The 125,950-nt window shown below is 33.0% G+C and overlaps 1 protein-coding gene across 1 annotated transcript; it reads right to left on the bottom strand.

The window, feature by feature from the left end:
• Positions 1-16,082: 16,082 nt before the first annotated feature.
• On the bottom strand, positions 16,083-107,040 carry LOC124531744. The gene is made up of 6 exons (XM_047106257.1): positions 106,811-107,040; positions 82,383-82,500; positions 41,915-42,129; positions 18,911-19,046; positions 18,512-18,771; positions 16,083-18,077 (listed from the first exon to the last, which is right to left on the bottom strand). The coding sequence occupies exons 2-6, from the start codon at positions 82,435-82,437 to the stop codon at positions 17,847-17,849; spliced, it is 897 nt and encodes a 298-aa protein (XP_046962213.1). The 5' UTR covers positions 82,438-82,500; positions 106,811-107,040; the 3' UTR covers positions 16,083-17,846.
• Between the last annotated feature and the right edge of the window lie 18,910 nt (positions 107,041-125,950).

The following is a 125,950-nucleotide window of genomic DNA, read 5'->3' as shown; positions in this document are numbered from 1 at the left end:
TTATTGTTACCGGCACTAAAACGTTTGGTCAAATATTTGCCCAATGCGTTGGATCTGATTGGCTTAAAACATCAGTTACAAAATTAGATTCATACGCACTTACTATGGCATAACAGTAATATATGCAGGTTTGTTAAAAAAAAAACAAGTAACAATGTAGAAATTAAGATCCGATGTATAAAAATTTTCCAGTCGGAATATTTATGTTGATCACGTAATAAGCTCTGTGTTGGTCCGGCATTATTAAAAACATCCGTTAAATTGTCCCGGTCAATCTAGGTTTTGTCAAGACAACCCGAAGTGTAATAAAACGCACCAATTCGTATAGCAAACGTCACTTTGGAATTGATAGTGTACAGAGAACAGTTTGACGGAGCAAGCTATTACTATGGCGACATTATCGTTCGATTTTTATATAATCGATTTTTTTTAATGATATTTCATTTCGTGGTGTAGTTTTATTACCTCGGGTGTATTTCCACTGTAGATCTCTGGTACACGCACTACCAATGGCACATAATCTTTCCCTATATAACTAAACCCAGCACAGATACATTATTAAGTAAAAATAATTCGAATACCGATTTTATTAAGACGGAAATAATCGAAAAGGGTTAACTCATAATAAGTAACGCGTTCTTGATACTAGTGTATAATAATAGCATCCTTTGCTAGTCTGGATATAAACCTCTGTCCCCTTGTTACCAATATAATTATAAATCTCTGACGTATTAATACTCTGTACTTTATGGGTTAAAGGCTGATTTAATTTTGTATAATTCAATGTTTTATTTTTAATATCAAAGGTAATTTAATTTTTAAATAGTAATAGTAATTAATTTACAGTTACGCTTAATACTCTGTGCACATGTTAAGTATCGCAATTAACATCTTTATCGTGCCTTGTTCTATTTTTAAACACGTCAATGCATAATAAAATGTAATTAAAGCATATTTAATCTGTCGTTAGTTTGGCTTTAATCTGTGCATCATAGATCGATATTTGTCGATAACTCACAACAATAAAATTTATCTCATTTCTGAATCTCTGATCAAAGTCGGATTAAATAGTTTTTATTATTTATTAATGAGCGTTTGAGTTAAATTAATCTGGCTTTGATTAGCGTTTCACAATCTGGGGTTAAAACACGCTTTTATGAGCACATTTATATTTTTATGTTTATTTTAAATTATGGTTATGAGTTCAAAGAAAAAGGGCGTGTATGAGTAAAGGGCAGTGTGTTACTATTTCCAAATGTTCGGTTTTATTAACTTATTATTTAATTTTGGGTATGGGTACATGGAAGTGATTAACTGTTGGTTGACAAGCACTGCCTCATTCAGCAGCAGATCTTTGTAATCACAATATTACGAAACGACCCATAGACACGACGAATGAGCACAAATCCAATGGTCACCCGTTGGCTGATACCGCCATCATCACACCATACGATGGTACCATATTATTGTATTGTAAGAGTTGCATATGTGCAGTTTCAAAAAAATTGATTGGATTTTTAATGTTACAGGCAAAGCGTATGTAATCCTGTGTGTATATACCTTAAAATATGTCATGCTTCAATAACAAATATTTTACACTATGAAATGGAAACTGATTAAAAATTTTCGATGAGATAATTTTGCGTTAATTGTACGTTTCTTAAACAATGTACCGTTAATGTTTAAAGACACATAGTTCATTTTTTTTTCAAAATGTCTTAATTGTAATAAATGAACACAGTCTACAAGATTTATATAAATAAAATATGTATTTGAATAACAACACGTGTATCGAAAATTTTGTAAAAACAAAATCTTTTTTTATGAATTGCTTTTATTTGTACATAATATGTACGAAAATATGTACTACATATTTTGTTAGTCGCGACGTATCAATAGCTAAGAACTCACGGTTCGGCGTTTTGATATAGACTTTTAAAATCGCTGGCAGCTAAATCTATGATCGGTTGTTTGGTTTTTTATCTGTGTACAATTTCATTATCATAATAACAGTTTATATATAGGTTTTATTTGGATATGGAATTTTTTTATCAATATTTAGAATCAAATTAATACAACAATTTAATATATCTTTTTATTTTTTATAAACCTTTAACTGCCTCACAGTTGTATTGGTGAATCCAATTAAAAAGAACGCTTTTCTTGTCAAATATTAGTTAGTAAAAAATTATTTACAATAAAATGCTATTGTACAAATGATAATGACCGTGTGCAAGAATGTTAAAAGTATATCCCCGTTAAATCAAAATATCGATTCTTTGAGCGAAAAATGAACTTACACACAGCCAGCCTCATTAAAGCCTCCACAGGTGGCAATAAAACGAATTGCTGTACTTTAATAAAATTTTTCATCTGTTAATAGAATAAAGAAGAAATAAAGAAAGTAAAAAAATAAAGAAAAAATAAAAGAATAAAAATTTGTTTAATCATAGTATTTCTGGAATAACTAGGGATAAACCAGACTGGTTAATATTGTAAACTTGGCTGAATATCGTGAGTTTGTGTCGTGACTACTCAGTATATAAAACTGACAAAAAATCTATATTTTTAATTATTTCTATCCCTCTGTGCTCATCACTAAGATAATCGCGCTGTGAGATCTTAGTTTGCAGTTTACCACCTTCTACAAATTAACAATACCAAATCTTAATTACTTCTATTTGTAATGTAACAATAATGTAACAATTAATATTTTAACATTTACTTCTGATTTATATATTCAATAACAATGTATAACACATATCGTTTTAAGATAATCTTTTAGATACTTTAGTAGTTGTTACATTTTTATGAAACATATATTTAATATATTTTGACATTTTGTATCAAATATAACAATTTTTATTTTGAAGTTTTGTAAGACAATCAGATTGTGATGATCAATAACAGTAATATTGTGTGATCCGTTGGTACGTGTGATGTAATCGATAATTAGATCTGTTAGCATTCATTAAAACAACGAACATAACGAACTGTTTCATTTCCCTATCCTATTCGATTTACAATTATGTGGAGATTTTATCGATATCGACAATATGCCAAGGTTTAAGCATTATTACTCAGTAGAATATTTTTTTTAGTATTCGGTGGTAAAGAAAAACGGGAGGAAATATGCGTGGAAAAATCAAAATGGAACGTAAGGTTCTCCTTGTCTATGAATTATACAAAAGTTTCATAAGATTGATTAAAGAAACGGTCAAGAAAAATTGTATTACATAATCTGTATCATAGTAGTGGAAAAGCCATCCGTTCTTAATGGAGAACAAGTATTTGTTGAGCAAATTCATTCATTCATTCAAGATTCATTAAAGGACTATTTCTGCACTGTATATAACATGGGTAATGTTGATAGTTTTTATTTTTTTTTAATTATTATGTGTTTTTTAATTATTTTTGTCGATACGGTTTTTTTTGTTCAATTATTTAAATTTTTATATATCTTGCAACCGTCTGAATAAGCTGGTCAAATTTCGAGTCTGCGACCACTTAGGCATCTTGCATTTTCTGCCTTACATAACCACTCTATGGAACCAGCTTTCGCTAGCGATTTTTCGAACCGATACGAGTTGGACATCTTCAAGAAAAGAGCCTACACATTTCTTGAAGGCCGGCAACGTACCTACAAGCCCCTCAGTGTTGCAGATGTCCATGGGTGGTAGTTAATTTGAATTAGGTGAGTCTTCTGCTCGATTGCCACTTAATCATAATAAAATAAGAAAGGATAGATATCTTTTTATCCTTCAAAATATAGATATATTTTTAGAATCAGAATTAGGAAGTAGATTAACCTCTAAAACGATTATCTTTAATTTATAATAACAATCAATCTATCACAAAAGAAAAACATTTAGTCTACAACACAAATAACCATCAATAATCACATTACACCGTAATAATTATAATTGCAATTCTCAATGTGTCAACTACAAATCTCTCGCCTTTTTTTTTAAATAGGGAAGTTGTATGACTTGACGCTGATGTTGCTTGTTTATTCCAACAATATATATATAAAGATGATTAGAATATATTGAAAAAATAAATAAAATTATTATCCGACTTTAAGAGAAGATTATCAATTTGGATATGTTTTCATTTCCTTATTATCATTACAGTTGCGAACCGAGGGAGGCTTAAGGGATATCCCGTTTAAATTTTAAAAAAATCTCCCTTAAGGCGGTATTAATGATAGAAAATATCGTCAGTAGTTTTCGCATTCCAGCGCATTTAGAAATGCCTACATAGATAAATTATATAAAATGATAAATTTTTTTGAATTATTTGATTTTTGAATTAGTACTTAAGTAAATAGGGCGTAACTAAAAATGTGTTAATAAAAATAATATCTTTAACGTTATTGAAAATGTGAGTGAAAAATTCGATATTTTTTTCAATAAAATTATTTAATATAATTATAATTAAAATTTCTTCGTAAATTTTATGACGTAATTAAAATTTCTTTACAATCACATCTTATATCGTTGATATTTGTTTGAAAAAAGAACACTTCGCCGCAAATGAAGTAATGGCTTAACTCTATTTGAAAGTAAATCTCAAAAATGTGCAATACAATTCGTGTTAAATCGTCATGGCAGATATTATAAAGTAACAATTTCATGGTCGTAGCCCTAAGAAGATAGGATTCAGGTAGGACTTGGACAAACTATACAATCATTTTAAAATACAGGTGAAATTTTGTCATTTTAGAACAAAAATCGTAGAAAAGTATCAGATCAAAAATTTTATTAAATACTTTTCACTTTATTATACCTACACTAAAGTAAAGTAACAGCCTGTAAATTTCCCACTGCTGGGCTAAGGCCTCGTCTCCTTTTGAGGAGAAGGTTTGGAACATATTCCACCACGCTGTTCCAATGCGGGTTGGTTGGCGGCACATGTGGCAGAATTTTGATGAAATTAGACACATGCAGGTTTCCTCACGATGTTTTCCTTCACCGCCGAGCACGAGATTAATTATAAACACAATTAAGTACATATATGTATAGTGGTGCTTGCCTGGGTTTGAACCCGAAGTCATCGGTTAAGATGCACGTGTTTTTACCACTGGGCCATCCCAAGCTTACCTACCTACACTATTTGTTTTTAACAACCTATACTATAAAAAATGATTCGCATACAAAGCACGTGACTCCTGGCCAAGTGCCAGACTGCACAAAACCTTCAGTGGCGGCCATGGCGAGACGTAACAGGATAATGCTGATGTATGACGATGAGGTCTCAATCACAGGGTTTGAAGCGTCGTGTCTGCGGACGTCAGGCCCGGATTATCCATTAGGCGGTGTAGGCATCTGTCTGGGGGCTTGACGTCGCGTCAAAAACTGCGGAAAAAGATTTTAAAACTTATTGAATGCGAAGTCATTATAGCCAATTTTTTTAAATTATTTGAATGTGGCGATTGATGGTAATGGTAAAGAGTCGAGATGGCCCAGTGGTTAGAGCGCGTGCTTCTTAACCGATGATTGCAGGTTCAAAACCAGGCAAGCACCTCTGAATCATGTGCTTAATTTGTCTTTATAATTCATCGTGCTCAGCGGTGAAGGAAAACATTGTGAGGAAACCTGCTTGTGACAAATTTTAATAGAAATTCTGCCACATGTGTAGGTATTCCAGCAACTCGCATTGGAACAGCGTGGTGGAATAAGTTCCAAACCTTCTCCTGAAAGGGAGAGGAGGCCTTTAGCCCAGCAGTGGGAATTTACAGATTGTTGTTGTTGTTGTGATTGATGGTATACTTTCTTATTACAGTAAAGTATAATAAAAGTAGGAAATAATTAGGACACACCTTTTTGATATTCTGACGGTTTGTTATAAATCGTGCAAAACTAGTAGTGGTATCTTCTCATATCGGATCCCCAGGGATTGCTCGGTGTTCTGCGTCAGCGGAACACGTAATAATTTGAGACTTAGACTAAAATCAAAACGGTGTTATATAATTTTGAATTATAGTAATTCGTGATATACATTACAAATAAAATTGATATGGATAGGCTAACTAGACTTACCCATTCGGTTAGGTCCGTCATGTTTTTTTAATTTAAATATTAATATTGTTTTTATGTAGTCGTCTGAAACAATTTCCTGAACTATTTAAGTGTAATGCACAACGAAGTATATAAATACTAATATCATTAATTTTAAAAACAGCAGCTGGGGGATGTAATAATATTATATTGTGAATTTCGTAAGATTGAGAGGCGAAAAGCTCGTGTTTTTGGTTTGTTAGCACACACCCGTCAGGAATGAAGAAAAATATCTCGGCTTAAGCCTTTCTGCTCGGCGCGCAAATAGAGATTTATTAAATCGCTTCGTAGGAATTCGCGCAGTGACGTTCTGTTGTTACGTTTATTTTTCTTTATTTACTGTAGGATTACTTTGAGTTGGTTTTAACAGGCAAAGGTTAATAAATATATTAGGAACAGGGGCATGTGATATCTGAACTTATACGAAATCAAAAACATACGGAGAATTATAAGTATGTAAGTTCCTTAAAATGTATAAAGGTGTAAAAATAAAATAGGAAAATAAACGAAAATTTTAGTTTTATTTTTTTTGTTAACCTTTATTGAAATTAATATAATATTTTAGAATAGGCGTTTTCTATAAAGAGCGGGAAATGCAATATTTCTCTTCTGCTTTGATTAATTCCTAACATACTTGCTTGAATATGAGTTACATAACAAAATATTTGACGTAAAATTAGAGAAGAGAATTTGAAGAATCGCTTGAGTATTTTTGCAATTTGGACCAATAATTTGAGATATAGTACAATATATCGGATAGATCATTGGACTCTATATTTTTAATAACATTCCTTATACTACTTTTGAATGATGATGAATTAATGCTGAATTGCTACTATCTATACAGTGTCACCACAGTTCATCGTGATTGACAAAATATAGGTACCTAATTACGTACGTATTTATACTTTCTGTGTTGTTCATTATACCTATTCAGTGGTAATTCGTTCCACACTCTGCATTTTCTTGTATTATATGTTTAAGTAGTACTTACTTCAAGAGACGACGGCATTCATAAGTTGCCTGCAGCGTCTCACACAAATACCAATATATTCTTGACTCATATCTTGAACTCAAACAGTTGAATTAATGCAGGCAACATTTGTGTGGCTATTAAATGCTTTACGTTCTGTTTACAATCATACTTATTGGACAGTTCATGTTAACTTGATTGTAATATTAAGCTAGAATATAAATGTCAAAAACAATAATTAGTAAGGCTAGTCCATAAAAAAAATATCTCGAATCTCACTACAGAAGAATATTTTAAGTTGTCAGAATTTAATTGGTGACATTGACTATAATAATTGTAAAATATATAGGGCATCAAAATGACATTCTGACAGTTGTTAAGGCTACTTTGCATATTAAAAACCTAACGGCTAAGATTAGGTGATTTATGAATAAAGTTTGTATGGACGAACGCAAAATTGTTTAGATCTGTCATTCAAAAGATCTAAAGAATTTTGCGTGAAGGCTTCTGTTTATGACTGAAAGACAATCGTTACGGGTTTTTGAAAATTAATCCCACGACACTCATTCCGCAATTTACACAGGGAATGAAGTTTACATAAAGTTCGTTATTTTTTTAGTTGGATGCGTGGGAATTGATGTTAGGGCTTCTATTTTTGAATAAGAGTAATTCGCCATCTCAAGAGGCTACTACTAACTAGGCGGAGTGGGGGGTTCGACTATGTCTTATGTTTCCTTACAAGAGTGTGCAAAGGAAAAAAAAGAACAAAGAAAAGAAAAGAGTGAAAATCCTGTGATGTTACAAATAAACACATAAAAAAATTGTTATATTGTAATTCTTCACATTCTTACATAATAAATATTAAACTAGAGGTGGGGATCGCCTTATTCTTATTTTCTTTCATAATAGGGGGAGTGGATGGGGTCAAAAACTAGTGAAAATAGTCTTACGAAATAAATGAATGGCCCCTTATGAAACATTTATTCAATTGAATCGCATAGTGCTTCAGAACCCAATAATTATAGATCCGTCTTTCAAAAACTGATACTAATAGACATGGCACATGATGATAAATAAAATTAGTTATTCAATTAACAATTACGCTCGAAAAACGATACCGCTTTTGTGCTAATTAAACATGCTTTACAGCCTAGGAGAAGCCAAGATATGCTATACAGATATTTTGTGATTTGTCTCAGGTCATTTTGTCGTAAATAATCCTTTGTTATCGTCTCTATAAAATCTGTCTCCTAACTGTGGATAGTTTGAGCTGTTTGTTAATATTCAAGGATTGAGTACTTTATATTTTTATAAATAATTATACACCTATTCCGAATTCATTTCCTAATATTTCAAAGTATAAAGACTAGTTTTACGAGACTAACCTAAGCCTTCAATACGGTGTTAAGACATTTGATTCTATATCGTAATTTATATCACATTATTATTGCATATTTTGAATATAGAAGGGGCAATTGAATTTACTTTATTATAAACAATTATTGTTGTATTCGTAATTGATCAATAATTTGTAAAACTGTAATTAATATTATTTTATATGGCATAGCCTTTAATATTGGCATGTAACACAATTTTTAATTTTAAATAATATGATTGAGCTGTCATTAGAAAACAATTGGACGATAGCGTGGCATTCTAACATAAGGTAGAGAGATTGGAGCATCATTATAAAACGATAATATTATTTTGGCCATCCCGAACTACTAAAATTATACTAGATAGTATTTACTCATATATATGTTGTCGCTACAGATTTTGAAGTGGGCAACATTATAAAAAAAAGAAAACATTGGCGGGAATTTAAAACTGGCGCTCGGCAGAATATGCTGGAACCGGGAACATTGTGATAACTTTAATTTTCATTACTGTATCTCTTATATATTCTTTGCTTAAATTGAATAAAGAAGAACCTTATTAATTAATATCAAGAGTTATCTTTCAACAATTTATAAATAAAATAACTGTAACTTATATCAGAAGTGGGATCGAATAACCTGACCCACAGGATGCCGCGAAACAGAAAGCGAACTCGTAGCGCAGTTAGGAGGAAAACATCATCGTCAAGTTCCACCTCATCAAGTTCATCATCATCGTCTAGTGAGAGGGATCGCCGGCGGCGTCGCCGCCATGTAAAGAAATCATCAACCTTGAGTCAAAATACCATCTTGTCGACTGTGGTACCAGAGTTTGATCCTTTGAATGATAATATAGATATGTGGATTAATGTGGTCGAAGCTAATGCCCGTGCGTTCGGTTGGTCAGATGCCATGACTAAATTCCAAGCATTACAAAAATTAAGAAAAACTGCCCAGGTTTGGTACGATTCATTACAAAAGACTGAAACGCGTTGGACTACGTGGAAATGGCGGCAGTGGCGTGATAGACTATCCGACACTTTTCAGGTAAAAAGAAATACCTATATTTTGTTAAAAGAATTAATTGACACTAGGCCTTTCAAAGGGCAATCTCTATATGAATTTTTTTTTCAACAAAAATCTCGAATCGATAATTTATCACTATCTTTTTCGGAACAAGATATCATTTCGATTATTGTAGGAACAATAGGTGACAAAAGTATTTCAATTGCATCGGAATCGGGTAGCTTTAGATATTGCGACGAATTATCGTCGTTTTTACATTCTAAAATTTATGAGTGCGAAAAAGAAAAGAAAGACGACCATTTGAAAAACAATTATATATCAAAACAAGGTTCATCACGAAATGTATCTGTGCATAATAATAATACAAGTAATAGTTTAAGTATGAGTTATGCTGATTCAGGGACTAAAAATAACAATTTCCGTTGTTTTCGTTGTGGCGAAGCCGGACATAAAAGAAGTGACTGTGATGTAAAGGGTAATATACATTGTACATTTTGTAAAAAATCAGGTCATTTAGAATTGGCTTGCATGAGTAGGTTAAAAACGAAACCGGAAAAAGATGTTGAAGTTAAGTTAATTAGCGCGTCTGAGTCGAAACAAAAATTTTTTAAATACATTTTGATTAATAATACTTTTGAATGTCGTGCGTTTATTGATATGGGTAGTGATTGTTCCTTAATTGTTTCTGACTTTGTTGAAAAATATTCATTACAACCATATAAATTACAATCTCCAGTTTCGTTGTTCGGGTTTACAAATGATCATAAGATGGTTGTTGATTATGGGGTATCTTGTACAGTACGAATAGACGATGTCGAACTTTACGTTACAATGTATATTGTTAAAATGTTGTCTGGTTGCGGGGTACTCATAGGTAGAAACTTTACTGAAAATAAAAGTATAATGTATTGCCGTATCGGTGATTCATTGAAATTTAGAAACATTCACGACCTTAATAATGAAAGTGAATTAAAAATATATACCATAGATAACGAAACATCTAAAGATTGTCTTATTAAAGATATTTTGTCAGACTATCCTAATTGTTTTACAAACGATTTGAGTAATCTGGGCAAAGTACCTGGTATTGAACTGGAAATTGAACTAACGACAAATAAACCGGTCGTACAGCGCCCTTATCGTATGTCAGATCGCGAGCGTATAATTACACGGGAAATTATCGAAGATTTGCTGAAAAACCGAATCATTCGTTGCAGTAACTCGCCATATGCTAGTCCGGCATTATTGGTTGATAAAGCTTCCGGAGAGAAAAGACTTTGTATAGATTACCGAAAATTAAATAAAATTACAATAAAAGACAAGTATCCCATGCCACTGATTGAAGATTTAATTGATAGGTTACGCGGATGCGAGTATTTTACGGTACTTGATTTAAAATGCGGCTATCATCATCTTATGGTTAAAGAAAGTGACGTGTATAAGACAGCATTTATCACTCTGGACGGGCACTATGAATTTTTGAGAATGCCTTTTGGCTTGTGCAATGCTCCTGCCGTTTTTCAGAGATTGATGAATACTGTATTAGGTAACTTAAGATTTAATAGGGTCATCAATTATATGGACGATATTTTAATAGCAACAAAGACATTAGAGGAAAATGTCACCTGCTTAAGAAGTATTTTAGAACTTTTGCTTGCAAACGGCTTAACCGTTAATTACGATAAATGTAATTTTTTTAAAGATGTTATAACATTTTTAGGTTATGATATTTCGAAAAATGGAATAAGTCCGTGTCAAAAAAAAATTAAAGCTATTAATAACTATCCTAAACCTACGTCAGTTCATGAAGTAAGGCAATTCCTTGGGTTAATAAATTATTTTAGAAAGTTCATTAAAGATTGTGCCTTGACATGCCGTCCACTTAGTAACCTTTTAAAGAAAGATGTAACATGGAAATGGGAAAAAGAACAAGAAATTGCCTTTGTTAAATTAAAATCCATCTTAACAAGTGATACTATACTGTTAATATTTGATCCTAAATTACCTATTCTTCTTTATACTGATGCTAGTCGTGAGGGCTTAGGGTGTATTCTAATGCAAATGACCGAATCAGGGGAGAGGCCAGTTTACTTTTATAGCCGACAAACAAGTAATGAAGAAAAAAAATACCACTCGTTTGAGCTCGAGTTGTTAGCGATAGTGGTAGGGTTAAATAAATTTAGACACTATTTATTAGGATCAAACTTTAAAATCATAACAGACTGTAACGCGGTTCGTCATGCTTTAAATAAACAGGATATTGTTCCACGTATTAGCAGGTGGGTATTGCAAACCCAAGAATTTACGTTTGAGACAGTCCATCGACCAGGAATTCAAATGCAACACGTGGATGCCTTAAGCAGGAACCCTGCCACCATTGCTGACCACAATACATGTGTAGAGAGTAGTGTTTTGTACATATCAGAGGGCGACTGGTTGCTATCGGTGCAGTTACAAAACCCAAAAATTTGTAGCATTAGAGATATTTTACAATCAGGACAGGCCGAGTCTAATAGGCAAATATTTAATAATTACGAATTACTGGGCAATAAAGTGTATAGGCGCACGGAATTTGGTAGACGCTGGCTAGTTCCAAAACAATGTATCTGGCAAGTAATCAGAGCAAACCATGATGAAGTTGGTCATTTCGCGGTTGATAAAACGGTAGAAAGAATCAGTTCAATGTATTGGTTTCCTCGCTTAAAGAAAACTGTTGCTAAATATATCAAAAATTGTCTTCAGTGTATTTACTTTAAAAACTTGCACGGAAAAAAGCCTGGCAAGCTATTTCCCATTCCTAAATATGCGAGACCGTTTCATACACTTCACTTAGATCATATAGGACCATTTGTAAAAACCACTCAACTAAATTCTTACTTATTGGTAATAGTAGATTCTTTTACTAAATTCGTTTTTATTTCACCTGTAAAGAGTACTAAAAGTAAATGTGTCATCAATGAGCTTAACAAAATATTTAAAGTATTTGGAAATCCAAAGAGACTCATATGTGATGCAGGTACTGCATTCACATCTAATTTATTTAGTTCATTCTGTAAAGATAGAGGGATACGACATCACATTATAGCCACAGCCGTTCCTCGTTCCAACGGGCAAGTTGAACGATACAACCAAACCATATTAGAATCGTTACGCACAATGGGGGCCAATAGCGAAAATAATAAGTGGGACCAACATATACCTACAATTCAACAAGGCATAAATAGCACTATTAACAAAACCACATCGGCGATTCCCAGTGAAGTATTCTTTGGCTATCGTTTAAAGATGAGCCACGAAAACATGATGGACGAAGAAGAACCTATTGTGGATGTGACTAAATTAAGAGAAAAAGTCGATGCTAAAATTAAAGAAAATGCTTATAAACAAAAACAAGCTTTTGATGCAAAGAGGAAAGAAGCTCCTGTTTATAAAGTAGGTGATTTGGTGGTGATCAAGATTCCTAGTTATAATAATGAGGGGCAGAGTAAAAAGTTAATGCCTCAGTTCAAAGGGCCTTTTCAAGTAAAGCAATGTCTAGGGAAAGATAGATATCGCGTGGAAGATATGAGAGGAGCTGAAAGGTCTTCGAAGCGATACAACGGCGTCGCTTGTGTCGAGAACATGAAAGCTTGGATAAACATATCCAATGATGAGTAAAAGCGGATGTTGTCAAATATATATAAGGAACGCAAATGACTGTAAGTTACTTAAATTTAGTACCTTCGACGAATATCAATGTTTAAAAATATAGAAATTGTCTAATGTCTGGTGTACAAAGCTTTCAACAGAGTGAATCACTGTGATCGTTAAAGCACGTGACAGGCATCTATGTGAACGCTGTCTCTTGCGAATGATAACATGGTGATATGCAACCGCAGTGACCTAAGGTGCTGTTGGTTAAGCCATGAGGCTGCGAATGATAACATGGTGATATGCAACCGCAGTGACCCAAGGTGCTGTTGGTTAAGCCATGAGGCTGCGAATGATAACATGGTGATATGCAACCGCAGTGACCCAAGGTGCTGTTGGTTAAGCCATGAGGCTGCGAATGATAACATGGTGATATGCAACCGCAGTGACCCAAGGTGCTGTTGGTTAAGCCATGAGGCTGCGAATGATAACATGGTGATATGCAACCACAGTGACCTAAGGTGCTGTTGGTTAAACCATAAGAATACCTATGCTACTACAGTCACGATTACCACGATGATATACGAGATATCTGGTAGAACCTTGGTTCGGCAGTATTCATTATGGGATATCACGTGTACATCCTTATATGAATACTATTTATCTATATAATTTTAATTTGAAATAATATTTAACCTCTGTTTACAGCTATATACACCAGACTAAAACGTCATTCGAGGGCGAATGCGTCTGCAGGAGGGCCGGATGTTGTCGCTACAGATTTTGAAGTGGGCAACATTATAAAAAAAAGAAAACATTGGCGGGAATTTAAAACTGGCGCTCGGCAGAATATGCTGGAACCGGGAACATTGTGATAACTTTAATTTTCATTACTGTATCTCTTATATATTCTTTGCTTAAATTGAATAAAGAAGAACCTTATTAATTAATATCAAGAGTTATCTTTCAACAATTTATAAATAAAATAACTGTAACTTATATATATGCTTTTAAAAGTTAAAACTACATCATGCCAAATACTGTATGTCGTATTTTAGAGTAATACCTACAACATATTGATGTTAGAGTCGCTAAGCCACTATAAAATATATGATTAGGAATACGAATTCAGCGACGCGGTGCAGCGACGGGCCTCAGTAACAAGCACAGTGCAGCTTGCAGACGTAGAATATCTAAGCTTTATAACGAAAATACTGAAAATTTGAAACTCGAAACAAATATATTTTTTTTATGGTGTAGGTTGGCGGACAAGCATATGGGCCACCTGATGGTAATTGGTCACCATCGCCCATAGACAATGACGCTGTAAGAAATAATAACCATTCCTTACATCGTCAATGTACCACCAACCTTGGGAACTAAGATTTTATGTCCCTTGTCCTAGTTACACTGGCTCACTCACCCTTCAAACCGGAACACAACAATACTGAACAATACTGAGAACTGTTATTTGGCGGTAGAATAACTGGTAAGTGGGTGGTACCTACCCAGATGGGTTTGCACAAAGCCCTACCACCAAGTAAATTAATAGAATTAAATAAAAATTAATAGAATAACTAGAAATGTGTTACTACTAACTTTAATTATAAACTCTCTTTAAGTCCAATTTGCCTGATACATTAATTATATTGAACATGTTTTATTGTTCTATCTGGTTACTATATTTCTTTGATATTAGCTTCGTACGCGTTTGAAATTAACAAAAATTTAGGTTGCAGATTTTAATATAATTTATGAACTCTGTATTATGAATGAATGATTGAATTATTCTTTTTTGCACACCACAAACAAAAAAAAACCAAACAAAAAAATAAAGTAACACAAAATTAATAAAATACAAAAAAAAAAGACTTAAAAAAAACAAAAGAAGTACATTAAAAGTGTTGTACAACGGGCGTACTTATGGCTTGTTAGCCATCTCTTCCAGACAACCGAAGCAATGGGAGATTCCAAAACCATCGGCTTGTATGTGTTATGTAGCTTTGTGATGTTAAGTCGTTGGTAGGAGGCACCGAGTGGAGGCACGCGCGAGGGTTGCACCCGGTACTGCACAGTATTTGTACATTGCAGCGTGACTTTATTATTATTTGTACAAAATTCTAAAATTAATAATTAATTAGTCTTAGTTACTTCTTACTACATTAGCTTTGTCTCAGTGAAAGTCCCATCAAAATCGGAGGCTCTCAGTGTAGAGGTCAAACAATGGCAATAATGAAGCGACTATAATTAATTACTTTCTCATCGACATGTAACTGCCAACCATGGGAACTATGATATTATGTCCCTTGTGCAATTATACTGGCCCACTCACTCACACAGTGGTAAACTTACCTTAAATATAACTCTCCGAGTTCTGTTTGTCGTTTTGTTTTCATAAATTGTATATTTTATTTCGAAATAAAACATAATATGATAAATAGTCAATTATTGAAACAATAATGCCAATTATGATTATTACCGTAGTGTGCGTAGTATTGACACTCGTCAATCGTCATAATAGTTACACGTGTTACACAAGACGCGAAAATTAGTGTGCCAAGCGTTGGCTAGTCTATCTAGACATATAAATCATCAATCGAAAGTTAATAATTATAGTCACTATCGAGAATTTACGCTATTTACAGTCAATTTTTTTGTATATCGATAGTTAAGGTGCAAGTAACATAATCGATATTTTATCGATAGTATCGTCTTGTTATCAAGTGTTCATAGAGAGCTATCAATAGTATCGATAGTACGTACTATCGATAACCGGAACAGATTGACTATCGATGGTTCTGCAACACAGATGTTCCCAGCGCCGCATCCTTTTTTTTCATAATCTGTGGTCAAAGCTTGAAGTAATAGAGCTTAGATTTGTGATGTTAAATTGGACTATATGAACCTGCTCATATAAATTTAACTATGTTATATGAAACAGTTTTTGTAAAGAAATAATTAATTACTAAAGAGATAGTATAAAGCTGAAAGGATCAGGTTGATAATACAAAAAAAGCGTTATTTGTCTTATATTTATTACGTTGAGCGTTTATACTCATTATGTACACATATTACATACTATATAATTATATTCTTATAACAATAAGCAACAATATTCATTTATTTACCATTTTCATATATACGAATTTTAATTAAAAACAATTAATTAACAAATTTCGTAGTAAAATGCATCTGGAAGTAAATTACAGTTAAGTAATAATATTTAAAATGTAAATAATTTTATAAAAGAATTATTAATTTTAAGGGCATCTTTCAAAGCAATCATTATTACATAAAGAGCTAATTACAATCATTGTACTGGATTCGCAAGTCATAATATCAGGTACTGAGAAAATATTAAACCTTTTACTACTTTTGTAGTAGTACTTGTATGGTGAAACCATGTAAATGTTTTCATTCTCAATTAATTCAATTTTGTTCATTCAATAGAATAAATCTGCTATACCACCTTTAATATAAATTCTGTGTATGTATAGATATTCTAAATAAAATGGTTTTTTGGCTGTTTAGTTGTCGTCGTATACAATTTTTACCGCATCTTTAAAAGTTAGTTATTAGTTAAATAAAATAGAAAAGTCTTACTAACTTAACGCTTATAAAATTGTAAATATTAATGACTTTATTTTCTTATAATGCATGGAAAGTACACAAATATACAATTAATAAATAAATTAATATAAATAATACCAATTTATTAAGGGGAACTTACGAGAAATATTCGCGTTGAAGCAAGAATGTACCAATTTTATTTAATATTTTTTTAAAACATTTATAATAGTTATTAAATAAAGTAACTTTTTATATTTCCTAATTTAAAATTTCTTTAATACATAACCATAATCGATTAACCTATTATTACAACGGTTATACCGGAAATTGACTGCGTGTCTATACACTATACGATAAATAGTTACGATTTAATATTTAACTACAGAACAAGTTCCATTTTTAAATAAAAATATCTGTTATACAAGTCATTCCTGTACAGTTCTCTGATTGGATTAAATTTACTAAAATTAGCATTGTCTTCTTAATTTAAATTTTGTTTCGCAACCCGCTACATAATGGCGGTAGCGTTCATATTTTGTAAATTAGAAACAAAATATTGTCTATTTAAATATTATGGCATTATTAAATGTTAAGATAAAAATAGCTTTGTCATGATAATTTCTTATGTTATTTTGATTGTTCTTTATGATTTGTTTCTTTATCATAAAACAATTTTGAGTAGTATTATAAATGATAGATTTTTATTTTTTTGACAATTAACAGTATGGTTTGTGGTTGTAGTCGCCTTTACATTTTTAAATATATCTTTGATATATATTCAAACAGGATATTATACTTTGGTAATATTTATATCTTTGGAGCATTCTTAAGTAAAAGATTACAAAAAAGATTATAAATAAATTAAGCCGACAATATTAATTTTAATTGGAATACATATATTATGCTTTTATTTTACTATTTTATAATAAATACACGTTTACAATGTTTAGTGTCGTATTTACAATTAAAGCGACATAATATTCCTTATCTTTCTATTACCTGAAGTTATGGGTATTCTTTGTTTAATATTGTAATATAAATACCATTGTAGTAATTTATTTAGTTATCTAACGTCTAAATTAGTGTCTGTCACAAATTTAAGTCAGTAAGGTCTGGAATTTACTTTTCTTTTATTCTTCTTTATCCATGGCGCTCTTGAGAGTTTAAGTTTCTTCAAACGTGCTGAATATTAATGGAATGCAAAATGTTTCCTTACATTTTGTGAAATCTCGTCGAGAAATAGAGAAGGAGAGATACTAGGAGCGTCAGTGGTAGGGCGGGCACGCGGTCGGCGCGGCCGCCGGACTTGCCCGAGGCCTGCACGCGGTCGGCGCGCGAGGCGCCCTCCAGCGACTCCTTGGAGCGGGAATAGCCCTTCAGCCGCTCCCCTTGCACACTCTCTTCGTTGCTGCGCCAGTACACTGTAGCGATTGTTGCGAGGCACTGCGGGATAAAAATAAATAAATATTACTTTATTACGGAACAAGTAAAAATAATAACTTCGGATATCCTTTATGTTGGATTGGACAATTTCATCCTATTTTTATTTGCTGATGAGCATTTACGGTAATGGTGTATTAATCCTCAAAACCTATAATCTTGCGGTTATTTATATATTATGTTATTAAATTTAACACGTAAAATAATTTCAGTTGTCTTCTAATTTATAAATTGTATCATATCCGTAAAAGTTTTGAAAGTATTGTCCATAGAGCAAGAAATCTTATTATAATAGCAAATCGGAACTGCTATTAGGCAATCTTGTCCACTTGACATTAGTTTGATATTTGTATAATCTTATTCAACTCCAAAGTGTAAAATATAATCATCGTATAACTTTATTGGAAAATTACACGGAAACGCGGTAATTTTCCTACCTTCAATTTCAAGTCTCCCTTCCGAAAGTGCTTCGGCTTAGCTTTAAAGTCGAGAACAAGACTCGTAGTTTCTAAGCCATCTTCGTGTTTGTAAATCTCCGGCTCGAGAACACTGGAGAGCGGGGCTGGTTCGCCGTTGATGTACCACGAGAGCCTCGTGGCGGGGCGCGAGCGTCCAGACGTGCAGTTCACTTGAACTCGATCCCCGATCTGATATCGCAGCCGAGAACCGGTTATAACTGGTCCTGTAGAAGGCAGAGCTGAAAGATGGAATTGAAAGTCAAGAAAAAGGATTCATAGCACTGACTTGTTAATACCGCTGGTGTTTATTTCTGCTATTCTATGGGCTCTAGTTTCGTATAGGTTAATAATAAATATGTAAATAATAAGTGTTCATACCCACAACGATCATATCAGCATGATCGGAGACGGTCGGGAAGAGTGGTCTCTCGCCAGACACCTCGCAACGGTAGCGCCCCCCTGTCTCGAGCACCGCTGGGTAAAGCGTCACGTTAGATGCGTTGGGCGTTGATTGCTAAAATTAATCATACTTAATATGAGCTGTGTGACTTTCCCAAAGAGTAGAATAGAAACAATCTATCCCAGAACGAGGGTGTCGTAAGAGCTGATTAAGGGACTTATTTGGTTATTATTTGGTAGGCTGTTGACCATTAAAGTCGGTCAATACCTTTACAATGCAGGGCCTGAGCCAATCCTACGTAATTAGCATACAATGAATGGTGTCTACATGTTAGCTTCTCTTCAAAACAATGAGATTAATATATAATTATCGAAGCCGAGATTGCCCAGTGATTAGAATACGTGCATCTTAACCGATGATTTCGGCTTCAAACCCAGGCAAGCACCACTATATATATGTGCTTAATTTATATTTATAATTCAGCTCGTGCTCAGCGGTGAAAGAAAACATCGTGAGGAAACCTGCATGTGTCTAATTTCATTAAAATTCTGCCACATGTGCATTCCACCAACTCGCATTGGAACACCGTGATGGAATATGTTCCAAGCCCTCTCCTTAATGGGATAGGAGGCCGTTAGCCCAGCAGTGGGAAATTTACAGGCTGTTACTTTACTTTACTTTTATAGAAATTACTTTGACCCTTATAGACATAAGACATATATAAACATCATTTACTTTGTGTTAGGGCAGTCGTTTTCCATGCCATATTTTGTTGTGAAGAAGGTAGCTGCGATAGCATTGGAATTATGTATGAATTTGGATAGAAACATTCATTTCATAATAAATTTTATGAGATAAAAATTTTGACTATATATTCTCAAAATAAATTTTTATACAGTACGTTTTAAGGGTTTGTAGTTCCGTGTTACGGAAAGTTGTTAATTCTGCTCGTAATTATTATCGATTCGTGTCGGAATTGCCACGTCATCACATCTCATAATCGCGAGAGTGTGGGAATAGAGAGTGTTGTCTTAAATTTTCGCGATTATTACACATTTAAATAAAACTAGTTATAACGGATTTGAATCGCGTATATTAATTACTTTTTGACATCCCGACGTTTCGAGCACTTTACAGCGTTCGTGGTAACGGGTAGACGGGTTGACGGGTAGCCTACTCGTCGATTCAAATCCGTTATAACTAGTTTTATTTAAATAGAGAGTGTTTTTGTGCGCTTGTACTGACTGTCATGTCCTGTGTATTTACATTAGCCATAATGGCTATAAAAGCCGTTAATTCTGCTCCTTATTATGATTGACTCGTGTCGGATTTGCCGGTCTATCACATCTTATAATCACAAGAGTGAGGGAATACAGAGTGTATCTGAGCGCACACACTTGTGCTCTGACCGTTATATCCTGCGTGGCCGTAATCAATAAGGACGATATATACATACAGTACATCACAATTTTGAAAAATACTAGCGATTGTATCAGCAACTGTAATACACATAACATTAATACAAGGAGTAAACTTATTACTGAATACTCTGCGAAGTCAGTAAATCTTTTGTTGGACAATGCATACGGTTACACAAAAGAATCCCTGAAAACACCACATTGCTTCGGTTGCTAAATTTATAAACATGTGGAGAATTTAAAAACGCGTTTAGATTTTTCAGGCTATTCCTATTAAAACTGTATACGATTATAGAACTTTAGTGAGGAATACTTGTTCAGTTTCTTTGCTAGTTCTCAGGTTTTGGTGTTTACTCTGACTATCAATGAGTGTGAGGTTTGCCGATGTCGTATCGGATTACCGTCCCATCGGCCTACGAGATTGAGGGAATAGAGTACTCTTGGGTTTGTACACACTTGTAACCGACCTTCGGTCAGGAGGTTTCTATTATTGACAGAACTGATGAGTTTGGTAAGATAAATATTGTAAAACTACTGATGTATAGTAACTATGAATGTATGTATTATACGGATGTATTTTATTTTATATCTAAAGTCGGTGTAAGCAAAATCAAGGCAAGGCGTATGTTTAAATTTAAACTGTTAACTGATTTAGTTATTGTAAATATTAGGTATTATTTTCTGTTATAGTGTATGAAATGCCGGCACATTAACTAACTTTAATTAATGTCGGATTATTTTTCTAAAATTAGATTAAAGTTTTATATAAAGAGAATAGAAAGTTAAGACAGATACATTCATTTGCCTTATGTATTTATAATTTTATAAATGGTCTATATTCATATATAAGTAAGCTAATAATCACTTCTCAGTATTTTTTCCTTTGTCTTGAATGTTGGATGTTTATTTATAACAAATAACAATGCAGATACTATATATTAAATGAAGGTTCACTTAAAATACAAAATAAGCAAATTCTTTTCAAACTTTACAGTATATTTTATAACAATTCAACCGTCCGAAACTAAGGTTTACACATCCAATACAGGTAGTTTTACTCATAACTTTCGAAGCGCGAGACCCCTTTAACTTTCGCGTATGCGTAACCGTGGACGGTCGACAACGTCACACATGCCTTAGGTCGCCTCTGAATCGGGATAGAGAAAATCGTTTATGGGGAAATTTGTAGACGTTTTAAAGTTTCGCATAAAATTTATCAGCAATTTAAGCAAAAATATTCATCATGTTTATTTGTAATTTAGATACTTTTCGAGATATTAAAGAATATTTGTAAACAAGATGAGAGAAAGTAGTCCGTTTTGCATACTTAGATCTCTACCGTTTTAAAGTACATTTAAGGTTAAGATATGAGCTATGCTGTTTGGTCTATCGGGGTGACTACTGTATTTTCTTTTTAATTTTTTTTTTATGGAATAGTTTGGCGAACGAGCATATGGGGCACCTGATGGTAAGTGGTCACCATCACCCATAGACAATGACTATTTCTTGCATCGTCAATGCGCCACCAACCTTGGGAACTTGTCCCTTGTGCCTGTAGTTACACTGGCTCACTCACCCTTCAAACCGGAACACAACAATACTGCGTACTGTGTTTAGCGGCAGAATATCTGATGAGTGGGTGGTACCACCAAGTGATTAGAACTTTTTGGATTAAATTCTACTCTACTCAAGAGATATTATTGGGCACAATAGCACAGACAAATGTAAATGTATACTCTATTTTATTACGCGTATAATCTGATAAAACTAAAGAATAACCACTCATAAAATACTCCGCTGACAAACAACAATACTAAGTATTGATGAGTTCCGATTTGATGGGAAAGTAAGTCAATATAACCACAGGTACAATGGATAACACATTAGGTAATAAGTTAGTTCCCAAGGTTGAATGATTTTTATATCTTAAAGTACCAAGGTCAACCGGCCGGCGTGACTGTTTACCATCATTTGACCCATTTGCCAGCCCACCTACAAACATAAAAAAAGCTTAACTGACTTCGAGCCGCTAGTGAGAATTCCTTAACAGAAAAACGGTGTAACTTTTTATTGGTTTGACCTGGAATTCGAGACCCCGAGATTTGCAGTCTTACGTGGCCTTACTAGATGATAGTAGGAGTTTGAAACTTCTTTTGTTTGAACATTGAGAGTAATTTTAATTTAAGAAAATTTAAGTGAAACTTAAATTTTCTTAAATTAAAATTAGTATAATAAATATACTATACTAGCTGACCCGGCAAACTTCGTACTGCCATAATCGAAAGACTTAAATTAGTCCAAATGTGATGTGCATAGAATCCTTTGCACGCAGCGAAACTGTAACTAAAATTTTTAAAGATTTGAATTTTCCTGAACAATATGTGTTACGCCAAATGATTTGAATGTTGGCCAAAAATGTTTAGAATCATTTCACATTCCAGAAACTAAAGAGCGCAAGGAATCTGGTGGTGGGACTAATTGTGGTAATTTTAATTTGCCTCCAGCACAACATAATCCAGTAGATTCAACACTGTATTTTAACGCCATACAACATTTACAAATTATTGTAATTTCCCCAATTGTTACCGATTTGTCGGCACAAAAATCTATTGCTGGATCATAGGGGAATGCAGCTCGTTCCAGGATCACAGGAGCACTGCTTCTGCGGGATCTCTCAATTTCATTAAATCGTGCTCGCTTTTGTTGCGTTCGATGTGCACGCCTAAGCCTGTCTTGTCACTCACTAAAGAACGCAATTGTGACATAGCAACACAACTATTTTCTTGATCTGTCTCTCTGGTCATCAGTGCGGTTAGCATGTCCGTAGCGGTAACCGTCAACTCACAAAGATAGAAGCAAAGAGTACAATAATATATAGGGTGATAATAGGATGCACTCTTTGTCATTAGAGGAATCGATAGACGATCTGTTTATTGATTGCCAAATGTCAAATATTATGGTTGCGTTCATAAATACAATATGTGACAAAACTTCAATCAATCAATCAATCAGCCCAACACTTTTTCCCCAACGGTTATCGGTTTTGCGACAAATATGGCCAGCGCACTGCCACTTCAACTTACTTATCCGGTGGACTATGTCGATGACTTTGTTTCTCTGACAAAACTTAAGATTTATCAAACAATCTATGTACATAAAAATGATCTGATAGTCAATAAACAACTGAATTTAGTTAAAATTAAGGTTCTTTTTGTACCTCATGTGAATTAATATGTAGTTATAAAGATATAACTATTCTTTCAATTTGATTTCTGAATAACAGGGTCAACATCAAATGTTTGACAAAGTAGCGATTACCCATGTTACAAAAATATGATTATGGCGTTGATAATGACATCAATACCGAACATTGATACTTGATGTTTTTGGAGCTCTAAACATCGATGTCAATTGATAACATCGCTGTTTTTTCTGACTGGAAGAAATTATTGAATTCGAGAAATAGATGTAACGAACTCATATGTAGCTCACCGCATGGACCATGTATCATATTTTAATGACACACGTGAAATAACTCTTGTTCATCATCATCATCATCAAATTCCCTATCAAAAGAGTTTGATAGGGAATTTCGGCTGATATAACGTTATCGATTTGATCCAGAGTTATTTTATGTACCAGCCAAATTAATACATGTCCATGCGGTAATCTCCTTTTTTGCCATACAATGGGGTACATGTGGCAACGTACCTCTCCAAATATACATAATTCTACAATTAAATCCATAAGTGTTTTCATTTTTTTTCCGAAAAAAACGTGCTGTAATGTCATGACGATTAGTTGTCGACTATTCTTAAAATAAATTGTTTTTATCATTCTTTATCATCTCACTGAGGATTACATGTAAATGTAATGAACAGATCCGGTTGACTATTTTTCGTACATAAGAAATTGTGTCTTGCGCATATTCGTTCATTTGCCGTGTGCAACCAATAAACGAAAATGGCAATATAGTCAATCGCCCGATGTCATTTACATTATCATAATTCGCTATCGCATCTTGCAAATGAATATATTCTTAGGATCTTAGTATTGCTTGGTTGAAACGAATAAAATTAAGATGTTCAGTTTCTATTTTGGCATACATATCAACGATGTACGGATATCGTTTACCACATCTCGAGATTTTCTTGAGAATTTTGTGCTTGTGGACAAACCATCAATCGATACGAATAAAAATTAATGGCACTTACTTTTTTCTGTATATTTAAACATGAAAGTAAATGCAAACGCTGTACTTTTAAATGTTTTTTTTTTGGAATTAATAAATTAAAATAAGACGTATTACCTATTGAAACTGGTGGATGAGTCTACTCTATTTAATTCATACTTACTTTTAATTTGACAGTACAATTACCCATCTAAAAAATCTCATTTGTTACAAAAAATGTAATAAATGAAGAACCACTCGACCAATTTTGTGCAAACTTCACATAAACTATCTACTAAATAGTCCGAACAAACCCTGAAAAATTGGTTTGGATAGCTGAGCCCGTTCTTAAGTTATAAAGTGACATCGAAAAAATGCCACTTATTTTTTTATATATAGATTCGAAAAATAGATGTAACGATGTTTTAAATAATGCAAAATCAATTTTAAAACTACAATGTTTTATTGTTTAACATCGATAATCTTAGAAAATCAATGATAATCTCTAAAATATCTCTAATACATCTATTTCTAAGGAAAAACAAAGTTGTTGTTTTTATTATATTCTTAGCATTTCTATCATACTTACTCACCTTCTAAACCTTCCCTGGACTTCCACAAATAATTCAAGACCAAAATTAGCCAAATCGGTCCAGCCGTTCTGGAGTTTTAGCGGGACTAACGAACAGCAATTCATTTTTATATATATAGATGTATATATAATAAAGTTATAACTGTCACAAACTTAAAAAATAGTGTTAAAGAAACAAATTGGGCTAATAATTATTAATAATTATAACCACTAGAAGAGTTCAGTGAAAAAGTGATGTGATTACTATCAAATATTTACGCTAATCAAAGAGGGTAGGTAACCATTCTCCACTCAATCAAGAGTACCAACCTAACAAAGTTAACTACACCATAGACTATTAGAGTTGCCATCATAATACCGGTAATACCAACTTTAAATCAGGGTTGCCAACGTAAACGGAAGCGGTAACTAAAAACTACGGAAAGTATCAATGGGAATTTAATTACACTTTTAGAAGAAAATAAAAGCCTGAAAATGGATTTAAAAAACTTACAAGATAAAATAAAAACTATGGAAGAAGAAAAAAGAAGAAATAACCTAATTTTCTTTGGGGTAAAAGAAGAATATCGCAGTGAGTCCCAGATCGATTCTATTATAGAATTGCTTGGAAAGGAGATGAACATCCATATCAACCCACACGAAATAAACAACGCCTACAGATTGGGCGAAAAGAGTGATAACAAAATCCGTCCCATTCTCGTAACTTTTACAACAAATTGGAGAAAAAAGGAAATCCTTAAAAACAAAAAGAAATTAAAGTCAGATATGTATATTAAGGAGGATTTTAGTAAAGAAGTTCTGGAAAAGAGAAAGCAGCTTCTACCTCAAATGAAGGAAGAAAGAGCGAAGGGCAAAATCTGTTACCTCATAAGAGATAAATTGGTTACCAAAGATCCGAAAGAAGACCAAAGGGACAAAAGGAAAAGAGACCGCACAGATTCTCCAATCAAATCACCACACCGCTTAACTACGCCCGCTCCAAAGAAGGTTAGTAAAACAAACATGCTGGATTATGTGGCGAGAAGCAGATCTACGTCACTATCACTGCCAACAACTTCAAAAAACCACCAATAGACATCGACAACCGGAAACGAAAACGAAAACAATCTAACAAAACGTACCTACCGAACGAAACAACCAGAGCAACCACCCCAAGACGGCCGGTCACCGCGGGGAAAAGCGACCACTACCGTCCAAACAATTTAACACCTACAACAGATAAATTTGAAAACGAGAAATTTAATCGGAAACGAGTATACCACATAGCAACGTATAATACACTTTCTTTGAGATCAGAAGAGAGCCTACAAGAATTAACACATGCTATTCAACATATTAAATGGGATATTATTGGCTTAAGTGAAGTAAGAAGAAACAGCGAGGCAATTGAAGATTACAATCAATTCATATTATACTACATAGGAGAAACACCAGGAAGACACGGTGTAGGATTCGTAATAAAGAAAGAGCTGGCGAGCTTTATAGAAGAAATAGTCGGCATTTCGGAAAGAATTGCTGTATTGAATATAACAATACCCCCTAAGAAAGAAAGATGGTCTATTGTCCAAATATACTCCCCGACAGAGCAATCTACCGTTTCTGAGATAGATTCCTTCTACTCGTGCCTTAATAGTGCTATCAAAAAATATACGCACAAAAACTGCATAGTAATGGGGGACTTTAACGCTCAAGTTGGTTATCCACGGAATGGAGAAGATATCGTACTGGGCCCTCATAGTAAAGGCAAAAGGACAAGGAATGGGCAAAAGCTGATGGAATTCGCTTTCGAAAATAATCTGAAAATACTAAACAGTAAATTCAAAAAAAGGGCATCAAGGAAATGGACATGGATATCACCGGACGGACGGTATAGGAATGAAATAGATTATATTCTTACGAACCAAAGTAATTCTTTTGATGATTGCAGTACCATCGCTAACCTTAACTTTAATAGCAACCACAGAATGCTCCGAGCATATCTCAACATAGCATACAAATCAAAATTAAGACGGCCCTTCAAAATAAAATCTCAAACTCCAAACAATGCAGCATCGATAGCCACCATCACAAAAAAACTTAACTCTCTGCAGGAAACATCTATTCAATACCTAAACACTCAACAAAAATATAATGTACTACACGAAATACTAACAACAAAATCAGAGAATAACAAGGGCGAACCGAACGAGAAGAAAAACTTGTCTCATAAAACTAATGAACTTCTAGAAAAAAGGTTGAATTTGATTAATATTACAAACAAAACAAAAAGTATTAGGGAAGAAATAAGCAAAGTAAGTAAAGAAATAAAAACACAAATTAATAAAGACAGAGAACGCCTTAGACGTGTGGTTTTTGAGAAACATATCATCAAGACTGGAGGCATCAAGAGAGCTGTTAAGCTGTTAAAGGATAAGACAAACTGGATACCCAAAATGAAAGACCAATATTCTATGGATAAGACTAAAAGACCAGATGTATTGTCAATAGCTACTAAATTCTACGAAGACTTATATTCCAGGAAAAATAACCTAGACGAAACCGATCTAACTAGTAGCGACGGTGTACCACCTATCCTAGAAGAAGAAATAATCAAAGCCATTGAAACACAGCAAACAGACAAAGCCCCTGGACCCGACCACATCAGCAATGAACTACTAATCAACTGTAAGAAAGTTGTTGCACCTATACTAAAAGTCATTTATAACGACATACTACAAACCGAAACAATACCATCTCAGTGGAAGAATTCCACAATAATACTTCTCTATAAAAAGGGTGATATTAGTCAAATAAATAACTATAGACCTATCAGCCTAATATCCAATATATACAAAGTATTTGCAAAGGTTGTTCTCCGCCGAATAACTAGAACTCTAGACGAGAACCAACCTAGAGAACAAGCCGGATTTAGGGCGGGGTTCTCAACACTAGACCACATACACGTTGTAAGGCAAGTCTTTGAAAAGAATAGAGAATATAATGTACCATTCTATTGTTGCTTCATAGATTACAACAAGGCTTTCGATTCAATTGAACATGAAAGCATCTGGTTAAGCCTAAAAAACCAAGGAGTTGAATATAAATACATAAGAATTCTGAAAAATATATACACAAACAGTACAGCTAAAATAAAGTTAGAAAAACAGGGAAAAGAAATAAAAATTAACAGAGGCGTACGCCAAGGAGACCCCCTATCTCCCAAATTATTTACTGCGGTTTTAGAAAACGTCTTTCGTAAAGTTAAATGGGACCACTATGGGTTAAACATAAATGGAGAACAGCTTACCCACCTACGATTTGCTGACGATATAATTATATTCGCTGTATCAAGTGCCCATCTCCAAAATATGCTAACGGACCTGGATATAGAAAGCCGCAGAGTTGGTTTAACTATGAATACCTTTAAAACCATAGTATTGACAAACGCGACCGAAGACCCTATTGTATTAAATGGTGAACCCATCGAATATGTAAAAGAGTACACTTACTTAGGCCAACTCATCTCATCAACTAATTCAATGTCAAAAGAAATAGACACAAGAATAGGTAACGCATGGAAAAGTTATTGGAGACTAAAAGAAGTTATGAAAAATAAAGAAACTAAGATGTTTGTAAAGAAGAAGCTATATAATACCTGTGTGCTGCCAGTACTCACTTATGGCTGTCAAACTTGGGCACTCACCAAAGCGCAAAATGAAAAAATTAAGACATGCCAAACAGCTATGGAGAGGAGCATGTTGAATGTCAGGAAAAGTGACAGAATACAAAACAGAACCATTAGAAAGCGCACGAATAAATAACGTATCGTCATTTTCGCCGCCACCCTGATAACCCACCTTCTATACTTCAGAAGTGGGATGATGTCTGGCCCATATATCGACGGACTTGGTACAAAGCAAAGGAGACGCTGCGAGAACGCTGTACTCGACAGCGACGAATCATCAAGTTTTTTTTCTTCATCCGATGACGAAGAGATCTTGGAGAAACACAGGCGATATAAGAAGCGGCGTGTCACCCAAACCGATGCGGAGGTTATTCCAACGTTCCGACCGGATGAAAAATCTAGCAACGTCAAGGGATGGTTGCATAAGATCGACCAATTGGGCGACGTGTATGGATGGGACAACAAAGATCGACAGTTCATCATGCAGATACGTCTTCGAGGGTCGGCTAGAGACTGGTATGACGATCTGGATAACTATGATCTCACATGGATGGAGTGGAAGGACGCTTTAGAGACCGCGTTCCCACGTTCTACTGACTTTGTGGATCTGCTGAATCTATGCTTGCTAGAAAGAAAACGAATACGGAAACTATGACAAAATATTTCCACGACAAGGTTTCCTTATTAAAAAAATGCAATATCATTGGCGAGTCTGCAATTTCGTGCATAATTCGAGGTCTACCCATGGAAATAAGAGCCAACGCGAAAGCTTTCCAATGCAGTACTCCACAGCAACTATACTACGGGTATTTGTCGTCATTGGAAAACTACCGACAAATTGAAGCCAGCCATCCGCGACCAACTACCACGTGGCGAAGAGCGGGCGCCGTTGCTACAATTGCAAGAGGGAGTGACTTTCAACCGAAGAAATGTTACGCCTGCCGAAGAGAAGGTCATGAAGCAAAGGACTGCAAGGTGCCACGCTGCGAGGTGTGCCATCGCCCGGGTCACACGTCTGCCAGCTGCTGGCATGCGGCCAGCTCTTCACATCAAAAAGTAAGTGATGTTTTATTTACAACATACAACATATACATAGATTTGTATAAAAAGGTAGTGGCAATTAATAGTTGTAGTCTCATCGCATACATAGATACGGGCAGCAAATTAAATATTCTCAGTATGGCATATGCTGATAAGCTAAAACTAAAAATTCAGCCGTCCGTTGTTACAATGAGAGGTTTTGGAGGTGCACATTCGACCTCTTTGGGAACATCCCACGTGGATGTTCACATAGACAATGTTGTTCTAAGTGGATTCGTAGAATTAACCAATTACGATATAGGTGATATAGATTTAATAATCGGACAATCAATGATAAATCAACCTAATATCAGTTTAATTATATCACAAAATTCTGTTAAATTTATTGGTAGTAGTGATAATTTTAAAAGTACCCTCAGTGATATAAAACTATGTGATACAGACTTTATAACAAAATTTCCAGTGTATTTGAGACACAGTTGTATAATACCACAACAAAGTGCTGCTTTGGTGCAAGTTTATATCGATACTAATAGTAATGAAACATATCTTGTGAGTTCTGTATATGTTGAGTTAGGCTGTATGTCCTATGTAATTTTAGGGGGACTTGTAAGGTCGAAAGATTGCTTTTTAAAAATAATTAATATCGGAAACGAAATTATTGAATGGGAACCGAATAGATTAATAGCACGCGCGGAAATTGTTACTGATAAACATGATAGTTTACAAAGTAGTACGAATATTATGATACTTGACCAATCCACTGTCGAGGAATTGCAATTATCTGATATAGATGTAGGCGATTTAAAAAGGGATAATTGTAGTCAACTGTTACGGTTACTGAATAAATACAGATATTTATTTGCCAAAAATACAAAAGATTTAGGATGTACAGATGTACTGGAAATGCATATTCAAACCAAAACTGAGGAGCCTGTCTATTGCAAGCCTTATCGACTGTCTCATAAAGAAAATGAAATTGTAAATGAAAAGGTTCAAGATCTCATTGATGCAGGTGTAATAAGGAACTCTATGTCTGATTATGCAAGTCCAGTGGTTCTTGTAAAGAAAAAAGGTGGTGATTATAGGTTATGTATAGATTACAGAGCTCTTAATGCACGCACTATTAAAGATCGATACCCTCTGCCACATATAGACGATCAGGTATCCCGCCTCTCTGGTAAATCTTTCTTTACAACGTTAGATCTGGCACAAGGCTATTATCAAATTAGATTATCTAAAGACTCTATTCACAAAACGGCATTTGTTACACCATCTGGGCAATATGAATTTTTAAAAATGCCATTTGGCTTAGCGAATGCACCGGCTGTATTTTCACGTCTAATCAAAATCGTTTTAGGTAGTTTAGATAATGACATAGCTACATATCTCGATGACGTCATGCTACCTACATCATCTATTGGTGACGGTCTTAAATTACTAGATAATGTATTAAAGCTCTTATCAGAAGCGAATTTGAAACTGAATCTCGGCAAATGTTCGTTTCTAAAGAAAAGCATTAATTACTTAGGTCATGAGATAACTGCAGGCACAGTGCGACCAGGACAGGCTAAGATTAGTTGCGTAGCTGAATATAGGAGACCTCGAAACGTACATGAAGTAAGACAGTTTATAGGCCTATCATCATATTTTAGGAAATTTATTCGCGGTTTCGCTGAAATAGCTAGACCTCTCACGCAGTTAACAAAAAAAGATGTTCCATGGACGTGGGGCTCTACCCAAGAAACTGCATTTCAAACGTTAAAAGACCGTCTTGTCGAGAGACCAGTGTTAGGTATATATGATAGGAATGCTCGCACGGAGCTTCATACCGATGCTAGTAAGCTAGGGCTAGGAGGTATCCTCTTGCAATACCAAAGCGATGGCATCTTAAAACCAATTGCATATTTCAGTAGGGTGACGAGTAAGGAAGAACAGTTCTACCATAGTTATGAGCTGGAGACATTAGCAGTTGTAGATTCCCTGAAGCGCTTTAGAGTCTATCTCGTAGGGATTCCCGTTACTGTAGTGACAGATTGTGCCGCATTACGGACAACTCTAGTAAAAAAAGACCTAATCCCCCGTATAGCCCGCTGGTGGCTCTCAATCCAAGACTATGATCTACAAATCGAGTATCGATCTGGTGATCGAATGAGACACGTTGATGCCCTGAGTAGGAATCCAGTACAGGATCATGTCCTATTAATAGATAACTCTGATTGGCTTGTGACGTTACAATTGCAAGACGAAAATATTCAGTCTCTTTTAACTCAGCTACGAAATGGTACAGACAATAAAAACATTATTGCTAACTATGCTTTAAAAGAAAACATTCTCTATAGAAAAACTTTTAACGGGGACCGTTTCGTTATACCTAAGTTGGCAAAATGGGGATTGTTACAAAAATTTCATGACCAGATAGGACATGTTGGTTTTGACAAATGCGAAAAAACTATTAAGGCACAATTTTGGTTCGAGGGTATGACAAGATTTATTCGAAAATATATTAAGTCATGTCTTCAATGTGCTTACGGCAAAGGGGACCACGGCAAATTGCAGGGTGAACTGCATCCAATTGAAAAGGTGGCTATCCCAATGCACACGCTACACGTTGACCATTTAGGCCCATTTGTAAAGACACGTAAAGGAAACGCATATATACTAGTTGTCATAGATTCGTTCACAAAGTTCGTATTTGCAAAACCTGTTAAAAGCTGTAATTCCATAGAAACTATAAAACAATTAAAAGATATTATTTCGCAGTTTGGAAATCCTCACAGGATTATTACAGATAGAGGCAAGGCGTTTACTAGTCGATATTTCAAACAATTTTCAGAAGAAATGCAATTTAAACATATTTTGAACGCCATTGCCAGTCCTAGGTCGAACGGCCAGGTGGAACGGGTAAATCGAACCTTGATTAATGGATTAAATACAATGTCTAATAGCGAATGCACCTGGGATGACCACCTAATTGATATAGTTTGGGGCATTAATAACACTCCTCATGCAATTACTGGTTTTGCTCCTTTTAAGTTATTATTTGGGCATTCCAACTCGCGCTTACCGGCATACCCTAGTGGGGAACCCAATGACTTCGAAAGCCAGGCAAAAGCGTTAGAAGAAAGGCGAAACGCGGCTAAATTGCGTATTGACAAACATATGACACTAATGAAGGATAGGTTTGATCGATCTCATAAAAAGTGCATTAAGTACTCAGTGGGACAATTGGTACTTTGGAAGGGGGGAATAACCAGAGAAAGCACTAATATAACTAGGAAACTTAATGGGTTATATACAGGACCCTATAGAGTAAGCAAAGCAGAACACTCGTTAGATCGCTACACAATATGTAGTATTAAAGGCATGAAAGGTTATCGAAAATTTACGGCTGTTGTTCGCGGTGAAGTCCTCCGACCTTACAATTCTTCCATTCCCGATGATAGCAGCGGCAGTGACCATGAGGTTGATAGGGACGACTTGATAGATTTATTAGAAAGTTAATTAATAATCATATATGTTAGTGAATAAATAAATATGTTAAAATTTATTTTATTATTACAAAGTTATGAGATTTATAAAACAAAACTTGTGTAGAACAAATATTGTATTGAGAAAAATAAACTGTTATACAAAATATTTATCTATTCTTTCTATCAATTATCCGATAAAAAAAAGCGAACTACTTTAGGATAGAGGTTGTATAAATTACATTAAATTAAAGCTGTGTGATGTAGAACAAATAAAAGCTGTGTGATATAGGACAAATAAAAGCTGTGTGATGTAGGATAAATTAAAGCTGTGTGATGTAGAACAAATAAAAGCTGTGTGATATAGGACAAATAAAAGCTGTGTGATGTAGGATAAATTGAAGCTGTATGATGTAGATCAAATAAAAGCTGTGTGATGTAGGACAAATAAAAGCTGTGTGATGGAGGATAAATAAAAGCTGTGTGATATAGGATAAATAAAAACTGTGTGAGCTAAGACAAACGAGGACTGTGTGAAGGAGGATGAATAAAAGTTGTGTTATCCAAGATAAATAAAAGTTGTATACTTAAAATTAGATAATACAAGATTTAATTACGGCTTAGACATGTCAATTTCAGGTGCCGTACAGCAGTGACAAACCAGGTGGCAATAGCAGCGCTGATCGCCGTGGGACACGGCATACGCAGGATGGCCGAATGTTATCAATTAGTACTTCCGGTCCTACATATACGGCTACATCTTGATGATTATTTATAAGTATAGACTAAAACTTTTGTTCAACAATTTAATTAGTAATTTCATAATCAAATAAATAGTTGATTCATATTTGTTTATACTTGGAACATTTTATTATATATTATTCTATTTATTAATGGCGCCTTCTGCTTGTCAGCTTCCGGCGCAATTAATAAATAGTGCTTGTTATTTATATTTTCTCAAATTATGTCGATTAATCAATGCTATAATAATTTAGTTTTATTATGTATAATGTAAGGATTAAACTACTAGAATCTTATTTTACTGATCTGGCTAGGTTATCTGCTGCTTATCAACTTCCGGTGTAATATATTAAATCTTTAATATTTAATGTTACATAATCCTGTTTTATTAAATAATATTTGTCCGTAAATAATCATTAGAATAATTAAGATAAACAATGTTTAATATTATCTTTTAAGTTTGTGAATTTAGTATTAAATTAGGTCAAGATGTTTTTGTATAAATACCGCCAGTTTTAAATATATCGGGAATTGCTATTGTAACCGTTGTAACAAGCATTACAAGTGTTTTCCTATATAACGTATCGTCATTTTCGCCGCCACCCTGATAACCCACCTTCTATACAGACTAAGTTGTCGATGTCAAGTCACTAGAGTGATAATTTAAGCAATGTAAAATGTAGCAAAATGTGTCTGAATAAAGGCTTATTTATTTATTTATTAAAGTGAAACTAAGATATACAAATATATATTGTTTTGATTGACCTATAAGTGATTTTAAATTAATGTGATTGATGGAGATTATTGAAAATTTCATTTCTGATAATTCAAAGATTTAAGAAATAGAATAATATTCGCGAAACTACTGATCCCATTAGGCTACAAGGATGGAGTGTATGAACATTGTACACAATTCATAAAGTAAACAAAAATCACAAATTTTTCATGAACTTGTATTTGTAACTTATTAGTGTTTACAACTTATGTGTTGTCGTGAAGGAAAACATCGTAATGAAACCTATATTTGTCATTTGTTTTGAAAACTTTAATTAAATTGGCAGAGAACTCTCATAAATCACTAAGTTACAAATATATTTAGTTTCAACATGAAATTTAACAATGTTCTGGTATGTAGGTGGTTTTATGGGAACAGTAATATTTAGCTGGAGAAGTCAGCAGGAGACAGAATCTTATATGTCACTTTCTCTCTCTCTCTCTAATAAGCTACATATTAAGGCGAGCTTTGCAAAGATTTGTTGGCCAATGGAAAAAAGTGTTCGTGCGAATTCATTGCAATGTTCTAGAGTTTAACTACATGGAAAAAGTCCTAAAAGTATCTGTTTCTAAAAACTGCTAATATATTACTAAAAGATATTTATAACATAATTTTCATAATGCCCGTTATTACTCGTGTTCGTATTCAGCTTAAAATTCAGATAATTCGTATATGATAGTCTATTTGAGCTTTACAACTAATTTTAGAATGATTTATTAACATAAACAAAATTATATTTCAACTTCTCACGGTAAATAGCGGAGTCAGTTATACTCGTAGAGTAATGTTTTTGTGTATTTTAGTCGGTAAGGGTTAAACGTTGCAACTAATTGGAGGAAAGTCGGAATAGCTTTTTATACAAGTTTGTTTACGCGTCTGCCTCTTCACTCCGTAATATCCGCTGGTTGTGTGAAAAGTGCTGCCGAGATCTAAGTAAACGGATGAACTCTCAATTGTATTAATTAATAATGTGACCTCTAAAGGCTCTTTATTGTTCATCTATTCCAGAATACACCGACAATTTGTAAAAGGATACTATTATCTCACAGCTCTACTGAAGCAGCTACACATTCGATTTTAACAGGGTTATATAATTATGTTGTGTAAAATTACTTAATATATAAATATTCGTGTAACGCAATCCATTGTGCATTCTAAAAGGTACACGAAGGGAAAGTGAAGCCTTTTAAATAAGTAAATAAGGTGTGCACGGTGGAGTGACGACTTATGCAAGACGGCTGGCAGGAGCTGGATGCGATTAGCCCAAGAACGATCTTAGTGGCGTGCAATTGGAAAGGCCTATTTCCAGCAGTGGACGGAAATGGGCTGATGGATTGGTTTGGATTGGAAATAAGGTGTCAAATTATACATTACATTCAAATATAATCAAATGTATAAACAATGTTAAAATCTAATAAAGCAAGGGATCGTTTATAAATATTAACTTTAAATATTATGTAGTAGGGTTGCTGAGGATTCCTCTTCCGCTTCCTCATAGTGCGAAAGTTCCGCAATAGTTTGGGTTCCTCAACCGATACCACGTCCTCATAAATAAAAATTCAAAATCCTCTTCCGCTATCGCTTCCTCAAAATTTAAGAGCAATTTATGAGGAATCTGAAGCTGTAGTAGACACATCCTGCCTGGTAATATTGTAGATTCTATCTTAGCCGAAACACTAGCCTCTGAACCAAATAGTAACGATGGAAATGAAAGTTTAGTTTAGCTTTTTATAGTTTTTTTTTGTGTGCTTTTGTTGTGTATGTTATTGAACTCCTTCATAGCTGCTGGACCGATTTTGATAATCCTTTATTGTGTGTTTTGAAAATAGTTTAACAATTTTTAGTGTATGTATGTTATGTACAGACAGGACAAGGGCTTTTCGGTTGGGTCAGCTAGTAGCCACTTCCTTATCCGCATACATCTTTCTCGAAAAATATCCTCAACCTCTAAATTTGCGCGTGACAATTCCTCTTCCTTTTCCTCATAATCACTTCCTCAACAACCCTATTATGTAGAGCAAACAAAGTTATTTACGCAAATATTCGTATAATGTTTTTTTTAAAGCAGTGAATTACCGTCGAATTTCGACCACACGGCGACTAGTATTTACCTACAAAAACATTTTTATTTCGTTTCAGTATTATGACTGAGTTTCAAGAACTGTATCCTAAATCTATGTGTGTGTTTCTTTTATCTAAATTAGTCTGATCTTTCACCTACCTTTCCTTACTTACAATAAACAGGCTGTTCGGGCAATCTTAACGGGTTGGGTTTCTCAATAAACTTACTGATAACAGCGCATTCAAACTCTTCAGATTTATAATAAGATACTTATATCGAACAATAATTAATTTAATAAATGTTAAGGTTGTGGTTAAGGATTTATATATATGTAACATATTTTCATAGGAATATCATAATAGGATACATAGTTTGACTGACGTAAAAAACATAAAGTTTTTTTTTATGGAATACGTTGGCGGACGAGCATATGGGCCACCTGATGGTAAGAGGTCACCATCACCCATAGACAATGACGCTGTAAGCAATACTAACTATTCCTTACATCGTCAATGCGCCACCTACCTTGGGAACTAAGATGCTATGTCCCTTGTGCCTGTAGTTACACTGTGAGCCAGTGTAACTACAGGCTCACCCTTCAAACCGGAACACAACAATACTGCGTACTGTTGTTTAGCGGTAAAATATCTGATGAGTGGGTGGTTCCTACCCAGGAGGGCTTGCACAAAGCCCTACCACTAAGTTACGTAACTAACTGATGGTAATATTCGTGTATTATATCACTTCATAAACCATATCTAAATTTAGATATAGCTTGTTTAAGAGGTAAACTATAATCAACTCAACTACTTACATATATCTACTCTCATTTGACTTTCAACGTTCCGGCGACAACTTCGATGCTTAAAACACATTATTTTCTTAAGTCCATAAGTTCAAGTTTTTAATCCAATTTTCGAAATGTCAGTTAGTAAGCGGAGTTTTTTAGGTATTCGGTCATTTGTATATTCGATTGAATAGCGAATACTTAAAAACGAAATAAGAAAAAATACATAAATACTGGAATTATATTTTGTAACTTATTTATTAATGCAGAATAACTAGTTTTTTGGTGAATTTTCTCTCTTGTTATATTGAAAATATCAATGGAATGTATTACATATTATTTTTGCTAAGTAATAAAATCTATAACAAATAATTAATCTACTACGTACTTAACACGTAGTTTAGTTATGACAAAATAATTGTAAATTATGTACACTGAATTAATATTTTTGTTTTATGATTTACAATAACAAAAGTTAATGAGTCAGAAGTGCAGAATAATGACGTTTTTCGAATTATTGCGGTTTCCGAGGCAATTGTCAAACGGGCGTTCAATATTTCGGCCGCGCAACGTGCGAATGACCTAATATACTTCTGCAATGAACAGTATACTAGTTGTAACGTAACTGTCTTTCGTGGAAATCACTGTAAATATAGCTGACATTTTTAAAAATTCGACGTCAAACGATATTGTCGGATTTAAGATATTAGAATTTATCGATTTGATACAGCTTTTGCCGTAATACTATAGGAAAAAAAATGTCAGTGACCTCTCTTATTAATAAGAATCAGTTGCATGTTGAAATGTCTATATAATCAGAAAAAAATTAAACCATCAATTATTGGACAAAGTTTTTGATGAATTATTTCAAGCCGCATTCAGAATATTATTTGTTTAATAGGGATTAAAAATGAATGTTAATACGTTGTTTATTTAGGATTAGTATTTGTGTAATCGTGGTAATACCGGCAGTTTAAATTGTTACCGGTACATTGTATTTCATAATCAGTAATTTATATTATTTAGTTTCAATTATTTAATGTAAATGTTTAATGATTTTTAGTTAAACACCGAGTTTTCTCTTTCATTTTTAATTTGACATTCGAAAGGAGACAACTAATATTATAAAATAATTAAGATGTAATTTTGTGAGTCCTGAGGAATGACAAAAGATAGTTTTTTTAATTTACCCTTTAAGGGGATAAAATGGAGATGATGGCCAGTGTGCTATAGGTAAAGATTTACAAATATCACAGAAGCAACGCCAGTAGTTCAGCTAGTTAATAATAAATAAATTGACGATACTATATAAATATTATCAAAGTACATACATTATAATAATGTTCTCGGAAAATAGGGGGCAATTCACAAGCCAGGGTATATCCATAGTAACAATAATGTGTGCGTCGCAGATGTCGTCTATAGCTTTATTTGATGCTTAAAAGATTTACAATATGGTCTTCAGTACGCTTGTGTGAAGTAGATGGAGTGGCGGCGACTGGATTAGCGTTGGTCACGGGTTAACAGCCGTCATTGAAAAATAATGGGATTATCAAACAATATACAAAGAGAATGATCGATTTTTAAAGAGTAAAATGTGGTACCGTCGTTTCTTCTGATTTACCACAACACAAATGCTTTAGCTACTTTACATTGGTATCAGAGTAATGTATGTGGTGTTGTCCAATATTTACTTTAAAAAAAAACTTTGTCTCAGAACTTTGTGTAAACCCGAATGGGTAAATATCACCCACTTATTGCAAATTTTACCGACAAACGACAATACTTAGCTTACTTATTTCGTGATCCGGTTCGATTAAAAACAAGCTATTTTATATGAACTTAAGATAATTACAATTAGTTATAAAATATTATCTGAGTTTGAAACGATGTCTTATCCATCTAATATGTATTTCAATTGGTATTGTACTAAATAAATTAAAAAACATCAAACAAAACAAACAACAGCCTTCAAATTCCCACTGCTGGGCTAAAGGCCTCCTCTCTCATTTAGGAGAAGGTTTGGAACATATTCCACCACGCTGTTCCAATGCGTGTTGGTGGAATACACATGTGGCAGAATTTCTATGAAATTTGTCACATGCAGATTTCCTCACGATGTTTTCCTACACCGCTGAGCACGAGATGAATTATAAAGACAAATTAAGCACATGAATCAGCGGTGGGCTTGAACCTGCAATCATCGGTTAAGATGCACGCGTTCTAGCCACTGGGCCATCTCGACTGAAAATAAAGTCATGTTTTATGATATTATCAATATATTTAATGACATTTTAATGCACAATAATGTGTGGCGCTATATGTGGTAAGCTGGTCCCGAGCGGTTTGCGCAAAGCGCAAAACAAATAAAGTTATTCGATATTCTGATTTAGGTAAGCGAAGGATAAGTAATAATTGCCTTCTGAGCGGAACACAAAAATACTAAGTATTCTCCTTTGGTGTTAGAACATTAATGACCAACTAAGCAGACGGGTTTGCACAAATGCAGCGACCAAGTAAAATTAATTTAGAAAATTCGATCATATTTATCATTACATTAGCGCTTTGTTTTTGTAATCGTGATCCTGATACTCGAGGCTAATTTCATCCAGAACAGGTTTCCTCGTGATGTTTTCCCTTAATGTCGGATATGAACTGAATTATAAACACAAGTTCTCCATATGTAATCTAGTGCGTTTAGATTTAAAACTACGATCGTCGTTCACAGGATCATCACGACTCTCATATAGGCCTTAAGTATCTTAGAATAGAATTCAGTAAAATCTTATTTCAGCTGTAATTAAGCTCTTTTATTGTTGAGAAACCTTAATAACTTGGAATGTTCTTGATGCAACGTACCAAGAACGCACCATGCTGCCTAATTACTGATCTGATCATAATTATGTGACCTAAATAATTGTATATTCAGTGTGATTATTAAAGTACTAGAGTCTTACGTAAAAAAATATTTCCAATTGAACACTGCAAAAAGTCATGTGTTACTACGTTTTTTAGGGATTCCGTAGGTCCGAATGAAAAACGGAAATCTTATAGAAACGGTCGTGTGTCGGTATTTTAATATCAACTGCATCGATTAAGTATATATATATAATATATAGTTAAGGAAATTATTTAGATATTCGATTAAGTTGAAATTTTGTACACATAAGAATTTCTTTGACCCCAAATTGTACGTGCGACGTAAATGAATTTAAAGTACGGGTCGCTTTGGGATGGGAAAATAAAAAAAAAAAAGTTTTGCAAAACTGTACCGTGTTTGTGTGTAAGGTGTGTGTATGGTATGTGTGTGTGTGTGGTGTTTTATGGTACTCAAAAATATTTGTATAATTTTAATATTTTTATTATGGAATGTATGGAAGAAAATGTCTACATCATTAGGTTTGTTTTAAGTAACTAGGCTAGTAGATGTCATGTTCATCGCACATCGAGTGTTCCCCTCATCAAAAAGACCTCTCGAACTTGCTCGATTTTTGTTTATTGAAGAATATGTTCATATATTTCGTTTATTTGAACGTTATATTATTCGTAACCATAAAAATGGCAGAGTCAACAAAGTGATGACATACAATAATAACACATAAGGAAATGTCATGGCGTTGTGTACAATATTTACATATGACCTTTTGCAATTACAGTCGCTATTTTTATTCGAAACCATATTTATTCCTGTTTAAGAAATATAAAATTGCTTTTGTAAATGTACTTATGTAAATGAATATTTTATTAAGCTTTAAATAAAACATTAAAATTAAAGCCAATTTATTTAAAAAAAAAAAAACATTACGTAATTTTAGAGTGTCATACACTAAGGGCCTTGTCCGCAATGCAATGACACTGGGTTCGTTCATATATTATGTGTTACTTGATTGACATAATAAAGTAGTGGGAATTAGCCATAAGTCTTATTTTATGGCTTACAAGAAAACCCGGCTTCGCTTGGGTAAAATTAATACAAATTAAAATTCAATTTACTAATTACTGTACCCAAACTTTATTCAGAACACACTTTCTGAATGCACCCATAAACGTTAAACATGGCCGCCCGTGAACTGTCACGCCATTGAATTTCATGAAATACCGAAACATCTCGATTATACGAATATGCGGATAAATATAATTATGCATAGGTTTCGATCTATCATCATAGTCCTGCTCTAAATTTTTAATATGTATATAAAGTAACTCCTTTTTAGTCTTAACAAATCTTTTAACTTTTTATAATTTATAAAACCATCATTACCTCTACATCAACTCCAGGCAGCAAAAATTTTCTTCTCGGTTCGACATCGCGCGGAACATGTCTAAAGAATTCTTTGCCGTCCTTGTACCATTTGACGGAGTACAAAATGTCGGTGGGGCTGAGTCGCCAGCGACATGACAGCGACGGCCTCGTGCCCAGGGGCACGTGCGTCGGCACCCGGAGCTCCAACAGCTCTAAGCTTGTCACGGTGTACTCTGAAACAATACATATACACATATATTATTGCTAAGGCCTTATGCCCGTCTGTATAATAGGGGTCTTCTATAGATACTAATACTAAGAAGTAGTATAGTTTAGTTGTGTAATGACGAGGTAAGGGATGATTATTATGTCTGACGGAACTGCTCAGCTTCGAGTGGCCACCTGTCCTACCTACCTACTAAAAAGAAATTAAAAATATATTAATAATATTAATATAAAATATCTGCGTCGTAATTAAAATTTAAATTCTTGTACAAAAATGTTATCTGTATGCAAACACGCTTGCAGCTATTTAAGTATTTTGTATAGTCGTGTTTTTATTTGGCGGGAGGTAGCATGTTATGTAGGCAAAAATCCATTAAACGCCACGTCAAATAATTTCCCATGTGACGTTCGCTCGCGGCCCGTAAAAGAGGCACTATTGCCCTCGCCCAGCAGTGGATAATATTACTTTACGACACGCGGGCGGAGCGCAAATGTAAGTAAATTGGCGAATAAAGACACTTGCGGGCGAATTTCACGGCACACAATATTGTCCATACTATGCGAACAATTTCATATCAGGTATATTCAAGTCATAAATTTAAGATCGGCAGCGAAAATTGTTTAATCTTACTATTTAAAAAGATAATAGTGTTCATTTGATACCTTCCTATATTATATTAAACACCCGTCACCTCTATATCAAATGGGGTGAATAAGATTTCCTAACAGACGTATTCATTAGCTAATATAACTTGATGGTAGGCATTCGTCTGGTTAGGTACCTACCTTCTAATCGCATATCTATCTATATCTATATCAATACTTAGCATTGTTATGATTCGGTTTGAAAACTTAGAGAACTATAGGTATAGTGTGATTTTCAGGACACACTCGGGACATTGGATCTGTTTCCATGGTAACGTATTGTTTAAATGAGAAATTATATTTCTTAAAGTGGCAACGTATTTCACTTTACATCAAGTGGCCGTATAGTTTGCCTAAATATTTTAAAAATAAAATAATATTAAATCAGGTCATACAATTGGTCTTACTATATATAATAACTTCATAGTTTGTGTGCATGCATGTGACCAGCAGTCGTCATACTTGACTTTTCGACAAGCTCTTATTTAACTTCAACTTAAGTCACTACAAGTTAATATGGGTAGGTGTGGGAACTCTTGTGACTAAGTTTTAAGTTACACCACGTCGAAAGAGCTGAGATACTGTAAACACTTTTGGCGACAGTACAATAGTATTTTAATTAATTTAATTTATTATTATTATTTCATAATATGAGGTTATAGATTCTATTGTATTTTGTTTAATTTTAAATAAACATCACCTCAGATGTTACGCATTTGTTGTTGATAAATTGTGTTAGACAATTTTGAAGGTGGGTAAAACTATATTTTGACAGTAAGCTGTCAAAATATAGTTACGACATTATTACTTGTATAATCTGTGCCTGTTTGGCCTTTAAAATAATAATTGTATTACGCTTCGTTATATGCATATAAGTTATAAGTAATTTATTATCAATGATATTAATTTTACGTAAACTAATTCAATACTTATTTAAAATAATCACTGAGAAGAGCTAAACTAAGTATCAGTAAACTCGACGGTGAATCATAAACACAGGAACCAAAGAAACTAAACTAAACTTATAGCACTAAGCTTCAAACTCCTAGTCTATAAATCCTACCTGGGGTTAAGTATTATTTTTATTAATAATCTTGTTTATAAAATTCCTCAGAGACATTACATTTGTATCTTAACTTAAATATGAATCGAAACATAATAAATTTCAGTTTAAAAAAATCCAACACAATTATAAATAGATTATAAATAAAATCAATAATTTATTCAAAAAAATAAACCGTCTTAAATTAAATTACAAATAGCTAGTAAACTAATGAAAAAAAAATATATCCATGAAACTACTAGACTGATTTTAATGAAACTTGCGCTGTTCTCGAAGTTGAAGTGTGTGGGTGAAATTAGGTTAAAACAATCATCTCAATAGGATTTTTACTTTCGAAGAAATTATTGGACATACGCAAATTAAGCGCTTACATATATACATATACCAAACTGATAACCTTGATACTTTAGAAATCGGTAAAAAAAGTTTAGGTTTTTAAAACGTAGTTTTATTTGAGTTAAATGCTTGTATAACATAATTGGAGGAAATAAGTCGTTTATTATCTATTCCAAACGAAGAAGGAATGAAGATAAATAAACCTTAGTTTTACATATTCCATGAGATTTTTCTAATGGCTTCTTTGATTAATAGATCTTTATTTATAATACAAGGTTTTTCCACTTAACTATTTATATTCAATTTAATTTTACGTCCGAAGTTCCGATAAGAGTTTTGTGGACGTTAAAAATGCAAATCCGTAATGAATATTATGGATGATTAAAGCTTTTAGCCAATGATATTGCGTCAATTCAATGTCAATTATTGTATATTTGGATTATGTCTTCTTGGGATAGATTATTCGTTGAAATTTGCCGGCTTTTCACAATTAATTTTCATTGTGAATCGGTGGTATCTTTAAAGTAATTACTAAGTAGTTTATAACAACAATAACAACAGCCTGTAAATTTCCCACCGCTGGGCTAAGACCTCCTCTCCCCTTGAGAAGGTTTGGAACATATTCCACTACGCTGTTCCAATGCGGTTTGGTGGAATACAAAATTTGGCAGAGTTTCTATGAAATTAGACACATGCAGGTTTCCTCGCTATGTGTTCCTGATTAATTAAAAACACAAATTAAGCACATGAATATCCATCATCGTTTTAGATGGACGCGTTCTAACCAATGAGCCATCTCGGCTCTAAGTACATTGTTAAACGATAATTTAAAAGTTCTTGTACGAGCCAGTATTTTAAAATTGTGTATTATATGTTTTCCGGTTGGATTTGAATTATAATAATACAGGGTTAGTATTATTTCTCAGAAAATATTGTCACAACTCTGTATGTTTTATTTATTTCTCGTGACCGTCAGCTCGGGACGCAAATTTGTCACGTTTCGCTCGAAATCTGAGCGCATTGGGCTTACATAGGTTTTATATGACGCAACACTCTTGTAAAAACGCTAGAATATATATTTTTTATGCAAATATTTGTTGCTTTCTTTGATTTGAACATATTAAATATTTTTATTATGTCTGTTGTGTTTTTTTGTCCTAAATTGCCATCTACTGAATGTCAGATATTATCATTTATAATATTTGACACTGTAACTACTAAGGGTATATCTTATGCCATATTCATAGCTTTATATTTATAAGATACAGTAAAATCATGCAGGATTGAACCACGAGACTAGTTGAGGGCATAATTATTTTTCAATCATTTCTTAGAATTTGGAGCGTTTAAAGAAGACATAAAAAGGGTATGTTTTTCCGTTTTCGTTCGTGGTTGAAATTCGCGTAACTTAAATGCTATACAAATAAATTGTTGCCAGGTAAAATATGAGTTGTTTATCTCTATTATATAATAAATAATAATAAATCGTTTTACTCATGAAGGCGTGTGTTTCCACGGATAATTGAATGATAATATAAAATAAACAAATATCTAATTCCTATCTCTTTGCTGTGCTACTACTACTTTACTGTTTAGCAGTCTGACGCATACTAATCTTAGGTACATCTTGCACACACATACTTATACTAATACTCATGTATCGTCGCTCACTCATTCTAATGCAGGCCAATAATAATTTAACCAGGACGGGCGCGCCTTCACGATTGTATATATCTTGAATCTTGTACAACTTTTATAAAAGTAATCATATTTGACAATCTCTTAAACTTGACAGCGTTAATTATTCCAGGAACTCATTATTAGAATATAATATTGATTATTAGAAGGGTCGTATACATTCGTTTCTAACTTGTCTTATTATCATTTAAAATATATATATATTGTTTTATATAGAGCATTAATAAAATAATATAAATTAAACTTGTTGGTAGAGTTTTGTGTAAGCCTGTCAGGTACCCACTTATCACATATCTTACAACCAAATAGTACTCAGTACTCACTAACTACAGGCATAAGGGATATACAATGTTTGTATCCAGGTTGATGCCGTATCGCTGTGGTAAGAAATATTTAATATTTCCTATCACCTACTATTAAGTAGCTCAATAGCTAATCCGTCCACCTAGCAGAAAATTTATCAAACTGAATAGTTAATACTTATACCAGATAGTAAAATATAAAGCAACCACTTGTCACAATCACATAACAATAATGCTAATTTTAAACCAACCGATGACAAGCAAATGTCATGTTACTTCTGAGTTAGTTTTCTTAATGACGATGTATGAAAACTCCTTACAATATAACCTCTATATATAATATTAAAGTGAACAAAGTCGCATTACGTTGAACATTTTCTTGATAAGCGTACTTCTCATTTTCTTTTTTATAAAATTGCACCCGCGCGAAGGCGGGCCTCCTCTTGTTATAATTTAAGTAGTTGCGCTTCTTAATTTATCCGTTTTAGATTTGACGTGTCAAGCGTAAAATTATTATTTATTTATTATTGAAGATAAACAGTTATAAATCATATAAAAAAGATATGGAATGAAAATTGATGGTAGCGGTTTGTGTGAGCCCGTCTGGGTTGGTACCTCCCACTCATCATTCTGACGCCAAATAACAGTACTCAGTATTGTTGTGTTCCGGTTTGAAGGGTGAGTGATCCAGTGTAACTACAGGCACAAGGAACATAACATATTAGTTCCCATGGTTGGTGGAGTGTTGACGATGTAAGGATTTGTTAATATTTCTTACAGCGTCATTGTCTATGGGTGATGGTGACCACTTACCATCAGGTGGCCCATATACTTGTCAGCCAACCTATACCATAAAAAATAAAATCACAAATCAATCGAGTCTACAAATAAGTAAAACATAATTAGTAAGGACAGATTGTTGTGCCATTAACAGTTTAAATATTAATTTATAAACAAATAAAAATAATTAAGTAATTAAAATTTCATCCAATAGGACGAAATTAGTATTGTACGATTAAAAAAAATGAGGTAATTATGGTTAAGTTCTTAATTATTTTTACATTATATGTGTATTTTTAGTATATATATGTTTCTTATTTAAAATGCTTTATTGCGCAAAACATGGTAATATATAAAACATTAGATATATATGTATATACATACATCTCTCACAGATAACCTTTGGTGATAGGAGCTTAGAACGAAAACAGATAAGTGAAGAAAAATATATAGAAAAAAGATAAAAAGTATAATATAATAAATAATACTTATATTGAGGTATAAAAATAAACTACACATAACTACACCCCAATAATACACACATACAAATATATCAAAATATATATACATAGTTATAAACTACATATATTATTATAGATAGGTAATAGTTTCTCAAACGATGCTTAAATATTGCCAAGGATCTAGACTGCCGTATATGAGTTGTTAGTGCATTCCAGAGTTTGACGGTTTTCACAGTGAAAGAGTTACCGTAGGTTTGTGTCCGGCAGGGTGTGACAAGTTTGTTGTCCTCGCTAGAACGCAGGTTGTGCGTGCAGTCAAACCCAAGAAATTTAAAGCGTCAATTATCTGTTGAAACTCGAACGGAAAATAACGCAAATATTCATTCCCTCGTCGCTTCCTACGCGTCGTGTCAGCTTCGCTCTCGCTTGGTAGTTTATTCACGTTGCTAAGTAACTATGTATAATCTTTTACGAAGGTTATGATATAGTCTGTTTTGTTATATTCATTAAATAATTTTATAATATAAAATTAACGTGTCTGAGGTTTTTGTTTACAATGTATGTCAGGGGTTGCTTTAAAGTTATGATATATTTTTTTATTGAATGTTATGTGATTGCAATTATATTACTATAAGGTACGGTAGTGGATATGCGTCGGTAATTGATTCACAGAATTATAATAAACTATCTAATACTGATTTTAGTGAGAGAAGTATTTGTATGTTTAAAGAAAATACACAAAAATTCATCGCGTCTTTTGCATGTATTTACAAAACAGCTAACTTAAATTATGAAATAGATTTTAAGGCTTCTCGCAAAGTTTAAAAGGAAAACTAAAAGAAATCCTTAAGTCTTTAAATTTAATGAAGAACGGAAAATTCTCGTCAACTTATAAATAATATAATAAAGTATAGCACATGTATTACCAAATAATCTAAAAGACGTATAAATATAACTCAGAAGTTTTAAATTGTGAATACGTATTTATGAAAAAACGTTTCATAAATTATTTCAATTCATGAAAAAACAGTCAAATGAAAGTCAGATTCGCGACTGGAAAAGGTTTCGATCTACGAAAAAAAAACAGAGAATGTATCGCAATCTTCGATTCCGACTCAAATAATTGGTATATTATAACAATGTTATAATATACCAGTATAAAATAAAAAATAACATATGAAATATCATCCAAAATTTGAAGTCAATTTAGAATCACGCAAAATTTTATAGTAACCAGTACTAAAAGTGTTTACAAAAAAATCACCAAATTTAATTGTTTAGAAATACTTCAAGTTTCAAAGGAAAGATTTAATATCTAATCGTAATAGTGGAAAGGTCGTACGTGAATTAATTTGTGCAATAGAGCATAATACTTATTGTTTTTTATTCTCTCCGCTGTTTTCATAGTGATATATGACTTTTTGTAGTTGAAATTAAAACCTATTACAATTTAAATCAACACTATACATAACATGCTAATAGACCAATCTTTAACGATATTTCCAAAACATTCAATTCATCAATAAAAATAAACTAACATATGACTTTTTGAAATTAAAATCGACAGTTAAATTTTGCAATTTGTTACTTATGATGTTTTGACTTAAAAAGAAATCCAGCTATTTGAATTTCTAATTAGCTAGACACTACGTAGACAGGTGCGTAGACACACAAGTTGTATGGGGCGATGTGGTCGGGAAAGTAATTGCCTGTAAACGTCACACTGTTAGATTAAGACCTCGTCTCGAGGAGACATACCTGTTCAAAAACATTTCGATGATCCACGAAGTTTGCAATAAAAGATTAGGGTTTAATCAAATAACGTTTATAAGCGAGATCATAAAACATTTCTTGCAGATCGTACACATTGAAAATAAATGAAATAAGATATTGTTACATGGCATCTGTTTAATGTTCACTACACGATAAAGAACCCGTCACTTTACACATGGATCAGATGGGCTTAGCTTCTAATAAAAAGTAATTGATTCGCAATGGATGCCTTTTAGTGGGTAATCCCTATTTAGGAGATGGGTGTCCGATACGTTCGTGTATCTGGGTAATGTTTTTTCTCTACACCATTTGCTAAAAACTTATTAATTTAATTTAAAATTAATGATTATCTTGTATGTTTTATACAAATATTTATAAAGTAAGAAAAAAAAATAATGATTGTTCATTTGATCATCATGAAATCGAGCAATATTAGAGAGAATTTAACTTGCACAGTTATAGACGTTTAAAACAGCATCTTTCGGAAACCACAATGATTATTACAAATAATGATCCAAGCTCTCGTCCAATGATATCGCGTAACTTAGATATCTAATGTTGTTTGTTTGTCTTTGGTCCTCCTATGGTGGGAAAACATTATGTTTTCACTTCCTATTCTTTTTCAGACAGCCATTCTTAGGTATCAGACCTTTTTGTTTGAAAATACCGCTGCAAAATTAAGCTCAGGATGGTGGCCAACTTGCTAACTTCCGGGCTATTAAAAAAATTTCCTTACATGGATATAAAATAGGCGTTTGATTTTACTGGTCGTGTATTTGCAGCCTCATCATTACCAGATTAACGAATCAGTTAAATATAGAAGGTATGTAAGAAAATAAAAATTAGCTTACATATAATGATCAAGGCATTAGGCCCTTAAGAAAGTTCCAAGTATGTAATTTATTTTAAAACGTAGCCTTTTTGTCTTTTTTTGTAATTTAATATTATTATAATGAGGCTTTCAAACATTAAATGTTTATAAACGCTTAAAATTTTAATTAAACCACTTAAGTGCCAGTCACGGAAATATTGAAAAGCTCCGGGACAAGAGTGCTCCAGCTGGGTACGCAAAGGCTACGCTTCTATACAACTAGGCAGTCACTTCAGCCCCTAGTTATTTTAAAAAGTCCTCGTGTTAGTCGCAATGGTAAATAGGCATTGAAAGATTTGCACTTGAAATATAACTTGAAGTTAAATTTTAATCTTAAGGTAAATTCTTAAGTTATAATGCTCTCTTAATGTTGTACTTTGAATACATCTTGTTCTGATACTGCAATATTAGTTTCATTTTTAAATCATCAATAAACATACTTGGATATTATGTAAACAAATTACATATAACATAAACGGAATGCAACATCATTAAATAAGATATATCAATACAATTTAGTATTTTGTTGATTTTCGGAGGATATACAAATTTATGTCAACTTGTATTTTATCTTAACAACCTTTTTTATTTCATTAGTAGAAAAGAGTATGTAGTGAGTTTCTTTCCGGTTGTTTTATACAACTCATTTTATAAAAAACGTATAGGTGGACTGGAAATTGGACCACTTGATGGTATGTGCTTACCACGACCCAAAGACATTGACTCGGTAAAATATATTAATGACAATTATATTTAAACCATTTATTTTGCTAAACAGACATATACATTATAACGATTGTACACAAGAAAATAATTAAATTTAAGGAATACAACGTAGATCGCGAGGGGTTAATGTCAGTATATGCTGTGCTGGATAACACTGATTTTCAGATGGCCCCTGACTATTGAGTGAACAGAAACAAACACGCGCGCACACTTAAATAAAATAAATGAAACAAAATTATAAGAGAAAAAAAAACTAAAAAGCTGTTATCCTTGAAAAAAAAAAACACATTTTTCTTCAAAGTTTTTACATTTATAGTCTTTTTATTTTATGGACATTAATTTTTGTATATGATAATGTTTGTTTGTATTTCTAGTTCTTTAATAATATATGTTTCCTATTTCGCATTTAACTGTATTATGTAATGCTTTTTATATAAAGTAATATATAACAACTGTATGTATTTCCATTTTAATAAAAGGATTAAATAAAGTATTCGTATATTAATTCTATAATTATGGGTTTTATTAATAACTTGATCAAATCGCAAGGGACCAAGGGAAGGGAATGATAATGATTATGATGTAATTGGAAGTGTCTATTAGTGTCGATTAAAATAATTAAAATTATAAGTATTTGTTTCTGTACTCGAAAAGCAAAACAATTCATTTGTATATTAAGATATAAATTTAATAGTTTAGGGACAGAATACTAGACCGTAGATAAGATAATGTTATTCAAAATACCTATATATTGAATGGCCATTTAACAAGTACACTAAGTGAAATATAATTCAAACGAAGAAATCTAAAGACCATTTGACACTAAATTCGATCAATATTAGATTACAAACTACCACAATGACATCTCATTGGTGTAAGAGTTTGCACAAAAATCCTATCCTCCTCGAAGACTTACTAACTCTTCTTTTAAGGATCTCTTCGTGAGGATAAGGATAGTATCCTGCATGATGCACTGTAGAACATGCTGTGTGTTGTAGAGTTTAAGTTTTTTAGAGAAGACTCTCTTATTAAAACTTTAATTAGGCTATATTAGAAAATGTCTTACTTATAAATTACTTATTGAACTGTTTATGTATTTAAATTTTATTTTAAACTTGTATTAAGTAAGTAAGATTTTTTTCATTGGTTGTTATTTTTAATTAATTTTGTGGGTATTTTAAAGAACAACCTTTAGTACGAATTCGTTCATGTTCGACTACGTTTCTGGTCATTTTATTTCGATTGATTTGAAATAATTTCCTTCTTTTTGTACATTTTTGGAACGCTAAGAAAACGGTTATGTATTCAAAATAATCTGCAGGCCAAGTTTCAAAATTTATTTTTTACTTTTTAGGCATTTTTGAGGAAAAAAAATTTAAAAAATATTGAAATAATTTCGTTTTCCTTCTCGAATTTTTAAATTAGGATCGAAAATTATTGTTTAAATAGTGTCAAATATCCAGTGTTTAATATTTTTTAAAAAACAAAAGAAAAAAAAAGATTTTATTTGATACTTTTTTTAAATAAATTTTTGAAGTTGCATTTTTGACAGATCAGATAAAAAAGGTAAAAAACGTGCAAACTCAAAAATGGTTCACTTTTGGATTATGCATATGGGGATTAAAATTATTGCCCTTAAATTATAATATAATTTAATAATTACCCCTACCACCTACTAACGGATATACGTCAAATTACCAATAACCCTGTATATACATATATATATATTCAAACCTTGTTCGCATTATGTATCTATTTGTTCACGAAAATTGTTACATAGCATTCATTGTATTATTATTATAATGCGATGGGTTATTGTACCCGAAAGGACATAAGTCAAAGGCTATTATATGTATATTACTTGAGTTGTATACTATTATAAACCTTTGTTACAATATGTTTACCGTATGATTTTAAAAAATGATTTATTAAAGAGATTCATTTCAAAACCCGCTTTTTTTTAATATTAAAACTAAGCATACCTACTTATTTGTAATAAATACTTAATTTTATGTATTTTTACAAGGGCGTTAAGTAGCTATATCAATAAAGCAGTCGTTCATTAATCGATAAGTGCCTTGGATGTAAACTGGTATGGTTTGTAGACATACATTTTATGTGTAATTAAAAATGAACTGCAGTTAGACAGCCGACACTCACAGACGTAGGGCGGTGAATAAATTTACGGAAACAGACTAACTTACATTTTAAAATGTCTATGTTTGGAATGGGATGGAAATTTAAATATTAATTATACCTGTTAGCTTGCTGATTGACGTATGTAAGACGATAAGTAATGACAATGGTTGTCAAGTTTTTATTTTTTTTACATATTTTCACTTTATTTATGCAAAGGATAAAATATTATGCCTACTGAAATTCAGCAGATAATTTAAAAAGATTTTTTTTTGTCTATAGAATTTTAATCAAATTATTAGTTTAATGATTTTTACTTGTGAAAGACTCGCTTTCATATCATTATAATTTCAGAGGAAGTTTTTTTCGAAAACTAAAAGTGACTTTATGAAATGTAGATAAAAAACGATAACTTATATTTTATCAGTTTAATTTATTCATAATAAAAAGATAGACAGATAAAATATAAATCCCCTTTGGGTACTTGAATATTACTACAGACGAACCAATTGACGCCAACTTCATAAGCTTCTATGATACAATGTATTCTTCAAAAGGTTAATACTATTTATGAGCTACTACGCGGTTTCATACTAATCTGTTTGGAAGTTGTAATGCGTCCGATATTTGGAATTCGTAATTTAAAAAAAATATGTTTTACAGTCCCCAAGGATCAGCTCTGTTTTTTATTAATATGTGCATACATATGTATATATTAAGAAAAATACGAACATATGAATAGTCGTGGAGGCGACTTCGCGCGGGTTTGAATTTAACAAAAACTTATTTTTGTAGCCTAAGTCACTCCTTATATCAGATTTTGCTTTTGTTTTTTTTTTTGTTTTTATGGTATAGTTTGGCGGACGAGCATATGGGCCACCTGATGGTAAGTGGTCACCATCACCCATAGACAATGACGCTGTAAGAAATATTAACTATTCCTTACATCGTCAAATTGCCACCAACCTTGGGAACTAAGATGTTATGTCCCTTGTGCCTGTAGTTACACTGGCTCACTCACCCTTCAAACCGGAACACAACAATACTGAACAATACTGAGTACTGTTATTTGGCGGTAGAATAACCGGTGAGTGGGTGGTACCTACCCAGACGGGCTTGCACAAAGCTCTACCACTAGTGAAAGTCCCGTAAAAATCAGTTCAGGCTTTCCATAGATGAGGCGGAACAAACAGACGGAGAGATAGACAAAAAATGAAAAATATATAATTATTTACAGATGGTATAAGCATGTTTATAAACAATGAGATATGACTTCGGTTTCTAATACGCTGATTCAATTTATTTATATGATCAAAATTAGATTTAGCAATTTTCCTAAATAGGGAACGATCACTGGCTAGTTATTTGCGTCATGAACAGCCTTCGACCACACCAATTACACATAAAATTAAAGTAAACTTATTATAATCAAATTTTAACTCGAGTTAAGATTCTAATAAAAATAACTTGGAGAAAGGGTCGTCAGATTACCCTTTTTTAGGCAATACTATAAGCAAATAAAGAAAAGCCTTATCAGATTTTAATTTTTGTATTTACATTTACAATATCTTCCAAAATATTCTTTCACAGAACATGTTTTTATGTTTGATTTCGAGAAACATTCTTATTCCAAGTAATAGTTGTACGGTAAGGTAAATTTTCATAAAAAATGTGGCCATGTTTTACGCCAAAACGCAAAAGGCGCAGCATAAACGAACGCAATGAAAATCGAGTATCTTCATTTATCAGCGCGGGGGAGAAACCCAAATAATATTACTTATGTTGAATAAGGGTAATATCCGACGCGTAATCTTACGCTTTGTTTTCACGTATGATATAAGTCGTTGTTATATAAGTCATAAGTTCTTGTCGTTCTCCAATAACGCTCCTATTCTAAAATACATATAATATTTTACGATTACGTTACTCTTTTACAATGGTATCGTATTATTTATATGATTGTATAATCATTAATAATTTATATCTATTTTTATAATTATAATTAAATTGAATTTTATAAATTATATATTCAGTTTTAGGATTCATCGTTCGTAATTTACTAATTCCATCTACTTCATTTTCTGTTTAAATGGGTGAATGGTTTTAATTCAACCGGTCAAAAACAACCGATCCTAACGCCACCTGCGTTAGGATCGGTTGTTTTTGACGAAAAACATAATGATAGTCTTAAAAATGTTTTATTATACATGAATGCAGTTAGAGCAGGCAACTTGCATATTTGCATACTATTAAATTAGTTAAAAGTTATAGAGACATGTTACTTAAACATTCAAGGAAATAAATGACTATTAAAATTGTAATTAACATAATTAGGGAAATTTTATCACGACACACTAAATCATATGTGAAAACAGATTATACATAAAGGAACTTTATACTTTACGAGGTTTTATTTTAATAAAATGAATATAAATAAATAAACATTATATTTGCAACAGGTCTCTATAATAATAATAATATTTAAAAATCTCTTGGAATGTGTGACTTTAATAATACCAGTCGACCTAGAATTACGACCACACGGGTATTTTTATGGCTACATCTGAAGATATTAAATGCCCGATAAAACAGTTATATTTAAATTAGTAGTAAAACAATGATAAATAAGGTGCATCATTCGATAAAGGACTGTATGAATGATAAAAAAGTGTAAAGTTAGTAGTCATTCATTTAGGATGAATAATTCTGTGTAATTACAAAAACAGCGTGTTCTTGGCGGTTGTTATTGGAAGTAGCTGTACAATATTGTCACAAGTAGATGCAACCCCTTTGCAGCCCATTTTCACATACACAAAGTTATGTTAAGTTATGTCAATAATAATTACCCCATCCAGTAATATATATATATATCCACGAGGATAAAATGAATCGTAGTAAATTTTTAAACTCTACCACTGTTTGGAAAGCAGCCTCCGTCGAGAAAAAACGGCAAGAAACTGGTATAGTTGCTTTTCAAATAATCAGAACTATAATTATGTTAGTAGTCACCATTTTTATTCAATCACTTCTGGGATGGACACAGCGTATTTTTTCGCTGGAAGAACATAAATACATATAAAGTTGAACCTGAAAATTAAATTCAGGCGTAAAAAGTATTATGTTAATAATAAGATTTATTATTATTCATTAGTTATCCTTAACTAACGTCAGTACGGAAACATCAAATGGTGAAGTTGTTGCAAGGGGCTCAATTAACGGCTTAATGTGAGTTGGTTGCCGAAGTGGGGGGGGAGGGGAATTGTATTACTTGTCGTACACGGGTTGTTACGTACCCTTTACGAACATCGTGTTTTTTAACTTAAATTGTTATAATAAAAACAAAATAATACAAATGTACTGTTTTTGGTTAACTGAAACAGGGTTTCGTTAAATTAAAACACAAAGTATTGTCTTGGACTTTCTTTTTATCAAATGTGTGAAGTGAGCCCAGCGAGTTTCATCGAGTAATCGAATATATATAAAAATGTTTTATTTATTTACATATACATTACATTTTATAAGTATATATTTTATATCACAAATTGTTCAGATAATTGTGAGCATTCATCTGGCGTGTCACTCAATTATTCTCAAATAAATGCAAGATCACGACGCTGCGAGTCTAGTTCGCAAATCCGACAACCGCGTATGAAAATACTAAGCTGTAATTATGTAGAGCACGCGACATTTGAGTTATGAAACAACCAATTCGTACTGGACACTTGATTAAAACTTATTGAGACACTGGACATTAAGGGCGATGTATGATTGTTACATATTCTGATGACGTTGATACACAATCCTAGTCAAATTTTGGCAGCAGCAACAAATTTGATCAGTGTCAACTATTTAGGATATTTTATGATGTAATGTGGATTTTTACAAAAACCTCTCAAAATCTCAATTAATTTATGAAGTTATCTCATACTTTGAAACGATCGGATAATTATAGACGCTGGGTCGATGCTCGCTGAGGAAAAAGCATTCTACACTATCAACTTACCTAAGAAGTTAGAGTTTTCATGAGAGAAACTAAATATTTTTATTGCAAAATTGGCATCAATTCTGAATCCTTTGTGTGCCATATGAGGCAGCTGACTAATGATGCAATAAGCATGACGTAGTACACATGAAATGTTTACAGCACATTTAATTCAACTGCACGATGGGAAGAGTTTGTTACCAATTATAATTTCAAAATTTCGCGATTCAAATAAGAGGGACATATTCATAGTGCGTTTTTTCAACTTGCATTAAAATAACAATATAAAAAATAAATTTAATATAGTGGGTTTGTATCAATGATATTCTAATAAACAGATATGTTATACCCATACTAAACAACATAAAAAAGTGTGCCGCGCCGGAGACCGTTTATTTTACATTTTGTTACAAGTAAAAAGGATAGCTTGATAAAAACAATGAGTAAAAGGGATAACTAGATGTTTTAATTACGCAAAATGTATTACTACATTATTATGATGTATTATAACGTATTACTGGCATAATTGTGATGAAAACAACTAAAGACAAACGTTCCAATTAGGACGTTTTCTAGTCTTCACTTTTTGCGCGTTAATGACATATCTGTTTACTAGAACATCATTGGTTTGTATGTTGTTATTATCTTTTAATATGGAATATTTAATAAAACGACTATTTTTCAGTTTTCTTTAAATTGAATACAGAATCGCTTATGTGCACCAGGGAAAGCATTTAAAGGGATTGTTATTCATATAGTTTATTGCTGACGTCTACCTTATTCTCGTATTTTAGTGAAACCGGATTTATTGCGGGCTGATAAGGTTAAATTTCGCTTGCAGTAATAACAATGTGAGATTACTACGTGTCGTTAAGATGCTCGTTTAGATATGGAACATGAGGAATTGTAGATCTAGAAGAACCAGAATCTTGACTCATATGATCCTGTACACCTGAATGACACAATTTGTCACGTCAAGTTCTGATCTCGAACATTTAATCATTGTAATGCTTTCATGTTCATGAAGAATTTTTGGTTTTGCGCACAAGCTTATTCCAACAAGTCCATTCGAGCTAACAAATATTGCGTGACATATGCTAAGTCAAATATGGGCTCAAATATGCATTGTGATACATATAATAGTTTGATGCTTGGAAGTGGTGTCCGGTGCATAAAGCTAATGACGTAAATTTAACAATTAACATGCCGTGGTCAACTTGACACCATAAACTAAGTAATACAGTATTTTGACAAACTGAGCATGTGTTCAGTCATAAGAAAGCTTAGATGAAGAAGAGTCTAGCACAGAATACAAGATGCAGTATTGCAAGTTTACGAGATATCTGACGAACCAGAATAGTTTTAAAATCTGGATGAGATCGACAGAAGAATTTAGTATCCACCTTTTCTATTATAAAGATTCTGTGTAATCTGTGACGCAAAGAATATTGCATTGATATCAGTTCATCTCTATCGTCTGCTTCGAGATAAAGAGGAGGCAAGATTGTATCAACTGTGACCTGTGAAGCTACGAGTATTTTGAGCGTACTACAAAAGGGAGCAAATGAAAATATGAAGACCACTGTTGTGTAATTTACACAAAACATTACATACATGAAAATTATTTATTTGTTCCGTGTGTGCGGCAAAAAATACCTTTTTTATTTATTTTTAGATGTTTCGAGTTTTCGAATTTGAATGATGATGATGTACTTTGTCGTCTATGTTATTATATAGGATGATAAATTCAAAGTGAAAACACTTTTAATTTATTTTTTCTTTATTATTTCTTTTATTTTTTCCTTTGAATTTATTTTTTACTTTTTAGTTCTGACTGTCTAGGTTTCTTAGTCTATTCATCTCACTCAATGCATCATTGTTGCAAGGTCGCTTACCGGTTAATTTCGAACAGTCTAAATCAATAACAAGACCTTATGATTTTACCCTACTTAAGACCACGTATGCTTGACCAGAAGCAAAGAGCTTCATGCCTAAATAAACAACGACGTGATCGATAGTATTACCCTGTATTTTGTGTACTGTGCATGTCTGCGGCATTCCACAGGGGTCGCTTCTCGGCCCAATTCTGTGGAACGTCGGTTTCAACTGGCTTCTACGGGCTCCCGTTCTTCCCGGGATAGGGGTGTTATGTTACGGTGACGACACACTTGACACGTGACGAGTGGGCGGGACTTCCGGGAGGCGGCTCGCCTCGCCGAAGTCAGAACGGCTCTCGTCGTGGACAGCTGGGCTTGAGGGTCTCCATATGCAAAACGGAAGACCTCCTCTTCCATGGTCAAGGACCCCCATGAGGGGAGAATATCACCTTCCAGGGCACTTCATATGGGCCTGATCCTGTATAGACGATGAAGCTTCGGACAGCATTTTGTCCATCTCGGCTCGAGGTTCATCAACGCCGCCGCCGCCCTAGGTCAACTCCTTCCGCATATGGGGGCCCCAGGGTCGCTATGCCGGCGCCTGTATTCCGGCGTAGTGAGGTCGATGACTCTAGCTGCCAGTGAGATATGCTAGTCGGAGATGCATTCCTTCTGCGAAGACTTGATGTCGCAGAAGAAAGCCGCGGAGCGGGAGCGGAAAGAGAATGCTGCTGCAGATCCGCTCCGTCGAAGACAACCGGGGAGACAGAGGAAACACTACGGGTACCTTATCCTCCTCCTCAATAAGCGCCGCAGGGACCAGGTGGGGTCTCAAATGTTCCACCAGATTGGACTTATAAAGACGTCTGCTTATCGTGTATTGTCATCCAAACATAACGTGTATACAAAATGTCAGCCAAATCGCTTAAAGATATCTGCTTCAAAATGGAATGGCAAGATTCCACCCGCACATACATATATACATACATTGCAAGTTAAATAAAAGTTTTTAATGTAGCTTTTAATATAGATATATTTAGGAATGCAAATAAACCGAGAAAGCTGATATTTGGATATGTGGTAGAGTTTAACTTGAGATTCTCAACTTCATTTTTTTACTATAATTAATATGTATATAATTTTGTTTTTAGTTTCGCGATAACTCGTCTCTATGTTGTAATACGAGAATATGGACTATTTGTATCACTATTGTCTTACGTCGCACGACTGACGAAATTTTTTTACAATATTTTGTTATTATCTGGAACCCTGTTGTAAAAATGGTTTCATTGTCTCAACAATTATTCTCAACTAGTGGGACAGCTATACCCGGGGTCATAAAGTTAATTTCAGTAAATGGTTATACAAAGCTGTCTCCATTGTTTATGTCGTATAAGGCCTAAGAATCACATATAAATAAATATGTATATGAAATTGTGCACAAATAACACAACGCCATTATAAATAATAAATATTTTAATACAGCTAAATGATCTCCTTTAGTCTCTATAATACAATAAACTTACTTCGTTTTGACACTACAATGAATACTAATGTTCTCGCTTTAACCATAAAATAAACTTTATCTGAACAAAGGCAATGTGTTGTTCCTGTGCTACCTCTTCTAAAGTAATAAATCTAAAAAGAATAAGCTCGCCTAACGTTAAATAATACCTTAATGTAACTTTACAAAACTTAATCTTTAATTATAATTAGTGATATAAAGTTATATCCATTAGAGGACATAAATAGTAATCAACAATTTTCGCGTGTCGTTAAGAATGAAACTCGCAAGAGATTTATTTTTATTATTTCTTTGCTATTTTTACGCTTCATTTAAAATATATTTTTAGTTTTTAATTCGAAATTAAAGCGTAAACAAAATTATGTATTTAAATAAGACTTAAATGTCAAATGATACATACCAATTTAAACATTAGTATTTACGTATCTGTTACAATCTTAAAAAAGGTTTTATTTTTTAAAAGTGCATATCTTTTCCACGGATAAAATAATCTTCTCGCAAAAGCCAAGAGATTCGAGGAGGATGTAAGCAAGACAATAAACAAAACCTAATCTCGTTGCGCGCTCCGTTACATTTGTCGAGTAAACAGCCCGAATGTTTGTGTAGACAATAGCTAAGTACAATAATTGCGCGTGAAGAGCCCCATCCGCGGCTTGTTGGCAGTGTTTGCATAGAGTCCCGTTAAGCCGTTCCTATGTTGTTACTAGTGTTTGAGTATGTTAATTATATGTTAATGAAGGCACGGGGCTCCGAGCTTCGTAACGAGATCATCCGCCTCCGTTTTCATGACCGATCGGTCATCGGACTGCACTTAAACAGTGTACTCGAGTGCTATTTACAAACCTTTCTGAATAAACATTGCTGTGATTTAATGTACAAACAATGATGGGGTTTAGTTCCATTCATTTGGAACGAGCCGAATCGCAAATACTACGTACAGTTACTTCGAGTTCAGCGATAATCGTATTAGTTAAATTAAATTATTGATTTGCACAATTTTTTTACTGCAATAGAAGTGAGAAAAATTGCTGAGAGTTTTATTTATTACTGTGTTCCAGTTAGAGTGGATTAGTGACCCAGTGTAACTACTGGCACAAAGGAGATAACATCTTATTGTCCACTGTTGGTGTTGCATTGTTGAAGTAATGGTAAATATATATTACAGTGCCAATATCTATTGGCAGTAGTGACTTACCATTAGGTGACGATTTTTTCGTCTGCCTATTTAATAAAAACTGCCCATTTGCACGTTCGCTCTAACTATTACAACAACGGCCTGTAAATTCCCACTGCTGGGCTAAAGGCCTCCTCTCCATTTGAGGAGAAGGTTTGGAACATATTCCATCACGCTGTTCCAATGCGGGTTGGTGGAATACACATGTGGCAGAATTTCTATGAAATTTGTCACATGCAGTTTTCCTCACGATGTTTTCCTTCACCGCGGAGCACGAGATGAATTATAAAGATAAATTAAGCACATGAATCAGCGGTGCCTGCCTGGGTTTGAAGCCGCAATCATCGGTTAAGATGCACGCGTTCTAACCACTGGGCCATCTTGACTCGTCTAACTATTACATTACGTATGTATGAACCCTCATTTAAGCACCGCGGCGGACTTAACTCGCCTTTAACTTGATAGATTTCCGACATCGCCCCGCAACGTACCTATTGCTCGCAATGGACAACACTTACGAGATTAGAAAAACAAATTAGTTGTTTTCCTTACTTTTTATCTAAGTAAATCTATTTAACAAGTAATTAAAAACAGAGATTTAAATGTGTAAACAATTAAACTTGAAATTAAGGGCGATAATGAGGGTTTAAAGTCTATTTAATTATTAAACCCCCTTTAGGGTTAAAACTGGAATTATCTAGCAATAATATATATATTTTTTAATTCAGTAACAATACATTTATATACATTAAATAACTTCACGATTCATCCTTTAGTCATTTAATTAAATGTCAGTAAACGCGCCAGTAATACAATCAAATAGCAGATTCATCCAGATGACTGCGACGTATATACATAAATATTATAAATATTTTAATAAAAATACTACCTTAGTTTCGGCAGTGTATTTATTACTATTATTATTTACTCGGTGGTAGGGTTTTGTGCAAGCCCGTCTGGGTAGGTACCACCCACTCATCAGTTATTCTACCGCCAAATAACAGTACTCAGTATTGTTGTGTTCCGGTTTGAAGGGTGAGTGAGCCAGTGTAACTACAGGCACAAGGGATATAACATCTTAGTTCCCAAGGTTGGTGGCACATTGACGATGTAAGGAATAGTTAATATTTCTTACAGCTTCAATGTCTATGGTTAATGGTGACCACTTACCATCAGGTGGCCCATATGCTCGTTTACAAACCTACACCATTAAAAAAAAATTAGAGGGCACGATACGTAGACAACCTTTGCGACAGTACAGTAGTCTTTTTTCAATTTATTTTGACTGTTTCAAGGTCAGCAGATGTCTTATACTTTGTTAAAATAATAATAAAAAATACTTTATTTAAGAAATATATTGCTTGAATATGCGTAGACTTATATTAACATACACAGTAAAAACAATAAAAATACTGTGACCTATTTATTTAAAGATTAAAGTTTTCTTGTATCTGTTATAGTTTTGGCACCATTCGCGCCGAAACTTTGAAAAGCGCCCGGACCGACGATTTGCTAGTCGATTACGTTGGCGTAATAAGCTATAAAAAAGACTACATTCGTCCTGAATAATGTGGAGCTGGTTGCTTGAAGTATCAGTTGACGCAAGACATATCTGTTGCATTTGGTATTGAATCCTTGATCATAACTGTACCTTTCCCTTCGAAAAGCAATATTTTCGTGGTCGATAAAGTTTGATGTGTTTGGAATAGTCATTGAGCGAACACAAGCCATTTTACATCACAAAATGCAATTTTCCTAGGTTTCATTGATCTCTGTCCTCCTGAATGTGATTTAATGTATGATTTTCGTTGACACATAACCGAAGCCATCCTATCCCGTTATTGTATGTATTTAAGGGTATAAATATACATTTTATTCATAATATGTTGTACTGTCTCAAAATTATATGTACATTATCATTATAATGTAGTGTGTGTGATGATGTGTTAGTGATTACCTACCTAGATTAAAAGGTTATGTAGGTATGTTAAAAAGTTAAAGATTGCTGAAAGTCAAAAAACGTTTTTAATTGAAATTAAAAACAAAGAATTTTTTTGTTTCTGCCGACAAACAAAATAATTTGTATGATTATTTTGTTTCAAATCTTCTATTAGTAACACGAAAGTCGTTGTATAAGCACTGGAAAATATCAATTACTGTTTAATTTTTAATCTTTAATTTTAAATTTAATTGATTTTAAATAATAGAAAAAGCGGTCGAATATGTCAAGTTTCATCGTTTAAATTATCAAATTTCGCTCGCAAATTAAATATATTACTTCGGACAATAAATCATGAAATCGGTGCAGAAATTTACTTCGGCTTAACTATCTTAAAATGGTACTAAGTAATAATTCATGTTGGTTTTCATCCAGCTGCAATTGAAAGTGACAACGTTTGAGGGAATTTCCTCGAATTAAATTAGCAATATTAAACGTCCATAGCCGTTACCTCTTTTGGTTTTTGACTTTCGCTCGCTGACAGTATGTCGTTTAAGTCGTTTAACTGTAAATATAAATATTCAGAATGAATTATAGTAGGTATTGAGATTCGTCAGCATCAATTAACTTCCTCGTTTCTATTTAGAGAGTATCTAACTTTAATCTGAAATTAATGTACAACCTCGTTTACCTTTATGTCATGACAAATCATAAAAATAATACAAATGGTTACTTCACTCTCATAAATAACGAATTACACGAGAAAGCTGCGCTGATAACAATACGTTTTCAAGAATAATTCATAGCCGTTGCATTCATATGAAAGAGGCACGTATTCGGTAACGTACGGCCCAATTTTGGCGCACAATTTACCTGCAGATGCAACAAACACAAAGGTTATATTCGAGGAGGGCGCGGAGGCGTGCGGGTCTGTGTGGAGCTACGAGGGAACTGAGGGGGGGAGGGCGAGTGCGGACAGCGTGTGCCGGCTCGGATTACAGCGCCGGGCGGCCATCTGCTGCGCGACACAACAATCAACCTAACGACTCGCGACAGGATTAAAGCCTAATACCACTGTGAACAATAGCGATCATGCCCTTTATCACTTACTCTAACAAATAGCCCGTGTCGCGACAATGCCCTTTTTTGTTTACGACCAATCTGAAGTGGAATACTTTCGCTCCTATCATTTGTCGACAAGCCTATGGAGCAATAAATACTAATCGAAATTTCAGTTTAATTCTCATGAAAGTCAGAAGCAACATGTAGGCAACCTGTTGCTGCTCTGAGTACCAATTCATACGATTTTTTTGTAAAATTATTTTAAAACATCCTCGTTTAAATTACGCATTTTGTATTCATCCGGATTTCTCAACAATTAGGCTTTGTGCCCAAGTGCCTGCTGCAGCGAAAATCTTGAATCTCGATACAATGCCTGTCGATTCAGTCTTAACCGATTTTGGCGCCGTCTCAAACGGCAACATAAAAAATTAAAGAATTTATGTTCGTAATTTAGTATAACTATGCAAACCCTTCATTTTAAGAGAGTTTTCAAGAAAGTTATAGATATGTAGATTACTACATGACTGAAATAATTATCGTAGAAATAAGCAGTACACTGACTTACTTTACGACAAAACTTACTTTATTTACAGTAGGTAGTAACCATAACAAATGAGTTTCTTGTCATAATTATTAATTGGATAATGTGATTTATTTTCAAAAAAATAATGCTTTAAAATGTCCTTACGTTTCTAAGAATAATAAGTTTAAGTAATAATTGATTGATATTTTTTGTAGACTTTATTCTAAGAATATGACTTCTTCGTTCATCTTATCAAAATCAAGATTCGTTTTACGCTAATCACTATAATAATAATCTGAGTAAATTAAATATAATATTCTAATCATAACATTCAAGTTATATTTAACAAATCAATGGTATAATTTACTAAGATTTCAATTGTAAAGTTTAAGAAGTTTCAAAAGTTTCGTAACTTTCCTCATCGTCGAGACAGCGAAGGATGGGGTGAAACAAGTAAGCATGCTGCCGGGAGAACGTGACTGTAATGTATATCAATCGGAACCTGATTTATACGGAAGGATCTCAAAAATATGATATAAAATAAATATTGACAGGCAAAACGATGAAATACGACGTACTGCTGTGATTTAAGGGCGCGTTTCAAGATATTTTATGGCGCTATAAAATCAGCTCGGGCCCCGCTCGCACGTACTGTACAGATTTGACAAAACAGACCGTGGACATTTATTTGTTTGTCTTTTTTTTTACAAGTTATATGGACCGATGCCAGCGTTACACTGTCCCAACGACGGCCGATTACGTTTGACAGAATAAAAATTGAACACTTCAATTTGATTTCTCTTTCAATACGTGGACGTTTATCAATGTTTTCATTTTGTGTCTAAAACTTATGTCATAATCATTGAATTGTACATCTCTTATTTTAAACGGTCGTTTTAAAACGTGAGTTGGTCGCCATTGGGTAATCATTTGCCACTTAATTTGTTAATTTCAAAGGAAAATGAATATTACTTGTATTCCAAACTATAATTGTTTCTTTAATTACTTTTCGAAGATCACAGAACAAGGAGCGGCTTTGCTTTTTCGCTTATAAAGGCGTTTAATTTTTGCAAGATTATAACTATTTAGTAGGTTAATTGTTAGAAATACGTAAACAATGTTAGTACGCCTTAATTATGCTTTATTATGAGTGTCAATCTCTAGCTAAAGAGAAAACCATGAAAGAGTCACCAAGTCATTAAAGCCATTGTTTCCTAATTGTTTTGACATTTAAATAAGAGTTTTATGTGGCGCCGAGCGGCCAGCTTTCAATCACAAGCTTTGTTGTGTGTCGTGTGTCGGCTAAAGGTGTTTTCTATTGAATGAAAAAGTACAACACAACACAAATGCCGTGTTTTTTTTGTACTATTTAATGTATATATTAAAAATACTTATAGAATATATTTTCCTTTTTTATATTGATAATAATAAGGTTTTATGCTTGATATGTTTTGAGATATAACGGATTATGATTTAATAAGAATATTTTATATTTAAATACAGTCATAAAATGTAAAATAACGGGTAGATTTTTATGTGTTACATTTTTAGAGATGATAACGTGCACACGTATGCTTTACATCACCGCCAATCATGAGACGAATTTGTTAACATTAGAAATATAGAGCTGAGATGGCCCAGTGGTTAGAACGCGTGCATCTTAACCGATGATTTCGAGTTCAAACCCAGGCAAGCACCACTATGTATATGTGCTTAATTTGTGTTTATAATTCATCTCGTGCTCGACGGCGAAGGAAAACATCGCGAGGAAACCTGCATGTGTCTAATTTCATCGAAATTCTGCCACATGTGCATTCCACCAACCCGCATTGGAACAGCGTGGTGGAATATATTCCAAATCCTCTCCTTAATGGAAGAGGAGGCCTTAGCCCAGCAGTGGGAAATTTACAGGCTGTTACTTTACTTTACTTTAGGAATATAAACATTCAGAGATTCTTGTCCTGGGTTGGAACTTTTAATATTTGATTAAGTTTCGTTGAAATTTTCAATTCCGAACCTACTGGGCTTGACTTTGTGTATTACATAAAGCACATTGTGAGAAAGTATGTATTTGTAATTTATAAATACTTTTTTTTATTATAGTTATAAAAATGTAACTTTAATTTAATGTATGTTTAGCGAAGGTAAGAAACAACTAGTTCTATAGTTACAGTAGTAATAGTGATTATACCTGTACGTAATGATATAGTCCGGGAGGTGGCGATGTATTTGAATAAGTGATTTCATGCGGATTTATTGTCTATCTTATATGAGAGCTCTGATATAATAAAAAAATGTTTGTATTCATTTTGTAAAGTTTTCTTCTATCACAAGTTTATGCAAGCAGCCCCATTAACTTATTTTTTTTGATGATTTGAAAACCAATTTCTTAGCTTTTCACACTCAAAACCCATTTTTACTTTGGCAGGTGGTCGGTTCACTTATTACTTACTAAGCGGTCGTACTATTACTTTATCATTTACTGTGCCCCGGACTATAATAAAAAGTGCTTCACGCCTCATGTCTTTTTTCTCATTAGTTCTTTCAAACATCTTATACCTAGTTGCTCCGAAAATACTCGTCTAAATTACAAAGTTGAAAGGGCAATTACAATTCATACAAAATGTACTATTATGGAACATTGAAAATTTGGTAAAACTGTCTCCTTATAATATTTATTTTTTATTTTATATTAAGTTAGTATCACAGAGCGATCAGATTTTACGTGCTTTCCACACTTACAAGATCAAGACTTACTTATACACGATATTACTGAGTTTTTTTTCGACATCATAACTTATCGCTCAACTTGGGGTTTGAACCTAGACCCTCGGAATTTGCAGTGTTATATCTGATAAAGAGACAAAGGAAGCAGTGGTTTTTAAATATTATTACTTATCGATCTACAGGGACTTGGACCCACTCAACTTCTTAATGCGTACTTCACCCTCTTGTCAGTTGATTTTCTTGAAAGTCTAAGTGGATACTTGGAATACTAAAGTTTATAGATTTGATTGATCCGGAGAAATGGTGATGAGGGTGTGAGTGATATTTCCCTTGTATAAATCCAGCTTAACTTCGGACTCAAGTAAGCTTAAGTGTTACCGTTCAGTGATAATACGTGATCAGTGGGTGGAACCCACCTAAATGGACTTCAACAAAATTCTATCAATAATAAATTAAATATAAACAAAATTACATTTCCGAAAGAAGGGTTATTTTGGAATTTCTTTATCATAGATAATTTGTCACGTAACCCTAAAATTTAGGACTTGTATTCAAAATCCAATATTTCGTTTATTTATTTTATTTTATAATGTTTATATATACCAACCTAAAAATAATATGCACTAAAAACTACTTCATTATAACAAATTATATAATGAATCCTAATTATATGTCTAGTTATTAGATGTGATTCAAATACGAGTACATTAAAGTTTAAACGATACTACTCATACGCCGGAGATAATAATGCGTCACAAGAGAATGTATTAAGAGATAAAAACTCAAACAACAAACTGGTATTAAACATCTGGAATATTAACTGCAGCAAACGCTGAGTCACAAATCTAAACTCTAATAGAGTCCGCGGCTCATGTCACCGAGCTTATGTATTGTTGAATATTTGTGAATACAAAATGTAATTGTAAAACGCATTTCAAATAACCATGTATATAAAAAAGGTAAGCTTGGATTAGTTACATTCACAATTATAAAGGACTAAATAAATATTTTTAATTCAAAGTCATTCGAAATTCAAATTAAGTTCCAGAAATATTTGTCAGTCAATATATGTGATCTTTGTTGTGAATTATTTTAATCGCTATTAAAGTTCATACTTTATTTTATTTGAAATTATTTTCCAATAAACGTTTACAAAACAAATTTTAAAATACTAGACAATAAAATAGCGACGAAAGCGCAGCGTTCGTGTAATGAATAGAATTGAACAGGTAATATTTCGTGGAATCGGTCCAAAACAAATTTAATTCAGAAAATGACATTCATTTTTGTTATACATTGTTTGTGTACAATCAGGGCTGGAGACAGGTTGCGGTTAAACTGGGTGGAGTTGGCTTTGAATACCGATGACGGCGCAACTACCCCACTCGTTTCAATCTCTACTCTATGCATAAGTAATGTGAAAAGTATGGAGACATGGCTCCTATGCGGAATACACTACAATATTATTGTGTATATTTATGGTAACGACTTGCTATTCGTTCCCTAATAGGAATATTGGACGTAATAAAACTATTTATAGCAAAACAGAATATGGGAACTGCATCTACTGGCGACTTTATTGGTCTGAATTAGAGAAATAAAAATTTAATTTCAAATTATCGTTGAAAATTTGTTTTTTTTTTTTTTTTAATTAACTGTAAAGCAGATAAATATATTTGGAAACACGCTTGTTAAATTTAAGTGTCTTAGCTTTGAACGGAAGTTTTTTTAGTATTGTTTTTGTTTTGGCATTGTTATTATTATTGCTTGAACCTTTGTTTGTTTTTTAGTTAAAATTACATATTTTATACTCAAACCATTTCACTATTATATTTAATTTTTTTATGAATTTACTACACTTATTCATAGGTTTAAAATCTAGGTTTTATGTAAGTTATAGTTTTTTTTATGTATAATTAATTGGGTTGTTGTCTCTGGAATTGTACTTAATGACATTGTTTTGATAATATTTGTATAACATACTACATACAGTAGTATGTATTTTGTTGGTTATTTATATAGATAAATATATTTAGAACTTAGAATCAACAACTCTTGTTCCAAATTAAGTCCTTAGTAACAATAATAAATGTTTTACCCTGAAGGGCTCATTAGGAAACAGGGGTTCTTTAAACAAAACAAAATTCGACGCCAAAAATGTCGACGCAGCGTAGTCGTACATGGGCACTTCGCTTAGCGGCGAATGTCTAAACTTTACATTTGCGTCTAGAACACGTAACGAGTAAAACTTTTACTGTATTTTTTATTGACAAATCAATATCTCTGTAAGTTTTATATAAGTTCGTAGCTACAAGCACGAAGGAAATAACATCTTAGTTTCAAAGGTTGGTAGCGCATTGGCGCTGTAAGGAACGGTTACTATTTCTTTTGGTGCAAAATGTCTAGAATTTGGAAACAACTTACCATCAGGTGGTATATATATACTAGTTGTCCCCGCGACTTTGTACGCGTTTGAATTTAACATTATTATATCAGTTATCTGCCAGTGAAAGTCCCGTCAGAATCGGTCCAGCCGTTTCACAGATTAGCCGGAACAAACAGACAGACGTACAGACAATATATATATTTTTTTATTTTAATATCACAAACAGTCACTCCAATTTCATTATATGTATAATTGTATATAGATGATGAAATATTATGAAATTCATCAAGAACGCAACTGACACTCACAAATTTGTTACCACCGTCACAACCCAGGATAGATGCTCATGCTTTTACTACGTCTGAAAGATGACGTCACTTGCTTGGCCAGTGACCACGTTAGAATTCGTTCTACAATAATATTATATAAACAAAGTTTCTGTTGCAGATAAGTGATATACATATATCACTGGTGTAGCTGTGATTTAAGATTGAATTGATAATAGGTTTTATTTTCAAACAAAACAAATAACAATAACGTTTATAATTGGTCGTCGTAAACACAAAGAGCTTTCAAACATTTAATAAATTGGTTCTGTAGATAATAAATATATTTAAAAAAAAATTCAATGAATGCATAAATAATTCGTAAGATGATCGACAAAATGTATTTGCATTGGATAAGCTGGTTAGATACGCGCTGAGATCGCTCCGCGAGGTTGTATAATAACGCTAGCCGTGACCAGCGGTTTCGTTTGCGATAAATTTGGTCTTTTTCCCGTGCTTGACATAGGCAACGGTATTTGAAGTTTAGTTAGTTAAAGCTAATTACTTTAGAGACGTTCTCAGCGGCAGCCTGAATAAAAATAATGTTTGTTTTTTATTCGGTACTTAATAATAATAACATAGTCATTTTATGCAAAAGTCAACTACCGTCAATTATAACGGTAATATTAAATTACTTACTTTCATATTCATAAAATTGATCTTTATTTTTCTATACTGATATTATTTAGTATACTTCCTCGTTGGTCTAATAGGTTTAACGAACTATAACCTAACGTTCTGGTGGTGATAAAAAATGATTGGGTTCGTCTGTTAAAAATATATTAGTAGTATAACCTCAGAGAGTTGATAGAGTTGAGATGGCCCGGTGGTTAGATCGCGTGCATCTTAACTGATGATTGCGGGTTCAAACCCAGGCAAGCACCGTTGATTCATGTGCTTAATTTGTCTTTATAATTCATCTCGTGCTCAGCGGTGAAGGAAAATATCGTGAGGAAACCTGCATGTGTCTAATTTCTTCGAAATTCGAGAGGAGGCCTATAGCCCAGCAGTGGGAATATACAGTCTTTTGTTGTAAACTCAGAGCCCGAAAGATGGAAGGTTGCCCGTGCCCCGGAAGGCACGTTAAACCGTCAGACCTATGCTTGAACTGTTTCCAGTTTGTATTATAAAAATTAGGGAAAAAATTGTGATACTTTGTTAGAAAACGTTTTTGTACTATATATGTATATAGATATAATATGTCCTGCGTCGTTGGCTGGTCTGTCTTGAGATTGTACGCTGTGACCGAAATCGGTCAGAGCGAAACCGTCATAACTACAAAGAATTTGTTCGTTGAAGGCAAGCATGTATGATAAGCAAACAGAAAAAATGGAACTGTAACCTATTTATTATAAAACTTAATAATATTACGAAATAACGCACGGGAGCGGCGAAGAATATTAAAGGCGGGTGAACCATGCGTTAACTATTCTCCTATAAAAGACATATAAATTTATGTTATAGTTTGCATACCATTATATAACGATCACTTAGTTTAAATAAAAAAATACATTTTCTTCTAGTTTTAGTTTCTAAATTGGAAGAGTATTATTAAAAATTAATGTAAAGAAACTGTCTGTAAATATTCCACGATTGGCCAAGATCCCCTCTCTCTTTAAGGAAAAAGTTTGGGAGTAGCGTACGCTGCTCTAATGCGGGTGGATTAAAATCTGGAAAAATATCATTGTAATTAGACATATATAGGTTTCCTTGTGCTGTTTTCTTTAACATATTCGAATTGCTGTGATGCTGGGTTGATTTAGTTGTGATGCACGCGTTCTAATCTCGGATTATTTTTTAGATTATAGTTAGTCTATTATCAGGTGGGTGGATACTTAGTTTATTATTATTAATTATAATTTTAACCAAGTATTATACTATAGTTGAATAGGGTTGTCCTTATTTATCTCAAATGTTTGTTAATTTCTTGACGTTATTTCTCGTCCTAATTGTTATTGAAAGCTGAGGTTGCCAGTAATGGGTTTGCAATTAACCATTTAATATTAACATTGTTTTGATATATCTAATTTATGATTTATGATTCTTAACTGTTGTTGCCATTGAAAAAAAAATGAAAAATACATTATTCTTTAAACCTGTAAAGCGGTATTACTTAACGAAATTGTATGTTATCTGAAATTAGTTAGGTCGCCACATCTCGTACTAGTATAATTCTGCATTAATGTGTTCTACATAAGAAATTTATAGACAGTAACGTCATCTATAATAATATTATAAGTGTTAAAGTAACTCTGTTTATCTGTTGAAGTTTGGCGAAGGTTAAACCTAAAAAGTAACATAGGTAAAAGTAATAAAGGATTATTTTAAATTCACTCTTCTTCGGTGGTTATATTTGGAATTTGCACATTTTGCTAGTTCGTCGATTTTGATAATAAAAAGTTATTGAAAAAGTTACAAGGGGTAGTCATAAGGGATGAAATATAGTACGTGGTGATGGTGACCACGTGGTGATGATGGCAATGATGAAACTACGGAGTTTGTTAAGATTGATACATGTAACGGAAAGCCTAGTATTAAGGCTGTACACATATTATATTTATAATTAGGGAATTAATTCCAATAAATTCAATAATCTTAAATTCTTATATGATATGTAGTTACATGTAAAGTTTTTATTTTTATAATTTTAACGTAATTTTCACGTGTCAGTTAACTTTACCCTAAAATGATTTTAATAATATAAATGATACTAACATATAGTACGATGTTTTCTTTATTATAAAATAATTTGATATTTATAAGTGTTCTAATTCCTTATTTAAAAAAATGTATACTTAAATAAATAACCTTTTATTGATGGGATTCTTATTGGGAATAGTTCATGGGTATAATTTTTGAAACCACTTTGATAAGTTTTGTCAATTGTTAAAATTAACTTGGTACAGCTTTAATTTGGTGTCTCGTTTAAGAACTATAATAGTTAGAAAAAAAATCGGTACAAGAAATATTCATGTGTTATTACGAGCAAGCATGTCAATAAACGAGCGGTTAGCGTGGATACTGTCTATTCCGACATCGGCAGTAACTAGGCGATTATTTTAGTTCCGAGACAAACAGGCGCGCCCGTTTTATTTTTGTTAAGGCTAATTTTAAGAAGAATACGCTAAGCGAAATTAAGTTACTAACCTTACCTTAACTTTAATAAATGCTTTGTTATTTTGTTTTATCGGTTGATGCTTTTAAAATGTGCTGTCAAAGTCATATGTCAATGTCAGATTTTGTAGCAACCGATGTTCTGCCAATTTAATAACGTACGTGACATTGGCGAAATAATCTGTGCCCTCTTGACACAAATAAAAGCCAAAATAAAAAAAATAAAAAAATTAATGATAGCCCAGATCTGAAACGACAATATTCAGTCAATATTCCCAATATAGGACTTTAGGTCTTTGTTTGCATTATAAAAAAAAACAAGACAAGTTAATAAATATGCAGATCTAATGTTTATATTAATTATTGTTTTCGCACTGATGACATTCGTGGCGCATTTTATAAACTTTCGAATTTCGAATTCGAATTTAAAAAGACTGAATCCTCAATTAGGAAAAAGCATAAATATTCAACAGGACTATATAAATAAAGTAAGTTGGGGCCATTTATTCCGATACACCGAGACGCTGCGCACAGACTGGAAAAGTTAGGAGGAAACGGGATTTCCTAATGCGATTTTAATTCTTTCTTCTCGCGACGAAGAGGGTAATTTTAATAATATAAATAAAAAGACAACTTAAATATAATCTAAATAAAAATTGAGAAACGATCAAGCGGAATTTATATACACTGTGTTTTAAATACACGGAAGTTTAAGCGAGAAGCGATGTTCATTAAAATATTCGGATTTCTATTTTTAATTTATTAATTGCTTAACTTACTCTAGTATATTTAGCTGAAATTAAGTGTAGTCTCGTTCTCAAAGGGCTCTGCTAATTCGTAAAAAGAGTAATAAGAAAAAAAATGTACATTGTTTATATCATAAGATCGATAAACTATATGTATAGTACGTATAGTAACATTCATTCATATAAAATTTCATCAAATTTTAGTCGTGTAGTTAGCGTTACTTAGCTCTGAGAATAGGTAAACAGACAAACGAAGTTACTTTCGATAATATAAAACTATAATTATTATTGTCATATATTACTTAGTGGTAGGGGTTTTTCCAAGCACCTCTGGGTAAGTATCATTAAATCATTACCATCAAATAACAGTAAGTATTGTTGTGTTCCGATAAACAAGTTATTTGTATGGTAATATTGTTTGTAAGTTTTAACATATAGACGCCAGAAAATAACGATGGCGTCGAAATGTTTCGATAATAAATGGATTCGAAGCTGCGGATTAAAATGTAGCGACTAAACGACTACATGAACTCAAGTTCTTCATGAAGTTTTGAAGAAATGCTTCGAATTCATTTTGAGTGAGCCAGTGTAACTACAGGCACGATGGACATAACATCTTATGTTATGTCCATCGTGCCTATGTATATATATCGTATGTTATGTTATATTATCTATTAGGTGCTTACTGCACCACGCTAGTTTCTTTAACTGGTGAACACGAGATAATTATAAATAAAATTTAAGCAAATAAAAATTCATTGGTCCTTGCCTGGGTTTGAACCCACAATCATTGAAGTCATGGCTTATGAAACTGGGCCTGGCTTTGATGTATCGTTACATAATTGCTGAGACCATCACTAAATAAAATACGATATATTAAAATAAGTTACTCAGATAAATAGGGACATATTATATTCTTTATTGCACTAAAATATGTATGTATAATGATGATACAGTAATATATGTACAGGCTAAGGTGAAATCTCTAAAAGAGATTTCTTCCAGTCAACCTATGGAGTTGAGTGACAGGGTACTACAGACTGTAGTGAGGAAAATATATAGAAAAATATGAGAATAAAAAAAACTTACATAATTAAAAATATAATACATAAAAATACAATACACAAAATATACTACGTATATTATTTATATATACTATATAAATACATATACATACATATTTACAAATCGATGTTAATTTAGTATACATACCTACTTAAGAATTTTTTGTTATCATAGTAAATTTGTATAATTAAGCCAGAAATATTAGGCTATTTTATTTATTTTTATTATTTTCAACATATTTTACATTACAAGATAATTAAATCCATTGCATTTGTGGCGTTAATATTATGTGTACGTAATGTAATACGGAACACTGAAGTTAACAGCTTTCGCCTGTTTTTATTTCGTTCATTTTCTATTCAAATATGTCTGAAAGTAGATATCCAAATTGGTAAATTGAAACCGTAATTTTTATTCACGGGAAATCCTCGAAGTAACTTTGTCCTGTAAATTAATCCACCTCGCAAAACGGAGTGTCTTATAAGTTTTAAGCTGTGTTCCTGTTTTTGGAAACGTAGTTTCTAAACAAAACAGCGGATTATAATGTTTTTTTTTTTTTAATTTGAATGTGGATAAATTGCGGCCGTTCGTAGCCGTTCGATTAAATGTTGAATAATCGAGAAATATATTCCAATGACAATTCAAATACACAAGTTATTTGAATAGAATATATTTTTTTTTAATTTAAGATCTGTATTTTATTTTGTATAAAAAATAGAAATGCCTATTAATTTTTTTCTTAATTAAAATTGTTTTTATTTTGTTAATTTGTTGTTTCATAACTAGTAATCTATTTGGTCTTTCAACTATTTACTGTAAACTTAATCCTAGGATACACGAGCCCAAATGTATGCCATATTTGGGTTCCTGTATTCCACACACAATAGTACTTATTATTAATGTAATGCTGTAATATATATGTGGAATATAATAAATAAATGTATTATTATTATTATTGATATTAATACGGCACATAAAAATATCTTCAGGTATTCAAATATTTTCAATGCTACGCAATAATTCAGGTGTACTAAAAGCTACTGAAACACGTACTATTATTGAGTATTGGACTGAGATTGAAGATCGTCTGATGTCGTATGCGTGCTGAATAATAATAATATTATTCAGCATTATCATGTCACTTAGCTCAAAAGTTTTCCTATACACGTGCAAATAAATAAAAAAAAATTATGATTAGAAATTTAGTTAATTTGGACTTAAGTTAAGTAAGGCCTTTCAAAAACTAACACTTTTCAAGACTTCAAACGCAACCTCAGTGTACTTTGAAAACGTGTGGGTTCGTGGAGCAAGTCATAGCAAGTGATTGTAGCCCGATTGAGGCACGCTAGGAAATGGTAGTGATGCGATTTCTACATCACTATTTGTATGTAAACACACAAAAGAGTACACAAAAAAGTAATTAAAATTAAAAGTACCATTGAGTCGTCAAAAATTGTGATTACAGCAAACTATGAGGGAAATACTGATAAAATGACATGTAAAGAAGAAGAAGAAGAAGCCACGGTGCCCTTGCCCCAACAATCAAAAGAAAGAAGCGATACGAGCCCCTTGATTGATCCAGTATATTATTGTGTAAAAGGTAATTTGTAAAAAACATATTTGTTAAAGTATTCTCGTATTGTTTTTTGATAGATATACTGTAGGGTTTTATTGGCTGACACCGACTCCAAATATAACAATAATTATAACTACATGATATAATCGTTAATCGACTTTTAAGTAGTCTAATATTTTTCATTTCATTTAACTTAGGAAGACTTTAAAAATATGTTGAATACGCAATTATTTTTATTACTTTTTCGTGCATATTCATTTGTTTTAAAAAAATGTTTTGTTTGAAGTCGGTTTTTCTTTTTGTTAAAATTTTATTTATTTTTTGATTTTAAGTGAAGCTGATGTTGACTAACTAATTTTTTTTAATATGGATAGATTAACCGTTCCGTTTATATGAGTCAGAAACTACTTCGAGGACAATTTCAAAGGAAACTTGCGAATAAAGCAAAAATAGACTTTCGAAAATGCGGATTTAATACGTCACGCGGCGTGAACTACAAGGATCCCTCGAAAGAGCTGTAATCGAACTCAGCAAAAAAACTTTGAAAAAGACCAACATATTTCGTACATCATATGACATCACATCACATACACAAAATTTGATTAAAGATAGTAAGAAATTCTGCCCCATATCGCACCCTAACTGCGAGCCGTATAGGAGTTCCATCACTACATAATATAAAACAAAGTCGCTTTTTCTGTCCCTATATCTTCAAATCTACGCAACGGATTTTGATGCGGTTTTTTTTTTAAAGATAGTGTGATTCAAGGGGAAGGTTTGTGTATATAATACATGAACAATATAGTAAAGAAACACTGATAATTTTAGAAGTTTGCGATGTGATGTCGTATATAAACAAATTCTGTAGTATATTTAGTATCAGTATTGCACCCGTGCGAAGCCGGGGTCGGTAGCTAGTTGATTATAATATTCGACTATGATAATTACATAAACATAACCACATTACGGAAGGTGACTCAAATATCCAAATAACCTATAAATAAAAGATTCGACCGAGTATCGCTAACGTGCTCCTCAGAATTGTTCCGTTCCCTTCCGTTCCGTCACTTTGTCATGGATCCTGTGCTCAGAACCTTACCAAACTTTCACCAAATTACCCTTGAAGTATATATTTTATAATAAAAAAAGAATTATCAAAATTGGTTAACGTGATTTTCAGTTATTCACCTATTTGTCGCGCATATACATAACGCAAATTTAAGACTTATGTCGTTTTCACATGGTACCATCATCGGAAAAAAAAATAAAAAAATGGGACCCCACGGGAAGCACTAACTTTCAAACAAAAAAAAATTATCAAAATCGGTCCATCCAGTGAAAAGTTATGAGGTAACAAACATAAAAAAAAAATACAGACGAATTGATAACCTCCTCCTTTTGGAAGTCGGTTGAAAAACAAAACACCATGTCATTTGTACTTCCCCTAAAAGTATACGTTTTTTGTTGAGTAGGGTATGGTAAGCGATTCAACATTTATCTAACATGACTTTGTATCTTTTAATGTTGAAAACTAATAAGTACTGAGTTTCCTACCGGTTCTTTTCAGTAGATTCTATGCGGAATATAGTTGTTAAATGACTATTCAAAAGTGCTTACTTGAAAGAAGTATATTTTGATGTTTAAATACATGTTTTCTTTGGTTCCCTTCCATTTTCGTTGTTTTCAATATAACGTAATTGTTTTGAGTGAATCATTCTTAATTCGTTAACGGGAACCATTTTGCCATGACAATCGGAAAATTCCGACCGTCTACATTATGGCACCGATAATACCTTCGGTGTTAGTTATATTTTCATACACTTCATATTAATTAAATTGCAAATATTTTTTTTTTTTTTTTTTTTAATTTTACATGTCCCCTTTTTTGTTCAGAAAAACAGATATATGAGTAAATAGAGAATGACACACCCTCCGCAAAGAGGTGGATTGTAAGTCATTTGGGTACGGGAGTGGATTACATCGTTCAATTTAGCAATGAAGGACATACATACATAATACATATAATAAAACTAGTAGTCACCCGCGGCTTCACTTACATTTTGTGGTGTTGGTTGTCATGTGCCAGGCAAAAGCAGTTTATATCCTTCCTTGGAATTAAAGTTTGCTTCATACCAAATTTCATCAAATTCGGTTCAGCGGTTTGGTCGTGAAAGAGCAACAGACAGACAGACAGAGACATTTACCTTGACATTTACAATATTAATATAGATTGGAGTGTCTGTTTATAAAATTAAAATAATCACTTCTGCTAAATGCATTACATATGTATACACGGTACATATACCTAAATATAATTATTTACAATTTTTATCCGTCTGTCAGTCTGTTTATTACGGATAATCTCTGGAACAGCTGGACTGATTTTGATGGGACCTTCACTGGCTGGCAGATGGCTGATGAAATAAGGAGTAACTAAGGCTATTTTTTGAATTATGTATAAAGTCACGCTGAATGTCTAAATACTGTCCATTACTGCGGTTACCCCGCACCAAGGACTTTATATATTAAAAGCTGCTTAATACAAAATAAATAAGCTATAATAACACGTGCGGAGACGCGGGCACAGATACAGTAATAAATATTTGTAATTTTAATTGAAAAATGTTTCATTTATGCCAATTACGGGGTTAGTGTTATTTAATATGGAGGAAATGGTTTTATTTACACCCAAAAGCGGTTGCTTGTGATATTCCACTAGACGCAACATCGAAAATAATAACTGTTAAATGATTTTTATGATTATCATGAGTTGTTCGATTTAATTTTTAATCTGTGAAATTCATACGTAATTTCGTAAATACATATATGTATCCTAAACTTTTTGTTTTTGGTTATATTCTAGAGGATTTTCAATTTTAAGATCAAATCACAGATCGGATACAAACTTACCTTGGAATTAACAATGCACAATACAATTATTAAGTAGATTTTATATATCAGCTACATATATTGTAACGATAACCATAAAATCTAATATTAACTAACTTCAAGATTTCAAATTTGCTTGCGTAAGAGCACACTGTTATATAGTATAATTTTATCAATCACAAAATCGAGATTCCATTGTTTTCGAATTGGATCAATCAGCGATTTTAATTTGAAACGTATTTACTAATAGTTAGTGGAAGTCAAAAATATATCTATCTCTTTCTAACATGCTTCGTTTGATTTTCGAGAGAGGAAGATGTAGTATTATTTCATCAATCATTACTTAAATGACATTTATAGTTACAGTATTGATATGATAAATGTGTAAAAATATCTCAGACACAAAAGTCGGACAATGAAATCATTTTATTCCGGATATGGCCTATTTGGTTTTGGAACGTAGCATAAAACGACTTGTAAAATAAATAATTATCTGTTAGAGTACTTAAACGAAGAGAGATCACTTTATGTTAAAAACATTAAGCTATCTAGAATGCGGCACCAATATAAAATATGAATGGATATAGAGTGCTGTGTTAATATGATTTATATGTATAATATCACGTCGGTCCTGACTGATGTTCTAAAAAGACGTTGTTTTATGTCTAAAAGAGCCGAGATGGGCCAGTGGTTAGAACGCGTGAATCTTAACCGATGATTGCGGGTTCAAATTCAGGCAAGCACCACTGAATTCATGTGCTTATATGTTTATAATTCATCACGTGTTCGGCGGAAAAGATGCACGTGTCTTATTTCATTGAAATTCTGCCACAACAGCGTTGTGGAATATATTCTAAAAACCATCTCCTCAAAGGGAGAGGGGGCCTTAGTCCAGCAGTGGGAAATTTACAGGTTGTTGTTGTTGTTTGTTCACGCCCAAAAAGGAAAGACTTCACTTTAAATCTGTTTTCCAATATTACGTTACGATGTACTGACAGTAATTAAGCTAATGTACAAAAGTAAAACTGCGTACATCGATTCGTACCTAGAAATGATTTCAATAGTTTATTTTATGTAACCGGATATTACGCAGAACGATTAAAGCTATTTCAGTCCAATTCCACGGTTACGAAGTAATTTTAATTAAGAATATGTGAAGTAATCCGCATTCAACATATATGTGTTGGAATTTGTGTTCGATATGAATAGACTTGGACATAGTGTGTCCAAATAAAAGGAAGTTCATTTGTGTATTTTTTCACTTTACTACAACTCGATAGACAACCCAACAATTTCTCTACCAGTCAACCGATCAGACCACGTCATCTGCAGTAATTAATATTTGTGTTTTATTCCTAAATTATTACATGCATTTGTATTGCCCGACTAAAAAAACTACTAAGTCGTACATATATAAAACATATTTCGGAACATGTATTCATAATAACTAGACATTTTTTATGGTGTAGGTTGGCGGACGAGCATATGGGCCATCTGATGGTAAGTGGTCACCATCACCCGTAGACAATGACGCTGTAAGAAATATTAAATATTCCTTACATCGTCAATGTGCCACTAACCTTAGGAACTAAGATGTTATGTCCCTTGTGCCTGCAGTTATACTGGCTCACTCACCCTTCAAACCGGAACACAACAATACTGAGAGCATACTGTTATTTGGGTGGTACCTACCCAGACCCTTTTAGAACGCGCTGTATTTCCAGTTGTTTTTATATTGGTTTAGTAGTTTTTTTTTATGTAGGGGATTAAACAAAATTCTTAGCTCTTTAATAAAGATTAATAAATCAATAAATGAGTAGCTGTTTTACTATTTTTTAAGAAAAATTTAATATTATATTCTTGTATAAATAATTTGGTTAAATTGATGTTATAGTATTTCATTTAAATTTTGCTGTTTTGCTTTAATATCGGACTGTCCGCTGATCGGCCAAATGGCTCAGAGGACTACGTCCTTCTTAGTTTTATATTATTAATTATTGTATAGCTACTAACATAGATATAAGTTTTTAAATTATTTCCTATTTACTATCAATTTCATGGATCAAAGTTGTCCGAAATAAAAATAAATATTTTTATTTTTATTTATTTATTATAATATACAAGTTTTAATTTCCTGTAATTAAAAGGTTTTATTATATACGTAGGTAGACGGTCTGCTAGGCTAACTAACGTTAAGTGGCCATCACAATTGATATGGCGCTGTAAAAATGTTAACCTTTCTCTTTACATTGCCAAATCGCCATTGACCTTTGAAACAATGACGTGACTTATAATTTCTCACTCAAACCTTAAAAGCGGAACATAAAAATATCTACACTGGCTCACTCATCCTACAAACCGGAGCACAAAAATATTAAGTATTGCTTATTTAAGCGCTGTAATATGTGATGAGATATGGCGGGTACCTGTCCGGATTTGCACAAAGCCTTGCCTGCACCAGGTAATTGCATTATGCGTAATTCAATTACGTGCAAATTTCACTATACGTGTTAAATGCGTATTGCTTGCTGGAGATCTCTATAAGAATAAATATCTTACCTTTGCAGAGCAGCATTACGATTGAGATGAAAGCGTGCACGTGTCTCGAAGCCATCCCTTAAAGCTTCCGCCACCGACGTAGCGCCGATACTCCGAAAGACAGTTCATCTGACGACCCCTGAAAATGGAACGAAATTAAAAGGTAATCATTGGATTTTGTTATGTATTCCCCTACAGAGTAATGATCAAAATCCACTATAATTTATTAACAATTTTTATATTGCACCCGTGCGGACCTGGTAGGTATTAAATAATTACAATTAATTATATACACCGCTGATTATAGTATAATTACTAATAAAATTAAGATTACTTTTAATTTGATAAATATGGCATGTTATTTATGGCTACTGTAGTATATGTAGTATATAAGTACGCATTTACCGACTCAAATAATAATAATAATATATATTTATTCTCTCCCACATTACAGACATTACAGTTTAAACGCATGTCTGTAATGTGGGAGCAAATGCATATGAGTAATTGAAAGGACTCATCTTTCAATTCAATTTAAAAAAAATGTCCAATGACTTGGAGATTATTCCACCAGGCTGTTCCAATGTGGGTTGGTGGAACAGACGATAGATTTTCATTCACATAATGATATTTCCTCACGATGTTTTCCTTTACCGACGCGCCGAGCAGGAGATGAATTACAAACTTTGTTTAATTATTATTAAGCGTATGAATATTCTCGTCTCGGCAAACGTAGTGTAGGACGTTCTCAGGCACGGTGGAGTGACGATATACGCAAGAAGGCGGGCAGGAGCTGGATGCGAGTAGCCGGAGAAAGACCACAGTAGCGTGCGCTTGGAGAGGCCTATGTCCAGCAGTGGACAAAAACGGGCTGATGATGTGTGTATGTATGTATGTATGTATGAAAATTCAGTGATGCTTGAGCGAGCTTGAACCCGAAATCATCTTTTAAAATGCGCGCATGTATGCACTATAAGCCATTTCTAAATTTAACGAAACCATCCAAAAATAGCAAAAATGTTTTGTTCAGGATTTAATCGTTAAAGTTTCATGACTAGGTTTGTAATATGAAAAAAGATACTTGTATCACACACAGGGTACGAACAGTATCTAGTCGTGTAAGTGGGCGACTGCAGTAATCCACTCGACAAATTGGTATTGTTGTTTCCCCGCTGAAATTTAGTATTGTGTTCCGTACGCATTTTCATTTTGTGAATATTTTCTTTGTTTCCCGCTGAACTTAAAGACTTAAGTTTTTCGTTTAGGTTTTCCTCTAAACTTTGAGTGAAGTCGCAATCTTGTAATAAAATAACAAGTAAGCTGTGACTTTTTCGGAGTTTCTGTGTAGTTTCGAAGATAAGGATATGGCCGATTGTTGTCAATTTGTTTTTAATAATAATAATTTGAAATGATGATATTAATAAAGTTAAAGTTTGTGTATTTTTCAATATACTTTTGTGTCTTTTTTAAATACACTATTGAAATTTAAAATATGTCGCCAAAATGTAACAGTGTTAATTTATTTGTGATTTTGCGACTGTTTTTATCTGTACTAGAATTCATTTATTGATATCCAATAGGGTAAGAGGAAGTAAACTTTACAGATTGAAAAATGCACAGAAAAACTATTAAGCCTGACTAAAACAGAACTTTGGCACCATTTTTCTGAGTGATCATCCGCTGTGCAAAATTAATGAATGCTTCTAGAATCTAGAGTCACCGAAAATTGTGCGTTAACAGTTACATACTCGTATATAGTCAGTCAGTTAAGAGTTTTACCACGTAAGTAATGCTTTAATTAAACGTATTATGTTTATAATAACGTCCCAAGTTTCTTATAAAGTACGATCTCGAAGTACTTTTAGAAAAGATTAATAGCTGTAAGTTTTAATTACTTTTATGTACATAATAGGATATCGGTCGACACACAAAATTTCTTAAACATGTAATTAATAGTTGTAACTTCATAGTATACAATGTGAGTGAACTAAACATGAGTAAATCTTTGTTCCAAACAAATAGAGAATATTTGAAAAAAAACTTTTACTGATTTCCCACTGAGTAAGAGTTTGAATAAGAGCCATCGCGTTTTAGGAATTGGTTGGCATATGTTGGGTATAAAAAGTAGCTTTGTTGCTTCTTTGGGGATCAAGACTGCTCCATACGAAATTTATTAATTGAAGTTCAGTATTTTGACTCTGTGAAAAAGATTGACAGACAGGCAGACTAACAGAAAGAGTGTAGATAAATATAGAAGTGTACTTTTTTTTACAAACAGCTTTTAATAAAATAAACCAGGAATTGTATATTTTTTTATTTTTAAATTTATTTATTAGATAGTCGCTTTATTGGGAGGCAAATAATACTTACCGTTACGGTATATTTCTAAGGAGTAGAGCAGTAACCATAAATGTGAAATAGCAAAGTGTATGAATCAGACGTGTGTGTTCGTATAATTCAAAAGCGGAGTTTAAGTTATACGAAGCATAGCTAGTAAAAGAGTTTATGATCCGTTTAATATAATAACATTAAGCTCACATTCAAAACTAATATAAGTAAGGAAATAAGTATTAAAAATATGTGAAACATTTTCGTATATTAATTTGATTGTAATAAAATTATCTTATAATCGACTAATGCCGACAGTCTTATTGCAGTTTAATTGTTATAAATTTTGAGAGAGATAAAATATTCGAGAATATGTTTCTTTCTCTTTCTTTTCCTCCATATAACCTATGCCAAAATCCTTATTATAGTTGAGACCAGTAGTGGGAAGCTGTAAAAAAATACTTTGTATCTTACTTGTGAAGTGTTGACAATCAAATTACAATGACACACATAACCTATTTTTTCAATATTATCATAGTCACATATAATGTTTTGACAGTTCACGCTTTCGATTCGAGTTTCTTGTTACAGAATAGTCCTACGGTTGAACTATTGTATTATAAATACGAAACAACATAAAACACGATTAAATGTCAGAAAGTGATGTGTTACTTTAATAATAATAATTTACATTTAATGATTTTACGCATTAAAATATCACATCACCGTAAATCAGCTTTCACGAATGATATATTCACATATGTATATTAGTGAGTTCTCACAGAATAACATCGCTTAAATGAAACTTGGCATTATACATCTCAGGTCGAATTTGAGCAAAACTACTAATAACATAAAAATATAACTTCCTTATTATGGCATGTGTTATATAGTCTGAAAAAAAAAACTCGTCAGTAAATGTTACTTAGATTATACATTAATTAGTCTGAAACCACAAATATCTTTAAAAGTCGCAGTTACCACTTACATTTTTTAAGACGTACTTTTTTATGGAATATGTTGGCGGACGAGCATATGGGCCACCTGAAGGTAAGTGGTCACCATCAGTGTCAAGCGGTCACCCATAAACAATGATGCAAGATATATTAACTATTCCTTACATCGTCAATGCGCCACCGACCTTGGGAACTAAGATGCTATGTTCCTTGTGCCAGTAGTTACACTGGCTCACTCATCCTTTAAACCGGAACACAACAATACTGCATACTATTGTTTAGGCGGGCGAGCTTGCACAAAGCCCTACCACTAAGTACATAAGCGATTTAAATTTCTCGTCAAGTGGCAATAAGGTCATATATCCAGAGATTCTGGTTCATACCCGACGGGCTGATAAAAAGTAATTGAGTTTTTCTGATAAAAAATCTGTTTAGTTTGACTAGATTTGTTAAATTTTATCGTAGTATATACTATAAGCTATTTAAAAAGTCTATTTAAGGTATGAAAGTAGTTAAGGTACGAAAGTCTACACCGAATTGATCGGTTTTCTGTTTACAATTTACATATAATCATAATTGAATACTTGCCTTCGTTCGGGTGGTCTATTACAAAAGTGCGCTGATGCGTGATGAATGCGTATAAAAATAAATTATATTTTACAACACCAGTGACCGGTAACGCCTTGCGGTTTCTTCTCTAAACATTGCATCCGTGCGTCGGTTTACGACGACACTATCATCATTAATATTTCGCTTTCGACCGAAATAATATCACAAATACAATAGCAATAAGTGATAAAAATAAAAAAACTCAAATGTCAAAAACGAATCTATAGACGGGTCATTGACCGCTAGTAAACTAGTTTAGGTACTTAAATTGACCAATTAGATTTAATTAAAAGGAAATATATCTTTACACTTTTTATCCTATAGGTTGGCGGATGAGTTACGGTAATTGGTCACCAACGAAAGAAAATGGCGCTGTAAAAAATATTAGCTATTCCTTGCCACCATGCTCCACCAACCTTGGGAACTAAAATGTTAGGTATCTTGTCCCTTTAGTTACACTGTCTTACTCACCTTTCAAACCGGAACATAACAATAGTTAACCCTGTTGTTTGGCGGTCGAATTGCTGATGAGTGGGTTGTACCAACTCAGGCGGGCTTGTATAAAGCCCAACCACCAAGTTAGTTTATTAACTGTATATGATAGGAAAGTATAACGTACTTTAGAAATTAAACTACCGTCGCTTAAGGACGACATTGGATAAAACAATACGTAAAAATTTGTAAACGCAGTATGGCGCGTCGCTTTATTGAAAAATGTTAAATAAACAAGGTGTAGACAGGGAACATTTATATTAATAAATAATAAGTCAGCTCACAGGGTGGTACATAAATCCATCGCACTGTCGGCCGTCACAATACTAATATATTAAGACAAATGTTATTGCAAGTAATGTTATTTTTAGACCGTGCTCCGAAATATAGAACGGCAACATAGGCGCCCTCTATCACAGACGTATTAATTAAGGCTAACGTCATTGTAATGATATAAACGCAGAGAGGTTGAAATAATACCTACACATTTCATTTTTTTTCAATAAAAGGGATTTTAGCAAAAGAACCGTTACATAATGAACTAATGATCGTTCACAGTAAGCTGTACTTCGTCGGTGATGTTTACAATAAAATATAAATTTATTTTTATGAGGTAGTGGACCGTCTATCAGAGATATTTTTACATTTTTTCATATTTCTTTAATAAACATTTTTGTAATTTTCACAATAGAAAATATGAAAGTACTCTCTTTAAGTAGCCCATTAATAGGCTAAGGTATATTCTTATTAGCTTATTCGACCATGCTAGTACACAAATGAGACAGAATTTCATCTGACACAAGTCTGCTTGCGATGCTTTACTTCACCACCGTGAACGAAATGTACTATAAACACAAATTAAGTATGCGTCAACTCAGTAGCGCTCATCGTTTAAGACGTGTTCTAACCACTCAGCCAGCAGGGCAGCTTAAATGAAGCGCATGGGAGTGTAAAAATGTCTGGCGAAGTAATTATTTGTCGTAAGGGTGCGCGTATAATGGGGCGTAACATATGGCCGCGGCTGCTAGAATTAACAGCTACGGTGCGTTCGGTCAATATGGCAGTGTCATACGATACAAACTACTTTTAAATTAGCCTTAGGGACCACCATGCGTAATGCCTTGTTCTTTTAGTTAACCCATAATTGGACTAAACGAAAAAGCATGGACTTGTATAGTAAAAAAAAATTATGATATAATGTTTTAAGGCCAAAGTTGATTGAATGGAATATATTTGGAATAGTCTAGTACTGCTTTCGCTTACTTCTTCTTTATATCTGATAAACTCCACCAAAAGTTAGGATGTGAACAATTTAAACTAAGGGATTTATCCTTAGGTTATTTGTAGACCTAGATAGAGTGTCGCATTACAAAATAACTAAAACAAAACGAGCCAACTTTATTATCTAAGTGCGTGACGCTAAATTTGACACTCGCCAAACGTCATACGACTCTCCAAGTGAAGGTGTACTAAGTGGACAACAGTTGTCTTTGTCAATTCTATTCTATGCTTTGACAGAGATCAAGACATAAAATTATTACAAAAATTGTGGGAAAAGAGTTCCTACTGAGTTCCTTCTCGGTAGAATCTACATTTTTGTAAAACAACAATTTAAAACCGCTCGTAAAAGCATATTCGAATAAGTACTTTTTATTTCTTATTTATAAATCGAAATACAAAACGGTTTAAGAGTTTCCTTCAAATTCGGTTGCTTAGGTAACTTGTTATCTGGAATGCTTTTTATAATACTTATACTGACAGCATAGAAAGCTTATTATTATTTATTAGTATTTTATCTTTTTTGTATTGTAAATTATTAAAACATTATAAAAAAAAATCAAAATCAAAATCAAAGTATACTTTATTTAAGTGGGCTTTTACAAGCACTTTTGAATCGTCATTTAACAATTAAGTGAAGCTACCACCGGTTCGGAAAGTAGATTCTACCGAGAAGAACCGGCAAGAAACTCAGTAGTTACTCTTTTTCAACATTTAAAAAAATACAGTCATGTTAGTTAATTTTTAAGTTAATACAATTATTAAATTAATATATCCTGCCTGGAAGTGAACAGGTATTAATTCCACGCTTTTTTATCATCTAAAAAATCTTGTATCGAATAATACGCCTTTTTCACCAATGTATTTTTTATAAACGATTTGAATTTACGAGACGGCAAAGAGTTAACTATAAAGTTTTTCTTCAGTTCTTAAGTCTGAATGATATTATATATTATCCTAATTACTAAATAAACCAAGTGTTCAGAAACAGGAAGTCGATTACTAAATAAACCAACATTTCAGAGAAGAATTTTGAAAACTAATTTAGGACTGTCATCGGCTGTAACAAGAATGATGAATGTACTAGCTGCCCATCCGACTTCGTACTGATGGAATAAAACTCTAAATGAATCATTTTATTTAATAAAAATTAAGTGGATATTTATTAAGTCGCGTCTCTGAGAGAGCTACGGGTTTACCTTTATTGCTCCAACGTTTAAACCACATGTAGAGCTCAAGGGCATTTCGCACTTCTTTGGTCCGATCTGAGTTTATTAAAAAAATATAAATGCCTCTATTACCTTATATAAGTCATTAGAACGACTTAGTTTATAATATAATTCTTTTATACCACCAATACAAACCTTTACATAAATGAAATTGAAAAGATCCAACGGAAATTTCCGAGTTTCTATTCGCAAGATATAAATATTATAACGTAAATCTTATTCCACTCGAACGTCGTACGGAGAGAGACCAAATTCTTGTATAAATTATTTAATAATATGATCGATTCACCATTTCTTTTGAATTGCTTGAAATTTAGATGTACCAGTCATTCAACGCGCTGTAAATCCACTTTCAATGTTCCCTTACGGATCAGAACGCCCAAAACAGTTTTATACACCATTCATCTGAATTATATAATAAAATGTATACATTTACATTACAAAAAATAAACAAAATAAAGAAGCTTTTAAGCGTTTTTGATAAATACAAATTATTTTTATAATTTCTGTATTCATTGTAAATTTTGTACTTAATGTCATGGCTTTATAAATTAATTATATTTTGAAATTAATGATTTATATTTAATTGCAGATGTTTCATTGTATCGTACTATTCCAGTGCATTTAATTGAATAATTCCGACGTATTTACTTTTAATGTTAAAGATAATTTATACGTAATCATTATGAAAAGTTTAATTGTTCACAGGTCATTAATCAATTTATTAATTTATGCTTACAATATATATAATGATATATTTTTATTTAAATTATGTGTGTATGTGTGTGTATTTGTTGCGTGCTTTATGTGAAAATACTTTTCAGTGAATAATCTCTTCTTCATACTGAACTTAATGATATTAGTATAAATATTGTCTGTTTTGTAAATAAAATAAAAATATTATATCGAAGAACATATATACGACGAATGAACTATGATTTTTGTGGACTAGGCCCTTTTGCTGGTATAGCAAAGTTTCATTACAATCGTACCATGACGAATGGATACTACCGATGAATATTCCTCTCGGAAACATGTGACACGTCCGTTCGGTACAACCTCTAGTCCCGCACTGATGGATTGGGCGACAGAGGGTTACATAGAGGTTTTCGCATATCGAACTGGTAAAAAAATCGTTACAAAAATATTTAAAAAGATATTCAGCAAATAAAAGGCGAAGGCTTCTCTCCTTCTTTATAATAGCGAGTGGTCTTTTAAATTTTACACACATTGAGTTAGCCTCTAAGAGTAGAGTAGTGTAAAAATTTGCAAAGTTGATACGCGTATACGTTTATTTTTTAATAGTAATAATTCATTTTATATTTCCAGTGGTTTACTTTATTTTTAAAATGAAAATTAAAATTGATGTCGAAGTGGCTAGTATTTATTAATGTTTTCGAAGTAATTAATTTCATCACAATTCTAAGCATTTTAACCGTATCATATCACTAATATCAATTAAAACAAAACAGCATCTCTCAACGATTTAACTTTATTTTATACTCGTGAATAGTTGCAAATTGACTTCATGTGATACGCTGTTTTGTTGCATGCATAATGTTACCTATAAAAATGTTATGATTTTATTATATTTCATATCAATTGACATCTCTTATTAGTCGGGTTCTATGATGGGCTTCTAGGTTTTCCTTATATAATTAATTGATATTAAAGGTTATTTTATATATATTTTTTATAACAACAACAACAACAAACAACAGCAACAGCCTGTAAATTCCCATTGCTGGGCTAAACGCCTCCTCTCCCTTTGAGGAGAAGGTTTTGGAACATATTCCACCACGCTGTTCCAATGCGGGTTGGTGGAATACACATGTGGCAGAATTTCTATGAAATTTGTCACATGCAGGTTTCCTCACGATGTTTTCCTTCACCGCTGAGCACGAGATGAATTATAAAGAGAAATTAAGCACATGAATCAGCGGTGCTTGCCTGGGTTTGAACCCGCAATCATCGGTTAAGATGCACGCGTTCTAACCACTGGGCCATCTCGACTCGACTATATTTTTTTATAAAATTATTTTAAATATTTAAAATTTAATGTCGATATATAATTCTTCAATTTCTATGTCAAAGGTTATTGTATCTACGTTAATGTTACTAGGCATATTAAAATTCTGAATGCCTGTCCAAACCATGAATTTAAAAAAAAACTAAAATATTTCTTTTTCTTTTACATAAAATATTTTAATATTCGTTTCAGTTAAAAGAAAACTTATATGAAAATATTGTTAACAAAGCCGTGACGTTCTCAGGATTTATTAACCGCGATACGAGGTTTTTTTCTAGGGATAAAATTATTTTATATAATGTTTTTATAAGAAGCTACCTTAGTACTCTAGTGTCATCTGGATTCATCTTTTAAAGTGTTCAGCGCACCATCTTGCCTTTCACAAGAGTGGTATCTCACTAGGCAACCTCATAATAAACGACTAGTTGAGTATAATCCATTCAATGCAGGCGTGCATTAATTGATGTGTTTGTATGTGTTTATGTGTGAATTGTAAATAATAATAGCCAAAGGGCAAAGACCTCTACGATGTGTTGTTATAGTTCCATAGATATACCAATTGTTTCATTTCGAAATCACAACCCTTTCGTGAAAACTAAATACAAAAAAACATAATCAATTGTTGAAAACGAAACCTGGCATCGAAATTTTATGATTGATTACTTATCGGTGAATTCATCTCAAAAATGAAACGAAACACAATTTATTTGCAAAATATAACACTTTCGAGTAAAAAAATTGAAATACGTTTAAAAATAAATAAATTGAAAAACCGAATTCCGAATGTAAAATTAAAACAAATTGATGAATATATCTAAACTAATATTATGAATGGCGAAGTAATTCTGGCCGTCTGTCTGTCGCTTTTTCATTACCAAACCACTGAACCGAATTCGAAAGTAGAGATGGCCCAGTGGTTAGAACGCGTGCATCTTAACCGATGATTACAAGCTCAAACCCAGGCAAGCACCGTTGATTCATGTGCTTAATTTGTCTTTATAATTCATCTCGTGCTCAGCGGTGAAGGAAAACATCGTGAGGCAACCTGTATGAGACAAATTTTATAGAAATTCTGCCACATGTGTATTCCACCAACCCGCATTGGAACAGCGTGGTGGAATATGTTCCAAACCTTCTCCTCAAAGGGAGAGGAGGCCTTTAGCCCAGCAGTCGGAATTTACAGAATGTTGTTGTTGAACCGAATTGATGAAATTGAGTGTGAAGCAAATTTAAATTCCAAGGAAGGACATAGGTGACTTTTTGGTCTAACACATGACATCTCTTAAACGATATCGAAGCCGGACTAAGACCTCTTCACCCTTTGCGGGTTGGTGGCAGAATTTAAATTCATTTAAATTAAAACGATTTCTTTTAACTTCTCTAGTAATTTGTTCAACTCCTGCTCTGCGACAAAGTACACAAGTTACAGTATTTGAGATGGAGACGAGGTCTTTACCAAGTTTACAAAAATTCTTTTGATTTTTACATTTGAAATGGATATGCAGTCTTTTTGAAAATATATGAATATTTATTACTAGCTAATAAAGCTCGACGACCTCCGTGGTCTCCGTCTCGATACACGGGTGAGTCGATGTAGATTATCATTAGTTTTCTATGTTGTCTTGGGTCTGGGTGTTTGTGGTACCGTCGTTACATCTGATTTTCCATAACATTAGTGCTTTAGCTACTTACATTATGATCAGAGTAATGTATGTGATGTTGTCTCACATTTATTATTATTTATTTATTAGATAATATTCTGCATGCATTGTCTATTTTAATTCGTTTGTAAACTTTTATCCAACTGTCAAAACAATCGGTTAAACGTTTACGTGGTGGTAGGGCTTTGTGCGAGCTTGTCTGGGTACTTACCAAACACTCATAAAAATATTCTAGCGCCAAAGAGTAATATTAAGTTTTGTTGTGTTCCGGTTTGAAGAATGAGAGAGCTAGTGTAACTAAAAGAACATCACATTTAAGCTCTGAAAGTCGATAGCGGATAGGCTATATAAGTAATGATTAATATATCTTATAGAATCAATGTATCTGTGCGACAGCATTTACCAGCGTATGCTTTAAAAATGGTATAAACGTTGATATGCTAGAGCGCATTTTAGCGACGAGTTGCAACGTGGATATATTCTAAGCGGATGGTGTAGAAGTCAATTTATCCCAAATATATAAATAGATATATTGCCATCGATTTTTACATGTAACTTAAGAGTAAAAAGCTTCATTGTTACATCTGTGTGATTAACTTGTATCTTTATAAAAACTGACGCCAATTAAAAGCTTATATAATATTGATGAGATTTTAAAATCACTAGTGAGTAAGGCTAATACAATGACAACAGACAGCTTTCGATCGTTTTCACGGAACGTTCTGTACATTTATAGGATAGGATTGCGCGCCAAACGCTCAAACACCAAGCAATAAAGCGCTGCCAGCGCTTGTTTCCGATCGCTTTGATCGTCCGGTTGTCATTGTAGTTAAAACAGTTTGCCGGACAGTTGAGCCCATATGTACAATTTAATGCCATTAAGTAAGCAATTGAATTGAATGTACAATTTAAATTTAGTGTTCCGGCTTGCATTGATCATATTCTTAAGAAAGAGATCGCGTTTATTATGTTATGTTTATTTCAACTTGCAATGTCAATATATCCTTCTTATGTATTCCATTTTTAAATTAGATATTCGATACTATACTAAAATATGGTAGATCATGTAACTTATACTAGACAATGTTATAAATGATAAGAGATTTGATCGTTGACACATTTATTTTAGGATCAACAACAGGCGCCAGTAAATAAAACTAAATAAATAAATGAAAAAAGTCGTTTAAATTTACAGAAAAATCAAATAAATATTTAAGCCCATGACACTTACTTATATAGATTATAATAAATGTAATCGTGATTTTAATGTATAGCTTATTTTAATCTAAGTTAGAATAAATCAATCAAACCTTAGATATACATATTTCATGCGATTGACTAACAGCTGATTTATATTGTGCATTACTAACAGTTTTTATTAATATATGTATATTTATTTATAATACAACACTCTTTTACTTAACTATTAACAAAAACAAAAACAGCTTGTAAATTCCCACTACTGGGCTAAAGGCCTCTTCTCCCTTTGAGGAGAAGGTTTGGAACATATTCCACCACGCTGTTCAAATGCGGGTTGGTAAATACACATGTGGCAGAATTTCTATGAAATTTGTCACATGCAGGTTTCCTCACGATGTTTTCCTTCACCGCTGAGCACGAGATGAATTATAAAGACAAATTAAGCACATGAATAAGCGGTGCTTGCCTGGATTTGAACCCGCAATCATCGGTTGAGATGCACGCGTTCTTACCACTGGGCCATCTCGACTCTAACTATTAATATCTACTTTAATGTTACTTCCAAAATTTTGAAAACAATTTCGTTGTCTTGTCTTATTATTTTTCGCAAATAGTGATGATGCTTATCGTAGATTATTCAAGCTCCAGATCAATGGCATCGCGTCAATTCGTTGTTATATTTTATTTATTTAGCTTTTGTCCTCGTGTGGTCACAAATGAGATTCTTGTCGGTTTTGCATTTACATTTCGAATCAGTGTTAGCTTAACAATAAATCTAATCTTGTAAATTGACTGTATTGATTGAAAAGTGTCTGTTACTACTTAAATAAAGTCTGATTTGCTTATAATTAGATTATTAACACATCTTATTAAAACATTCATTGTAAGAGGTAAATATGGTTTGTGTATTATAGTACTTTTTGTAGTGAGCCGTCAAAAGATAACATAACGTTTTCTTTGTTCCATAAAGAGAGTTTGTCTAACTCGTGTTAAATCTACCCAGCTGAATTAATTAAATGGCCAGTGAAGTTATAGCCTTTATAAAGGATCCTACTTTAAGCTTCAAACCAAATTTCTAGGACGATGTTTGTCGTAAATTATCAGATGTGAAGTTTGGCACGGCACTATCAAATTTTGATTAGGATTTTGCTAGATATTGGGTGTAAAGACCTTGGGAATACTAAATATTGTTTTTACCCTCAATAATTTAAGCTTCAATAGAACCAACTATTATTGGGTTACTCAGCGATGTGTAGTTGCTGATTCAGTGGCCTTGATTCATGACTTCGTTAACTTATACATTTAAGATTTTCGTCATATTGGTGGAATTCAAATGTAGTAAATCCTCGAATTAATTAGTATTCTTTAACTAAAAAGGAGTTGTTTTAAGAACGTGTTGGAAGTTCGTGGTTTAAAAATTTCAGATTGCTATATAGCGGGAATATGCTAGGACTCCTGCCAACATTCCTCAGTAGGGTTTCGTACTTATGCAAATTAAACGAAACAAAGTTATTGTTCAGTTAATCATGTGTTCTGCATATTAATAAGGCAACGTTAACATAGTACATTATAGCTCTCAAACTTACTAATGCAATTACTTTGAAATCGATTTATTTAATAAACTGTAAACCGCAGATTTGAAGTAGGTTTTTATATGTATCCTCAATCTTAAGCAGTGTTCAAAAATTACAAATAATTATTTTTTTAAAATAATTATTTGTAATATAACAAAAATATAAAAGTATAAGTTTTAGTTTAATTTTTGGACTTTTCTATTGATATAACGATTTAAGAAATATTGAATACATTAAATATAAATTTTACCAGATCGGCTATACATAACCTTTATCATTTAAGTTACTGTTTATTCTTGCAGTTCTATTGTTATTATTGTTTAAAAAGACTGGTTTTGATACACAGAGTTATAACTAAATGTCAAAACTATGAGGGAACAGCCTGTAAATATAGGTATTACTGCTGAGCTGATCAAGCTGGTAAAAAATAAAATCTGGTCGATGGTAGGGCTTTGTGCAAGCCGCCGGCCTGAGTAGGTACCACCCACTCCTCAGATATTCTACCGCTAAACAACAGTACGCAGTATTGTTGTGTTCCGGTTTGAAGGGTGAGTGAGCCAGTGTAACTATAGGCACAAGAAACATATCATCTTAGTTTCCAAGGTTGGTGGCGCATTAACGATGTAAGAATTGTTAATATTTCTTACAGCGTCATCGTCTATGGGTGATGGGGACCACTTACTACCATCAGGTGGCTCGAATGCTCGTCCGCCAACCTATTCCATAAAAAAATCACTGTTCTGTTTGCTTAATTCATGTGAGTTTTTATGTGTTAGTGTTTATATTTATCACCTTATGATAAGTACCGGAAACGCTATGAAGATTTTTTTACGTGTCTGCTGAAATGATACCAAATATGTCTAACAGCATTGGAACTGCGTGGTGAAATAAGTTTGGAACCTTCTCCTTAAAGCCAAGCGCAAATTAAATTCACAGTTGATTATTGAATTATCTTTAAAAAAATGTATTCATAAAAAACGGAATTATACTAACGAAATAATAAAATATATTTCAATGCTATCGTGATCTGTCCCAATTAGGTATACCATTCAGCATTTAAGTTATGTTTGAAAGCCGAGCACTGATTTTCAATGGTACATATATATTTAGTTAGTACAATATAATAACTCGACCACAGCAGTGAGTTTCGGGCAACGATTTTATGTTTTATTATCAATCCTTAGATAACATAATATATTTTTAACGTAGAAGAATAATGATCCAGAAAAGAAACCGTTAATTTGAATAGCATTATCTGTTTTCTTTTTCGCAATCTGTTTACTTTTTAAAACCCAAGCGTTATCCTTGATAAGTACAAGAAGAGAGAATCAGATGTTTCTTTTACTCCTCACAAGTGTGGACGACAACGTGAGACTATGTTGGCATTTGGCAGTCGTCCACGTAAACCGCCTAGAGTACAATCCAAGCATACACTACACTATCGTTTGACAGAAGAATAGATCCAATTGGTCACTTATTATGACGCACAAAACACACCTTAACATTAACAATTAAGTTTAGAATGGCTTTGGCACCACAGATGTCGACTTTGTACATAGCTTATAGATCAAAATTATAATGTCCAATTGAATTGGACAATGAAATGATTAAGAGCCATTCCAAAAATATACAACACTTAAATAATGAATCAGCTCTTGATTATGGAAGTGATTTGCTACAAGCATTTGGCATTTATCTTTACTAGACTTCCTAGAAAGCAATTGAGATTGTTTAAAATGAACGCCGCCGTTTATATCGGTATGAGAATTAAACAGCGGTTGCGCCTTAATGAAATTCGCTCGATTCTTTTTTTACTTGTCCTTTTGATTGATAAAAGCTGTTTTCATCATTTAATAAATATTTTATATTTGACCAATAGCTTTCAATATTCATTTAATGTTAATCATATTTAATTTTATCGGTTTTGCGTGAAATTCAACCATTTAGTTTTTGTATGTATCTGTAGCACAGTAATTGATTAATATATGAGTCTCTTATATTCTCATTTATCTAAAAAAATGTTTCAGCATTTATGTGATTTTAATAATTCTTATGTTATATAATTTGAGCATATATATCAATATATATAAAACTCTTCCGTTACTGAGTGACTGACAGACAACGCACAGCCTAAACCACTGAGCCTAGAGACTTACTATTTGACACACATATACCATGTGTTTCCTAGAAGTGCACTAAAAAGGGATTTTTCAAAATTCCCACGGGATGGAGAATAAATGAAATTTATATTTTCGAACCAAAGTTTAGCTCTATCTTCGTAACTACAATTAATAAGGGTTTTAAATTTAGCATGCAAGTAGGTTATAACAATAACTAAAAATTATTTTTAGGATATTTCGGTATTTCCAATAGGGATAAAAGTGAATTGTATTATTTCTTGAAGTCTTGTATGATATATTTGTTAAAAAAAAATTTGACGAGATATCGATTGTTGGATCTTGACGTTCTATGAATGATCACGGGCTCCGTTCTATGAATGATAACGCTGAATATTATTGTAATACACATCTGAGTGAGAGAAGGTTAATATAAGGCTTTCGTAAATATCTGTTGTAACTACAAAATATAATAACTTCAAAAGTCCGTATCGACCAGGTTACTGGTATTTGCGGGAATAAAAAAACTAACAAGAAGTGTCGTGGGACACCTGATTGGAACTGATGATATTTCATTACCAATGTTTAAGAAGAAATTGAAAACCGTATATAAAAGAAAAAGATCGAGAGAAAAATAAAGACAGGGCATAACGCTTTTCTAATGCGCCAGTTTACTCTACTGCAAGCCGCGCAAAAGAACTTGATTCCAAATTACTACTAGATGAAAACACGCCTTCAGCACACACGGTCTATCTTTTACTTTTCATACAATATTTATATTTTTCATAAACATCGATTTTTAAATTGGGTAATTTTGGATAAGTTTCCATCGAGTCTACCGCAGAAGCGTTATTATTTGGAATACATTTACTGAACGCACCCGTTAACGTCAAACATTGAACTGACATATCGTAATTTATTTTTTATTTAATATCGAAATATCTCGATTACACGAATTTTCGAAGTACGAGGACATATTTTTTGACTACAATCTTAATTTTTTACAATAGGCTATTTGACTGGTTTTTAAAATCAATTTTATATTATTTAGTAGAAGTTAAGGAACCCAGTTAAAGTTGTGTTTTCGATTTCTAGTACATATTTGCCGAAAAATATCATATTAAAAATTCCATATTTAAATAGCGCGCAAAAACGCTACTTGGACAATATGGCGCTGCAATGGGGTTGGTCACTTTGCTGTATTTTCATCTGTGGTACATAGTAGTAAAGCAAAGTTTACAAGAAAGTGACTTCATCATAAGCCCAGCCAATCGGGAGCGTTTTGTGTCACGTGACAAACGTTTGTAAAAATGCATTTTTATTTATGGATTCTTGAATAAATTAAGTATTATTTTCAACTTTCATTAGTAAAAAACCCTTTTTTAAAGTCATAATATACACTGATTACCATAATTCACAACTTATTTTTCGCATTGTCAAATAGCCTATTGTGTTTAAGATTCGATGTGGTCTATCGTAGACTAGAATGAAATTATTATTAAAGATATATGAATAATATGAATGGTTTGTATGTCATGTAGCGCTCAGGAGGATGTTGTGATTAGATAAATATTTCGCTTGCGTTCGAAAGTCTGAGCACATCTTACTATCCCAAGTATAATGACATTTTAAAGATGTAGTACATATGTTCGTTTACAACAATCTATTCAAATTAGTTGACATTTAATTTTTATGGCATGTTAGCATACAGTTACGATATGGTAGATAGTAGTATGCCTATTAAGTTGAAAACATTTTATGAAATTCGACTTATTAATATAGTGAGAACTAACAAAAGTATTAGATATTTTACATGGAATTTGTCGGTCTTGACAAATTTACAAAATACACTAGAAATCTCAAATAATGATAACGGTTCTGTTTAAAAAAGTCTCAACAACCTTGTAAAATGTTGGTTTATGTTACCTACTAATTCAATGCAACTGTACATTATAAATTAAAATATACAGAATATTAAAACATAGTAATTTTATAACATTTGTAACCTTCTTAAATTAAATTAACTATATACTTCTAATATTGTCAAATAGCTTTTTCTTATTGTGTTAAAATATTTGAGTGCATTTTATGTTTTATCAGTCGGTGGAAACTTCGCTGGATAATGTGATATCTAAGCTGTATTATATAATTAGATTATATTTTATATCTGTTTGTTTCCCAAATATTAGATAACTAAGATTCAAATTTCTTATAGATCTTGAGAGAGAATAATGTGATTAAAGAGGGAGAAACAAATAATTAATATTCTACAAGTATATTACATACATCATATCCCATTAAATACATGAATATGGTATGTTAAACGTTTTCCTTGTTAAAATGTCGTTTTGAGTCGTACAAAGTCGGGGCGGTCACGAGTAACACACGAACTAACGAGCTTATGTGCGCAGACGCTCGTTTGCGACAATCCGCAGCCATTGACGGCTGATTGCTTAATTGCTCCGTTTAATCAAATACCACTTAAGAAACGCACGCAAGCTGTGTTTAGACGCAACCGACTTATCGATAAACTTCGGTGGGCCGTGTTTAAAGCTTTATAGAGGACGATTTTATTACAAGACTCACTTTAATGTTCAGTTTAAATACAGCCTACATATACACTTCATGCATGGGATCATTTTATAGGGACCGTAATAAAATCTATGATCATATTGATTTACGAAATGATGTAGGAATTAGATTCATTCACATAATTATAATACATAAATTTACATAAGAATTAATTTCAACTAGAATTTAAAAATATAAATATGAAAGGATTTAATAAAATTACCTACTTTACTTGGTGGTAGGGCTTTGTGCAAGCCCGTTTGGGTAGGTACCACCCACTCATCAGATATTCTACCGCCAAATAACAGTACTCAGTATTGTTGTATTCCGGGTTGAAGGGTGAGTGAGCCAGTGTAACTACAGGCACAAGGGACATAACATCTTAATTCCCAAGGTTGGTGGCACATTGACGATGTAAGGTAATATATCTTACAGCGTCATTGTCTATGGATGATGGTGACCACTTTTCATCAGGTGGCCAACCTCAATCGATAGACTGAAATATTTCATCGTCGTTTGTTAGATCGCTTGAATAGAAGCGTAGTTATGGTATTTTCCATCAACCAGATCTTATATCAACAGAAGAGACAATAAGATACGGTATTATGTAGAGAAATGTATTTGCACTTTTTATGGCAACACTGTGTGACGTGAAGTTCGTTATTATTGTCAGTGGTTACTAAACATAGTCATTCGGTAAAGTACTTTGAACAAGGATATAGTTGTTATATAGATTAAATAATAAATATTTTAACTATAACTTTATTTATTTTAATATTTCAATTTGAGATAAGTCGTGTAATAATAGAACATAATAAGAGTACCTACTAAACAGCAGTTCGATTCTGTGGTGGAATACACATGTGGCAGAATTTCTATGAAATTTGTCACATGTAGGTTTCCTTACGATGTTTTCCTTCACCGCAGAGCACGAGATGAATTATAAAAACAAATTAAGCTCTTGAAACACCAGTGCTTGCCTGGGTTTGAACCCGCAATCATCGATTAGGATGCACGCGTTCTAACCACTGGGCCATCTCTTCTGTATAAATTGACCTAATATTAAGCGTAAATACGTGTATGCTATAAATTTTATAATTATTACTTATAATTTTGTAAGTGTCGCATAACAAATCCTAATATTTCACGCTCATTTTTTGGTGCGAGATTCGAGTTTCTTGATATAGAATAGTTCAATGGATCACTTGCAAAGATATAACTATATTTGTTAAAGTTCCTCATTTTTAATGATTAATCAACTAATGTAAGAGGTATTATCTATTACATTAGTTACTGATTATTTTAATTGATTTATTGTTGATTAGTTGAATGGTTATCTTACTTAAATTTCAGTAACCATTGTTTACTTCAAATATGGTGCATTGGTCATAAATTCATTGCGGACAAAGAGCCTACGGCCAACGTGCAAACATTGCAGTCTTGCCAGATGTGATTATTTATTTAGGTGTGTTAAAGTTGAGTCTTTATTGAGGTTTTACAGACTTAGTTCGGATATACTTTTTATAAAGTTTGTATTTTTAATATAACCGCTTGTTGAATTTATTTTATTATTGTGATAGATTTATTACACTGTATATCCTATTTTTTAAAATCTGTTGTAAATTGTAATTTTAGATACGTATTTATAGTAGCAAATGTTAATGTCATTTTTTCAGGATAATATCTGAAATTTCAGTATAGTTGGATATATTTAACAAGAGTTGTATCAAGATTAATATATTCTGTAAATTAATTTATGTGTTTATTTAAAATAATCTCTGAATAAGACATTTTGTTTTCGTTAGCGTAATTGGTATTTTATTGTTCAAAGGAGCTTATGAAATATCCGCTCTGATAAAGATTTTTTCTTTGATATATTTCACCTTTAGAACAATAGGTATATTTTTGTTTCGAATGCTGTAAATTACTGAATATAAACGAAGAAGCTATTTTCAACAATTATCATTAATGATATATACTATACGTATATACTATACGTTTATATCTCGTATACTCATATTTTATTTTGATAGAAAAAGGAGTACCTTATATGTAAAGTAACAGCCTGTAAATTATCCACTGATGAGTTGAGAGGCCTCCTCCAATGCGGGTTGGTGGAATGCACATGTGGCAGAATTTCTAAAAAATTAGAGACATGCAAGTTGCCTCACGATGTTTTCCGTCAACGCCAAGCACGAGATGAATTATAAACACAAATTAATATATATATATATATATATATATATATATATATATATATATATATATATATATATATATATATATATATATATATTTGAACCCGAAATCATCGGTAAAGATGCACGCGTTCTAGCCACTGGGCCATCTCGGCTCCTTATATATATCGAATAACTTAGGTAACGAGTCCGTTTTATTTTAATATTTTGGAGATTGCTAAAAATTCAATCATAAGTATACAAGTATATTGTAGTAAGTGTTTATTTTAAAGGAGAAAAAAATGTAGAACCATTTTAAGTGAAGTAAATTCATGTAATAACAATTATTACCTAAACTAAATAATTAAATGTTTTATTGCCTTTGTAAATGCTTTTGTCAGCTGTAGGCTACCTGTTTAATTTTATAGGATGCGGAATATTTGATCATATTTAAAAACATAAATTACTTAATTCACCTAAAATACAGCCTAATAACTTTGTAGCTAACGCGTGCTAAGTTACCGAATTTCTTTTGAAGACTTCCCCTCAGCGGGGACTTGCAAATTTAGTAAGAGACACTAAAGACCACAATTGTGTGTACAAAAACAGTTGTACTTCTAAATTTTTGCTCATATCCGTACACAACATATGGTAATATTTGAAACGTCAATAGGTCAATGGTAAACGAGCCGGATCTCCCGGGCTATTGTCGTACTCCTAACACATGTGATAAGCTTAAAAGTCGGGGTAAAAAAAAGGAATATTACTAATAACTTCTTCATTTTAAGGTATTGCTATTTTTTTAAAACTGTCACCACAGAAGAGAGATGGTGTGAAAGACTTTGCGAACCACAGAGGATGTTCGCATTACGTCACACCATCTAAGACAAATACAGCGCACATACAAATAATAGAAATTCTTATGTAAATAGATTTTATCATACCTATATCCATACATAATTCTTCAAGAGTTAATTTGGGCCCCCTATTGTATATGTATATGTTTTTTATTTATTTTTTAATTTAGATTTATATAATTATGTTCATATATTGTTTTATATTGTTAATTCTTTATTAATTACCGCCTTCATTCTTTTCTGATTAACCTAAAGGTTGACTGGCAGAGAATGCCTTCCGCAGGTATTAAGTCCTTTTGTCCCATAAACTTTGTAGTGATCAATAAAGTATTTAAATAAAATAAATAAATATACCATTATGTACATTATGCCAAAACTCTGTTCGGCTATATGCAAAGAAATCAATTTATAGAAATGAATAGGAATGATTATAACGGCTTTTTATACTTACTGCTTCACTCGACAAATAATCCTATAAAATGTTTGAAAATAAACATATATATAAATATAACATATAGTAAAGCAAAGCAAGTGATTTAGAAACGTGGCTATCAATTACTTAAATCTAATTTTTCCATATATCTCGCCTGCTCTATTGTCTGAGCACAGAGGTTCTATTTACGGAGGGACGGACTCGTGAATCATGTCAGTGCTAAATGGTTTACATTAAACACTAGAATGAATCACTTTAAATCTCTCTGTATAACATATTTTGACAATAATTATAACCACATTGTGAAACTCATGCGAGTACATATTTTTGTTAATGAACGCTCGGTATGAATGACGGTGGAAACTACTGACGGTCCTGTACGAAACATATTATATTTCGCAAGCGTATACGCAAACACAGATGTGCTCTCTATTCCGTAACTCTCAAAATCCGATAGTGCACGATAAGTTAATTTTAGTATGAAAAAAATAAAAGCTCATGTAAAAAATAATGTTAAATAATCATATTACTCAATACAATATTATATTCAAGATAAACTATAGTTATACTAACTATAGATTATATTCACATAAAAATCAACTCTAGCTTCAATATATTAGAATAAATATCACATTGTCTCGACCCATGTACTTATATTATATATTCTAAATAAGCGTATCTATATTTCTCCATTTATTAAATGCTATGATTTTGTAAATAAAGTCCAACATATGTAGCTGTAGCTATTAAAAATGTATGAAGACCTTAAAATATCGTTAGTTATCAATAATTTTCAATATACGGGTCACGTAAATTTTAAATTCGATCCTGAATTATTGTACGGATGGGATGTACGACAATATTCATCCCACAAACATCTCATCGTCGTCGATGATGACGAGGTACTTGTATGTGTAAATGAAATTGCAAGCGTGATTTACAGTGATTTTGCCCAGTAGGGTATCTAGTGTCCGAGGTCTGGAATTACAAAACAAACGCTAACGCTCGGACCACAGCGGTAAACACGTGTGGCCTATTTAAATATTTGTGATAGGTGGAGATCGAAGCTGTGGCAGCAGTGCACGCGGACAATGGCAATGATGACTACGCAAATTTAATGTTCCAAGGGAAATAATGACAGGTTGTTAATGTGCCAGTACTTGGCAATTATTGGAGTCAATTCCAAGTTGCCATTCCACTCCGGGATAGTGAACATGTAGATGGTTTATTCGGGATTATTTTTTTTAAAACTTAATAAGCATGTGAAATAGGGTACGCCACTCCGAGGTCCCGGGTTCGATTCCCGGCCGAGTCGATATAGATTATCAGTAGTTTTCTATGTTGTTGGGTCTGGGTGTTTGTGGTACGTTCGTTACTTCTGATTTTCCATAACACAAGTGCTTTAGCTACTTACATAGGGATCAGAATAATGTATGTGATGTTGTCTCATATTTAATTTTAAAAAAAAAAAGTGAAATGAAGTTGGTGCCCGGCATTGAAATGGTAATCTACGATTTTTGACTAATTTTTTTATTAATCAGTTTTGTAATATTTGTTCGCTAGGTTTATAGGGTACATGATGGTAAGTGGTCACCTCTGTATATAAACATTGGAACCAAAAGTAATATTCGCAGTTCCACGATACAGCTACTTCTTTTTATATGGCCAATGCGCCACCAACCTTGGAACTGAATTAGTATGTCCTTTGAGCCTGTAATTACACTGGCTCACTTTTAAATGAAACACGACGACATTAAGTACATATTAGCATCTCGTAGATAACTTCGTATCAGATATTAAAGACAACAATTGCGTGCTCAAAAACAGATTCTATTCTCTACACTTGCTCTGATCCGTATATGGTAAATATTAGAAGCGTCAATAGCGCAATGATTCACGGACTGCCGACGTAAAAGACTATCCAGACCTCCTGGGCTACTTTCGTACAAGACACCCCCCCCACACAACTGACGAACAGAAAAGTAGGGGTAAATAGGATTATTAGTTTACTTTTAGAGTAGCTATATAGTGAGACATATCAGGCACTTTACATAGTTACCACGAGTTCTCTTTACTGTTTTCTTAATTTAACAAAAAGGTAAATTAAGATTAATATTAATTATATTAACGTACAGCTCTCATGTACTGTAAGTAAATTGTTCCGATCAATTGCGACGTCGTCATTACAGTTACAAGCCAAAATTATATTGATTAATTATTATTAATTGTGTGTCGCGTTCATAATGCCCCCATGCGTTTTTTTTTCTTAAATAATTAAAATAATTGTTTTATTACTTTTTCAATTAAAATTTATAAGTTATAAATTTAAGTAGGATATCATAAACAGTTTTGAAGTGTAAAAATTTTTAAGAAAAACCACCAGTAAATTCCGTATACATACTTTCGGATAAATAACGATACATATTCGTATAATATTTTTTATACTATAGTATTGTTGCCAAAATGTGTAAGAGTAGGTGGTACCTACCAAGACGGGCTATATCCTACCACTAAATAGTGAGTGGCATAAGTACCCTAATATTTATATTATGATGATCAATTATGCAGTAAAGACGTTAATGCGTAACGAACAAACTCACATGCTAATAATATTGTTTCAAAGCATGCAATTCCATGTAAATAATTTACACCGGTAATTATTTTTAAAGAATAATGATTAAACGTCGGTGTTTAATAATCTTTCACTGAGGCATTATATTTAATAAATAGCATGTAGAAATTTTAATACACTTTTGTTAATAAAACAAATATTATAATATATTGTTTTAGTTTGAAACAATAATTAAAATGATCTATTCAAAGTTAATGTATTTATTAACTGAACTGAATGAAATTAGTAAATATGAAACTTATTATTATATGGATATATTTCTCATAGAAAAATTAAAATAATAATACGATTACGGAATAAACTTACTCATTTTGCAATAATCGTAATACTCCAATGAAAATGTCCTATTGTAGAACAGTTACAAATCTACGTAAATGGCACGTATATATTCACAAAGCACAACATTAATAGCACAAATTGCATCCAATATTCAAGCGCACGAAACTTTCTGAAAACTTCGACGGTATGCTAACGTGCCTGCGTGAAACGTAACGCAACACGAAACGCGCGCGTCCTACTTGGCGTCCGACGCGAGAATGAAATTAAACATCGAATTCGAGCAAGCAACTACGTCATTACCAATTTATCGCCACAAACTGCTCCTAAGCGGTGTGCTTTTTTGTTACCGGCATGTGCTGGTCTTATCAGAACAGATGCAACTATAGCAAACTCCCTAATATGTTTATCAATGAGATATTTTTAATAGTTTAGCTCCTATAAAGGTACGCTATTGTTACTATAGATAAATCTAGTTGTTTTTTATTAGATATATATTTTAGTAAATCAAGACGGTGGTTATGACATAGTCAATCGTTTTAATTTGTATTACACCTGTTTGAAGATTGAGGGAGCTGGTGTAATTACACGGTGTACATAATATCTTATATCCCTTTGTTGACGGCGCGTTTACGGAGTGTTTAATATCTCTTGCATTGCAATATAAGTAATTCTGTTGGTGTTGGTTGTTCAATTAAATTAGATAAATTAGCCCGACTACAGCAACCCTCAGCGTAGAGCTATGAAGCATCGTTTCGACAAAATATTATTATATTGTATTTTATCAGCAGTTAGAGTTTGTGTCTATAAAACAATTTATACATGTTTTATTTATCAAAAGTAATGTCTGTAAAATAGTGTTATTTCAGTAAATGCTTTTATTATGCAAAATAAAATTATAGTTTTTCACTATGTAGTGAAAACACAAGGGATATACTTTTCTTAGAAAGAAAAATATTTAGTTCACAAGAATAAACATCTTAAAATGTCTTTCAAGACGTGTTCTTTACGTCGTTCTCTTCATCGCAGACAACGAAATAAAAAATTAAGAGATTTTCAACATGTTCTGCAAATCAAACGAAATATTATTATTCTTTATAAAAACACAAGATTATTTTAACAAAAAGCATTATGTCAAAAGCAAGTTCTTCATTCATGATAAAACCATTAATATAGCGATCAAAACTTAATCAGCGGTACCTCTACAAAATGTAATAGCAAGTTATGCCTCATGAATACCTAATGCAGAGCAACAATGAAGTCTAATTTGGCATTTTAGATTGCAACGTTGCTTGTGTTCGTCGAGAATAAGCTTAAACAAGTCTCGAAACATCGTTCGTATTTTTTGCCTATCTCTTATTATAAACAACTGTAGATAAACTACTGACGTAACTCTGCTTCAAGTACATAAGTATATAAAACCTTATTATTAAAATGTTTGTATTGTGTCTACTAAATGGAAAAGTAGTTGGATGTGGATTTTAACGGAAACCGAATTTGCCCGATTCTAATCCGGATCAGTTGTAGCGAATGTTCAGGTGTTTAATTTGTATGTGCCATTTCGTGACGGCGGTAAAAGAAAACATCGAATCTTGCATTTGTTAGACAAAAATCTCCCACGGGTATCCACCAAACCCCTCTGGAGCAGCGTGGGGCACGCTCCAAAGTCTTATCTAAAGTGTAGGGGAAATCTTTGCTCAGCGGTGTGTCATTTACAGGCTGTTTCTGGACAACTCATAAAAAATATCATAAAATCATCTCCGTTGCTTTTAAGGGTCTAAACAATTCAAGTGATTGTGAACCTATGGACAAACGTGACGCGATGGTTTTTCCATGTATTCATAAATTGTAATGAATAAGTTGACTTTTTTCACAGTATTTTCACAGTATTATGTCATATGGCATATTACTTTGGGGTAACGCTGCAGATATTGAATCTGTCTTTATTTTACAAAAGTTAATTTTAATTATAATCTTGTTCAGTTTAATTATAATCTTGGAGCTAGAGACTCTCTTCGGGATGTTTTTAACAGAGTAGGAATACTTACTGTTGCGTCGCAATATATTTACAACAATATCATGTATATTCACAGTAACATTGATCACTTTGATAAAATCAGTGATAATCATTGTATATGCACTAGAAGTAAGGATAAACTTATAACGCCAAGTTTCCGACTCCGCAAAGTCAATGGATCCTTCTTGGGGCAAGGTATCCGTTTCTATAATAAAATTCCGCAGAAATTTTTAACTTTGCCGTTTAGTAAATTCAAATCGTTTGTTAAAAATACATTGGTAGAAAAAGCATACTATTTGATACAAGTTTTTGTAGATGATAAAAAAGCGTGGAGTTAATACCTGTTGACTTCCAAGCAGGATACATTAATTGAAATAATTGTATTTAATTAACATGACGCTGTATTTTTTAAATGTTAAAAAAGAGTAACTACTGAGTTTCTTGCCGGTTCTTCTTGGTAGAATCTACTTTCCGAACCGGTGGTAGCTTCACTTAATTGTAAAATGACGATTCAAAAGTGCTTATAAAAGCCTACTTGAATAAAGTTTATTTTGATTTTGATTTTGATTTTGATTTTGAACAGAAAATAAACAAATAACAAAAAACATACCCAAACATTATTTGATTCTGATTAAATATATAAAGTCTATTGTTGCTGTGTTTTAATAGAACTAGAATAGGCTATTTTTAGTATAATAAATACGTAATACAAAAATGAACCATTTTTAATGATGTAATTAAATTCAAAGTCTTAGTCTAATTTGGGCTAAAGGGTATCACTGTGCAAATACTGAATTAAAATATTCCGTTACCATTTCGTGCAATCACATTGTTTCCAAAGCTTCGGGTTATTTAGGTCGGTTGACAGTTTGCTTTCAAGGGACAGAGCATTATTAAAGTTTACATGTGTGTTGAACAGCTTATGTTTATTTATAAAAAAATTAAATGAGCGATTTTAAAATCGTAACAAGATGCAAATTACTTAACCGATCATCATGATATTTTGTATACATTGTCCGTGTATAATAGTACCTTTAAATAAAACTAGTTATAACGGATTTTAATCGCGTATATTTATTATTTTGGAAATCCCGACGTTTTGAGCACTTTACAGCGTTCGTGGTCACGGGTAGACTGAGGCGGCATTTGTCTATTTGAAGAACAAAAGAAAATATGATTTGCAACTACCGCCCACGATTTCTCATCGTATCGCGATTAAAATCCACACACACTTAAATAAAACTAGTTATAACAACTAGTTTTATTTAAATGTGTAATAATGGCGAAAATTTAAGACAACATTATAATAGTACCTATAATCTATACAATTAAACAACAACAACAGCCCGTAAATTCCCACTGCTGGGCTAAAGGCCTCCTCTCCCTTTGAGGAGAAGGTTTTGGAACATATTCCACCACGCTGTTCCAATGCGGGTTGGTGGAATACACATGTGGCAGAATTTCTATGAAATTTGTCACATGCAGGTTTCCTCACGATGTTTTCCTTCACCGCTGAGCACGAGATGAATTATAAAGACAAATTAAGCACATGAATCAGCGGTGCTTGCCAGGGTTTGAACCCGCAATCATCGGTTAAGATGCACGCGGTCTAACCGCTGGGCCATCTCGACTCTAATATCTATAAAATAAACCTAACTGATTCTTTTGGGTGAAGCAGAGGTTGGAAACTAGTGGATTCTTTTTTTAGGGTTCCGTAGTCTAGTAGGAACTCTTATAGTTTCGTCATGTCTGTCCGTCTGTCTGGCTCGTTCTCCGCCGTTTCCACACCGATTGCCACAAAAATTTGATGGAGAGATTGGCCGGTTTTTTAATAGTAATAATTGCATTGATGTTTTAAATTAAGTGATTTTCTTTTAATTTAAATAACGAACCTTTGTACTTATTGTCTCTGAAAAAAAAGTACCACTCGTTCGGAAAAGGTGACCCAGTGTTCGACTTCAACATTCTCAATGGAGACAAGTCATACATCTAGTCAAGATATATTGTTATGGTGCCCATACACTGGTGCTTTTATACTATATACTTTTATATTTCGATGAGATGGCAAATTGGATACGATCGCCAAGGATTCAGGGGCTGGACCAACGGCATTTTTTGACAGAGAATATCATAAACTGTTATCATCTGCTCGAACTGGGGTTTGAAACCAGGACTTGGGCAGTTGTAGCCACATCAGCCAGTAAAAACGAGGCAGACAAGTTGGCAGACTATTCGCAAATACTAATACAATTTTCTTGTAGACATTTTTGTTTTATTGTTTAAAATAGCCCGAGGGTGATTGTTTTATTCCCAAAGTATGTTATCATATATATTTAAATCATTGTATGAGTTTGAGAGCGAAGATTGCACGTCTGGATGTTACTAAAGGTGATCAAACCGAGCACCATTAAGTTGTTCGAGTGAAAAATTTTTGTTTACAATTCATCTCGTACTAGGCTGCGAAAGAAAACATCCCGAGGGAATCAAATTACACTAACTAGATAAGTAATAATATAATGATAATAACAAAGAGCTGCCAAGTTTAAATTGGATTGACAATATTCTTTTTTTTTATTAACTTTTCATACAATGCGTGAACTGTTTACATTATTTCTTTTTTATGGATGTTAGCTAATTTTTGGGAATAGGAATTATAAAATGGTCTCACATATGGAGGTATTATTATGTTTATATTTCATTCACAATTTAAGATCTCGGCCAAGTGCGAATCGGACTCGCACACGAAAGGTTCCGTGCCATTATTATTATTGTTTTTTTACTATCAATTTATAATTTACTATTGAATACAGCTGAGCATTTCGTTAACATTTCAAATCCCTACATGTTTCCATTATTGACATTGATAAAAAAGGGCTACAAAGTCGGGTTTTTTGTGTGGGAATATTAAACATTTATTTTATATTGTTTCTAGTATTTGTTATAGTATCAACAAATTGTGATAATATCAACTGGTGACGAACAGACCATCGGACAGATAACGAAGTCTAAGTAATAGGGTCCGTTTTGTACGGAACCTTTAAAACAATAGAAAAATAAAATTATGTTTCCATATTATAAAATAAAGACGTTTGGGATATCGAGGTCCTACTAACACAAAAAATATTCTTAAATTGTTTACACAGTCAAATACCATAAAAATAATAAGGAAAGTATACACCGCCTCCATCGCCATAGTTCCCGTCTCCATCGCGTACCGTTTTGCATCCGTTGACATTATGCAAAGTCTCTCAAGCGGCAAATCGATATTAAGCTATTTAAAACCAGAACAATGAATGCACTTAATGCATTTTTATTGAATATTTACATAGTAATACATCATTAAGCTGGCTGATACGAGCTTTTGTGTTTTAATAAGATTAAACGTTGCAGAGATGGAAGGATTTCTAGGGGCCAGTGAACATACAGCTTGTTCTGTGTAAATAATGTATCATGCACAAAATTTTAGGTTCGGAAATTAGTTATTTGATTTCAACTAACTGGATACAACTATTTTATTATTAACCGGTGTATTTCGACTTTCGTTTGAATGTGTAGATTAATGGTATACAACAGGAAGACTGTTATGTGTTAATGTAGTGAAATGTATTATAATCATTTAGAAAAATACTCTGACTGCGTAAGAAAAAAATCTGGAAATGCATAGAAAGAGAGAGTGAGAGAGGGAACACACTGTATTGACTTCAAGCTATGATGTGGAATATGTTTCGAATTTTGTTTAAAATTATAAACGATTTTGGTTAAATTTTTTTAAAATCTAATACAATATTTTAAATGTAGGAGATATTAAAGTAGTACCTACTGTACTCCATGTGACGATAATTCAACACAACTAGCGACACATCAGCTTTATGTCCAATGGTTTTACGTTCCAGGGTACAGGAGTACCCTGGCAATATTAAAATGGTAAGCTGTTCATTTATAAACTAACTTATAATAAAATTGGAGTATCTATTTGTAATATTAAAAAAAATGTATATGTATTTATATTTACACATATTAAAACCCAAAAGTAAGTATCATCTTATCATACGCAGAACAATTTTAATAATAATGTAATATATTTGATAAGAACGGTAAGCCATTCGGCGCGGGCGTGCGTGCGCTCCGGTCAGCACGCGCCAGGTGAGAATGGAAACATCTGCCGGACGGCAGAACCCCCGATATTAAGGTACGCCACACAGGCTGATCGAACGCGCCGTATGGCTATTGGACATATGCATCGTATCAATTCTATTTCACACTCACCTGGTTTTTATACCATTTTTTTTCTTAAATAATATACACGTAAATTCGCATGTTTATGTTCAAGTTTATAAAATCAATTAATAAAAATGGACGGTCAGATAGTCGGGCAAAAAGAAGTTTTAGAAAGAAAATAGAACATGGATATTGGCTATTCAAGAAATGTTTAATATTTTTTTCTAAATCGTAAATGACCATTTATCATCAGGTGCCTTTTTTGTACGCCCGACATTATTATTAACATATAATTTTGAAACTTAAAATAAATACAGGCTAAGGAAATTAACTTTGTACATTGGTTTATTTTATGTTTTAATGTTTGAGGCACAAACGCAAAAATTGCTACATAATTAATTATTCAAAGAAAATATTCCGAAATTAATAACAAAATGTTCAAATTATATGCATACAAATTAAGTTTAAACCTCTCATAGTACTGAGTAAGTATAGGAGTGATTATTTTGTCGTTGTCGTCATAGTCTGAAGAATTATTTTACTCTATTAAAATAATCTAATTAGTGTAGTAATAATTAGTGTTTCAATTTTGAATCATTATCACGTGACAATCGTAGTACGCGACAAATATATTTTAATGTGGTCACGATTATCAGAATAACAGTTTCTTTATTTTTAACTAAAAAACTTATTGGTAATTTTAATATGGCAATGATTTTCATAATAGTGGTTTCCTTCTTTTCTTAAATAAAATGTTATTTAAAAAAAAAGGAAACAAAAGAACGTTTTAGAGATTTGACAAAAAAATAAATAAAAATAAAATAAATATGAGACAACATCACATACATTACTCTGATCCCAATGTAAGTAGCTGAAGCACTTGTGTTATGGAAATCAGAAGTAACGACGGTACCACAAACATCCAGACCCAAGACAACATAGAAAACTAATGGTAATCTACATCGACTTGGCCAGGAATCGAACCCGGGACCTCCGAGTGGCGTACCCATGAAAACCGGTGTACACACCACTCGACCATGGAGGTCGTCGAAAAAAAATAATAATAATGTATCTTCTTTTCTTATTTTTAATATTTTTGTTGTCACTTCAGTCTTCGTTATATCTAATGTTTTTTTGATATAAGCCACAGCTCGTAAGTATCCCGTTGATGGGTGAAGATTAACCCTAATCTCAAGGAAGGGGTTAGAGTTCATTCCAAAACATTTGGCAGAATTTCATCTGACACTTATAATGATGTAAAACAACTCCTGTCGTATTTATTCGCTCCGGGTGTGAACTCACATTTAAACTTCACGTGCTGAAATATTCCGTCATAAGTGGACCTTGCAAGCTGAGATGGCCTATTGGTTGGAACGCGTGCATGATAACCGATGATTGTGGGTTCAAACCCACGCAAGTGTAACGGACTATACTATATACATGAGAATGAATGTGATTGATTTAATACATTTTTTTTTTTTAAGTATGTTGTAGAGCAACTATCCGGGTTCAATATAAGTCGTCGGTGAACCATATAAAGCACGTATTAAAATGTAATCAAAATTGGTCGCGTTGTTTTGGAGATATTAAAAACATGCATACATACATACATACACACATAAATACATATACGGAAACATAAAAACATACATAGAGATTACATTGCATAGTAATTGAATACATATACATGTAATAAATAAGGATGATAAAAGGAATGGCATTATAATAAACATACTTTTTTTTAATATACATTATTGTGGATAACGTTCGTGTAATAAATAATATGTTTCATGTATTGATTTTAACGTTAGACCGCGCCGAATGTCATACTCATCGCCAGGCATATATAGGGGCTATGATGCCCAGCGACTCGGTGCAATTTGAACGCGCGGAGCGACGCGCTCGCTGCACCGGCCGCGTGCAATAATACAAATTATTATTACAAATGACGGTATGGCAGGCCGTCATATAAATGAATGTTCTCAATGAGACATCATATATATTATATAAAATTTAATAATGATATCAATATGATATAAAACGGTTTGATGGTGGCCGTATTGAAAATATTTAATTGCAAATACGTATGTACGGGGCGATACATACTGATGTCAGAGGTTTACCTCAATGGCTATTAATTATGGAATATACTATATTGAAGAGTTTACTCTTCTTGTAAAACTGTGTCGATCGACGGACGCAAGTTCGTAAAGCGGTCGTTCTAAGAAATCTATAAATATTGTCAGTAAACAAGTTTGCATACAAGCATTGTTTTGGTACGATCACAGGTTTGCTGTGATGAACGACGAACATAAGTTCGTGTAACAATTAAAATCTAATCTCTTCATGTAAAACTGTGTCGATCGACGGACGCAAGTTCGTAAAGCGGTCGTTCTAAGAAATCTATAAATATTATCAGTAAACAAGTTTGCATACAAGCATTGTTTTGGTACGATCACAGGTTTGCTGTGATGATTGACGAACATAAGTTCGTGTAACAATTAAAATCTAAACTCTTCATGTAAAACTGTGTCGATCGACGGACGCAAGTTCGTAAAGCGGTCGTTCTAAGAAATCTATAAATATTGTCAGTAAACAGATTGCATACAAGCATTGTTTTGGTACGATCACAGGTTTGCTGTGATGATTGACGAACATAAGTTCTTGTAACAATTAAAATCTAAACTCTTCAATGTAAAACTGTGTCGATCGACGGACGCAAGTTCGTAAAGCGGTCGTTTTAAAAACTCTATAAATATTATCAGACATATGCATAAAAGCATACTTATTGGTACGATCACAAAGACGATGATCTATTTGTTTTAAGATTATTGTTGTTTAATAACAAAACCTTTATAATATATTTGTATTGTGCGCATGCATAATGATCGCGCACGAATACTGTACTGCATATACTCTGGTGGATTCTTGATGATTCGACGCTTGGTTTGAGGCTGTGCGGCTTGATCGCTGCATTAGTGTCCCTCGTGGCGATGTCGTCTTGAATTTGCTTCGGTGATACAGTTGCGGGGTTTGAGGTTACTGTATAACGTCTTCGGCGATACGGTAGTGTCCCCCCTTCTGTTGCCGAGGAGGCTGCCTATGTGAGATGGTTTCGGGGTTCGAGGTTACTGTATAACGATATGGTAATATCCCTCACTCTGTCTTACTGGGTTGCTAGAGTAGTGTATGTACTATGTGGTACTGAGCTATGGCTGGTTGACGTTACGATGGCGTTGTTGATGTCTTTCATCAATCGGTAGTACCAGTATCACGACCGAATGCTGCAGGGCGTTGCGGAGGCTGTAATAAGCTGAAGTGATACGTTCATGCAGTGACGGGCTCAAATAATGGATTTCATCCAGGCTGCAATAACTATATACACAATCATGGCGCACTAATCGTTTTATACGAGAAGTGTCGTTTGTAGCAAAATGTTCGTCCTTTTAGGGACGCCCCTTTAGTTTAGTGTTAAGAATATCATACGAGACATGAAGAAGGACACCTAATTTAGTTATAAGTCTGCATATCACATTGAAATTGATTATCACATGCAATTAATGATCTGTGCTTTGTGCTGGTTTGGGTAAACTAGTATCGGGTGTGTGCCTGTTGTAGGTTGAAGTTAAGTTTTATATCCACTTTAGGTTTAAGTAAAACGAAATATGTGAAGCGTATAATAGGTTTATAAGCTAGTTAAGGAAACGTACGGTTTAGATATAAGTCTTAGTTTTAAGTTTTAGTTATAAGAGAGTACGGCGATAACGATCACACAACTATACGGTTATGATATATATTCATACTTTATAATCTACTACGGTAGAAAATATAACAAATTGTGTTATATTCACTCGTATGATTCCTACGCGGTAATCTATGAGTTTCATCGAATTTTATTCCACTATGTTTGGAATTATTACGTATTATATATATACGATATAACAACACTCTGCGTTAGTGGATATTTGAACGAAATACGTATTCCTTACATTAGGCCGCCTGACAGTGCGCTTGAACTGGTATGAGAGACAGTGATTTGATGCTGTGATAATCCAGGGTTGAACCCATGGCTACAGTTTTCCTCAGCGATAACTGGTTTACTATTTATGAGACTTTGATCCTCACATTGATTATATATAGAAGTTGAAAATACCGCTTACAATATTTTAAATATAGCAACAGAAAAACCAAAATTCGATAAAAATAAAAATCATCCCGTCACATTTTTAGAAGACTTAACCGCATATCTCAGAAAAATTCCAAGTAAAGGCAAGGAATTGGATTTAGTGTATGAATGTTTGCAAGGAGAAACGAGAGATTGGGCGAGACTATACTCTCCTCGATGGAAGACACTAGATGATTTCAAAACTGACTTTCTTCAAACTTATTGGGGAGAGTCAGAACAAAATAAAATAAGAAGGGACATTGTATGTGCAAAATGGAATAAGGCACAACACCCCACCATGCTAAGTCACTTTTTAAGCTTAACTAGCCAAGTCCGAATGTTGTCTTTCACCATACCAGAAGAACAATTAGTTTCAGACATGATTAGGCATTATCCGAGACATATACAACAAATGTGGGAAATGTCTAAAGGAGATACAGTTATCGAATTAACAAATTTTCTGAGAAATCTCGATGACATTAATAAGCAAGATTTAGATTTAACGCCACAAAATTCTAAACCAAAGAATATTAAAGACTTGCATTTCAACAGAGAACGCAATGTCAATCGAAATATTCAAAATTCATATAAAAATTGGCAGAATCCAGATTATAATAAAAATTACCAGCGACAGAATCTTCAAACAAATTTCATTCACAATGACTATACAGACTATGAGTATGATTGCAATAGAGACCATATCCATGCATCTCAGCACAATAATTTAAACTAATTAGGGCTGAACAAAACGACCCCGTCTCAGCTGTAAAAACAGGGGGTAAAGCTTTGTGCATGATGTTAAAAACTGGTTGGATGCCTGGTCAACCACTAGGCAGGAACAGCAAAGGTAGCGGCATACTCCGCCCAATACAAGCTGTTGGACAGAGAGATAGAAGTGGATTGGGCTATTATAAGGAAGACATTGAAAATAAGCTAGTTCAACTGTTTATATTAAATTGTAACAAAGAAAAGTATTTTGTGAGACATGAAGTTCTAAATGTTTTTGAGGATCACGAAAATTTAGATTTAAGTGATACGAACATTAGATGTGAAATTCCCATTAAGTTAATTACGTTAGAATTAGATGCATTGCTCGATACGGGTAGTGATATCACTTGCATATCGGAATTGACTTATCTTGAGCTTAAGCATTTTAATTTGCCTATGATGCCAGTCAAAGCAATACAAATTAAGGGTGCAATAGGTACTAGCAGTTCAAAAATACAGCAAATGGTAATGATACCAACCAAGATAGGAAACTTAACTTTAGACATAGGTTACTTAATTGTGCCTAATTTGTCTCGGTCAGTTATATTAGGATTCAACTGGATCAAACGTGGTGAAATAATTTTAGATTTTAGGAAAGAACATATGCAAATAAAGTTAACAAAGAATAATATAGAGTACATTATACCTATCGTAAATCGCAATACATGGGTAAATAAGAATGTAATGACTATTGATCAAGATAATTTCGATAATGTGTTAGATAAAATTAAATTAGGGAAAGATATTTCTTACGATGTTAAACAGAACCTTTTACAAGTGCTTTATAAACATAAAAACGTTTTTACAAAAAAATTAGGACGTTGTAATTGCTATGAGCACGAGATAATAATGACTAATAATAAACCCATTGTGAAAAAATCATATCCTATACCTTACGCTTATAGACAAAAAATGGAAGGAAAACTTAAGGAACTTGAGGAATTAAATATTATTTCTAGGGCTTCAACGCCCTATAGTAGTCCTCTGACTTTCACATTAAAGCGTGACGGAACCATAAGAGTTCTTTTGGATGCTAGGGAAATTAATAAGAATATGACAGCTGAGACTGAAAAACCGCCATTGCAATTAGACGTTTTAAACTCATTTCATGGGTGTAATTATATTACCACAATTGACTTAAATAATGCATATTTTCAAATACCAATTAGCTTGAATAGTAGGAAATATACAGGGTTTTCTTTCAATGGGAAATCATTTGTATACAATGTATTACCACAAGGTCTGAAGACTTCAGTAGGCAGCTTTAGTCGAGCAATGGACAAAGTGCTAGGCCCGGAAGTTCGGGATTTTTGTGTTAATTACCTAGACGACTTAGCCATAATAACCACTGGGACTATAGAAAATCACTTAGACCACATAGACATTGTTTTGTCGAAGTTAGAAAAGGCCGGAATGACATGCAATATAGAGAAATGTGAGTTTCTTTGTGATGAAGTCCAAATGCTTGGCTTTATCATATCAACAAAAGGTATTCGTACGGACCCTGATAAGATATTGGCTATACAACATTTTCCTGTTCCGAAAAAGATTAAGCACTTACGAGCTTTCTTAGGTTTATGTAATTTTTACAGACGCTTTATTCCGAATTACGCATTATGTACCTTACCATTATGTGAGTTGCTTAAGAAAGGTAAAAAATGGTCATGGACAGACAAAGCACAAAAAGCGTTTGAATTGACTAAAAAACAATTTATACAGACTATAGAACTTCAACATCCAGATTTTCAAAAACCGTACTATTTACAAACTGACTCATCTGGAATCGGTTTCGCAGGGGTTTTGTATCAGTTAGGAAATGATGATGAAATTAAAGTTTTGGGTTTCCATAGTAGAGCTCTAAAAGGAGCTGAGTTAAATTGGACGATAACAGAACAAGAATTTTTTGCAGTAATTTCTAACTTAAAAAAATTCGAAACATATTTAAGAGGAAGTAGAGTCATTATAAAAACAGATCACAAAGCATTATTATTCATTAAAAATTGGGATTTATTTAATAGTAGGGTTACAAGGTGGATATTTTATTTAGAACAATTTAATTATAAAATAGAGTACATAACAGGCAAAAGCAACATAGTTGCTGATATTTTATCGAGGTATCCTCCAAACACTCATCAAATACAAGAGGCGAAAAATGAGTTACCGCAGATTTTCTATCTCGGTAAAGACAATAAGTCACTATTATTAAAGCTCAAACAATTGCCTAAACTTCAGAGTGAAGATAATGAAATTAATGAAATTATTAATGGTCAAAATAATCGTTACAAAAATAGAATTATCTTTAAAAACAATATATATTATTATAAAACTAATAAAATTGATGTAGTTTATATGCCAGCTATATTAAGAGAAGAAATAGTTAACCAGGTACACGAAGAGATGGGTCACCAAGGCGCTTATAAAATTATAAAATACATAAGAGACAGAATGTTTTGGAAAAACTTATCTAAGCACGTAAAAGACATAATCAGAAAGTGTCACTTGTGTCAGCTTTCGAAAAGTAATAATATAAAATATGTAGGTCCTTGTCAGTCAATCGTTACGAATGATGTAGGTGAAATAGTCATGGCTGATCTCTATGGTCCCTTACCAGCAGGTACTTTCGGTTATACATTTATTTTAGTTATACAAGATTCCTTTAGTAAGTATATAAAATTATATCCACTTCGAAAGGCTACCGGGCGTTCATGTTTCACAAAAGTTAAACAATTTGATAAAATTTTAAAAATTAAAAGCATTATGACCGATAACGGATCACAATTTATTAGTAGATTATTCAAAAAAGGTCTTGAGGAACTCAACATAAAAACAATCAATACAACTGTACGCAATCCGAGACCAAATACAACGGAAAGAGTTAACAAAGAGTTAGGGAGACTTTTCCGTACATATTGTCACCACAAACATAAGTCGTGGGTTACAATGCTTCCAAAAGTAGAAAATCTTTATAATAATACACATCATGATAGTACAGGTTTTACACCAAATGAAGTGCTGTATGGTAAAAGACCTACTTTATCGATTGACAAGCTATTGCACGGTTCAAAGTCAATTATTGATATCGAGACAGTACGACAACAAGTTCGCTTAAACATTAAAAGATCGAGCGAATCAAGGCAAATTAAATTCAATAAAACACATAAACTTATTCAGTTTCATATAGGAAATTTAGTTAAAATAAGAAGATCGACACGATCAAATGCTCAAAAGAAAGAGATAAGTAAATTCGAATTGTTATACGAGGGACCATACGTAGTCGCAGCCGTCCCTTTTGAAAATGTGTATACATTAATGAATCCAAAAACAAAAGAAATTCGTGGCAATTTTAATGCAATCCATTTATCTAGATATTACATTTAGTACAAAACTGTGCCTTATTATGTTTTAAATAAAACTAAGAAAGTTATACAAAAATATGTTAAATAAGATGTGCTTAGGGCATTTTAAAGATATATTTACGAAAAGAAAAATATGAATAATAATTTTGGAATTAATTATATTTGATTATACTAATATCTTATTAATATTTGAATGAAACAGATTATAATAACTTTAAAAGAAGGCTGATTATTGTAAAATTACGTTATCTATAAATCGTATATGATTGTGATTTACTCAATAAATGTATTAATACTAAAATAGTTGGTCGGGTCGGTGATGGCTCAATTACATCTATTAATCTAAAACAATGAAATGAATACATAAAATGTTAAATATATTATAAACTAAATAATTCTTATCAAGATACGATTGGAAATATTGTTTTAATTACATAGATTTAGTTGGAGGGGAGATGGGCGGCCATCAACACATACCTTATTTATTTATTTTTTTTTTACATAAGTGTACATAAAAAATAATATTATATAAGGAGTTAGTTAGTAAATTATATTCCGATAAACTTCATATAATTTAGGGGGTTGGATGTAACGGACTATACTATATACATGAGAATGAATGTGATTGATTTAATACATTTTTTTTTTTTAAGTATGTTGTAGAGCAACTATCCGGGTTCAATATAAGTCGTCGGTGAACCATATAAAGCACGTATTAAAATGTAATCAAAATTGGTCGCGTTGTTTTGGAGATATTAAAAACATGCATACATACATACATACACACATAAATACATATACGGAAACATAAAAACATACATAGAGATTACATTGCATAGTAATTGAATACATATACATGTAATAAATAAGGATGATAAAAGGAATGGCATTATAATAAACATACTTTTTTTTAATATACATTATTGTGGATAACGTTCGTGTAATAAATAATATGTTTCATGTATTGATTTTAACGTTAGACCGCGCCGAATGTCATACTCATCGCCAGGCATATATAGGGGCTATGATGCCCAGCGACTCGGTGCAATTTGAACGCGCGGAGCGACGCGCTCGCTGCACCGGCCGCGTGCAATAATACAAATTATTATTACAAATGACGGTATGGCAGGCCGTCATATAAATGAATGTTCTCAATGAGACATCATATATATTATATAAAATTTAATAATGATATCAATATGATATAAAACGGTTTGATGGTGGCCGTATTGAAAATATTTAATTGCAAATACGTATGTACGGGGCGATACATACTGATGTCAGAGGTTTACCTCAATGGCTATTAATTATGGAATATACTATATTGAAGAGTTTACTCTTCTTGTAAAACTGTGTCGATCGACGGACGCAAGTTCGTAAAGCGGTCGTTCTAAGAAATCTATAAATATTGTCAGTAAACAAGTTTGCATACAAGCATTGTTTTGGTACGATCACAGGTTTGCTGTGATGAACGACGAACATAAGTTCGTGTAACAATTAAAATCTAATCTCTTCATGTAAAACTGTGTCGATCGACGGACGCAAGTTCGTAAAGCGGTCGTTCTAAGAAATCTATAAATATTATCAGTAAACAAGTTTGCATACAAGCATTGTTTTGGTACGATCACAGGTTTGCTGTGATGATTGACGAACATAAGTTCGTGTAACAATTAAAATCTAAACTCTTCATGTAAAACTGTGTCGATCGACGGACGCAAGTTCGTAAAGCGGTCGTTCTAAGAAATCTATAAATATTGTCAGTAAACAGATTGCATACAAGCATTGTTTTGGTACGATCACAGGTTTGCTGTGATGATTGACGAACATAAGTTCTTGTAACAATTAAAATCTAAACTCTTCAATGTAAAACTGTGTCGATCGACGGACGCAAGTTCGTAAAGCGGTCGTTTTAAAAACTCTATAAATATTATCAGACATATGCATAAAAGCATACTTATTGGTACGATCACAAAGACGATGATCTATTTGTTTTAAGATTATTATTGTTTAATAACAAAACCTTTATAATATATTTGTATTGTGCGCATGCATAATGATCGCGCACGAATACTGTACTGCATATACTCTGGTGGATTCTTGATGATTCGACGCTTGGTTTGAGGCTGTGCGGCTTGATCGCTGCATTAGTGTCCCTCGTGGCGATGTCGTCTTGAATTTGCTTCGGTGATACAGTTGCGGGGTTTGAGGTTACTGTATAACGTCTTCGGCGATACGGTAGTGTCCCCCCTTCTGTTGCCGAGGAGGCTGCCTATGTGAGATGGTTTCGGGGTTCGAGGTTACTGTATAACGATATGGTAATATCCCTCACTCTGTCTTACTGGGTTGCTAGAGTAGTGTATGTACTATGTGGTACTGAGCTATGGCTGGTTGACGTTACGATGGCGTTGTTGATGTCTTTCATCAATCGGTAGTACCAGTATCACGACCGAATGCTGCAGGGCGTTGCGGAGGCTGTAATAAGCTGAAGTGATACGTTCATGCAGTGACGGGCTCAAATAATGGATTTCATCCAGGCTGCAATAACTATATACACAATCATGGCGCACTAATCGTTTTATACGAGAAGTGTCGTTTGTAGCAAAATGTTCGTCCTTTTAGGGACGCCCCTTTAGTTTAGTGTTAAGAATATCATACGAGACATGAAGTAGGACACCTAATTTAGTTATAAGTCTGCATATCACATTGAAATTGATTATCACATGCAATTAATGATCTGTGCTTTGTGCTGGTTTGGGTAAACTAGTATCGGGTGTGTGCCTGTTGTAGGTTGAAGTTAAGTTTTATATCCACTTTAGGTTTAAGTAAAACGAAATATGTGAAGCGTATAATAGGTTTATAAGCTAGTTAAGGAAACGTACGGTTTAGATATAAGTCTTAGTTTTAAGTTTTAGTTATAAGAGAGTACGGCGATAACGATCACACAACTATACGGTTATGATATATATTCATACTTTATAATCTACTACGGTAGAAAATATAACAAATTGTGTTATATTCACTCGTATGATTCCTACGCGGTAATCTATGAGTTTCATCGAATTTTATTCCACTATGTTTGGAATTATTACGTATTATATATATACGATATAACAACACTCTGCGTTAGTGGATATTTGAACGAAATACGTATTCCTTACATTAGGCCGCCTGACAGTGCGCTTGAACTGGTATGAGAGACAGTGATTTGATGCTGTGATAATCCAGGGTTGAACCCATGGCTACAGTTTTCCTCAGCGATAACTGGTTTACTATTTATGAGACTTTGATCCTCACATTGATTATTATTTTTGTGGCATTGGCTACTCTTTATACACCTCAGTTACGACTGTGAAAACTACCGAACCACGGTTTAGTTTATAAGTAAGACTATGAGTCTTCTATACACCTCAGCTACGGCTGTGATATCTGCTGGACTACGGTCTAGTTTATTAATAAGACAATAATATTTTATACACCGCAGTTACGACTGTGAAAACTACCGAACCACGGTTTAGTTTATTAGTAAGACTATGAGTCTCCTATACACCTCAGCTACGGCTGTGATATCTGCTGGACTACGGTCTAGTTTATTAATAAGACAATAATATTTTATACACCGCAGTTACGACTGTGCAAACTACCGAACCACGGTTTAGTTTATTAGTAAGACTATGAGTCTTCTATACACCTCAGCTACGTCTATGATACCTGTTGGACTTTAGTTCCACTTTATACGTATATTATTTTACAAAGTGTGTGCGCACTATAAAAGTGCACGTCCCATGTTCGAGGAAGGTTCGCCGATCAATGGTTGGAATCTACTGTTGATGGCGGGCGCGGGGCCATTTCAACCTCCCCCCCACTTTTATATTTTTCAAAATTAGTTAAATATAAAATGATGGGTTGGAGCGACATCCTTCAGCTACTCGTAAGAGGTGCTAAAGGAAATGGGACCGAAATCTCATACATCTGATTATTTATTATTTTTTTTAATTAAACAAATTATTATTATAACACGTATTTAAATGATTAACCTAGTTTTATTTGACTCCGCTATAGTCGATTGAGCATGTGATCTCTGACGCTCTAAAAGAACACGGTTATTACGCATACATAACGTATATTGGGTCCAAACCATCTAGACGAAATCACGAGCCAAAACGCAATTTAAAATAAAAACGTAAAATTATATATTAATACTTTAGGTAGGGATTAGTTACACAAGCACCGCTGAATATAGATGTGCTTAATTTGTGTTTATAAATTCATCTTGTGCTCGGCTTTGAAGGAAAACGTCGTGTGGATACCTGCATGTGTCTAATTTCATAGAATTAGCAAACACATAGCCACTTGTGTATTCCGCCAACCTGCATTGGAACAGCGTGGAGGAATATGTTCCAAAACCTTCTCCTCAAAAGGGAGAGGAGACCTTAGCTCAACAGTGGGTAAATTTACAGGCTGTTGTTGTTGTTCTTTATTGTAAGTTGACCTTTACTTTACCTTTACTTGGTGGTAGGGCTTTGTGCAAGCCCGTCCGGGTAGGTACCACACACTCAACAGTTATTCTACCGCCAAATAACAGTACTCAGTGTTGTTGTGTTCCGGTCTGGAGGGTGAGTGAGCCAGTGTAACTACAGGCACAAGGG

This window comes from Vanessa cardui, chromosome 8 (assembly GCF_905220365.1).
Source record: "Vanessa cardui chromosome 8, ilVanCard2.1, whole genome shotgun sequence".
Classification (NCBI taxonomy): Eukaryota; Metazoa; Arthropoda; class Insecta; order Lepidoptera; family Nymphalidae; genus Vanessa; species Vanessa cardui.
The sequence above is the reverse complement of the archived record's forward strand: the minus strand, read 5'-3'. Positions and strand labels throughout refer to the sequence as shown.

Bases quoted from the DNA above. Each gene is read 5' to 3' on its own strand.
- LOC124531744 (XM_047106257.1), bottom strand. From the start codon at position 82,437: ATGGCTTCGAGACACGTGCACGCTTTCATCTCAATCGTAATGCTGCTC. The intron at 42,130-82,382 runs GTAAGATATTTA...GTATTGTTTCAG, and splicing joins CGTAATGCTGCTCTGCAAAG to AGTACACCGTGACAAGCTTA. The intron at 18,078-18,511 runs GTAGGAAAATTA...TTTATCCCGCAG, and splicing joins AGGGAGACTTGAAATTGAAG to TGCCTCGCAACAATCGCTAC.